This window comes from Cryptomeria japonica, chromosome 1 (genome assembly GCF_030272615.1).
Source record: "Cryptomeria japonica chromosome 1, Sugi_1.0, whole genome shotgun sequence".
Taxonomy (NCBI): Eukaryota; Viridiplantae; Streptophyta; class Pinopsida; order Cupressales; family Cupressaceae; genus Cryptomeria; species Cryptomeria japonica.
Window position 1 is genome coordinate 306,397,227 of NC_081405.1, and position 144,179 is coordinate 306,541,405.

The 144,179-nt window shown below is 35.8% G+C and overlaps 1 protein-coding gene across 2 annotated transcripts; it reads left to right on the forward strand.

Annotated features, from left to right (window-relative positions):
* The first annotated feature begins 5,115 nt into the window (after positions 1–5,115).
* Positions 5,116–101,136, forward strand: LOC131026903 (uncharacterized). Of its 2 annotated transcripts, XM_057956915.2 has the most exons (19): positions 5,116–6,364; positions 28,441–28,520; positions 29,184–29,234; positions 29,737–30,282; positions 30,570–30,812; positions 44,948–45,013; positions 47,837–48,028; positions 61,448–61,499; positions 64,821–65,111; positions 67,226–67,336; positions 88,657–88,848; positions 95,901–96,179; positions 96,507–97,166; positions 97,950–98,464; positions 98,610–98,670; positions 98,791–98,859; positions 99,205–99,496; positions 99,615–99,744; positions 100,454–101,136. In XM_057956915.2, exons 1-17 carry the CDS (start codon positions 6,047–6,049, stop codon positions 99,295–99,297), a joined length of 3,819 nt encoding a protein of 1,272 aa, XP_057812898.2. In that variant the 5' UTR covers positions 5,116–6,046; the 3' UTR covers positions 99,298–99,496; positions 99,615–99,744; positions 100,454–101,136. The 2 variants fall into 2 exon arrangements, with proteins under 2 accessions (XP_057812898.2, XP_057812899.2); XM_057956916.2 differs by lacking the exons at positions 5,116–6,364; positions 28,441–28,520 and having other exon boundaries at positions 29,737–29,908; positions 30,108–30,282.
* The last annotated feature ends 43,043 nt before the right edge of the window (positions 101,137–144,179 follow it).

Consider the following 144,179-nt stretch of genomic DNA (forward strand, 5'->3'; position numbering starts at 1 on the left):
AAGATTGGTCATGAGGAACATCGTTGCCATACTAAGAAGATTGATGAGCTCACACATATCATCAAAAAGCATAACATTGATTTGCCTAAAGTCTACAAGAAGGATGATTCATCAACTTCCACTTCCTCACATTCAAAAGGAAAAGGGCAAGCATTCATGGCTTCTACAAGTGGAAAGACTCACTCTTTTGGAACAAGAAAAGGAAAAGCTCTATGTGCTACAACAAATCATACTTCAGAGAGATGGCTTCTAGATTCAGGGGCTTCTCATCATATGGCATCTTCACAATCTATGTTCTCTACATTTGAACCTTGCACCATGCCTCAGATTTTGATGGGCAATCATACATACATGGATGTGATTGGGAAAGGATCTATTGACATTGGGGATAACTCCTTCAATGATGTGTTGTGTGTACCCCACTTGACAAACAATCTCCTTTCTATCTATCAAATCACACATGGCGCAACTAAGAGAGTTGTGGAGTTCACACCTGACTCAGTTTTCATTAGAGACATGGAGACTAGAGCTATCATTGCAACTGGGGTGGTTGATCATGCATCTCGGTTATACTCCTTTTCAGATTTTGTTGATGATGATGATTTCACATTTGATGATTCTACACATTATGATCACACTTATTGTGATGATTCAGATTTTGAGGAGAACTTTGGACACTTGAACATGGGGATTCTCACATGTAACCCCATTCTTGAGTGTTGTACTTCATCTCCTCATATTGATATCACATCACCTATTGCACCTGATGATGCAGATAGTGCGACAGTTTTGCCTTCATGTGATTCAGTGCAGCAGGATATACATTGTCTTCCAGCTTCAGATTCATGGGATGATTACATGACAGATATTGCAGGTTTGTTTGTGGAATCCTACATTGCAGATTTGGGAGACATCATTGATGACATTCATCTTCTCTTTGATGAAGATGATCCTTCTTCGATTGTTGCGAGGGCACACTCTGACCCTCTTGTTCATTCTCTACATGATCATTCTTTCGAGGTTGACATGATTGTGGATACTTATGTACAGCAGTTGGAGGAGGTCTCTTTATGCTTTGAGGAGACACATGAGTCTTTGGATATTGTTCTACATTCATCTTCACTAGATGTTGGAGTTCCTTTTTCAGTAGTGTGGAGCAGTTCACCACCTTTGGAAGGGGTATCTTTCAGCATCGACATGGGGACACTTGAGCAGTTTTCAAAGATTCCATTCATCATGAGTTTTCTTCATACATCTTCCCTTCATGATTGGGGAGACTTCATGGATACACCTTTGGTTTTGTTTCTTCCTAAGGGGAGGAATGTTGTTCGACGTTCGTGGAGCAGTTTCTTCATACATCGAGCTTCTATCATTGGTGCAGATTCTTCATTGAGGGAGGATCACAGTTTGACTTCTCTTCTTCTCTCATATGGGGGGGACTTTTTCCTCACATGGGGTTTTGTTCCTCACATACTTCTTTGAGAGTTCTCTTGTATAGCTTTCATCTCTCTTTTTGGGGGAGGGTTTTTTCCCATTGGTTTTTTCTCTCTTTCCCCACTTTGTGAGAGATTTCATTGCATTGGTTTACATGCATTTGCATTTGTGCATGGGTACCTAACATGGCCTCGTAGCCGGGACCCATCTTGCATTGCTTAGTTGCATTGTAGACTTAAGTGCATTCCCCTAAGTTGCACTTAAGGGGGGGTGTTGGTGTAAATAATTATTCATCATGGATATTATTACACTTACTTAAGTTTACTTAGGATAATGCATTTCATAGTAGTTTGGATATGAGACACTTGGGTGTTTGTGCCACATTGGGATAGTGTGTGTAGGAGAAATTCCACCTCTTATGGTGTTGATCTTGTTATTACACTATCATATCCACTTAATCCAGTTGATTGTTGATCTTTTTCTATTGATGAGAATATAGTTTATTCTTGTCCCATATTATGTCTCTATCTTGTACATTTCAATGACTTCTTGATCTTGGCAAAATCCAACAATAGGTAACCAACCACTACATCCGCCTAGTACATAAGAACAAATATTGAATACATAACTCACTCCAATGAACCAAGGAAGCATTAGAACCAACAACCAACAAGAGTACCCCCCCCATAATGCTGACAAGGGAGAGGTGACAGGTATATTGAAACTGAATGCCAAGGAAAACTGCATGACGAAGAACCAGGAACATCGAGAGTGCAACAGAAAGTACAAACACATATAAAGGCAAGTGTCGTGGAAGGAACACTCACTTGACACACATCATGAGGTTAATGTCGTGGAAGGAACACTCACGTGACAAAGGTAGATGGTAAACAAAGGAAAACATCAAACCCCCCATGACACTTTATAATGGAGTGCGAGTACAATAAGACACAAGATGTGCAAGATCCCAAGCATGCAAAGCATAGTGGCACTTTATCTCAGTGCATTTGCAAAAAGGAAAATGCTTACAAAATGATGTATACAATGCTCAAAGAAGACAAAAGGCTGGAAATACAAAAACAATAGCCAAAGATGAGTCATCCCACACAAACTAGAAGTTTCCACGAGCTCATATGTCCAAGTAATTCACCAGAGCGTGAAAACACAAAAAACTGAATAAAATGTACCTGGAGTAAAATCTAGAATAAGTGCATGGATGGCTGTGAAGAGCTCTGAAACATTGTCCCAACGCCACTGAAATTCGTGAAAAACAAAGAAACTGGTGAAAAGATACGAGCTCAGGACTGTAAACAACACCTCTGACTTCAAATGGCTGTAGAATGTACTAGCAACAAAACTAGGTGATGAAACCTAAAAATTTGGAAATTAGACGAAACTAGCTTTCCAACGATATCTCGTTTGCCAAAAAATGATATCGTATGCCCAAGTTATGACCAAAAGTAAATAACCCATATTTTAGGACACAAAGAGGGTCACAAGGGCTATGCAAGCTGTCTGTACTGCTAACGTCAACATGACGTCATGCTGATGTTAGCGAAATATTTTGAGAATATTCCCCTGTGCCTGACAAAAAAATCTGTTGCCCGGAAAAATCTCCCTGACTGGAAAAATCTATCGGAAATTTTTTTTGTGCCGAGAAAAAAATCTCGTCACCGAAAAATAGTCCGATTGATGGTCAAAAAAGGCAGATTGCCGGCAAAATCCATCGGGAATTGTTGGCGGGGGCCGAAAAAATCACCATGGCGATGACGGTGGTAGAGTGGGCCTATCGACACTGGAAATGGGCGGGGGGTGGTCGATGAAGGTTTGCCGTCGGTGGTAACATCTGCCGAAAAGGGCAAACTGCCAAGGGGGGGTTAAAATGGTTCGCGGGCCTTGCAACAGTCCGTATGGACCTGCAAGGGTGGGACTTCCCCCCTTTTCAATAAGATAAAAAAGTTTTTTTTCATTGTTTTTTGATAATTTTCTTTGAATTTTTTTTTGAAAAAGAAACCAGAAATAAAACTTTAAAAAATACCCTTTTTTTTTGTAATGCGTGCAAGCGGTTGTACGACCAAGGAGGGAGAACAAGGCCCAGATGCCTTTGTCACCTAAAATAGTCGAATTATATATCAAAATTCATCCAATCAACCTCTTGAGTCCAGTAGTGAGGTTTGTTTGAGCCCAAAATGCCCATAACCAAAGAAGCACCCCATATTCAAATAAAAGACTAAAAAACTTGAAACCCTAGCCTCCAAAAATCTTCTAAAAAATCAAGAACAAGTAGCAGCAGATGGAGGCTCTGATACCATGAAGAAGTTGAGAAATACAACTTCAGAGATCCTAAGAATAATAATGGCTTTAAAGAAAAAAAATTATCATTTAGAGAGGGAATGAAAAAAAAAATACAATACAATCCTTATAAAAGGAGATTATGCAACCCTAAAGAAACCTTAAAGGGATAATGTGCATTAAATACCTACAATATTATTAAATGCCTAAGTTTAGCTTAAGTGTAGAAGATAATAGACTAATAATTAAACAAATAATTATTAGCTAATACATGACAACTCTAACATATACTAAAAAAATGAAGATACAAAATACACACTTTTCATCTTTATAATTATCTATTAGTTTTATAAATAATCAATACAACTTCAACATTTATTTATTAACTAAACAACTATAAACACACACAAACAAATGTTAAATAAATAATTAAACACATTTTGAACAATATTTAAAAGATTAAAATTTATCTAATTCTCATTTTAAAAGACATAATTGGATCATAAATATTTATGATACTCCATAATATTTTTACAGAGAGATAATATGATAAATAATGCTCTCCATGATTTCTTTTAGGAAAATATCTAACATAATAGATATCAATGATATTAAGTTTCCACAATCCATAGAATTATTACATATGCTTCTGGATTAGATTGTGTATAATTTTTTGCATCTGTAATAATAATAGATATTATTATTTAGATTGTGAATTCTCTAATAATTTTTTGTCAAGAAATTTTACAATAAGTCTTTATTGATTTTAGGTATTGAGAATATGAATGAAAGTTACTTAATAACCAAATATTTATTTTTAATTAAAAGTCAAGAATCACATAACATTCATTTCATTATAGATACTTGAAATATGATCTCAATATTATCTTTTAAAATATAATGAAACATGTCTTCCATAATACTCCATTCTTAATAAATTCTTTATAAATGATATTAAAATATTAATTATTACACCACTTTTTAATAATTTCAATTCAAATAAAACTATTAAAAACAAAAACAACAAAATACATCTTTGACCATTTATATAAACTTCTGAAATATCAATTTTGTGGTAGGTCTAGGTTTATGTCTTTTAAGGACTTTCACATGGCGTCTCCAAGTCAAATAGTATTAATTCATTCTATCGCGAACAAAAGATGTATGTCTCACTGAAATCTTCTTTTTTTGCGAGTTCAAACTCACCGTTTTTGAATATAGTTAAAAATTACATTTATAAAATTCAAGTTGAACAAGATGCATTTACTGCGGAACGCAGTTACAACTCATATAAAGTCTTAGCTTTTAGGGAATTTGGTTGGTGATATGCTTCGCTGTACAACACTAAGCACAGAGGGGCACTGCCATTTAAAAATTAAACGATAATTAAAAAAAGCACATAAGTCCGTGGGGATTCTGTTGTTCATTTCCTTCCTCCATTATGAGATAAAAATTCTTCGTCATCATCATCGACAATAGCGGTAAAAGAGAAAAAAGAAAGGGGTATTAAAAGTTAAAAGAGATGTATTTTTTTCTTCCTGCAGAGGCAAAGCGATATCATCATCGCAATAATCATAATCTCATCCGCATCTAAGCAAACAGAGGCAGTACTATGCGCATCCAAACCCTCAGATTCAGCAAAAACTTTTCTCATTTTCGAGGAACTGCAAATTTTTAAGCACGAAATAATTAGTTATTGCTGCTGGCGGCGCGCACGGTAGTGTTCTGCGGGGCGAGATCTTTCAGTTGAGGTAAATTTTGCTCGATTTGGCTCTGGATTGATGCATATTTTATAGGTTGAGAATGAGAGCGCCGATTTTTCTGCATTTGTTGGTCTTCGATGCTCTGCGGAGGTAGGCATTGCGTTGCCCTTGAGATTTATCGGATTTAGCGGTCTCAAAAGGTTTATTGTCGGCTTGTTCATCACATGGATCGGGTTCGCCATCAATTAACGTGATGCAACATTTAAATGAAGATAAATAGAGAAGCGAACGATGCAGAGTGATGCTCGAAGAGTGATATTTGAGTAGTTAATGCTTTTTCAGGGTTTATTATTGCTCTTTTTTTAATCAGTATGGATCGGATGTGCCATTATCTGTCGAGGTGCAATCGGAATGGAACATTTAATTGGAGTGGATTAAACAAGCGAGAGATGCAATGCGGAGTGACAGTAAAAACTGTTTGACGCTGTAATAAGTCCCCGAATATTATATCATAGTGACATTCAAGTGTTTAAAGATTGTACCTTGGAGATGCAGACTGTTTGACGTTTCAGAGAATGGGAAGAGAGCAAGTGTGAGGAGGAGAGTAGAGAAAAGATATGTCCTTTTCGGGGCCGGAGCTTGGTAGGGGAGTAGCAGCGAGAAGGTCTTCTACTTCTGCTGCTACTCAGGATGGTTTTCATGGAGCGATCATGGGGAGAGCAAGTCTTTTGAAAGAGAAAACCAGTGGGGAAAGAGAACATGTTGTTAAGCGGAGTCCTGGTCCATCCAGACTGCAGGCTGTTGCTTCTCAGAGGCAGAGGCCCTTGCAGAGGAAGCCTCCTGAACCGCTACGGCGAGCTGTGGCAGATTGTTTGTCCTCATCTCACCATGGAATGTCACCAGCGCTACATTCCGAAGCGGTGCGGGCGCTTCAGGTAAGCATTATAAAGCTACTGATACTTTAATAGATACTGAATCATGAACTTTCAGGATAGGCTTAATAAAGCTTTTCTGCATTTTTCTGCATCTGATCCACTTGCAACAAAGTTTAGGTTGAGTTTTGCTGGATTTAGTTTAAAGCTTGCATTAAATGTTCACATGAGCTTTATATTGAATTTGATTGGATTTGTATAGTGTGATTTTATTGGTTACTGATTCTAAGACACAAAATTGTGACTAACTATTTGATTCTCATGCTACTTGAATCCTGTGTTACCAGATATTGGAAATGGCATGAAAATAGGGAAGAGTCTACACCTTTATATATAAAATAGCAAATATTTGGTATATTAATTGCTAAGTAAAGGTGAAATCTATCTACTTAGTGTGAGAATCAACTGACAAAGACGAATATAGTATAGCTTAAAAATGATACTAAGCATGTAAATTTTATTGTGTAATCAATGATGCAATATACCACATGATGCAGAAGTTGCCAACTCATTTGATGTGATACTGTCCTAAGTCAGATGAAAAATTATATATAGAAATGAAGATTGAAATCATGAAATTCTGGCCTATGAGTCTATGACAAAAACAAAATAGGAGCAGACTGTCTAAATTGGCATATCCAGTGTTATAAAAATCCTTTGGCAGTTCATCCCTGTTTCATAGGAAGTGGAAAACGCAAAGGGTAACTTAAAAGTAAAAGGAGTTGGGACTTGAAAGTGATGTATTAAGATATTTGTCAGATTTAATTTTGGTTGGGAGATTTTGGGAAATGTAGCTTGGATTACCAGCATGCAATTATCTTACTTACAAGGGCAACACAGCTCTTACTTCTGAATTATTTCTGTGCTAGCAGAAATTTAATTACCAGGCTTGGTGTTTCCTAGACATTTATCTTTTCTGGGATAGTACCCAGAAAATTTAAATTACCAGGCTTACCAGGCTTGGTGCATGCAATTATCTTACTTACAAGGGCAACACAGCTCTTCCTCCTGAATTAATTCTGTGCTAGAAGAAATTTAATTACCAGGCTTGGTGTTTCCTAGACATTTATCTTTTCTGGGATAGTATCCAGGATGGTTAAACATTATGTGCATTATACAGTAACATTTTCAAGATCTGTTCATGATAATTTATGTATTTTGATCTGTTGTCTCAAGCTCTTCATTGAGGTGAAATTCTGTTCAGTCTTCACATGGGTGTTCCATTGATTTCGTGCTGTGCAATATTGCTTTTTTGTATCTTCTAATTCCTTCCTAGTTTTATGGCAGATGTGTTTGTAAGCCCTACATTAAAATATGAATATGAAATGTCCCCACTTTGAAATACAATTTAATGATAAATGATAATAATAAAATTAAAATAAAAATATAAAAGAAACAATTAAATATAATTAAATTTTAATTAAGTTAATGAATGGTCAAAGACATGAAATCAAAAGTTGTGACTCCCTCAAACATGAGATATAAAAGGGAGAAGAGAACCTCGTTGGAGGGGATAATTTGGGGGAATCAGAAGTACAGATCTGATATAAATAAGAAGTGGAGATCTGAATGTGAAAGGTTGTCTCCCTTTCAAAAGGCAGAAAGAATGAAGAGTTGCACTCTTTCAAAGGGTGCTAATGGTGGAAAGGGTGTGTCTCTTGCCAAAGGGGCATACATGATGAAGAGGTGTGACCTCTCCCTCACATTGGAGGATATAAAGTGGAGAAGCTTTCATTTGAGAAGGAAGGATCCATGAAATAAAAAAAATATCTGAAGAAGTAGATTTAGGAGCAGACCTAAATCAGAATTATTAGAAAATCTGGAAGAATGATATAAACATTTATCAAAGAGATCAGAACACAAATACAAATCTGCGAACAATAATAAAGCAGGCATTGAAGGAAAAGAAGAGGAAATGTTAAATCAATAACCTGAGAATCAGACCTGATGGAATAGAAAGGATTCACACACACACACACATATATATCTGAACATAGGCAGTAGATCAGACTGATATAAACAGCAGACCTGTGCATTTAAATAGGGAAACAACATCGAGTTAAACCTGTCAAAATTACCACAGCAGACTGAAAATAGATAACCTGCAATAATTCTACAAGTATATTGGGCAAGATTTAGTGTCCTCCCAAAAGGGGACATTACAATGTATGTTTATATTTAGAGAAAATTTGAAGAATTTGTAATTTGTCTATTTTTTGATAATAATTAAAATGTGTAAATTCTTGCATTTCTACAAGAAGCCCTTCAACGGTTTTAACCCTTTAACATTAGAACTCCGGTCTCTCGGTTCAAGCCTGTTTCTATGTCATTTTTTGCTTCTATTTCCAATAACACAGTTTGAAGTGGGTTCTTGTATTACAGGTTTGTGTTGCTTACCTCAAATAAATGAACTTCTTTTACCTTGTCTATCATTCAACTTAACTGTAATGTGATGTCATATGTTGTTTCTTAGAGTAACAATACAATTTTTTAAATAGGAGAGCATGGAGAACACAAGTTCGATTGGTAACATGAAACAGTTTTTCAAGGATAACACTTATTTTTCACCTACGTAAAAATTATGTTTTCTGGATGTTGTGCCTTTTTTTTGGTAAGTAAACTTTTACTTCAAAAGTACAAGATCAGGAATAAGTATGCAGAATGGCCATGGGAGAACTCGATCAAAACTATAATTCAAATATTAAAAGAATTCCTCATAACGAGATCAGAGAGACCTAATACAGATAGGTGTAATATGCCAAACATAGAACTTTAGAAAAGTTGTTGAGGACATTCAATCTACAACAGTACCATAAGGAAAGACAAAAAATGGATAGCATAGCCATAAATAAATCCTCACAGGATTACATTCTTTGTCCTTGAGCAGCAGCGTCGTTTATACCTTTGATGGGAGGATCATGAATGCCCCCTGGTGATGGTAATAGTTGAGTGCGTTCTTGATCTTGTTGATCAGCTCTATCACCACTAGATATCTTTTCGAGGGTTAACAAACTGATATTGTTTACTTTCTTGGTTCACTTTGCAGCCTTTGATTTGCATTGAAAATAAGTGAAGGAAAGATTATTTTGAGTTAAATGCACAGTAATTGATGCCTTTAGATCTTGAATTTAATGTTGAGATATATACAAACAACTTCTTGATGTAAAACACTATTTTTTTTTGAGTCTCATGCATTGAGAACATGTTGCTTTGTTTCTCAATCAATTTTATTTTCAGGGCAATTAGGGGTACAGATAACGTTTTTTCTACTGCCATTTTAGACAAATGATATCATCTTTTACACAAATTTTCCCCCTCTTGTCTTCCTCATTGCACTTTTGAGTTTCACTATCTTCTATCATAATCTTTTGTGTGATCTTTCTGTCATGCAAATTGACCATCTTTCTTCATGACTGTGGAGCCATCTCCAACCATACATGCTCCTCTGTGGAAGCATGAATTTGGAAAGTGGAAAGGATACAATACTATAAAGCAAGATTTCTTGAGATTGAGAGTGCTAGAGTCTTGTACCAACTTGAGACTTGGGTAGACATTCATTGGGAAAAAAGTCTATAAACTGGAAGATAACAGAATCAAATGAGAGAGAAAACAAGTCAAGACATTCATTGGGAAAAAAGTCTATAAACTGGAAGATAACAGAATGAAATGAGAGAGAAAACAAGTCATTTTTGGGTTATTCCTCTGATAGCCAGTGATAGTGTGGAGGTTTGCCCAACTCATTAGGGGACCACTACACTGATGGTTATTCTGGTCTTCTTTGCTCTCATGCCCTGCAATTTTTCTACTGCACTGTTCGTTTGTATTAGGTAGAAGGATGGATAGATAGATAGATATTACCTATTTAAAATTTTGAATTTTTTTGAATGCATGCACGCCTGACCACATGCCCTCTTAATTGCTAATTTGCATGCGCATGTTTGTGATATGGAACCCTCACTAGTAGCCTGTTTTAGGAAACTCATATTTCATTTAGCATTAGGACCAATGATTAAACTCAAGAAACCCTTAACTTAGCATGGGTAGGATTTCTTGTTTAAACTAAATTTTCTAAAAGATTTAATGTGTCTGATAGATTATTGTTATCATGGTGAATGTTTACCATGATCCCATACCCATGTTACTGAATGAGACAAAACCTAGGTGTGCCTGGGCACGATTTGTATCATAATTGGAATTGGGTTCTATTCCCCATGGGTCCAGGGTATGGTTTTCTGCAGACAGATCCATTTGGAATTGTTCACGAATGTGGGTGATTCCAATGGTGGTTAATAATTGCTGTGTGTTTTGGTTGACTTTTAACCAGAAAAATTATGTCCTAAACCTAAACTGGTGGTCATTTTCACTTGTGCTTTGTTTTACAAGTAATAGGGGAAAAACATACATTATATTTTGTTTGATGAGTAAGCAGCACCAGAATAAGATTCATTGCCGCCAGAGTAAGCAGCACCACAAATCTATTTTGATTTTGCAGCCATTTTCAGTTTTTGAGGAGTCAGATAGCCAACATACTTCTACTGCAAGTGATGGTGGGTCTGCTTGTGATTTTTCTAATCTGCTTACATCATCTAATGTCAATGATGACAATGATGTTTGTTTTGATTAAGACCCACTTGACACTGTTACTGATTGTATTGTATTAATGTTGAGCAACTAGTGTCTAGTAGATGTTTGAGTTTGACGAATTGATATTTCATTATTATACTTTATCTCAAATTTGTAATATGCACGGTAGTTTTGTTTAATTCCTGTTTTTAGGTTGTAAACATGTAATATATGTATAGTTTTTAAATTTTTTGTATGGATGTACGCAAACCATCTGTATCACCCCAATTTTTTTGCTGAACTGTCATACAGTACCCAAGTGACTTCCCTTCTACCTGATTTCAATTTGGCAACTTAGGCCTATATTAGTTTGTGTGACGACTATAGCTCTGTGCATATCAAGTACATACCTTATGCAAATGCTTGCTTGCATGTTTTCGTGCTTTATCATAACCATTGACTGAGATCTGTTTGTAGAGGCGTCACACTTCTGATCTTTCTTAGTATTTATCTCTAGAAAATATGTTTCGTATAAAAATTGAGTAGTCCAAAGATTCCTTCAACATGGCATATGTGATTCTTGATCATAAATGATCCAAGGAATCCTACAACTTGGCATATGTAGTTCTTGATCTCAAGCAATATAAACGTACACATTTCCAATAATACAACATTTGATGAAACTGTATGTGAGAGTAATATGGAAATTAGATTAGCATGTCAAGTCCTTGCCATCAATCATGTTATGTCCCCCCCCCCGTCATTGCCCGGAAAATAACAGTCCTATCTAAGTATAAGCAAAAACTAATTTTAACATCACCGAAATTATATATGGCAGTAACACTAATTATCATTTGGATAAGCTACTATAATAACATTTACATTTACAGGTAATAATATTAGATAATGACTTTCATAATATCATATAAATGAATACCTGACTTATGCTCTAAATAGAGTGTAATGAGTTTAGGAATACCTGGAGATCTGAAGTGGAAACCTGCAAACAGGTTAGGAGAGATGAAATCTATGTACAGTGTTGCATACATGATTATAAGAGATTCTAATAACTGTGCTAATTAGATATAAGTTCGTTCTAAAGATTTATTCATGTAATGAACATAGGCTAGATTGAACAAGTGTGGTGCCCAAGAAACTCCCCTATCTAAGCTCAAGGGCAGACAAAACCCCCTTGACCCCATGTGGCCCATGCCATCAACGAGTTGGCCTACCTAGTGGGTATCTTATCACCGTTTTCCTCCACTTGTCACACCTATCCTATGTTCCACTGTAATGTCCCCACTTAAAAATAGAATTTAATAATAAATAATAACAATAAAATGTAAATATTAATTAAGTTAAAATATAAAAGAATATAATTAAATATAATTAATTAAAATTTAATTAAGTTAATGAATGGTCAGAAGACATGGAAGGAAAAGTTGTGACTCCCTCAACAATGAGATATAAAAGAGAGAAGAGAACCTCATTTGAGAATGTGATAATTTGGAAATCAGAAGTGCACATCTGATTTTTATAAGAATTGCAGATCTGATTATGAAAGGTTATGTCTCTTTCAAAGGGCAAAAATAATGAAGAGTTGCACTCTTTCAAAATGTGCTAATGGTGAAAGGGTGTGTCTCTTGCCAAAGGGCATGCTTGATGAAGAGGTGTGACCTCTCCCTCACATTGAGAGATATAAAGGAAAGGAATCAAAGCATCCAGCAGCACCACCATGGATTGGATCAGATCAGATCAGAACTGTTATTAAGTTACAGGCAGTAGTGTCTTTGTTCTTGGTGGTATGCATGGGGATGTGTTGAATATGTATGCTTAATATATGAAGCCTGAAAATGTTGTTATGCAGAATTTAGTAGTAATATTAATATAGTCTGCAATATGTATGACAGTCATACTTAATTTCATATATATTCATAATACACGAGAAGTTAGTATGCTTACAGTAATAATCATGTTATTACTGTCAGTATTTAAGAAGATGGGATTGAGTTGTTTCCAAGAGGGGCAGTCTAAATCCAGCCAATAGGATGATTCCCAAGATAGGGTAGGGATCAGCATCCCGTAAACCTTGAGGGCATAGTCCCAAGATAGGGTAAGGGCTTGGATCTGTGAACTTTGGGGGAGCCTATTGAGTTTGGTACCTAAGCACTTGGCAACATAGTCATCTCCTCCCTTAAAACTGGAGTAGTAACAAGGATTGAACTTTGCATTAAGAATTATGGATGATACAATTAATTATCTAATAATAGAATTAATTGCCTAGTATGGTGGATTGACAATTTACTCATGAATAATTGATAAATTATTTAAAACTATGGAATATCACAGATTTGATTTTATCATTTTTGTTAAGGAAAGAGCTAAAAATAGAGTTGTCTCCTAATCAATTTAGTTTAAGTCATAAGTATATTGAAATAAATTAATTACTGTTATAATAGGCCTAAACTTAGTAGGGGACATTACATCCACATCTACATCTTCATTCAGTATGACAGAGAGAGTAGGGTTGCCACAGTAAGGTGCCCAAGAAGTTTATACTTCACAGGCCCAAGGGCAGCACCCTTGTACTCCCTTGGCCTCATGTGACTCCCCGGTCTTAAACCATGAGGTGGTGTGCGTATGAGATAACCCCAACACCCTTATCCCAACTGTAACTTCTCTCCCTTCCATCATACCAGTAACACTCAGAATATGTGATTCAAGTCCATTAGATTGATAAGGACAGAGCGAATTTTCAGAATATTAATCAGTATAAATATGCAGAATGTCTACATGATAATCAGAAACATATATACGCTATATGCAGAAATTTTATCATAAATATTGCCTCAGGATTCTATTTGTATGTACTGGATTTATTTACTGGATTTTTGAAGAGCGTAGTATATTATCTGTTTATTCTGATCTGGAAGTATTATCTTTGCTTGTTACTGATGGGCGGAGGAAATTCTTCCATCCCCCGATCTATTGAAATGCTTGTGTGCTTCTTCACTTTCTGATGTCTTCTCCCTTACTCTATATTTTCCGCCAATTATCTTTCCATATATTTCTTCCAAGCCTGCAGCCTGATCCCATTTATCTTGGGTGTAAAGGCAGATTAGAGAAGATGTGTCTCTTGTAAGAGGGTGTGTTTACCAAGGGGTGTGACCTTTGTGTTAACCGTTTCTTAATGAATCGGTATTAGTAAATTTCAACCATATTGATATTAGCATTAAGAACAAAACATTACAATTGTGTTAGATTTATAATCAAACCAAAGCATCAACAACTCTATTAAGTGTTTAATCAGGTCTTAATCAATTCAATATTTACATTGTGTACTAATATTGAATTATTAACAGATAATTTCATGATACTAGGTGTGTCTTATGACAGTCCGTCCCTACTAAATTTGCTTGCCCTCAAGCAACTTTCTCGAAATTTCTTTCGAGCCATATTGATTGTGATATAGGTTAATTGGTCATTGCAAACTGCTAAACCAGTTATCATTAGCAAATTAACAATAAAGGCATTGCACAACCATTATGGAACTAGCCAATGCTAAATGACAAGGAAGAACTAAGGATGCATCTTCCGCATAATGTAGTTAACAATCATAAATAGATTATTTCACTTGGATGCTCAAATATTTCAAGACCTTCCCATGTTGCATCTCCAATAGGTGGGGCTTTCCATTTTATTGGATATTCTTCAATGGTTTTGTTTCTCAACCTTTTTTCACGTACATTGAGTATTATTTCTGGTACCAAAATTTTCCTTCATCGTCAACTGGAGGTAATTTTGGGCATGGAATGATATGTTGTCCCAAAACCTTCTTAAAACGAGACACATGAAACACATTGTGGATTCTATTGTTTGAAGGCAATTCTAGTTCATAAGCCACTTCCCCGATTCTTCTTAATATTTTATATGGTCCATAAAAGCGGGTATGAAGCCTTTTTGCACCACTAACTTTGAGCGATGATTGCTTATATGGTTGTAATCTTAAAAAGACAGTATCCCCTACCTCAAATGTTCTTTCAGTCCTCTTTTTGTCTGCATACATCTTTTGCTGATTCTGGGCTTGGAGAAGATTGTCCCTAAGCACATTCATAATGTCCATGCTTTCCTGAATGAAGTTTCTTGCTCTTGGAACTCAGCTTTTAGAGTGGATCAAATCCTTGAAGGATTTTGTTGTGTATCCATACAATGCTTTAAAAGGACTCATCCCTATGGACATGTGATGAGTGGTATTATAGTAATATTCTCCCAAGTGAAGCCACTTAACCAATGCATTTTGTTGCCCTGTGACGTAATTTTGTAGATATCCTTCCAACCATTTGTTGACGATTTCAGTTTGCCCATCTGCTTGTAGACGGTAACTTGTATTGGGAGTCAATTTTGTTCCGACTAGCCTGAAAAGTTCTTGCCAAAAGTGACTAAAGAAACGATTGTTTCGATCACTTAGAATGTGTCGGGGTAATCCATGTAATCTGAAAACCTCTTTGAAGAAAATCTTGGCCACTTGCGGTGCCCTAAATTTTGAGGATATGGCCATGAAGTGGGTATATTTTGTTAATCGATCAACTACGACATAAATGCAGTCTCTTTCTTGTACTTTGGGCAAACTTGTTATAAAGTCCATGGATATGCTTTCTCATTTTTGATCGGGTATGGATAATGGTTGAAGTAATCTTGCTGGGTATGTATGTTCATCCTTGTTCTTTTGACAAATCACACATTCCTTTACATGCTTCAATACATCCCCTTTAAGTCCCTTCCATGAAAATCTCTCTCTGATATGTTTGTAGGTTTTATAGTATCCATGGTGGCTTGCTGAGGGGTTGTCATGGTAATTTTTCAAGATCTCCTTTTTTACCTTTGATCTGGGTGTGATGAATATCCGATCTTTATAGAGGATGAGGTCATTCACAACTTGGTATCTTTCATCTTGTATCTTCCCCTCAATTAGATCGCTTGAGAAGGTGTCTTTGGCATACTCGGCGAGTAAAGATGTTTTCCAATCAATAGATATTGTTGTCATTGCATTAAGGGAGGGTCTTCGTGACAATGCATCGGCTTTCATATATTCAATATCAAAATCATAGGCTTGCAATTTACTTACCCACTTTTGCTGTCTGTCATTTAGGTCTTTTTGACTTAACAAAAATCTTAAGCTATTGTGGTCAGTCTTCACAATGAACCTTCCACAAATTAAATATTGCTTGAATTTTGCCAAGGCATGCATTATTGCCAACATCTCTTTATCATAAACGGAATATGCCCTCTCTAGGTCCTTGAGCTTCCTGCTTTCAAAAGCGATGGGGTGTTTGTTTTGCATCAGTATTGCTCCAATTCCTTCACCTGAAGCATCACAATATAGAACAAAAGGCATGGAGAAATCAGGTATGGCTTATACAGGACAAGTACTCATGACTTCCTTGAGTTTTTCAAAAGCTGCTTGGGCCCCTTCATTCCATGTGAAAGCCCCCTTCTTAGTAAGATCTATAAGTGGTGCTGTTAGCCTTGAAAACCCGTTTACAAACCTTCTGTAGTAGCTGCAAAGACCCAAAAATCCTTGTAGGTGTGTGAGGGTTCTAGGTTTTGGCCAATTCTAAATGGCCTCTATCTTTTCTTCATTTACTTTTACTCCTTGTGCACTAATCTTGTGACCCAAGTATAAGATATCCTCCATACCAAATTCACATTTGAATAATTTTGCATATAGGGAATTTTGTTCAAGTATTCCTAGAACTTCATCTATATGTTTTAGATGCTCTTCCCATGTTCTGCTGTAAATCAAGATATCATCAAAGAAAACTAACAAAAACTTCCTTAATTGACCTCTGAAAATGTGGTTCATACAAGATTGGAAATTAGCCAGAGCGTTGGTTAAGCCAAATGGTAGGACAAGAAATTTGAAATGCCCATAATGGCATCTAAAAGCTGTTTTTGGCATGTCTTCCTCCCTTAGCTTGATTTAGTGGTACCTTGATCTTAAGTCTATTTTGGAAAAGCAAAGTGCTTTGTGGAGTTCATCAATTCGAGGAATGGGGTACCTATTTTTTATTGTTTTCTTATTTAGTGCCCTATAGTCGATGCACATCCTCATCGTACCATCTTTTATGTTGGAGAGTACAATGGATGAAGCAAATGGGCTACAACTTGGTTGAATGTGTCCCATCTCTATAACTCCTTTATAGTTTTTTCAATTTCCTCCTTATACTTGTGTGGATGGCGGTAAGGTGTGGTGACTACCAGTTTTGTTCCTTCCTCTAACTCATTAGAATGTTCAAACACTCTTTTGAGGGGTAACCCTGAGGGATATTGTCGAAAACCTTTTTGTGTTTTTTAAGCAATGGCTGGATATCTATATGGACTTCTTTACCCTTGGAAGTGGTTTTGTGTAAGATTAAACATTGGGCTATCCATTCTACTTGATTGTGACTAAGGATCTTGCCCATCTTTTTCGCTGAAACCACCCTAGGAGATCCATTGGAGAGGCCTTGCAACATAACCTTCTCCCCATTATTTTTGAAACTCAATTCTAACTTTGAAAAGTTTAGATTGATATCTCCTAGCAAATCCAACCAAGGGATGCCCAAAATTAAAAAATGTGTCTCCTAACTTTACATTATAGAATTTATCCTTGATTTCATATTTCCCTATAGAGATATTAAGTTGAGGAATCTTTCGGGTACATGAAGTTGTAAATCCGTCAGCTAGTGCTACCTTAAATCCCTTGAAGTCTTGTGCCTCCAATCCCAATCTTTTGGCTAAATCCTCATCTATAAAGTTATGTGTAGCTCCACTGTCTATAAGAGCTGTCACCTTCTTCCCCTTAATTACTCCTCGGATCCTAAAAGGGTGGTGTTTTGTTGCTCTTGAGATGGATGCCAAAGTCCCATCCTCCTCATTGACCTTGTTGTATCTTACCCTTTTATTTGGGGCTTCCTCTTGTTTATTTGATGTAGTTTCCATGCGGTGAGAATGGCTCCTTTTTTCGCATACATGGTTGTGTTCCCAATCTTCTCTACACTTGTAACATAAGTTACTCCTTTTTTATTTCTTCTTGTGCATTGATGTCCAGGTTTCCATGTTTCTTGGCACCTAAAACATAGCTTCCCTCCTCGGCTTTCTTCTTGCCTACACTTGTGTCCTCGTTCCCATTTCTTTTTACAGTCAAAGCACAAGCCCTTTCTTCTTAGTTCCTCAGGGTCATCATAAGAGAGGAGTGCCCTTTTGTGTCCCTCTTTATCATGGAGGTGCTTATCCTTAGATGTTGCTTTCTTAGAGTGATCTGGGCAGCCTCAAGTTGGGTAGCTTTAAGGATGGCTTTTTGAAGATTAGGAGGATCAAAAGTGCTTACTAAACCTCGGGTTGCATTGGTAAGCCCTTCAATGAATAAGTAGATGAGCCTCTCTTCGGATATCCCAGGAACCATAACGGCTAACCTCTGGAATTCTGAAATATATTCCTCAAGGGTTCCCCTTTGTCTTATCCTTGCAAGCTCCTTGAAATGTTTTTGGGGATGGATGTGGTCAAACCTTTCAGTAAGTTTTTTCTTGAAGTCACCATAGGTCTTAACATTTTTGTGGTCTGTGTAACTAGGCCATGATGCCACCATTCATGTGCTGTTCCTTCTAGGTGCAGTATGGCAAATGTTATAGTATCCCTTCTGTCATAGGACAAAGGGTTAGGTAAGTTTCTAATTTTTGAATCCATGAGTGAGTTGTCATTTTCCCCACCTTGTTTTGTATCTCCATGTTAGGCTGTGTCCTCCTTTTCAAGTTTTCGTATACTCCTTGAATCTGCTTCCCAAAATTCAGAGAAGGGAATACTTCTTTTAATTTCAGGGTCAAACCTTGTGTATTCAGCAGCAAGCTCCCTTATGCCTAGGATATGAGTTTCTTCTCCACCTCTGGAATGTTCTTCCCTAATTAGGAAAGTTGGTATATGGGTTCTAGGGGTAGACTCCCAGGCGGTCCTATCATCACTTTCTGATTGACTGGGGGATCTTTCCCTTTCATTCCCTTGGTTTGACCATAAGATTGCCTATGGTTGCTGTTATGTTTTGTAGTGTCTGAGTAGTATGTTCCATAAAAGTTCTAAACTCATGTTCCATGGCTATTGGAGCTTTCTTTTTTCTCTTTCTAGGGCTTGTAAAGTTCGCTGACTTAATTGCATCAACTAATCCCCTCAGGCTGGCAGGAACATGCTCTGATACCTCTTGTCATTGCCCAGAAAATAACAGTCCTCTCTAAGTATAAGGAAAAATTAATTTAACATTGCTGAAATTATATAAGGTAGCAACACTAATTATCATTTAGATAAGCTAGTATAATAACATTTACATTTATAGGTAATAATATTAGATAACGACTTTCACAATATCATATAAATGAATACCTGTCTTATGCTCTAAATAGAGTGTAATGAGTTTAGGAATACCTGGAGATCCGAAGTGGAGTCCTGCAAACAGGTTAGCAGAGATAAAATTTATGTACAGTGTTGCATACATGATTATAATAGATTCTAGTAAGATATAAGTTCGTTCTAAAGATTTATTCATGTAATGAACATAGGCTAGGTTGAACAAGTGTGGTGCCCAAGAGACTCCCCCATCTAAGCTCAAGGGCAGACAAAATCCACTTGACCTCACATGGTCCATGCCATCGATGTGGTGGCCTACCTAGTGAGTATCGTATCACCGTTGTCCTCCACTTGTCACACCTATTCTATGTTCCACATCTACATCTTCATTCAGTATGACAGAGAGAGGAGGGTTGTCGCAGTAAGGTGCCCGGGAAGTCTATACTTCACAGGCCCAAGGGCAGCACCCTTGTACCCCCTTGGCCTCATGGGACTCCCTGGTCTTCGACCATGAGGTGGCGTGCCTATGAGATAACCCCAACGCTGTTATCCCAATTGTAACTCCTCTCCCTTCCATCATACCAGTAACACTCAGAATATGTGATTCAAGTCCATTATATTGATAACGACATAGTGAATTTTCAGAATATTAATCAGTATAAATATGTAGAATGTCTACATGATAATCAGAAACATATATATGCTTTATGCAGAAACTTTATCATAAATATTGCCTCAGGATTCTATGTGTATGTACACAGGGATGCATACTGATTGCTTTTATTTACTGGGTTTTGGAAGAGTAGTATTTTATCTATTTATTCTGATCTGGAAGTATTATGTTTGCTTATTACTGATGGGCGGAGTTCAAACCCTTGATTTATTGAAATGCCTGTGTGCTTCTTCACTTTCTGACATCTTTTTCCTTCCTCTATACTTTCCGCCAAAGTTATATCTTTCTATATATTTCTTCCAAGCCTGCAGCCCAATCCCATTTATCTTGGGTGTAAGGGCAGATTAGAGAAGATGCGTCTCTTGTAAGAGGGTGTGTTTACCAAGGGGTGTGACCTTTGTGTTAACCGTTTCTTAATGAATTGCTATTAGTAAATTTCAACCATATTGATATTAGCATTAAGAACAAAACATTACAATTTTGTTAGATATTTAATCAAACCAAAGCATCAAGAGCTGTGTTAAGTGTTTAATCAGTTCTTAATCAATTCAATATTTACATTGTGTACTAATATTGAATTATTAACAGATAATTTCATGATATTGGGTGCGGGTTATGACCAATAATGTCTGTCCTCGTATACCCCTTCCTTTGAAACTAATTCTATCCCATTTAGGGCACACAACCAAAATGGACCATTCATATTATAATAGCAATCAAATTTTATTGCTTTTAAAAGTGTGTGATTATTTAATATTTGCACAAGTTCATCCAACCAAAACGAAACTGTACTTTGCAGTCTCTTCAAGATTCCATCTTTCAATATCAAGGATTGGTCATTTACATACAAAACCGTGTGTCTTAAATTATTTGTGAACCACAATCATTTGAAAATTGAGCTGTTTATCTCAGCAGTCAGTTGCTTCAGGCTTGTATGGGCTCTTACTAGTGTTGATTTGGAATTTATGGCATAATTAGTGAAGTGTGAGAATTTGAAAATTGTTGTATTTATCATGGCAATCAGTTTCATTAAGTCTGTAGAGATTCTTCTTGATGCTGATTCACTTAATCACACCAATCCTTTGCACCAAGTGTATATTGTTTTTCCTTAATAGTGATTACCAGGATTTCAAGCAACTATCAATTCTTATAGATTGTTTCCTCTCCCTCCTTGTTTGTGATCTATTTTTATAACAAATTCCCCTCTTGTTTGCTCAAGATTTCTTGAAAATTTTCAAGTAATTTAACCTTGGGATTGATTTTTAATTCCACAATTCTGTGCAATGCCAACAGAAAACACCTATAGTTTCTATATGCGATGTAAAAAGGAATGCTAGTTTATCAGCAGTGCACATTTTCATTGAAAATTTGAGATGATAATTTGAACACTTATAGTTTCTGTATGCGATGTAAAAAGGAATACTAGTTTTTTAGTTCTATAACACACACATCATAAATAATCAGCGGTGCACATTTTCATTGAAAATTTGAAATTATAATTTGAAAGTCTGCTATCATGGATCAACAGTGAGTGGTGTTGATGTGTTTTTTATGCATCTCAAACACAGAATAAAATACCAAGGTATCTTATCCTCTCTTGATCAAAATCACCTTGAATGCTAAATGTATGATCAAACAAGACGACTCCAAGGTTCCTATTGTCAGGTCTTGACGTGTGGATAAGCTCAATAGTTTGATGTGATAATGCTAGAATCACAAGGGGACTTATGTTGCATACAAATGCTTGAATCACAAGGGGACTTATGTTGCATACAAATGCTTGAATCTTTGAACGTTACTAGAACGTGGAAATTAACTCAACTTGAAAAAAAGAGCAAAAGGAAAGGGTTTAGAGAGTCTAATCTAATCCTAGGAATGTAGGATGTAGTGAATGACTTGGTGAATCTCTACTAGACTTTGCTTTGACATCAATGAACAACTCCACAAAGTTAGTGCGATCTTCTACAGTAAATATATGATGTTCAAATTACCACCACCAACATAGACACCATCAAGGCAAGTTTACAATCAACAAACTACTAGTAGTATGGATATGCAAATTTCACCATTAATCATCCACAAAATCTTTCATTCAATTAACCAACATTAAAACAAATGAGAAGTAGAGACCATGCAACATGTTGAATCAACATACGAAATTCACTAGAACTTAAATGAAAAACAATATGTTTCTTGCAACAAGATCTTGGTAACAATCTTTACCTTCTCTCCTAATCTACTTCTACTCTAACTTCTAATTCCTAATTGCCTTATCAACTATTCTTCTATTCTTCTGACATTAGCCTTACAAATGAGAGAGCTGAGCCCTGTTATAGAAGTCCGGCTCAGATTGATTCAAAATTAATTTCCAAGATTGAAAGATAGAAACCCTAATTAGGGTTTGTTTCAACCACCATTACATTGGCCAATGAAAGATGAGGATAGGTAAGATAAATAATATTTGATGTAGAGCTACTTGTCACTTGTTCCATCCTTGAATGAATGCTAACTTGGAATCCTTTTGATTGGAGAAATGGTGATTGGGATGCCACCTTAGCTTGTCCTGTGGACCTGATTAATTTGCCTTATTGAAATCCTCCTTCAAGTCTAATGTGAAGTTCTTTCCTTGAATTCTTCATTACCATCCTTGAAATCTTCCATGTTATATCTTGAAGTGCTGATTTCTTGCCTTTGGTGTTGACTGCATTGATACCCTTTCGATGAAGTCCATTTGCTCTTGAATTTTGGCCCTGCACTCATGATGCTTCATATCTTGACGTCCTTCACCTCGATTCCTTTACAAAGTTGAGACCTTCCATATTGCCATTGCAATGTTGTCCTTGCATTGTTTTCTTTGATGAGTGACCCTATTCATTCTTTTGTAATCATTCCTTGGGCGTCCTGATATTTATGAATGTCATGATGAAGTTTGATTTTATGGTTCCTTGTCTTGGACTTGGATTCCTTGATGGAGTTCTCAAATGTGGAACTTGATGTGGAGACGCTTTTTGACCTTGCTAACCTTATGAAGCTCTTCCCTTATCACTCACCTTTGTCATCATTCCATGCATTAAAACCTGAAAAAGAGAAACAACAATTTAGATAAAGATAAATGAAACCATAAGAACATGCTTTGTCATTAAAATCGTTTTCAGGTCGTTAAGTCTGAAATGTATAAAGATCCTGATGAGAATGACTGATTTCCTGTGTTGGAATTCTTATCTCAAGACTTGGGACTAGAGGGAAATTGCAATCAGATCTATATGTAAAGAAATTTTCTTCTTTAATCTTTCAACATGTTTCATCCTTCAATCCATTCCTCAAAATCTGACTTTTCCCTTTTGCTACCCTCTCGTATGTAATTCAATGATCATCTTTGGTGGAGCTCGCTAATTCTGTTCTCCATTTCTTATCCATGTCCTTCAACAATTTCGGCGGCCCTGTCTAACCCTAGTCTTCTAAATTTTGTGGCAAATCTGCCAAATACAATTGCGTCCAATAGAAACTTCAAGGCTGTGCTGCATTTGAGATTATTGGCTGGAGGTGGTTTCGGGGTTCCACTAGTGCAATGGCTTCTGCCTGCTTCGACGATGTCTCTCGATCGTGCCCTGCTCTTCCTGTCCACTCCTCATTCTCAATTCTTGAGGTTTGCTTGGATGATTTGGCCATGGATCGGGAAGATCTTTTGTTGGATTGTTCCCTAATCTACAGATTTACAAAGATATGGCCAAAGTTATGTGGTTTGCAATTATGGATTTCTGAGAAGTGGAAAGAATAAATGGAGGGTGAAATTTGGATTTAACCCTGTGCCAAGCGGTTCTTTATCCTGGAATTTGACTCCCAGGAGGATAAGAAGTTGGTGTTGGAGAACGGTCCTCGGATCTTCCAAGGTGGTTTCCTATGTATGAAACCATGGTTCCTTGCCTTTGATCTGTGAACAAAAATCTTCAATACAAGTTATTTTTGGGTGCGGCTACTGTATCTTCCTTTTCAATTTGGGGAATTTGACTACCTTCGAGCCATTGGGAATGGCTTGGGGAATTATCATTGCACTTCCAAGGAAACTATTGATTTCAAGAACTCCACTTTTGCTTGAATATGTATTGAAATGGAGTTGTCTATTGGCCTCCCTATCATTGCACTTCCAAGGAAACTATTGATTTCAAGATCTAGAAGATGCTTCTCAATGGATCATCTCACATCCCATTGTCAAAAACAACATGTTGTGGGGTATTCGGCTTCTTTTGGCAAGCCTTCCTGGTGGGTTGGGGCTGGGCCTTAGCTTTTATGTCATTTCTCCCAATTCTCAAGATTCAAATCAAACTCAAGCTCCTTTTGAAGATACAAAGGCTTGTTTGCCTACCTCATTTGGTGATCGCCCTTCGTCTCGTTTCGCTACCCACCACGATAATTGGCCCATGGTGGAATCTCAAATCTCATAGCAGACATCCACATTGACGGATTCCACTTTCGTTGCTCTGTAGAGCCGTTGGAGAATTCTGTGGTGATGGGCAGCGAGGATGGTCCAAAAGTAGAGAGCTGCCACCCAAAAGATTCTGGATGGATAGAAGTAAAGAGAACACAACAAAATCCTCAAACATCAAATGACCTTTTAAGAAAGTGGAAAATTGGAAACTCAATAATTTTTTGTTCAGCCATATGGGCTGGAAGGCAGGGTGTTTTGCAAGCTCTTTGATTGCCTGTAGCATATCATATGTTTTGTTACTGTAGGTGGCAATAGTAACCTATAGTTTTGGCCTAGAATGGCCCTTTTTTGTGATTTTCCCCAGTCAGGGACCTAGTTGATGCACCCCTATTAGAGGGTTGATGCGTTTCTTGGTTTTTCTTATCATTTTATATGGGGGTGGACCCCATGTCCACAACTTCTTACCGATGATGTAAAATATGTTGAGAGATATCAATTTAAATAGAGAGACATAAATTAAAGAATACTAATACCAAATATAAATCCCATTAACAAATTTTCTACCACCAAAAAAATAAAAATAAAAAAAATTGGACGAAATCGAAATTCACCCAAATAATTGAAAATAAATCTGACTAATGCAAATTTGTATTTTTTTTTGATATCTAAATTTTTTTAATAAATTTAATTACAATTTTTCGAACAGTACAAATAAAAAAAATCTATCAAAATAATTAAATACAAACATATATTAATAATTGAAAATTTAAATCAGAGATTTTAAAATAGGGTTCGTAATAAATTAAATTTTGAAATCTAGGCTTAAATTTTTTTATTAGAAAAAGTGATAATTAAACTGAGTATTAATTGAAGAAAGTTCCCGCAATTGAGGGGGCAACTTTGAATTTGAGACAAGTGCAAATCTGATCCAGTGTTGTGCCATTTAGTGCACCTGCAATTAAAGTCAATGCCACAGATATGCTCCTCAATTCATCGATCCTGAATTGAATGTATATCGAGTACAGTATTCCTAGAACATAGAATTGTGCATCCACAGTTTGACATAACTCCAATTGTAAGCATTAAAATAAAAAAACAAGAAATATTAACAATTTGAAAACAAAAGATGGTAATCAAATTAAAATTTAAAATCCTAATTTGAGATGCAAACTTCAAAATTGATGCACTTGGATTTTATTGATGATTGATTTCAATAGACTAGATTTGTATAAATGTGATTGTATGAAAATGCTGAATAATGATCTTATTTATAGATTTTTCTAGGGAAAATCAAATGAAAAATGAGGATGAGATCAAGGATTTGAGTTGGAAAATGAAAAATTGTCATTTCAAAGTGATAAGGAGATAATGATGGATTTTTTAATTCAATTGGCGATAATTATGAGGATATTCTATCTTTTTTAAAGTTTCAAACACGAAAAAGAAAAAATTATTAAAAATTAATAATATAATATAATAATTTAATTTCCAACTATCCCACTTAAATAATATAATATTATAATTTAAAATATTAATATATATCATCTAATAATATTTATTATAAAAAATGCTCGTAAATGGGCTTCCTCGAGTTGATTCGAAGTGTCAGGACATGGCCAAAGAGGAGTGGAGGGAATTGGATTGAGGGTGGATCAAAATTAATTTTGGTGGTGCATCAAAAGGGAACCTGGGCCCATCAAGGGCTGGATACGTGGCTCGTAACAAGAAGGGTGATATTCTTGCCCTTGGTGCGAGATGGCTTTTGACATAGACAAATAATGAGGTTGAGGTCCAAGCTACACTTTGGGGAGTGAGGATGGCCAAATGGCTTGTAGTTTCTAAGTTGCACCTTGAAGGGGATTCGTTGATAATTGTTAACGCTTTGAAATCAAGGGGGAGGTGCCTTCGTGGAGATTAGATAAATTTATAAAAATATTTTTAAAAGAAATTAAAGAATTTGTAGACTTTCAAATTTCACATACCCTGCGGGAGGGTAATACTGTTGTGGACACTCTGTTCAAGGTAGGGATATTATTAAATCTCATGCAAGGAGAAGAGATCTGGGAGGATTTTCGAGGGATTGAGATGGCGTACGAAGATGAGAGTATGCCGGTGTTTGAGAAGGAATGATTAAAAGGACACCTTTTGTTGGTTCCCTTTTCAAAGCAAGGGGGAAAGACAACGAGTGGAGGCACGAAGGAGCTAGAGAATTGGTGTAGAGCGGAGAGGATGGAGGCAAATTTTTCATTTTTCAAGCACGAGGATCCTATTTTTATCCAAATTCTGAATATATTGCTGGGGAAGGATTTTATAAAATCAGAATTTAGGTTCTGCAACAATGTAGATATAGTGTCGGTGGCTATGTTGGGTTTGAAACTGGGCACTAAGGAGGAGGAGTGGGTGCTTTGAGCTTGCGTACCAGAGCTTTATCTCTTCGGGTTAAAGTCTTTGTTAGCGAGAGGAGTCTTTGGGAAAGGCTTGCGCAAGAATGTGAGTGAAGGCATTTGCATTGATGAAGAAAGTGCAAAATTCAGGCCTTTCATTCCGTGGAGGGATGGTGAGAACATTGAAGAGTGGTGGCAGGATGCCCTAATTGGTTGGGAGAGCTTGAAAGAGTTCGTGCAGGAGAAGGAGATTGAGAAGTGGATGGCTTAGGGGAGAAAAGAAATAGGGTCATCAAGTTCCGAAATTCAACCCTGAAGATTATTGGGATAATGGCCCAAGTAAGCCAAAGTTGTAGGGTTCTTGGTGAATGGCGCCAAATTGGGGATGGAGCTGGTTTTTTTGTTTGTCCTTGGTTGTATTTGCCCTAAATTTTATAATGTATGTAGGGTTTTTGAGAATAAACTATTTGTTTCTGGTTGGTGGTTCACGGGGTGATATTTTAAAATTTTTTTCGTGGTGTATGGAGACTGTTTTGCTGCAAGGTTTAGTGTTAAGGGCGGAATTGGCATATAGCTATGCTTTTGTGTACATTTTATTTGATAAAAATGTATATGGTTTGGGGTGTCTTGGAGGGTGGCGAGTTGTTTCAAACATGGTGGATTTTGGACAGATATGCTTTCGAATATTATATGTAATCCTTTTTATTTCTATAAATAATAAAAATCATATATTATCGATCAATTTTTTTTTTTATTATAAAAAATTATTAATTTAAAATTTTTCAAAGATAAAAAATAAATGTTTTTTCATTTTTGAAATATTTTTAAAAAATTGTCATAAATATTTTTAAATACGAATTCAGAAATTTACTTCAATTATGTTGATTTTTAGTAAGGATATCCGTATCCATTTAATGAGAATTTATGATTTAATATTTTATAGAAAATTTCATTTTTTTGGAGGACTATCTTTAGCCATATCATTCTTATGTTTTTTAATATCACATAATTTTTTAATATTGATAAAATATTTACATTTTAAAAATTAAATCAGAATAAATAGATGACTAAAATTATTTATATATAAAAGTGGGCAGGCATCAATTTAAATTGCATGTTGTTTTTATTAACAGAGGTTATTCAATTCATTTTGTGAGTGTAATATGGCTCTCAGCAATAAAGCAAAATTAAAAAAAAGTAAACAATTTAGATTAAATAAAATAAATAGTTCTAAAGTAAAATAAAACATCTCTTAAGTAAATAAAACAGCTTCTGAGGTGTATTTAACATATTTATATTAAAACACAACCCATATACATATGTAACAAAAATTGAAAACTATAAAATAACTCTTAAGTAGATAAAAATAGTTCTTCAAATTAAAATAAAGTAAACAATGTAAATAAAATAAATAATTCTTATATAATTCTAAAGTTGAATAAAATAACCCAAGGAAAATAACTGTAGACTATTATCTCTTTGTGTTGTTTAGATAGATGTATTTAAGACTTTTATTTTTGATTTGGTTTTTTAAGTTCAATGTGTGCATTTTGCACTTTTTAGTTTCTTTAATGTCTTTTGTAGAAGTTAATTCATCCTATGGCATTGTGGGAGGCTCACCTGAATTATTCACTTTTTTGCCTGTTTCTGCCTGTCTTAGGATTACTTGGCGGACACAAAAACCATTGACGTTGCTTATACAGTACTTATAGAGCATGCACTTGCAGAGAGGGATCGAAGGTATGTTTTGTTTATCTTATTCATATTTTAGTTCCACTTATGTTCATGTACCACTCACAACTGAGCAGCTCTCCTTCAAATGAACTGTACTAAAATGCATTTTAGCTATAATTTTTATCTGTTGTATGTAATCGATTCTTGTACAGTTTGCAACTGAAATTTATCGAGGATTTGTTTTATTTAAATAAAATACTGTTGGCATGTTTTTATAGATTTTATTGATAATTTAATAGTTCAAGCTTTATGTTTTGTCAGTTTGATCAGAGTTACAAATTTGTATTCCCTTGCTGCCTTTGATATTGCCATATGTGTTCATTGAGCTGTATATCTTGCTCTTTTGATGAAGAGGCAATGAGTTAGAAATATGTACAGAATACAGACACTATATGCACAACTGTCAACAAAGAGAACAATCAACACCATCCTAAGAATGTGTAGACGAATACTTGAGGAGGAGCTTAGCAGGATTTAATAAGTATTTGGGACATACAATGCATGTGATCCACTCACTCTGCCGTTTTTATACTGTTTGATGGGCCATTGACTGCCGAAATCTGTATCTCATATTGTATTTGTTATGTTCTTTGGCTTCTTTAATATATGACTTATCTCATTACTTTGTCTATGATGAAGTTAATACTGTTATGTACTTGGATTGGACAGCCCTCCAGTTGTTGCAAAGTGTGTAGCACTTCTCAAACGATATCTTTTTAGGTGAGTTTATTCTGCCGGTGATTATAAATTTTTATTTTGATATGAGTGGAATACAATCTTTTAAATTTCCCATGTTTGCATGCTCTTTAAGATAGTCTAAATATTTGGTTTTTTAATGCCAAATCAAGAGAGCTTCAGCTAGATACAGTAAATTCCGTTTTACACTGGTAATGAAGATAAAATAGATAGTACTATGTGAACTATGGTACGATCCACATAAATTTTGATGAAATAAATTGGACTTTGAGAGTCTATGCAAATGTTCTGTATTTATCATCTTCTTTTCAAGTGTGTAAAACTGTAGCTGTGCATCGTGTGTAGGTATGTTTCCATTCTAAAAATTCATTTTTAAAGTTATGAAAAGATTAGCCACAATTCAGAAATAATTCCTCATTGTTTCCTCTTTACATGTGAATGGTAGGTAAAAAGAATTGGTATAATATCATTAATTCAGCTCCTTCATGTCGTTCATTTGTTCCAAAAAATATGGTGGTTTATGCAGATATATACCTAGAATACAGACTCTACAACAGATTGATTTTTTTTGTGTGAATCTAATTGCCGAGTGCAATGCTGTCACCAACAAGAAGTCATCTTCATGGGTACAGTCTGCAAACAGCGAGCATGCAGCATCAAATATATCTGGAAATTCATCTTCTACCAGCTCAACATCGGTAGCTTTTGCCTCTGAAGCTCTTGTAAAGTCCTTGAATTATGTTCGTGCTCTGGTTTCAAAGCACATTCCAAAACATTCTTTTCAGTCACCACTATTTGCTGCAAACTCCCATACTTCTTCAAAACGATATTCTCCAACACTGTCATCTTTGAGAAGTAGATCGTTTGGTTCCCAACTAAGTCCAGGTGGCATTGCAGGCAGGGGTTCGCCTGAGATTGAAGAGGCTGCAAAGTCAGCTATAATGAACATTGTAGGTTTGGAAACAATTGATGAGGAGGATCTTAATTATATCGCACTTGATGTATTCAAATCACAGTGGATCAGGGGCAAGCATCAGCAAAGTTGGACCCCATCTCCTGTTATGACAGACAGGTATTTCTTGAATTATTTGGATTGGCTTACTTTCTCTTAAGGCGGGTTATATATATCTGCAGCATGATGTGATGGATGCTGTCTCTAACTGGTTTTATGGAGTCAACCTCTGTTGGGGTTTCAAAATGGATATTTATCATGGATTGCCTGTTTCGTTCTTTTCAATTTTAGTACCTTTGGATTATTTGTAACTGGTTTTAAAATGGTTTTCTAGTAACAAGTTAGATTTCCAAATCTTTTTTTAAGCAACATTTGAATAATTTACTAAACTGTTTTGTCGAAGGCAGTGGGGGTATAGCACGCCCACAAATAGACAGCAAATATGATATACTGGAACGTGGAGCTGCAGCATTGCTAATGAAGGGTCAACTAGGGAAAACAACAGACAGGAGAACAAGTCCTGGCTTCCTTACCGAGCAACTCTTGCAACCTTCTACATTGACAACTGTTACTGACACAGCATCTGCCCGGTCACATCTGAGATCTATAGCAGCTTCTAAACGCATCAAAACAGGCACACATCAAATCTGGTTAGTTTCCTTCTGTAGCAATCATCTGTCTTTTAATACACTTCCACAGATTGTATGCACATTCACACTAACATATGCACATGGATGTACTGATGTGTATGCATACACAACGATTCGGGCATTTATATTGCCTCACATTCTTGTGAGTGGAAGATTCACAATTGACCTGTATATATGACATTCTGCCTTCATTTCAATCTTATTTATCTTTCATTTTGGATCATCTAATTCTTTTCTTTTGTGGATCAACTGAAATTGTCTAGAAATGCAAATTAATTCATCTGGTTTTCAGCTATATATGGATTTATACCTAGATTATAAATATCTGAAACATTTTGTTGATTTTTGTAACTATTGTTTAGAAGATCTTTGCAAGCTTTTAAATGATTGAATTGTATAAATAATTATGCTTCTATTAAATCTAAATAAAGGGTTTCATGGCACACTTGAGACAATTCAGAGCTCACCATACTTGATCCATAAGCTAATGCACATTAGTCAATTCAAGCATTGAATATTCTATTTATAACAATAGGGCTGCTTTGTAACTTAAGTAGTTGGCGTCCAATGCTTCTATGGAAAACCAGTTCCAACATATTAGCGTTACTCTATATAAAGCCCATGCAGTTCTAAATAATTTCATTATCAAGAGAGATTATAATGAAAACTGAAAGTCACAATGTTCAAGTTGAAAGTTACTGCTCTTGGTCACTGATGTGAGAGGATGGTCACTTAGTAAAGACCACAAGGAGAAGCTCCAAACTTGCAGACTAGATTTCTAAAATCTAATTTCAGGTTTTGGAACTTCCAAGACTACTTGTTGTGATGGGTAATCATTTTCTGATGTTTACAAACTATTGCTTGTCTTCCAATTACATACGTTTTTGATAAGCTTTTAGAGAAGTTCCCGAGTTGCTGCCATTGGTAGGAAAATGTTCTCAACTGTGATGCTTGTTGTCTAGTTCAATAGATTTCTCTGGATTTGGAGACATATTAACTTGGATCAGTGTTCCACAAAAACACATTCCCCCCTCCCAGGCCCAAGTCCCCCCGTCCCCGAAACTTTTTCCCTTTGTTCCCCCGTCCCCGAAGCCCGTCCCCGCGTCCACCCGTCTCCCCGTCCCCAACGGCCATGGAACACTGACTTGGATGGATTCTCTTTCACTACATATCCCTGGTAATGGCACTAGAAGAATTTTTTATCGGATAGTAGTTTTAAATGATTTAAACAGTCCAAGTGTATTGGAAGATTCAGTTCAGTGATAGATTGTTAGAATTTGAATGTTGCCCGAGTTAGGTTCTCCTGTTATATATAAGTGGGGATGATCAGAGTATGGGAAGTGTATTGATTGAAAAATACTGGCTGGCTGCTGTAGACCATTGAAAGAGTTTAAATGTCAATCTTGTACACAACTATGCAAGGATTTTTTCAAGTCTATAATATGGGTTTCTGTTCATGAGATATCTTCTATGGGATTATAAATTTATAAGATACCTAGACCCTAATTTTCTCCGCTACAAATGCTGCCATCTTAACTTGTGCCCATTGAGTGATTTTCATGTTGAAATCAGAATCTAAAGCAAATAATTGTAAGCAGCATGAGTATCTCATCAACTTCATCTATGAATGGTTGGCATGGAGATTAGCCTCAAATCACCCTGTGGATCACTGTGTAAAATAGTAAAATAATCTAGACCTCAATCATTGAGCCCCTAAACAGGAGAAATAATGTTACTTTCTTTTGAGATCTAAAACTCACAAAAATCCCTGCTGCTATGAAAGGGGTTACAGGAGTTCTTGCAAACCTGGTAAACACACTGTAGGAGTCTCTTCTGGCTGCGCCTGCTGCTCACCAGCTAAGACTTGAGCCTTTGGCTTAGACTTTTCTTGAAAGCTTTATTGTGGGATGCATTTTGTTCGCCCATTGTCAGCAATTGATTCTTCCTTTTTGCCAACTGCTGATCTTGCCTTCTTCTCTGCAGCTGCTGCACCCTTTCTCAGTTGGCAAAAATATTTATTATCGAGCTGATAGGGATCTGAGGCGTTCAAAGTATCAGGCCTTCCACCTCCTACAATATCATCTGCTTCTGCAATTTCTTCACCTCCCACTTCATCGCTCTCAGATACCTTCACACTCAATAATCCCTGCTGTAGCTACTACTTTTATTAATTGATCATTAGTGTTTCTATTATTGTGAGGGTTGGTCTTATGTGCAAATAGCAATAGATTATTTGGAAAACTTAATAGAAGCAAAAAATGTTTCTATTATGATCTACGTTAAAAGTAACCTTAAATGGTTGCCCTTCCTATTTATTTTTGTTTTCTTTAGATGAGCTAAAAATAATGCTTTAAAAGAAAGAAAAATATGGGATTAAAATAAATAGTAAACAATCTTATTTTTACCTAAAAACTTTATTGAAGGTAGATTTAATCACCAGGAAACATCAGTTACTTTTTTGATTTTTTTTGGTTTTCTACATGGGTTAACCATTCAACTTAAATTTGATAGGTAAGCTGTAATGTTAGTTTTGGCTTTTGGGTGCCGCCATTTATAAATAGACTTTCATGCATGGAAATTGGTAAATGTAGATTATTTTAACTAGGAAAGGCTTGTCTATTTGAGTTTAGCCAATCAAACTTTGGAAAGTTCTGTTCAGCTTCTGAGGATTTTAGAAGCTTTTAGGTAGGGGAGAAGGGAGATTAGGTTGATTCTTTTCACAGGTTAAGGAAGAAAAGATAGAAAAAGGAAGAGTAAGAATAATTTATGACAAGCAAAGCAAAAAGGAACACAACAAGTATCTTCCAAATTGCCTACACATTTCTATTGAACAGGTTAGTGGATCATCTTTGAATTGTGTGTTAGCTTTAAGGGTGATATGCAATTTTTTGATGCCAAATAAGCAAATTGATGGGAATCATTGATTATTCTTGGAATCTGGGTAAATGTATGTTTATTTGCAACTTAATGAAGTTCAACCATCAAAATATAAGCCTACCTCGTGTTCTAGGTTTATATTTTAAAGAAAAGTTTCACGTGTTTGTCAAATAGACATTGATCACTTTTTTATCAGAACACCCATGGGTTGTTACATTGTCAGACTGCTACTTTTTGTGAAAAACCACTAATTGCAACTTTTTTTTTTGAAAATTTGCAGTTTGTGAAGACAACACACGCTTATACTGAGGGGGGGGGGCAGTGAATCAGTATAAGACTAACTAACTTTTTCAATTTATAATTTTAGCAATCTTAGAGCAATAAACAAAAAAGGAACACAAGTTGCACACATGATTTACGTGGAAACCCTAGTGGGAGAAAACCATGGGAAATTGTTGCTTTTGTAAAGAACTTCTTACAACTTTGTAGGTAGCAACCTGTAGGAGACACCAATCTCATTATCACTGGACACTGTTGGAATTTTTGTCATTGATGTCAAGGTTTATTTAAGGTTTAATTGAGCTGCTTGCCTTCTTGGTTGAGCTGTCTACATGTCTGCTTGGCTGAGCAGCTTGAGCTGCTTGTATGCCTGCTGGAGCTGCTTAGTTGCTTGGTTGAGCAGTGTGTGTGTCTGTGTCAGCAGTGCGAGTGCCCACTTGTCATTTTGTCAGCTGCTATTTCAAATCTTATGCCATCTCATGTTTGCTTTTCATCAAGTCGTCTTTTTAAGAAAGGGCTGATTGACTTTTGAAAGGATATTATATTCTTAAAGGCTGGACGTGTGTGTTTCTTGTGGTGTTAATTGTTTTCTACAGCACATTCGTATGGAATGAACTGGAATTGTAGAAACCGTTTTGTGGGAATGATGCCTTGGACTGGTGTGGCCATGTGGATTTTGAATTTGCCACTGGATACAAAAAGTAAATGAAATGGTGCTATTAATTGTGTATGCATTACAAAACAAGGACATGCAGAGCATATAGTAATAAAATCACAGAGCTATATTTGGGCAGCTGTTTAAGTCAGAAACCTTATTGAATTTTTGGATTATGGATGTTTATGAGAGAGAGTGTGTGAAATAATCTTTTTCAATAAAAATTAGGATCTGAAAAGAACATATAGCTTATGGCAGCAAGTTAAAGAGACATGGAAAACAAGTGCATTGAAGTTAAAAAATTCATTAGGTCTGGCAGCTGTTTTTAAATTGAAAATTTTCCTCTCGTGTGTGTGTGTGTTTTTTTTAAATTTGCTTGTGTGGGTTCATGCGAATCTTTTCTCCACTATTCTTATGGTTTTGTGAAGAGAGTCGGGCATGTTTGAATTGATGGCATGATGGAGTCGGGGCTTTTAATATATGGAAACTGGATGGAGTCATTGATTGAGATCGTTTTTTCTTACTTGTGTTTTTTTTCAGGTGCCACATGGGAGATGCAAGGTTCTTTTTTGAATTGATTAATTTTCTTTTGCTCTGCTGAGCAGGTTGTGCAAATATTTTGAAGAGCTGCCATTTGTTAAAATAATATTAATATCTTCTATAACGGTCATCTTCTATTTTTAGCAGTCATCTTAGTTGTCGACTTAATTAGCTATTTAGCTTTTTAGTCGACTTATTTAGCTTGTTAAGTTAGCTTTTTTATTATGTAATTAGCTTTTACGCTTAATTTAGCGTTTAGCTCTTTAATCTTTTACTTTAACGTTATGTTCTAATTATAGAACATCGTCTTGTAACCTCTATATATACTTGTGTATATTGTTCAATGTAATCATTCGATTATTGAATCATTCATTCAATTTATTTTTCATGGTATCAGAGTGGGTCGATGGGATTCTTTTAAGTTTGACGAATTTTTTAATAAAAATTCATGGCCTTCTTTTTGGAATATTTTCCAGATTACGATTTTGCTTTTTTGAAGGCTTTTTGAGGGTTTTGAGGGTTTTGGGTTAGTGGGCGAAGTTCTTTGTGGTGGGTAGCAGTTCATGTTTATTTTAGGGTTCTGGAGATTTTCGAGCTTGCAACCTGGAGGTTTTTTTTTGTAGATTGAAAATTTATCTAGGATTTCTGCAATTTTTCGACTAAGGTTTGACCCTTCAGTTCAAGTCAAAATTTTATTTTGGTTGTATATTCTTGGTGGGTTTTTCGAGACCTCAACTGGGTCGTCGTCAGATTTTTCTAGGTGCATTGTTTTCGGTGCCTTGATTTTTGAGTTGTCGGATCTGCATTTTGATTTCAGATTCTTGGTGGGTTTTTCGAGAGCTTCTATGGCTTGGTCTCAGATTTTTCTGGGTGCCTCGTTTTCCGTGCCTCAAATTTTGTGCCAGCGAATTTGCCTTGGAATTTAAAAACAGTTTGCAATTTTTGTTAATTTTGTGGACGTTGGGAATTTTGCTATCTTTTGGACACCATTTATGCTATTTTAAGTTTGCAAAAAATTTTAATTTCTGGGTTTCTTCCAAACCTTGGAATTTGTGCCAGAATTCTCTTATAGGGTTTCAGTTTTTCCAGCAGCTTCTTCTTTTCTGATTTTTTTAAAAGTCAGATTCTTTTGTCTCTTGCTTTCACTTAGTTGACCTTGATCAACCTCGATTTCCGTGATGGCATCATTAACCAACATCATGTTGGAACACAGTCAGAAGTTCAACGACCGCAACTACAACACCTGGAAACAGCGTATGCTTACCATCTTTCAGTATCATTGCTTTGATCAGCTTGTTTTGGGCAACGAATCTCGTCCTATAACAACAGGTGATGATCAAGACAAACATGATGTGAAGAATCGAGAGGCTGTCATGCTTATCAAACTCTCTGTCACAGATGATCAACTCCCACAGGTGCCTTCAGGTAAAACAACAAAAGAGATCTAGGATCTCTTGAAGGATCTTCATGAAACGTTCGACAAGAGCATTTCATGGATACTCTCAATATCTCATCTACTAGTGTTGATCTAAAGTTTCCTGATCTCTACAATAAGCTTCTACAACAGGATCGATGGAAGCAACAATTTGGAAGCAACGCTAGTTCGTCCATTGAACAAGCCTTCACAGCTGAAGTTTTGGATAAGAACAAGGGTAAAGGTCAGTCCTTCCAGCAGAAGGGGCAAGGTCAATATACGCAGTCTTCGAAGAAGAAAAGTGTACAGTGTAACTACTGTCACCAGTTTGGCCATATGAAGAAAGATTGCAGGAAATTGTTGGCATCCGTGCAATCTAGGCTGGGAGGGTCCCAGGAATAAGAGAAGGCTCATGTTGCAGAGCATTCTGGAGAGAAGGAGTCAACCTTTTATGCTTTGTGATAAGCAAATTTCTTGTTTGGTTGGTTTTCACATTTTTTTTTCGTCAAAAATTGTTCGCAGGGTTTCAAATTTTTTCCTTAAAAATTATTATTTGTCATCCGCAAAGCTTGCGTGGGATTTCTAGGTTTTCACGATTTTTTTTTTCAAAAATTGTTTGCTGGTTTTTACGATTTTTTCCTCAAAAATCATCTGTAATACGCGAAGTTCATGTGGGATTTGTGATTTGTGAAGTTCTCTGGTTTTGATCGATTTTTCTCCTCAAAAATCGAGCTTTGATGCAGTCAGTTTGGGTCGCACCTGCCAGGGCGAACATCTGTAACCGTGGTATCTTGCAGTCAGTTTTGGAGTTGGTACTCTTCTGCAAAAGGGTTTGCTGATTTTTTCCTCAAAATCATTGTTTCAGGCTTCAGTAATTCGTGTGTGCCAGATCTCTAATTCGCGTGTGAAGGCTACATTAGCTTGGATGGCTTTTGGTACTCTTGGTCATTTATATTCTGCAGATCCTGGGAGGGTCTCCGTAGCAGCAGATGGTCTTTGCATTTGTGATCATAACACCTGCAGTGTCTTCTGTAGGGTATTGAGTACGATGACCATTAGGGAGGGTGTTAAAATAATATTAATATCTTCTATAATGGTCATCTTCTATTTTTAGCAGTCATCTTAGTTGTCGACTTATTTAGCTATTTAGCTTGTTAAGTTAGCTTTTTATTATGTAATTAGCTTTTAAGCTTAATTTAGCTTTTACGCTTAATTTAGCGTTTAGCTCTTTAATCTTTTACTTTAACATTATGTTCTAATTATAGAACATCGTCTTGTAACCTCTATATATACGTGTTTATATCGTTCAATGTAATCATCCGATTATTGAATCATTCATTCAATTTATTTTTCACCATTAATGGTTCTTCTGCAAATACAGAGTTATTTTGAAAAATATTATCGGGGGTGCTTTAAAAACAAGAAGGGTGCATCGAATTTGTTCTGCTATTTTTTCGAACTTCTTGGAGGTGGCTGTTGACTTCTTATGAATAGACATGGTCAGGAAAAGTGTTGACTCTGTAAGTTATATATTTGAGTGGGAATGTTATTGTGTTTGGTTGTGGTGAAGTTTTTTTTAACAGCTGATTGAAGTTTGGATATCTTCTAGAGAGTGCTGAACGGACATGATGGGGACTACGATATAGTGTGTGAAGTGTTCTTTTTGAATTTTTTTCTAGAAAGTAATGGACAAGACAATGATCATCGAGATATATATGAAAATCTGAAGAAACATTTTTCTGTGAATACAGAGGATGCTATCGGATTTGTAGTTTGTTTTCAATTTTAGTGATCTTGTGAATCTGCAAGAGTGGAGTGTTTTGTCATTTCAAGAAGACTGGTTCAATTTGTTTCATATCCACCATTGAAGAAATTTATTTCAGGTTGCAGCAGAGTGAATAATAATATACTTTTGAGCAGTTTTAATCAGATAGAATTAAAAATGTTTTTGAAAGGTTGAAGTTGGTGCTTTGAAAGGGTTGGTGCCATTTGTGAGTTGAAGCTCACTTTTGTATTTTGGGTTGGTGCCCATTTGTTGGGATTAATAAGAGCTTGTTAATGCCACCGTGGTTTTATTACCCAAAAGGGTTTTCCAGGAGAAATTCTAGTGTCTGTCTCTCTCTGACTTATTTCTCATGTTTTATGTTTGTCTTTGTGGTTTTAAGTTTTAATTTCTTCAAATACTGATTCACCCCCCCCTCCTTGTATTTGCTGTGTGTTTCTCAATTCATAATTTTAGCAATCTTAGAGCAATCAACAAAGCATCAACAAAAAGGAGCACAAGTTGCACGCATGATTTATGTGGAAACCCTAGTGGGAGAAAACCACGGCAAATTATTGCTTTTGTAAAGAACTTCTTACAACTTTATAGGCACCAACCTCTAGGGGACACCGATCGCCTTATCACTGGACACCAATCCAGTAAGAGACTCCGATCTCTTTGAGTGACAGGAACCAACCTCTTGATATCACAAGTAGAAGGTACCGACCTTTGAAATGTAGTAAAATAGTAATTTTGATCCACATCCATACCCTAAGTGCATAGGAGATTGATCCATGTGCAAGTTGGCACTCATCCAAGATGATGGACTTCTCCAAGAAGTGTGGAGTGCTCCCAAAATGTCAGATCTGCATACTGATGGTACTGTTATACTCATCCGGGCTCTAGACACTCTCTACCATTGTCAAAATACTTTCCCCATAATGTTCTGACTCTAAGAAAGTTGGAGGTTTTCAAGGATGTTGAAATGGATTAAAAAGGGACATTATAGTCAATACCTCCCAACTGTTTGGGAACTTCAGGTTCACCCCGCTAAACTAAGAGATAGCCTCCATGTTCAAACACAACAGACAAGATTGGCCACATACAAAAACACTTCAACGATGGTTTTCTGATATGCATGATGAACCACGAGTAAACACAACAAGAAGGAAGTTGAAGGAATCTTAGGACAAGGAGTGGCTTTCCCACCTCCCGAATTTGCAAAGTAAGCTGGGATCAATTGTACCTATGATCTCAAACAGTGAGTGCTATAATGGGCACACTTTTCTAATGCAATACCCCCTATTTTAGACACTCTTTTGGTTGTTGGTTTGTTGACAACCTTTTCCAAGAATTATGTAATGCGTAACTTAATCTTGTGTTCATTATTGCTATACAAAGCAACCTATTTCTGGCATTATGTAATGCATAACTTAATCATGTATTTCTCATTATCATACAGCACAAACTATTCCAGGCATTAAGTATTGTATAGCCAAAACCATCCACTCCAAGCCATAGCTTTCTAATAATTTCTATGACACATAATAAGGCCACTAACTTATGCAAGTAGCCCTTAGAAGGAAGAAAAATATGTTCTAACACATGGCACACATTTGAAGACAACAACACATCAATTCTATTGCAAAACTCATGCTTCAACAAAATTATTTTAATTCAAAATTTCAGATTCCAAATCATAATTCAAGATTTTCTGAAATTTTCCAATTATCTAGGTTCTACCATTGAGGAATCCTTCAATTTTTCACAAAATTTAAACCTGGAAAAATCTAAAAATTTCATTTATAAATTCTTGTCCAAATTCACCCAACAATATACAAAGTCATATCTGCATCTGGGTGCAAAACTTTTCCAAAATTTTAAGATAAACTACAATTGAAATCTATATATTCTCATTGAAATTGGGTCATAATCTACCACCTGAACAAAAAAGAGCAGTCATATGCACCAAAGTTCCAAACAAACAACACTAATTCATGCATGAAGAATTTATAACACTTTGAATATCGATTTGTTTGTAAATAAACTAACATGAAAAATGCCTAACAAAGGAGTTGCAAGTAGGGTTTCTCATGTTTAGTTTCTGTTAAACTGCTGTTGTTTGGCTGCTTATTGTTTGTGCTCTATCCACAAGAAAAACTAATAATCTCTACCACCATTTGAGCTTTTTGCAATCAATCCTTCTGCCCTAATGGATGCCAGTGTCTTATAAATCATTTTCATTTCTTTTGCTCTCTAAGTTTCTTTTCCGAGAAAGATGCATAATGAAAAAAAAGCACTATTGCAATATAAGGTAACTTAAAAACAAAAACTCTCTTTTTCTCTCTCTTTTTAAAAATTGTTTCCAACCCAAGCTAGATACCACCAAATAGACATTTTTGACTTAAAGCAATATTTCCCAAAAAACTTATTAATCCCTTTTTGAATATATCAAGCAAATTGCACAAATGTAGCTGATTAAGAGAAAGCATATACAGGTCTATCACATAGGGGGATCGACAATTATGATTGATTTGGATATTGTTTTTATGGGTTTCAATATCACATTCAAGTCAAACATTACGTATACTTGCCTTATACATAACAATACCTGAAGCATAGTAAAATCTGTTAATTTTAACACTTTCAGATTGACATAACTTAGAATTTAGATTTAGTTTCTAATTAGTTTGTTTAACTGAAAGAAAATGACAACATAGAAATGAACAAATTGAGAGCAAGACACAGTTACCCTGGGAAAACCTCCTAGGAGGAAAAACCCAGCCAGAAAAGATCCTTAGATCTGATTATGGATTATAGTTATGTAATCATTACAACACTTATCTTATGTATTTGCAGGTTCAGATGTTGCTATCACAAGAGGTATGAGGTGACTGCCTTCAACAATCACTTGCTGTCATATGAAGGATAGATGCTGCTGCTCCCTTACCCTAGATTGTAGGCCTTCAAGGAATTCGCTGTGTATAACCTAGATGGCAGTCCTTCAAGCAGTTCGCTTCGTATACATAAATGGTAGTCCTTCCAGTAATTCGCTGTACATGTATGAATGGCAGACCTCCAATCAGTTCGCTGTGCATTCACTGAATTTTGCCAACACCTCAAGATGAATTTCGCACCTCCTAATGGTAGATGAAGGTTGCTGTAGTTGCAGATGACTGAAGTTCGCACTTAGGCAAGCATGAAGATTTTCGCATAAGATGAAGGAGCTAATTGACTTGAGTGAATAACAAATGAATCTTGATCTTTTATTTATATGGAGCGAACTCCTTAACTAGGTCAGCTTATCCAATAATTAAACTTTTAATTATTTCCTTTTAACTGCCTTGTTAATAGGGTTGGCCCTATTGGATAGCACGCTGAGAGTTTATTTGATATAGCGTGGGGGATAGGGCCACGTTGGAGGGAAGAGGGGCCAGCCCTTATTTGGGCGGATTCCAATGTTGCCCAAGGCAATATGAATCCGCCCTTCCCTAATTAATATCAACAAAATCAACCAGTCGAAATAAATATTCCACATTTTAATCATAACATTCAATTAAGACTTCATCATAATAATGCAATAAGACATGAGTTAATCATTTATTAAAGCAATAAAGAAAAATCACATAGTTAACCCAACTAGCATATCAGTTAAATGAAAACAGTGAGAGTAATAACCAAGCTAGTGGTCAAGATGTTTATGCTATAGGCAATGGTGGAGTGGCCCCACCAATGCTAATGAAATCTAATAGAGTTGTCCCACCGATGTTTTATGTGAATTGACAAAGATAGTGTAGTCCCACTGATGGCTTATGAATCAATATTTATTGTTGCAATGATTGTTTATTTATTGTTGAGGGATTTTACTGATTGTTGGGGTGACTGTTGGTTTGTTGTGACGTATTCTCACGATAATTCTTTTATTAACAAATTTGAGCAATGAGATGTTTTCAATATTTGTGACTTACACTTGTGATGTGTATTTGAAGTGACATGATTGTTGCAAACTTAAGATTAGAAATTTGGAATATCTTGAGGAGAGCTTGATTATACTTATGAGTATATGAACATGATGTGTGACGTGTGTAGAACGTCATATAGTGTAGTATTATTGTGATGTGATTGGTATAATGTGAGTTGTAAAGAGAAAGGTGAGCTTCAAAAGAAGTCTGGAATGTGCATATGTTAGCTATATTGATTGTTGTTAGGTTAAAAGAGGGTATGCATATCCTTTTTTGTTATGTTTATGTTCTATGCTTGTGATTTTATGTATGTATGCAAGGAAAAAAAAGTGTTGAAAATTTATGATTATTGTGAGGTTAGTTGGGGATTTATTGCGTTGGGTCATCACAATGCCTGTCTCACCTTCCAATGATCAGAGTAATTAATAGAGCTGTCAAAGCAGATATCATTAGTATGTTCATGTCATTTGGGTATGTTTCATACAGCTTTTCAGGCCTGAAATGGCTTTCTGCATTTTCATTTATTGAAATTTGCCAATGTCAACTTTGTTTGCCCTGATTATTACTTACTTAATTGGAACATGGCCTAACAAAACACCTTAGATGATTGAGAGCTTGAGGGTATGCTGTTACTGGTTACAAGTTGATATATACCAGCATATTTAGTGTTGCTCTATTTAGGAGGTGGAGACATAACAAATGTGTATCTTTTGTGCCCTATTTATGATGAAATGGAGATTTCATTGAAATTCACATCCACTGCATATTTAGTTACCATAATATAAGTTTGTTTCCCTTTATGAACTGCATGCAATTAATTTTAGACATCAGGATTTCAAGGGATATTTGACCTCAGGAAACCAGATTGATTACTTCCTTCTTTTCATCTATTTCAAATATTGTGGGTATTAAGTACTTTACGATTTGTAATAGATCTGCAAGAAAGAAAAGTCAATTCCTCCTCCTTGAGCAGCAACTAGGGCAGCTCAAACCTCCAATTCTCATCCTCAGTTTAGAGGATTAGCTACTCCTCAGCTTTCACAGCTCATGTTTCAGGGGGCAGATACATATTTCCAATATTTTCTCTACATTTAGAGTACTGTCTGCTGTGGATGTTAAGATAGTTAATGGGAGTACCTTTCTTCTTCTCATAGGATTGCTCTGCCAAAGCCTTCTTAGCCCTTGTTATTTTTATGAAGGAAGTATCACTCTCTTTGTCGGCCCTTTCTTGGCAATTCTCAAGAATGTTGGCCCTTATTGTGCACCTATTCTTGATGCAAAATAAGGTTAAGGTCTTGTTCTCCATTCACTCCCCTCAATTGGCTCAATTGGCTGTTCTCATTTTAGCACAGAACGTTGCTTTCATATCATTGTTTTGTAATACACGGATTTGCACAGAATGATGAATCTAGGTTATACATATTTGGGCCTCTTCTTTTCTTATTAGTCTCTTTCCATTTCTTAGATCTAGATTCAGATTGTCCCTTTTGCAAATGAGATTAGTTATTGTAATTTGCCAATACTTTTGAGTCCCTTTGACACACTTTGGTCATTTGTGAATGCCTATATATTTTTTTCTCTCTTCCTTACTATGTAGTTTATACATGACTAGAGTGGTTGGTTGTAGTATTTTCTGCATCACCTATTTTGTATTTCCTTTTGTTGCTCTCTGTTGGCTATTGATCTTATATGATTATTTTTATGAGTCCATTGTTTCCTTGTCACTGTTTGTCTTTACAATATTGCTAATCATGCAATACAAGTTCTGTTCGATCTTTGAGTTTTATGAGCAGCATGTTTTCAAGAAGAAATGAGATCAAATTAGAGGAAAAGAGATTATTTTCTCTTGCATTCTTACAGCAGATGGTCTATATGACTGCATATTAGTTTTGTACCAATCTCTTTAGAATCCTTGATCCTTTATATGATCATTTTCGTGAATGAATCCCATGATTAAGATGAATCAAATATTGATAATGACACAGTCTTAACTTTAAAGAAAAAGTTTCCAGACAAGTTGCAGTGTGATCAAAGACAAATCTTATGATACGTTGTCTTGACTTTGTTTAACCTGTAACAAATCCAACAATGAAATCATCAAAAAAGGAGGAAAAAACACCAAGACAACAACTAAGAAAGATAAAATAAAAACATTCCAAATTAAGATTCATCTTTCTTGAATTCTGTTATTAAATATTTGAATTACTTTCTAATGCTTACAGCTTTCTCATTTGTGATTATAGTAAAAAATTGATATTATTTTAGTATGCTTTGATGATTCCCCCTCACTCACCTCATTCACACTTTCACTGCTTCTACACTCATGGATCTGGTAACCTTTCATATTATCAATACACGTGCAAAAGATTCCCCCAGTTTTATATCTTTTCTTGTGCGAAAGTGTTTTTGGTACTAAAGTTTTTTAATCTTGAGCCAATAATGACTATTGAACTTGTCAGGTTGTCAGGGTTTGGACCTTTGTAATACTCTTATCCTTTGCACCTTTATATTTTAAAAAATCTAGACTAAAGTGAATGCGTGGCCAATTTTAGACAATGTCACATCACCATTTTGATTGTTTCTCCCAAATCTGAAGCAATTTCTCATTAATAGTTGGTACTAAATAGAGGCTATAATGCTTTGCAGGGAGGATGTGCCTGTGAACACTTGGCGTCGCCGGCCACGCCCACTTTTTCATTACAGACATTACAGGTACTATGTTATAGCAATCTATGCAACAAAGTGAGCTCAAGTTGAATATCTCGTTTCTAGTTAGGTTGGTTAAAATTGGATAACGCAACATGCATATCTATATAGTATATTGTTTGTTTTGTGGAAGTCTTTTTCCACCAATTCTACACATATTTGTTGATGCCCTCCTTTGTTAAACCAATCTTAAAGATCTATACATCTGTACACTGTCCTTGACCATCAATGAAATTGAAAAAATGAAAGATATGTCTAATGGAAAATGTGTTGATTTGCATAAAACCTTGATGAAAATGCTGTTACCAAATGATGGAAATGATGATACTAATTGATAGAGCATACTTCCGATGGGTTCTATATTAAGATATTGAACTCAGCATTTTTATAGTGGATTTCTTTTTTCCAGTAGCAAGTATCATTTACTGTAATACTTCATTCCATGAAGTGAACATATTTCCTCTTGTTGACTTGAAAGTGATAAACTAGACCTACAAGAGTGGATTTAGTTTAGCTGCAATGAAGCTTTAGGGCAGCCTGTGTTTTGATTTTTGTTATTTAGGTATTATGCAAGTGAATTCTGTGAAAGAATGGAGCATGTAAGGTAAAATTTAGAATTTGAGGAATTAAGTTAAATGTAGCATAATAAGTGGTGCCTTCTAATCAATTTATCTAGCATGTGATGACAAATATTCAGTCCTTTTTTGTTTACTAGATGTTGACCTTCTTATCTATTTACCCAGCAATCTTCTGGAGTCTGAAAATAATACATTTTGAGATTATTTGATTCACATGATTTTCTTGTTAACTAAAAGGAATGCATCTAGACTTCTTGCAATTTGGCAACAGCAATTGTATAGAATTCCTACCTTATGTAGTTATTTAGTGATTATCATTATTCTTTTATTAAATATGGCTATCATTTAATGATTGTAAATTTTGAGCCATTTCAGGACAATTTGGTGAAGGACGTTTTGGGCCTTTTCCAGGTTTATTTTGGACTGTCTTTCAGATATTGAATCATGACAGTAATATGCATGGTGCTTTCAAGACGCTTAGGGCTGTTCTTCAGATTTATGAATAATGAATGTTTGAAAAATATAAAAACAGAAATTGTTTAATATATTTTAGTGCTTTTACATGTAAATATAGTTAATTATTATTTTTTCTGCTGGAATTTCCCCTGATTTTTTCTTATTGTGTTTTTGTATGCATTTGGCTTTGTGACATTTCAAATGGATATTGCTGAAGGTTGGCATGTGAGAAGTAGGCTTTGTAGATTGTTGAATGAGGAGAAGATGTAAATCTCAAAAATCTGAGCAAGCCTTTTTTAGCAATTTGTTATTGCAAAGTCAAGTTCTGGCTAAACAGTACCCGTTTTTTCTGTTGTATTTTAGGACAGTGAGCCAATTCAATGGACATAAGTCAGACATGCCAAATTTGTTATACTAAAATTTCGTTACAGCTGGCCAAATTAGAAACTTTTATAGTTTTCATATGGATTTCTCATGGCTGTCTTGCAGCAAACCATTTGAGAGAAAATGACAAGTAGGATGTGTTAGGAATATTACATCATTAGGTTTATTAGTGTGTCTTTAGGATATGTATAATAATTATTGTTAGTCTGTTTTAGTTTATTAATACCCATTAGCGTGTTTGTTATGGCTTGCCATATGCGAATAATTATATTGTAATCGGTTGGGATTGTATTATGAGTTGTTAGAGGTAGAACAACTTGTCTATATAAAGGGAGTTCGTTATATGAGGTTTCCTATGATATAGGATATAAAAACCCTACAAATATGTAATGTCATTGAATTGAAATTTGAAATAACATGGAAGAGAAGCGTAATATATTTATGTGTAAAATCTTCACTTTAGCTTCTACGAACTCTGCCCATTTTTCTTATGGCACGTGATTCTCATTCAGCTGAGAGTGTACATGTTATATTTATGTGACATTAATTTTATTGCTCCAAAAAAAGAAATAAACATGATGAAGTACACATATAGAGCCATAGTCATCAAATAGAAGATTGGAAGTACATCCATAGAGCAAAATCATAGAAGATTTAAAGTACACACATACAACAAAATCGTAATTTCTCCCAAGTTAGACATTTCCAACACTGAGGATATCGAAATGTATAAATAATTTTCACATTTTCAACTTGAACATATGATACGGAATGCAAAGGTTATGTCACTTGTTTATTGTTTTCTAACTATGTGTTTGGTATTTGTAGTAGTTGAGGCATATATATTGTTTTCTAACTACGTGTCTGGTATTTGTAGTAGTTGAGGCATATTTGCAAATAGCAATAGTGGCGTGGGTAGTCTGAGAGATGGTTTGGCATGTGCTTATTCTTACCTTGATGTGTCATGACAATGCATTAATTGATGATTCTAAATTACACAATTAAAAATTTGGCTTGCAACATGTTCTTTATGATGTTTCACATTTAAATTTAAAAATTTAAAAATAATTATATTCAGAAATGTGAAAATTTGTCCTCAATTAAGCATACAATCGAGCTAATCATTGAATATCTGATTTAGGATGATTTATGAAGAGTTTTCATGTGGTAGGTTTCTTTTTACCTTGTTTGTGAAGCACAGTCCTTTTAATCATGTTTGAGTTTTCTGTAGCTGATGATGTGACTATTAGTGTAAAACTTTTGGTGTCAAATCGATTTGACAATGCACGGCCCTTTAGTAACTTTGCTATCTTCAATGTGTAGAACAAAGCATCTAGAAAGATTTACATATTGTAGTTTCTTTGGCATGTGATATTTTGAATGGATTATTGACCTACAATGGTTTGGGCAGTGAACAGCAACCTTTGAGATTGAGTGCTGTTGAAGTTGAGGAGGTTATAGCAGCTGTTTGTTTGGAGGGATCTATAACAAGTAACAATACAGTGAGCTCTATGCCTTCATTGCCAAGTAATCAAGCTGGAAGGGTGACTGTGGAGACAGCTGATGTTGCAGCTAGTGTCCTCATCAAACTTGTTATTGACATGTATGTTTTAATATTCGGCATAGATATTGTTGAGAGCTCTTTAACCAATATGCACTTACATTTTCTTTAACCAATATGCACTTACATTGAGAGCTCAGATATATGCTTGGATAATGTGCACCATTGTGCTGAATTATTTACATCAATTGAAGTGTGGAGTTATTTTTGTGTGAATCCCTTTTGTCTTTTCCCTTTATTTTCAAGTGAGGGAGGGAATGGCTTTAAATATATGTAGAATACAACAAATTCATCATTTATACATCAAAGTAGACCACATTCACATGAGAAAATAAAATTGTTAACCCCCATTGTTTAATGATAGTTTGTAATTGTTGATGGCTAAAGATAATTTTTTTATCTCATAGTTGCTAAATTCAATTTAGATAATATATATTTCTGATTTTTAAATTTAAATTGCATAACATCAATGGTGAACAATAATGCGTAATGGTATATCTAACTGACATAACTTGTTGAGGTCTTCTTCGTAATCCATTCTTCCTTAAGCTTCATAATTGATTTTGATGTTATTTCTATCTGACTCATAATCATTTGCTAAAGTACAACTGCTCATGCCCACCTAATTGATACAGATGTCGGTAAATCACTCATCAATTTTAGCCATGGTTGTATTAGTTGCATACCAAGTTGCTGTCGTATACTATAAATTTGGCATATATGTGTGTGTGTAACACACATATGCACACATACATATACATATATACTTGTACACTAAGTCACAGAAATCGGCGATTTTCAAAGATGAGGGCCGATTTTTATCGAATTTCAAACTAATATGAAAAATTCGTTCAAATTCGACCAAAAAATTGGATGGCCATGATTTCATTTTTTTTATTAAAGTTAAAATTTTAAAAATGTTTTTCTAGGGTTTCCGAAAAGCGTTTAGGTTTTTTTTAAAGATTTTTCAGCGGATTCTCTATAAAGCGCTAATGCGGGTATGCTTTGTATCTGCAACTGTGGATAATTTATTAGAAGTATACATATATTTAAAAAATAAACAAAATATGTATGCAACACGTACACGTACACATACACATGCACATATACACAAGCACATAACTATATACTACCACACACACACACACGCGCGCGTGCGCGCATGCGCGCGTGCACGCACACACACACGCAAGCACAAAGACATGAACTACAGAACCTGGCTTATAACATATACAACCTTATGATAGATTTTATGCTAGGTTTATATTTAAGGTTATATATTTTATTATAAGTTCGGCTGTGTAGGTGTTTTCCCTCTGTATTAATACCCATTGAACAGTATTAATATACGTGTACCATTATTGAAGATATTATCCTTATCTCTTAAAAATATGCCGATATCAAATCTTCAAGAATTTCACATAAAAGACATTTTAGCCTTTTATAAGTGGCATACCTATTGGACGGTATATATCATTAACCATAGGAAAAGAGACCATTTTTATTTCTTCAATATATATTATATTGAATCCTTATGTCTTTCTGATAAAGGACATTGTTGGTCTTTTACAAGTAGCATCAGAGCCATTACTTTTGATAACATTAATTTTTATCTTCCTACTGGCTTATTGTCGATACAATTTTACATTCCATTGCCTACGGATAAAGAATATTTTTAAGTGCTATAAAAGATGTAAGTTAAGATTGACTACAGAATGTTTTAGAAGCCAAGTTACTGTTTTGATTCCCTAATCTAATATTGATTTTAAGATGTGAACATGGACATGAAACAAGAATTACAAAATGTAAATTGCTAAATCTGAAACACCTAAGCAATCAAGTGGAGATGAGCCTCAAGTGAACAAGTAGTTTTATACCAAGAAGACTATAATATAGATTGTTCTACTTGAATATGGATAGGTTTTAAGAAAAAAAGATGGTTTAGTTTGTTATTAAAAATCTGGGACCTCTATTTTCCTTCTGGCCATTACAATGCTGACATTGAAGTCAACTCCTTACAGACATCCGTCTTATGGTGAGAATTTCTTGGAACTTGATACTTTCTAATATCCACATCCAGCTGTGGTGCATCATTGACCACAAAAGGCAACAAAAAAAATTAAAATATTTCATTCAGACCAATATATCAATATTAATATCACTTGTAAAAGTGAGCCAAGTTCTTTGGTCTTACCAGCAGCAAAGGGTATTTGGCTCATTATTCAGATTTTAATTGAAGACCAAAATTTTTTCTGATGTAGTGAAAAGTGGTGTTCTCATTACCCAGGTTGAATTGTATCTGTAGCCTTAATCTCCTTGAGAGTAATGTGTACCATAAGCAGAGCTTGCAAATCACAAGAATGCTGCTTGTACCTAGCACTGTATTTACCACTTCAAATGGGAGACATCATCATTTCTACTGCTGCCAAATTTAGGTGATTTTAGATATTTAGATGCACCGCTTTTGCCTTTACAATGGCCATTTAGAGTCCACATTGGAGTGGATATCAGGGTCATTTCAAACTGAAAATCCAAGGCAGGAAGAAACTAATTCAAAACCAATAAATAACATCATCTCCTGCAAATTTCCATTAATCCAAAAAATAAAATTGTGGGACTGCAATAGGAAGATAGAAAAACTAGCTTTCCTCTTTAGAGGTACTATTAAGCATTACATGGCTTTCTTGTTTTCCCATCCTCACCACCTCACATCATCCGTCATCAATGAAAGCGGCTTAATATTACCATTTTCTTCATGAAAACTAATATTAATTTTTTTGGATATCCAACTGACTTTTTTATGTTGCTGATGGAGTGCATATTTATTACGTTAAGTAGGCCACAGAACTTAGTGGTTAAAATCTATGTTCACTTCCAAATAAGGAAATCCTTCATGGAAATGGTAGGTGGAGCTCATGCTTAACAGGACAGGTTTCAATCCAAGAAGTGAGGGGCCAGCATATTCAACCTGGTGTATGATTTCTGCTGCAATTTTATCAGCTACAGTGGACTGGCCCATTTTCTCTGCAGTATGGGCATGAAGAAGGTAAGAAGCATACATTTTATTTACTTTTCATCCTTATCTCTTTTTGTCAGAGCCTGGCATCACTTATTTGAAGCAGCTTCTGTCATTTTGCTCGTAGCTTTCTTCAGCTAATTCATCAAGCATGGTTACATAATCTTCAAGAATGCCTTCTCCAGAAAATATCATATCTTCGTATCACTTTAGCAGCATCTCAATGCAAGCTAACATAAAGCCAGATCACCTGGCTTCTACCACTTGTCAGCAGGTCAAGTCCTTGAGCTTTAAATCCTGAGGAACATTTTCATGACCACCAAGAAAGTGTACTTAAGAAACCAGAATTTTCCTCTTGGTTTTAGTAGCTTCCAGCATCCTCATGATGCTTGTTTCTGCCATCTCACTACCAGCTCAAGAAGGCATAGAGAATTTTCCTACCTCCAGATCCCTAGCATCCTTGATGTGATAGGATTCCAAGACATCACTAAGGAGATGGATTCAAAGCAACAAGGAAAGTTCGGTGTTGGTACCACGACAACCCTCAATAAACCACAACACAATTCTGGAAACAGATCTTACTGATCCAAAAGAGAGAGTTCCAAATTAAAATAAAGCTAGACCACCTCTCTCACAAGCCTCTATCCAAAAACTACATAAGCTGGGCTATGAAAAGAACTGCAGCATCAAGCAGAGAGGAGGCAACAAAGGTTTTTTGAGGGACAAAATAAATAGGGAGGAAGAAGTTTACACATTTTGTCAATTTTAGCTGCAAAGTTATCTGGATACCTTTGTATGTGTCTCTTGCTTTTGCCAAGATATTTTTTTTTTGATTGGTAAGTATCACATTTTATTGATTATAGAAAAAACCAGTACATCATCTTCATCAAAAACAGTGTTTTTATCAATCAGATCGATGACCCCATTGGCAGTTCCATACAAAAATATAATGCATATAGTCCTAGACCAAAACAACGAAACAGATAACCATATTGATCACATACCTGTTGTGACGTATTCACACATCACCCCATTGCAAATGGGGACCCCTTCCTTTTTCGCTTTGTGGGGTTTTGCTTTCTAGGTTTTAGAGTTTTGTCTATTAGCCTTTGCTTTTCGAGTGTCGCCAGGGGGATCACTAGGATGGCAGGCTCTGCTTGAGCCGAGGTGAGTCTTTGGGGCCTCAGAATTAGGGTTTCTTCGAGAGTCTTCCTTAGGGCCTGGTTTTGCTCTTGTTGCTAATTGTGTCTTGCTTGGTGAGTGAGTATCATCCTTGAAGGTCTGAGTTAGGTCGAGTTGGTGAGTGATGAAGTTTGGAATGTCATCCTGATCTTCAAATGCCTTGAAATTAGGCTAAGTCTGGAATGTCCTGATCCTGAAATTTGGCTAAGTCTGGAAAACTGAAAAATCCTCCAAAAACTAGATTTTGCAATATAACTCCTGGAGGTCCGAAACCACTCTCAAACATCCTGACAATATATATGGAATATAACTTAAAGTATAAGAAAGAAGAAAGATAAATATTTGTAGCTCTCAGTTCCTTTCTAATTTTGACTAAGTGTTGGTCTCTAAGGCACGATGGAAGATAAATTAGTATGTTTTTGCCTTGAGATGGAGTTGGATGGTTTTGAAGACCAAGATTTTAGCCTAAAAGAGAATTTCGCTCCTGACCCTTCCAAAGGGTCCAGAGCGAAATTCATTATATACTTCATTTGGTCCTTTGTTTTAGCTTGAAACCTTGCTCCTTTGATGAAGAATGATCTATATTTGCCTTCAGGAGAAAATTGAAGTTTGAAAAATGAACAATCAAGCCCAAATTGTGATTTTCGCTCCTGACCCTTCCAAAGGGTCTAGAGCGAAAATCCTCCTAAGGCTCATTTCCTCCCTAGTTTGACCAAATTTTGATTTGCAAGGCATCTTGAAGGGAAGAGTGGACATGTTTGGACGTTGGAAATGTTTGAAAGCTTTGAAAAAATGAAGGATTCTAGCCAAGAAGGTGAATTTCGCTCCTGACCCTTTCAAAGGGTCCAGAGCGAAATTCCTTGCAAGCCTATTTTTTGACCTTGCTTAGACCACAAACCTTGTTTCTTGGGTGAAGAATGACGTTTTGTTACCTTCCAGAGAAGATTGGAGTTGAAAAGATGAAGGATCAAGTCAAGAATGAGATTTTCGCTCTAGACCCTTAATCCTCCTAGACCTCATTTCTTTCCTTATTTGGCCAAATTTTGATGTCCAAGGTATGTTGAAAGAGAGAATGGGCATATTGAAACCCTTAAGGACGTTTGAAAGAGTTGAGGAATGAGTGTTTTAGCCAAGGAAGGAAATTTCGTTCCTGACCCTTCCAAAGGGTCCAGAGCGAAATTCCTTACAAGCCTATATTTTTTACCTTGCTTGAGCTTAAAACCTTGTTCCTAGGGCAAAGAGAGATAAGATCTTACCTTGCAATGAAGATTGAGTTTGAAAGAATGATGATTTTGGTTTGAAAAGTGAATTTCACTGTTGACCCTTCCAAAGGGTCCAGAGCGAAATTCCTAAAAACTTTTATTTTCTTAGCAAAATCAAGTCAAACTTGGGTTTCTATAACTTGGATGTGAGAGGAGAAGTGTTTTCTTGCCTTTTAAGGTGGATTCAAGTTGAAATGATGGAGGAGTGAGCCTAAAACAAGATTTTCGCTCTTGACCCTTCCAAAGGGTCCAGAGCGAAAATCCTAAAACCCATCATTTTCTCCAAAATTTGTGCCAAGCCATGCCTAGACTAAGGTGAGGGAAGCCCTTGAGATTGCCCTTGAATTGATTGTTGTCTCCAAAAATGATGATTTTGGGCCAGAGGAAGAAATTCGCTCCTGACCCTTCCAAAGGGTCTAGAGCGAAATTCTTCAAATCCCTCATTTTCTCCTTGGATCAAATCAAACTTTTGGTTTTTATGGCGTGGATGGGAGTGAGAAGGTGTGTCCTTGCCTTTTGAAGTTGATTGAGGTTGAAAGAACGAAGAAATGAGCTCAAAACAAGAAATTCGCTCCTGACCCTTCCAAAGGGTCCAGAGCGAATTTTCTCAAAACCTCTCTTTGCTATTAGCTTTGTGCTAGATCAAGTGTAGGCTAAGGTAAAATCAAGAAGGAGATGTCCCTAAGAGTGACTTCAAGTTGCTAGAAATCATTGAAGTTGAAGAAATGAGCTCAAAATGAGAATTTCGCTCCTGACCCTTCCAAAGGGTCCAGAGCGAATTTTCTCAAAACCACCTTTTTTCCCAATTAGTGAGTTTTGATGGGAGAGGTCCTTAGAAATAACTTTGACTTCTCAATGATTATCAAATGTGAAGGAATTGAGCCTAAAAAGTGATTTTCGCTCCTGACCCTTCCAAAGGGTCCAGAGCGAAAATCTTAAAAACCATCTTTTCTTCCAAAATTTGAGCAAAGTCAACCTGGACAAGGGTGAGAGAAGTCATTTGGATTGCCTTAGAGTGGATTTTAGTCACCAAGAATGCAAATTTTGAAGCCAAAATGAGAATTTCGCTCCTGACCCTTCCAAAGGGTCCAGAGCGAAATTCCTAGGATCACCCTTTTTTCCTTGCAAATCAAGTCAAGTTTTTGGTTTTTATGGCCTAGATAGGAGCGAGGCGATGTGTCCTTGATCTTGGAGGTGGATTGAAGTTGAAAGGATGGAGGAACATGCTCAAAACTTGAAAATCGCTCCTGACCCTTCCAAAGGGTCCAGGGCGAAAAACACTAAAACCATCCCTTTCTCCAAATTTTGTGCTAAGTCAAGCCTAGACTAGGGTGAGAGAAGCTATTTGGAATGCCTTGGAAAGATGTTTGACCATCAAAAGTGTGAATTTTGAGCTAGAATGAGAATTTCGCTCCTGACCCTTCCAAAGGGTCCAGAGCGAAATTCTGGATAGGTCCTGTCCTTGGCTAGTTTTTTGAGCGAATTCTCCTTTTTGGACCTTGTGAAGATCAAACCAATGTTGCCAAGTTGAGAAGTGGATTCAATATGAGGGAGTCCAGATGGAGTGAAGTGAAGAAAGTGAAATTTAGTGTGAATAGGCAAGTAAAAGGTGAATTTCGCTCCTAACCCTTCCAAAGGGTCTAGAGCGAAATTCTTCATCTACCTATTTCCTCCTTGTGTCAAGTCAAGACTAGGAGTCCTAAGGCGTAGTTGAGGTTGAAATGATGTTAATTTGCTCTGCAAGATGAATTGAAGTGAAGAAAATGAAGAGTTGTGACCTAAAAGGTGAATTTCGCTCCTGACCCTTCCAGAGGGTCCAGAGCGAAATTCCCAATTTCACTCAAATTGCTCATGATAGAGGACAAGGCTTGGATCCCTGGGCTCTGGAGGAAGGAAAACTAGTGTGTGCTCGCCTTGGAAGGTATTTTGGAGAGGAAACATGATAGATTTTGTCCTAAAAAGTGAATTTCGCTCTTGACCCTTCCAAAGGGTCTAGAGCGAAATTCTTAAAAGCCTCTCTTTTGCCCCAAATTTGCATCAAGATTGGTGTTGGTTGAGAATGAGGGCGTCCTTGGGCATGTATCTAAGCAGGTACAGTTGCAAAGTGAGAACAATTTGAGCCAGGAATGCTAATTTCGCTCCTGACCCTTCCAGAGGGTCCAGGGTGAAATTCTTATAGGGCCTGTCCTGGAAAGAATCTTGAACAAACTTCATTTTGATGTCTTCTTGTTGATGATTTAAGGAAGAAAATGCTATGTTAGAATAAATATATTATGTGTCCTTAATCATCTTTTGGTTTGTCTTGCAGTTGAAAGAAGACCAGGCCAAGACAAGGACGACCTTCTCCAGTCCAACATCAACAAGGACGACCTTCTCCAGTCCAACATCATCAGGGACGACCTTCTCCAGTCTAGCATCATCAAGGACGACATCTTCCAGTCCAGCGTTCCAAGGAAAGGTACACCATCCATCCTGCACATTGAAGACAAAGGAGGTTATAGCAAGGGTTCGTTGAAGAGGCAGACAGTTTCCGAAGAGTTAATTAAAGTCAGCTTCTCAGCATCATCAAATTGAATATCTACCAAGTTGCAAGTGTCAGACAAGGTGGCATCCCAGTCATCACTCCTCCAGTCGGATTGGTCCACCTCAGCGTGTCCAGATTCAATGTACCTGACTCATCAAAGATGGCACAAACTTTGATGTACCTATCTCGGTTATCCTTTGGTCGAATATTCTAGAGAGGACATGTGTCCAAATAATGCAATTTTTTTCATTGGCCAGAATTGAGTTTGTTGTAACAAACCCTAATTAGGGTTTTCATTGTAAAATCTCGGCCATTGATCTCAAGTTGATCTGAGCCATCGAATTGTATTAAGGGCGCTATATAAGCCCTGGCTCCTCATTTGTAAAGGATAGAGAATAGTTAGTCAGTAGTGAGAAGGTGAATAGTTAGAAATAGTGAATAGTCAGTTGATAGAATAGCAATTAAAGTAGAATAGAAAGAGAAGGCAAAGATTGTTGCCAAGATGTTGTTGTAAAAGACTTGTAAAACTTCATTGAAGAAATGGTGAAATCTATGGATCGATTCAACAATCTGCATGGTCTCTATACTTCTCATATTTGATTTCATGTTATTAGATGAGTGGAAGAAATGTGTTGGATTGATGGTGAAATTTGTATATCCATACTACTAGCAGTTTGTTGATTGCAGACTTGCCTTGTGTAGTCAACTCGAATCATTCAATTTAAGCTTAACTTCAATTGTCGCTTCTTCATTGATATGCATCAGCCTGATGGTGTCTATGCCTGTAGCGATGATCTGAACATCATAAAGTTTTCCTCCGAAGATCACACTAACCTTGTGGAGATGGTCCTGGGATGTCAAAACAAGACTTAGCTAGAATTTCATCAAAGGTTATTCATTGCTCCTACATTCTTAGTGTCAGAATTAGATCCTTTCCTCGCCCTCATCCTTTTCCTTTTTTTTCAAAATCTAGACTAGTGAAATCCTGTGTTCCAGTAATATTCAAAGCGAATCAAACATTTAGTCATCAAGTGTAAGTCCCCTTGTGATTCCAGCAAAATCACATCATACCACAAAGAGCTTATCCACGAGTAGAGAACCTACATACAAGAACCTTGGAGTTGCCTCGATTGATCCTTCGGCGAGATCTTCAGCAGTTGGGAAACTTTGCTCAAGAGAGGATAAGGTACCTTTAGGTATTTTATTCTGTGTTTGGTCGTGTACAAAATACACATCAACAATACCCAAAACAAACAATCTACTATGACTCAAACCATAATTGCTTTTCCTTTACCATTCGACGGTGGCACCCATTTAGCTGCAGCTACCAAGAGACCAACTTCTTCACAATTAGTCGACGGTTCGCCAATATGCAGTGTGTTCACTCGCCTCCTTTTCTTCGGACCCCTTGGTCTGCCTCTCTTACGCTTCAGGGAGCGGGTAGACGATTTTGAAGCCTTTCGCTTCTCACAAGGCCCCCACTTCAATAATTCGTCCTAAATGGCCTGCACTTCTAGAGGTTTCAGAAAGGCCTTCACCCCATCCATCCCGATTCTAGCAGTGGCCCTCCTTACTTCTTTATTGCTGTTCGCACTCCATAAGAAGTATGGCCGAAGAGGAGGGATAAACTCACTCACTTGCAGCCATTCAGCCCCAGACATACAAAATCCTTGCCATCTCTTGACATTCCCAGGAAACTTTTCAAACCCCCTCACCATTCTTCGTACACACAGTTCGTGGAAATCCACATCGCCACCTCCTTTGATTCCAAGTCCAGGCACCATGCTAGGAAAAGGGAGGCGATCTCTGCGTTCATCTATACCGGAAGCTCTTGCTCATAAACTCATCTTCATATACGATTTTCACCATTGTTATGAAAGTCTTCTCAGAGATTTTGAAGACGTTTGTTAGGTGTTCATCAGACACAGGGCCCCAAAATGCCACCATCGGTCTCGCCACGCGCAATGAGAAATTTGCTTCCATTTCGCACCACAGACATACACCTTTTTATCTGTGTTATCTTCCTTCACACACTTCGCAGAAACCCAACGCACAACTACTAAAAGTGCCCAGAAGATGTGTTTTGGATCCCAAGATAAATCTCCAGTGAAAATCTGGCTTATCTCATGCGCCAAAGTTATCTTACTTCAATTTTCACAAAGTTGGATTCATTAATTATCTTAGCACTTCGATAGTTGGAGATCGAGCCTTTCTCACCTCAAGTACGTCCTATATTGGTATGGGCTTGAGAAACCCTTCGCAGCCTCGTCCATACAACACTTCTCAAAGGAAATGAATTCCACCTCCCTCTGCCTGGAAAGATATGAATCTTTCAGATGGTGTTCACCTACTTTCAGCATTAATTTTCTTGACAAGCATTCAATATACTCCCACATCATTGCATTGGTGATTCCACTGCACGCTGGCATGTGTGACAGCCAACTCAACCACTGCCACTAGGAACCCACGCTAACGGCTAGTTGGGGTTTGAATTTGAAAGACAGTTTGGCGGTTCATTTCACTACGTCCAATTCAATTTTGCCTTCATGAAGACTAAAGGCCTGATTCACACACCTATCTGCCTCTTGGTTGCCTTCTCTCCTCACAAGAGAAACTTTGAATTCTCGTATGGGGTTTAGCTCATTCGTAATACTTAGGATGTCTCTATCAAGCTTCAAATTGTCTGCCTTACCCCCAAGGATTGCGTTCACGATTATTTGGGAATCTCCCCCAAGGTGTAGTCTCTCTACCCTCAAACACTTTGCCAATTGCACTGCTAAGAGTGCCGCCTTCACCTCCGCTTCATTGTTAGAGCCTATTCCGAGCCAATGACATGTAGTAGCTATGATTTTTCCGTGACAATTTCTAGCAACGCAACCCGCGCCCAAGGGACTCGGATTCCCTCTTGCTGTACTGTCAAAATTAACCTTAATGGTCATGTCAAAGTCGAACTTAATTTCTTGGATTTAATGGTCATGTCAAAGATCCCAAATAACTATCACGGGCTCCCTTATACAAGAATGCTATAAGAAATTCTATTACACTAGACTTATAAGATATGTACACACACACATACCTAATGTAATGTCCTTTTCCTACCTAACAATTAAAAATAATTAAATATTTAAAATTAAGCTGTCAAAGCTAACTTTATGTTATTTAAAAGATGATTGTTTTAATTAGTCATAAAAGGTCATAATAAAGTGCTTATAAAATGACTTTAGTTGGGGGCCAAAAGGTAAATTAATATTATGTCACTTTAATGGAGCAAAAGAATTATTATTTAAAAGTGATTTTATAATATATTTTTCCAAAAAGTTTTATTTGGGGTTATAAAAAGAGGGGCTGAGGACAAGAAAGGAGGATATTCTGAATTTGGACAAATTCTCTTTCTTAAGATTTGTTGCTGTGGTCAGATTTCTACCGGTAGGACAAAAATCCCAATGGATGCTTGACAGATGAAACCCGAAAGGCTGAAGCTGAGAACGAAAAGCTGAGAACGAAATGCCTCTACCTTCAATGGAGTGGTTCCATGTAGGGATTGACTATGAGCTGAAGCTTTGGGTTTCTTACAGTTTATTTATTGTTGGATAGAGATCAATCAACTGCAGTTGCAAGAGAGAAGCCCTCTATCATGCTTATAGAGAATTAGATCAAAATTTGTGCTTTTGCAGCTCAAGAGGGAGGAACTATTTCGATGATCTTTGTTTCAATGGGAGCTTTGTGTAGGTGATCCAGGGATTGTTTGCACAAGAGAAGCGGGTAGGCACTATAAAGATGGGAAATACGGAGTTCATTGTCACAAACTTCGAGCTTTTGAATCTCAATAGGAAGGAACTATTGTTTGATAGAGATCAATCGGCTATAGTTGCAAGACAGAAGCCCTCTAGCATGCGTGTAAATCATTAGAGCAAAGTTTGGGCTCTTGAAGCTCAAGAAGGAGGAACTATTGTGATGATCATTGTTTGAGTGGGAACTTTGTGTAGGTGTTCCTAGGATTTTTCGCACAAGAGATATAGTAGGCACTATAAAGATGGGAAATACCAAGTTCATTGGCACAAACTTTGAGCTTTTGAAGCTCAAGCCGAAGGAACCATTGTTGGATAGAGATCAATTGGCTGCAGTTGCAAGCCAAAAGCCCTGAAGCATTCCTGTAGGTGATTAGCTCAAAGTTTGAGCTTTTGAAGCTCAAGATGGAGGAACCACTGTGATGATCTTTGTTTGAGTGGGAGCTTTGTGTAGGTGATCCAGGGATTGTTTACACAAGAGAAGGCACTCTAAAGGTGTGAAATACAAAGAATTAATTGGAGGAGTCTTGGAGCTTGGTTAAAGTGAATTTTTTTTAAAAAATAACTTGCTTCATGAAGGTTTGCATGGTTTATAAGGCACTACCTCTTGACCTTGTTGAGGGCATCATCCCTTCACCATGCTAGGGGCTACCACCCTAGATCCCCGTCCTCATTTTATATTATCTCTACATCTCTCCGCTATTAAAATGCCTTTAAATTAAAAAGTAGTAGGTTTTTCTCTAGTTTTTTAAACCTTTTTCTATGTTTTTTGATAATTTGATTTTCCCTATTTTTTGAAAAAAAAGCTCATACTTTTGGTTTGCTGATTTTTTCTCCAAAAGATTTGTGCTTTTTCATCATCTTTATGTATGGCATTGCAACTGATATACAATGTACATATAATATTATTTATGCTGAGATCCTTTTATTTTTATTGCAAGAAGACAGTCTTCCAGTCTTCATGTTTAAAAGATTAGTAAAAGAATATGTAACATCATTGCCCATGCTGTTAGTATTTTGTCCTTAAGCTATGGAAATGGACATTCTTTATATGCTTACGTTTTAAGCTTGGAAGTCATTCAATCTATTTGTAAATTAGTCTTTCTAGTTAGCATATCAAAAGGTTGGTCATCATATATTCTTTCCCTTTGGAAAACACTTAAAGTTGACTTGTGATGATTAGATCCTGTATGAAACATCCCTAGCGTAATCATTTTAACTTTCTGTTCTTCCTAGGAATAGGTGTAAATTGTCACTTGGATCGATTTCTGAAGGGCTTTGAAAGAATATATTTTATTCTAGCATTTAGATTGCTATGTTTTAGGTTTTTAGTTTCCTATGACCGGAGGGTGTTTGTGAGGTTTATCCTTGTACTTGTTCCTTTTGGTCGGTTATATGTTGATGATGGACTGGTTTCTAACTTTTGCACATGTTATATGACATAAGCAATGTCCAGTCATTGTTTTTCTTAGTTGTTACCATCACAAGAGTTTTTATGATTCAGACAAATTACCAGTAAACTTTAGTAAATAGTCATTCATGTTTGCTAATCCTACCTTTAGCCTTCAGTATATTTTTTTTCTCCACCCAAATGTACTTTTATCGCAAGATCACAAGTTTTACTTTTTCTCTCTTCATCTGAATGGCTATATTCTCCCAGAGTATATTTGAAATTGAATTGCATTGTAGGTACATGGCAGACTCTCGGACTGCTGCTCCACTTCTGCTTTCTATGCTAGAGGTACTTTCTACTTTTGTGCAGTCTGGCTTAGAATATTTTTATCGCCATTGTTATGGTTTTTTGTTGAATTTCAATTGCTAATGTTTTTCTTTATAGAAGAATGCAGTGCTTGTTTTTAATTGATTTCACTTGTTTTATCAGAATCCATACAAAGTTGGGCCCATACAAAGTTTTTCCTTTCCCACATCAAAGAATCAAAGTGTTCAAAATTGATAGTAATTTGCTGATATATAATTGATGCTGCCTGTGTGAACCAAGCTTTTATTTTTTCTACTAATCTGATGCATTTCATTGCATTTGAATGCTGAAATCAACCAAAATGGTTCACATTTAAGCGTCAGAACTAGGTGGTTTGACAGATTCATAGTCTGGTATATCAGTTTTGGAATTTTCTTGTATTTCAAAATTGGCATCTAATTTCCATATATTGTAATTACACTTTTCCAGCTTGTTAAGTCCACTCATTTTTCTTGGATGTTTTAGTCAACTGCCTTAAATGTAAGCTTGCAAAGTCAAGATATTGAGTACTGCTGTTTCTGAACCTTGTGGTGGCCTATAACAATGTTGATCATATAGAAAGAAAGAAAGAAAGAAAGAAGGAAATAAATTATATTAATGTCTACAGATGACCAAAAGTAGGTCAATAGGACTTGTGGTTACAGCAGATAACAATAGAAAGTTCTATGGAGAGGGGGCCTTAGAACCAAAACAATAAAAGTATGTAAGAGAAAACAAAGCACTTTGGCACTAACAAATAGTAATGAACAGTGAACAAGAGCCCCAGAAGCACGTGGTGGAGAAGACTGGAAGGACATCTTATTGAAGTTGTCTGAGCTATCATCTGAGCAGGCCATGCTTGGATACCCTATGAGAAATCAAAGCACCATCGGCTTACAGTTGATGCTGAAAAGAGTCCACACCCTAGCTCTACAATTTCTGCTATCTCAATTTGCTTTTAGTGCACAGAAGTATTTACAATTATTATCCCTTACTCAACTTATGCCATCTTTAAATTCAGTTGTCTTTAAATACAGTTATTATCCCTTACCCAACTTATGTACAATTTAAATCTTATAAGATGTCTCAAATCTAACACAATGTGCAATGTTTGCCGAATTTGTCTTTAGTTTCACAAGGGCTTTCCACGCTTAGTTCATTTCTGGAACTTTGTTTTGGAAAAAAATAATCTAGGAAATAGAGCACAGATGTTTACCAAAAAATTAAGATCCACTCAAATTGTTAACTGAGAGATGAAACGCATGCATGAAATCTTAACTCATAGCAACCAAATTGAATGAAAATATAATGAATCCAAAGGGCAAATTGATGGGGATTAAAAGTTAGATAATAGCCACAAACCTTAGACCGATAATAAACACAATACATGGAATATGAAACAAGCTACATCATATTGCCTACATGAAACACACCTAACCTTTCATGGTGTATATATAAGAAAGCCACCATTTGGATGGCACAAACGTTTTGATCTTTTAAAGGATTAGCTGTCATAATATTTATATCTATAGATGATATTGGAGTTGATTTGAACCAGGAATGCCTGGAAAGAATCAAACTCAGCACGAATGGAAATTCCTTCTCTTTTCTAAGATGTTCAATAGGCATATTATTCACATGCAAATTGCAGTGGATTTTTGAGTTTGGTCTATACAAGCAAATCTGTTCTGCTGTGATGAAAGAAGCTTTTCCTGGTCATTATGTACTTAATTAAGTATTTTATGGACTCCTGGATACTCATGGAAAGTGTCAATTTATCATCCAACTTCATTAAACAAGGCAATGTTGGAACATATTGGCAGCCCTTCTACAACTTACTTTGGCAGGAATATGCCTTCTCCTCTGCCTCTTTATTGCATCCATTGATCAGGACAAGACCTTCTGCTAGAGATTTATGCAGGAGAGGCTTTTATCCAATTATTGTGTAAGAAAGATAGGTATTGTTTCTAGTTGACTTGCGTTCTGTATGCTTAAGGTTTGATACATTTAGACAATACATTGTCTTTCCAATAAGTTCGTAGTAGCAACTGGTAGATTCCATGAAAATTTAGTTTCTGTGGTCTAAGTTTGGTCAGCTTGATCTCAGTATCACAAAAATAGAAATTACATACTGATGTGTACCATAGAAATTTTGAGCTCACTACTCTTGGCCTAAAAATTTAAAGCGCTCCTCTAGTTAGGTACCTAACTGCATTGAGCTGGAAGATCATCAAACAGTAGCACATTTGACTGTAGGCGGCATCTCATTAGTTTGACTGCTGAAGAATTCAACAAACCTTTATTTAGCTGTTTTTCAGAAAGTGTTGATGACTATGGTCTGAATTAAGACTTAAATTAATTACTATTTTGGCTTTGGTATTCTCTTCCTTTCAGTGACACTATCTTCTGTCTTCTGACTTCCTGTTTTAGATTGTAAAAAGTATATCTAAGGAATAATCAGGATTACAGATTGAATGAGCATATGCTTCTGGAAATAACTGTGTAAGATTTGTTTGCATCAACGTCTTCGATCGCACTCTGTAATTCATTATCAGACAGTGTGATCCATTGTTTCAAACAAATCTGACACAGTTATTTCCAGAAGCATACTTAGTCAATTTCATTGATTTCAAAAACGTCATATCTTCTTGGATTGCAGATAGTAAATACAATTTTGTTACTAAGGAGTGATCATGATTACATATATTTAACCGATCTATGTGATCCTCCTTCCTACGTTGATAAATTTGCAATAATTTTGAGGTTTTTAGTTGTCATTGGTGGCAATTAGTGTCCTTCCTGCAAGCAGTTTTCTGTTAATATTCGAAAGTGGAATGTTCTTGTATAATTTTGTTCGATTCATGGACAACATATGGGAGTCTAGAGACCTTAAGATATCAATCCTTAAGAGTTCATGAAGCTTGCAAACTTCATGAAACATCTTTAGATTTTTTCATCTTCTTGTTGTATTTAGTTTTTTAAACTTCAACAATAGCTCTATGATTACTGTTTATGGTGACAATGCTAAGTCATTTCTGCAGTTTCATTGTAAAGGAAAGTTTATCGAGCCATAATACCATATCTTCACCCAATGAAATCGTTTGAAATACGTTTTTCTTCCCTTTCTAACTCTAGGTGTCTAATTTGAAAATGCTGATAAATGTATTTATATTTATATTAATGATCAGAGAATAGGTCTTGCAATGCCTTCTGTATTTTGAAGTATCATATATCTTGATGATCAATCATTGGTGGAGAATGCGAATATTTGAAATACTTGATCTGGGACTATATTGTATGTTTAAATTGGAGAATGATTTTCAGGGTATGCTAAGTTCCCTCCAATCGACTGTCAGAACCCGAGCTTTCGATTTAGTTTTGAATCTTGGTATTCATGCACAATTATTGAAGCCTATGCGTGGGGAAGAACAACCTACCGTTGTGGAAGTACCATCTTCTCAGTCTACTCGTTTTTTTGATGGAAATCAATTTTTTGGGACAGCAAAGGAGAACTCAAAGAGCTACAATCTAGAAGGCGGAACTCCTCAGGCGGTCAGGGAGTTTGAAATCTGGCTCTTGAACATACTCTGTGAGATACTACTTTTCCTTGTACAGGTATATCATACATTTTTCCCCTTACCATTTAGTTGAGTTTTGTATTCTTTTTTTTGTTTTAAATGGTTAATCTGTTTTGAAATTTGATTTAGAATACTTCTGTTTTCCTTTTGGAAAACAATAAGGTGAGCTGAAAAATATTTAAATACAATTGTGCTTCCAGTTGGACTATCTTTTGTTCACGCTTTTCCTTAATTTCTTTGCACATTTGTGGGTACCTTGTGTAGGTAGGATATATTTGTAGGTAGAAGATTTTGCAGACCAATGGACAAAATTCATAGAAAATGGATAATGAAACATGGATTAAACTAATACTTGATGGATAAAAGATTACATTGTCTATATGACTTGTGCCAACACTTTGCAAATTATTCTTTGGTATTGTATGGTTGTTCGATTTATGCAATAGAGAGAGAAAAATTCTTTGATGAATCTAGGCAAAGTTATCTAATTTTGTTGAAAAGACATTTGTTGTTTAAGTTTTTTGGCTATTTGGTAGGGTCATATTTGACACAAAATGCTTCAAAAGATTAGGTACTCACCAAATTTGACATCCATCTCCCAACTTTAAACCCTTTCAGATATGACATTCAATGTTAAATTTGGATGGAACAAAAGGAAAAAATTTCTCAAACACCCTCAACTCAATGATAAGCTCATATTATTTCCAGGAATTCTCCAAAGCAATTTGCAATGCAAAGCCATAAAGAGGAACCTCTTACCCTCCTAAATCTAGTATTTCTATCAACTTTTTCGATTCTCCAGATCGTCATTTGATATGAGAAAAGAGCTTACTTAATTTTTTAGAGCAACCAAGATTTGCAATCTAGATCTTTCAAAAGACTAACAAGAAGCAATCCCACAAGCTCCAACACCATGCAATATTTGGCTACGGAGATAGCCTCCCAAGATCAAGGTGCTTAAATGAAAGCACAAAAAGAGTCCCAGAATGGGAGAACAATTCTATTATATGACATAATGCAAATACACATGAGAATGGATTGAGAGTACAATGAGAAACCCTTGTATTTATATGCAAGCGTGAGATATAGGACAACATAAAATTATGAGGTGTTTTAATCTTATGATTTGAGACAAAAAAATGCCTGGAGTAAGCTTAAGTAATAAGGTTTGAATAGGACCTAGATGGAGAACTAGTTAGTTATAATACCCCATTCGCACCAACAATTTTGAAGGGAACTAATAATGAAGTGGGAACGTTTGGTTTGTTAAAGGATATAATTTTGTTTGTTTGCAAGTTTTCACTTTCATCCAACTGGAATGGCTGTGGCAAGCAATCATGAATGCTATGATCAAAGAATCAAACCTATCTGGAAATCTGAGAGAATTCTTAAGGAATGTAGAGATGTCCTTCCTGGCTTCAAGTCGGTGAGATTCAAGCGTTGTTTTTGAGAAATCAATAAAATCAAAGATCTACTTTAAAAGTTGGTTTAAGCTAGTTCTACTTAGTCTTGAGTTCCTTAACAGAAGTTTAGATGGGCCTACAGCCACTCATGTTAAAGGATATGTTGAAAATGAGTTTCTATTTTATCTACGGAGGAAGCAATCATTATGAAAAGAGGAGAAACATTTTGAAACAAATGAGTGTCATAATTATGCAGTTTTCAAATAATAAATATTTTGGGAGTAAGTAGGGTTGGTGCAAGTAAATAATTGTGCCGCAAAACATTATTACAATATAAAATTCCAATATTGTCTTTTAGGATATGATAACACCAGTGGGCATTGAGAGATTCAAAAGTTTGTCCAAGGTAACCTAAAGGATGGCAAAAGAAATTTGCCCAACTCTGGTGAATTTGTAATCACATCAGCAAGCAAAGTTTTGGACTCAACTGCTTTATGTTCTGTTAACTCAATTATAACTATAATCTTTTAGCTGGATAAAATGTGGTATAATACCTGCAGGAGCGAAATTAGAATCATCTGATTACTTATGCACATCTTTGACATTTTTTGTTGCTAGATTGGGATAATATCTTTCTATTATGTGGGCCAGTAGAGTTTTTTATATCTATTGTTGCTGTGACTATCATTCTTTGAATAGTGTGTGCATCTTGTATCTAGTATATGATCACTGTATCCTTGTTTTGCAGATAGAAGAGAAAGAAGAAGGTGTCTGGGCATCTGCTTTGAGTTGCTTAATGTATATGATTTGTGATCGAGGAAGAATTCAAAGGCGCCGGCTGAATGGACTTGATGTGAGGGTAAGAATGACTACTATCCTTGGATAATGAATCTTATTTTTCAAACTAAGTCTATCCACTTTTTGAAATGTACTTAAGCTTGCATTTTAAAACCTTCTGTCATGGCTCTAAGGATGATAAAATTTAATTACTTTTCCAATATGGCAATTTTTTTTACAATGATAAACAAATGGACTATATCAAATACATGAGCAGTGCTCTAAATTTTGAAGGTGTATGAATATAATCAATTTTCATCAGAGGATGAAAGCTTTTAAGTGGTTCAGTTTGTCAGAACTTTCTTATGGAGCTTATGGGATGAGATTATTAGTTAGAAATCTAGCACCTCCATATGAGAACTTATATCTATCATAGCCTATACTGCTATACGTCAAAATAAAATTTGTACCACAGTTTCACAAGATTATGTGGTTATCAATAGCAAAAACTAAATTGGGTGAGTTTTTTGATGCTTAATCCAATCTAAATGCCTTTCCTGTTCAGCCGGAGAAGTTTGCACACCGTAAGACCTATTATTTTCATGATCTGAGTAGGGATATACTATGTCACAAGGCTTGTGTTCCTATTCAAATTTGACATGAATAAATTCAGATATAATTTGGCCAAAAAAACCCAAAAGAAATTGTGATTAAGTTTGACTAATACAAATTTATAGATTTTTTAATATAAAAAAAAAAAATCCAAAACAAATTAAATTAAATATTATAAAGACTAAATATTCAAATATAAGTAAGTTAAAAATTTAAATCAAATATTATAAATCTAAATATTTAAAATTTATATATTAAATTTAATATTGTGCAAAAATTTGCAATTGTCTTATTTGCTTATTCATGGACATTCCTTCTCCGTCTTGTACTCTCCAAAGTGGTATGTGAACCTTGTGTAGTATGAAATGCGAAGAAAGCATTAATGTTTCCTCCACTTGTGTTTGGGCCATGTGTTGTAGATATTGTTAACACACATTCCTTGAAAACACTTGTTCATCATCTTTGTTATCCAAGTGATTCCTTGTAGCATGTGTGGAATTATAACCTATGGCAACCCCAATTCGTGCCTTTTTTTTTGCCTTACTCTCACAAATCGCGTGAAGAGCTTGTTTTGCCTGACATGTGACATTTGTAGGGCATTTTATGCAAATGGTGGTGTTATTTCCAACTTTTTTTGGCAAATGCCATTTGAAGCAATAAATACCTTGACATCAATCGCATTTAACCTTAATGCTACCCAAGATTGATGTGCATGAAATGGTGATTAAATGTTGTAATTAATTAAGGAGAGGAATACTCCTTATATAGAAAATTACACGACGATCTTTGCATAATGGAAACGATCGAAAAGAAACTAAACACGAAAAGGGAAAGATCCTAAACTAACTAACTGAATGACCATTATAGAAACATTATAAACTAACTAAATGACCATTATAGAAACATTACATAATTACTTTAATACCCTCCTTTAATGGTCATTCGGCTAACTACCCTATAGAAGACTTGACATAATGTGCAGGTCATTTAGCCACAAATGCATAGAAGGCTGCCCCCTTCTTCAAATGCTTTGCGATATGAACCTGCTGCTGAGACTTTTCCTGGTTCTGCAGAATTTCTGGATATGACCAAGTTTAACACAATCCTTCTACTGCAATCCTTCCAATATGATGTTAGATAACAAAGCCATCCCTCCCTTTATCCAAAGACATCAAGACCAGCTTCTCAAAACTCTCACAAAAAAATCCGTCATGATTTTTTTGGTAAAAATATCAAAAAACCTAGAAAACAACATCCTTCATGATTTTGTGGAAAAAATTAGAAAACCCTCCAGCAGAGAAATAGCCCATGATTTTTGTGTAAAAAATTGTGCAAAAAACAAAGAGAGAAACCATGATTTTTTAAGAGAAAATCGTGCAAAACCCTCTATATGGTTTTTTGGGAAAAAAATCAGAAAATCCATCAACGATTTTTGAGGAGGAAATTGTACAAAACGCCTAGTATGTTCAAAAACTTTACTCACGACCAACATCAGTAGTAAACATAATTGAAACTCCTTGATTTTAGTGGAAAACATCAGTCAAAACCCTTTCATGTTATTTTGTGGAAAAAAATCAGTATACTCATGAAAAATTCACCAAAAAAGAACCTAAGCTTTAATACTATGAAATGATGATTAAATGTTGTAATTAATTAAGGAGAGGAATACTCCTTACATAGAAAATTACCAGACGATCATTCCATAACAGAAATGATCGAGAATGGAAACATGAAAAGAGACATTCTACAAAGAAACTAAACACGAAAAGGTAAAGATCCTAAACCAACTAATTGAATGACCATTATAGAAACATTACATAATTACTTTAATAGTGCAATGTTTCCATGCAAAGTCTTTCCGATGTGTCATTATGATCAAGATTCAAATGTGCAAAAGCATCTTAATTAAGTCTTTCATTGCTAGAGCTACCTCATTCAAATAATTTACAGTATAGTTTGACATCAAAGGCAACAAGAAAGTTTGAAGCCATGGGTACTTTTTTGGCCCAATATCTTGATGTTATGAACTTTCCAGTGTACAAAAGACCAAACATAGGCAAATATTCATTTAACTTTTTAAGAGGGAAGTCACTAAATAGCTACGTTACCCCAAGTTTCCAAGACGGGGGGACGAGTTTCCGGGACGGCAATTTTTTTTTGCCAAATTTGGGGAGGGGGGGGGACGGCAAAGGGGACGGCTATATAAATAATAGGGAAAATTTAAAATATATAGGAAAATTCTAAATGTTGATATGAAAACATGGATAAAGCATGCATCTATACATTATATTCATATGAAAACATGGATATAGCATGTGTATGATACTATGAAAATATTTTAGAATGCAAACATCGAATATACAACATTATCAATAGACTCAATACTCAATATGCACTCATAATTCAGAATTTCAATTCATTCACATTGTCAATATGCATATCATAATAGATATTAAAGAAATAACATACAAAATGCCCAAAGGCCACACTGCTGCCATATTGTTTCATTGTCAATTGCGATATGGAAATCAAAATAGTACTAAGTAAATACTAAAAAGCAAAGTATAATATTTATTATTTAATTTATTTTCTATTTATAAATTTTAAAATTTATAATATGAATTAATTTAAAATTATAAATATTTGATATGAATTAATAAATTTAATGTTGCCTTTTGCCCATGTTAGAAAAATAATAAAATATAGATAGTCGCATTTTGATTTCATAACTATTCAAATTCAATAATAAAAAAATTGATAGTCGTTTTTTAAATTTTTTCAATATAGAGGGCCCATGTTAGAAAAATTAAAAAAAAATTGAAAATACGACTTTTTTTTTTAATATTTTTCTCTAGCTCTAGATGTGGGGGACGTCTAGCTGTCCCCAATCCGTCCCCAGCCGTCCCCAGCCGTCACCCCGTCCCGGGGACGTCCCCTCAAAATTCTGACAATTTGGGGACGGGGGGGGACGTCCCCTGGCTGTCCCCAAGTCCCCGAAACGTCCCCGGGACTGGGACGGGGGTTTTCAGGTAGGGGACATGTCCCCGGGTTTCGTAGCTAAATAGTTGTCTAAATGTGAGATCAACTATTAGCTAAGTATGTGAAGTAATTAAGATCAGGATTTAGTTATGTGAAGTAACAACGTTTTGGTGTGACATTAATGAAATGGCAAATTTGAAGCAAAGTACTCTCTGTAAACCAAAAATTGTAGATAAACTTAACCAAACAATAAATCATAATTGTTTGTATTTCCAGCAGTTGGATAATACAACATGTTACGCTTATTTGAAGTAACTGCTTGTGAGCCAAACAATCACATAGAAAAAGTAGCTTATTTGGTTGTGTCATTTGAATTAGAAGCAGCAACAATAATCTATGCAACTGAAATTGATTGCCTGTAGACGATATTTTGTATGAGCGGTCTTGTATCTAGTCATCTTATTTGCTAGGTTTGAGAATGAATAGGAAAATGAGTTGTAATGATCCTTTACAGTTTACAAAATCTAAACTAAAATAGACAAACATCTTTATAATACATGCATTTTAAGAAGGCTATTAATTTGGCTTATTATCACTTTGGAAGGAATAAGTTTGTTCTCGACGTATTGGAATAGCCAAAGCTTTGAGTTGAGCCACTCTCAACTCGTGAAGATAATGAATGTCTAGACCAAACTGCTACAACATTGTGAATATTTGATTTTCCGACTGTTTGAAATGATTATTCTGAATCCTTTATAATGAAAGAGAGTTGAAGAAAGAAGAGTAGTCTCCTTGCAGTTATCTTCCCTAATTATTCAGTTGCCTTCAATTAAATGTGCATAACTGAAATTCTAATTACATAGATTATTGTGGGCTTATTAGCAACGCAAAGTGCAAGCAAGGCTTAAACTACAAATTTAAAATCACTCTTGTCAAGGATCAGATGCAGACAATCCATGGAAAGTGACATTTTTATTTTGAGAAGCCTATCTTTTCCCCATACGACGTCCGGACTTTGTTGTTGCTGCTGCTTTTGTGGTTTAATATTGAATGGTGGTTTTTCCTTTGTGTTGCGACTTCCCTTAGTTTCCACACATAACACAATTTTGAAGAAACATCGTGCACTATTTTAATAGATTTGCACTGGTGTGTTTGCGTTTTTTTGGGTTCTACAAGTGTCTTTTAAGGCTCCGGTTAATTCCCGTTTTTGGTCCAAATTTTTCTGCATTTTTTTTTTTCTATTTTAACATGATTTAATCGTGGAAAAACCATTGAAGAATCACAGTCTGATTTGCTACTAATCGTGAAAAAACTGTGCTCCATGGGGACACGTCCCATGTGCCGGTATCATTTGCGGGCAGAGTTCATGAAACATTTGTGGGACTCCTTTGGGAGTGACTGGGGATGTAGGGGATGGCTAGAAGTCCCTGGGATGGCCAGGGGACTTCATGCCATTTCCTAGCTGTCTTGGGGACTTCTGGCAGTCCCCTACATCCCATAATAGTTATGGATGGCCATATTAAAAAAACACATTTTTTAATTCGGAAAAAGGCACATTAAACAATACCAAAACCTAATTTAAGCATAAAACAACTAAAATAAGAAAAAGACATTCATTTTCACATTTGCAAAGGAGAAGAGCAGCATGAGAAGGAGCAGTGACTCAGACTCGAGATCTGATTTTGATTTAGACTCTTAGACCTACCATGTGTTGATTTTGGACAGCCATATATTTTCTTAGTTCTATCATTTCATTAATATAGGCAGTTGATTAAGGACTTCTATGTTTATTGTTTACAGTTTATGTCATTTCATAGTTGAAACTTGGAGCCTTTGGGCATTTTTGTTATATTTCTAATATAATATGTATGCACATTGGCAATGAAAGCATTTGAATTTTGTTAATTTGTTTGTCAATTCTCATGTGAAATCTCAATTCAAGTCTAATGCTATGTATTAATCTTCTACAATGTCTATGATGAATGCTTTATCAATGTTATGATATGTATATTTGAAATTTCTCTATAAATTTAAAAATTACCCTATTTTATTAACAACTGCCCCCCACTGCCCCCTAAAAAATGGTTTAAAAGTACCCTTGTACCGGAAACATGTCCCGCAGTCCCTGTCCCTGAAACTTGATGGAGCATAGGGAAAAAACCGTTGAAAATTTTCGAACAAGAATCATGGTTTTTTGGGGTAAAAGTCCCTTGCTTGTCCGATTCATGATTAATTGCGTATAATTGTGATTTTTTGTTGTTTTATGCTTCTTTGGTATTCTCTATTTTTGTCTCCTAGTCGTAGTTGTGTTTTGTAGATTAAGGGATGATGTCATGATTCAACACATAACATTGGGCTTTCAAGTTGGGTCAACAACTAATAAGCTTCTTTTCCCAAACCAAATGTAAGTTGAGAGATTTCTAGTTGTTCGATTGGGGTTAAGGCTTTAAGAGGCATTTGCGGTGTTTGGATTGAAGGTTGGATCATAGGTTGAGGGATCTCTCTTGCCTGATAGAAAGGATGGTTGATGGAACTAGGAAACACTTGCAGGACAAAGATGCTCACAAACTAACGATAAAGCTTTCCTTTTTTTTCCTCATGCAAAAATCTGAAAAATCTAATAAAAATGCATTCTTAGAATATATTTTAATTTAAAAATAAACTAAGCCCTTTCTGTACGAATATCAGGGTGAACTGAAATAATGTTTTTGTGTGCTTTTTATACTTCATTGAGTTCCAAACTTTTTGCTTGAAATTTGGTGGGCCCTGTGAGTAAGTGGATAGATAGAAATGACTATATGATGCTTGCAATTAATAGATAAAGAGGGAGACATATCCCTTACACGTCGTAATTGATAGGCAAGCATCAAGTTGAGAGTTGGTTCTACAATTTGAGCTCCCATATGGTGGAAGTTGCTATGATTTCCATTGGACTGCTTTGTATAAAATTTGAAACTTGGACACAATATTATAAAATATTGTGGATCTTTGCTCTTATTAGGGTTAACACTTATTAGGCAAGATCACAAAAGCAAGAAAGAACATCTTTTATTGTCTTCACAATCCCTTGGAATATTGATGTTAGAAACAACAATCCCCAAACTAAGTGTTCTTTCAGGAGCCCTCAATTTCTTATCTATATATCCTAAATAAATTCATCAAGATAGGGTTTTCAGTTACACTTTATGAAAGTTAAAGAGTTTGTGCATAATCTAAAAGCAATCCATTTCTATCTTGTAGAGCCTCATGAATGCCATAGATTGTAGTAACGAGTCTTGACATACAAATAGGGCCTAATACAAAGAATCATAGCCCTCTATACATGCCTCTGAAAGATCACCTAAATACCTGCTCAGTTATAACATAGAGTAGGATGTAATCAATAATACGGAAATTTCTATTTAAGCTTGGTTTCCCTCTTGCTATAAACCAAATTGGCTCCAATTGCTCGGGAATGTCATGTCCAAAACCAAGGCATAAAATTTGGTAAGTGCCTAGTTATGCATTGTTCGATGAAGATGTGCCAACCCTCTCACAAAATCCCCGTGTTTCGGGGATGGGGACGTCTTTGGGATGTGGATGTCCCATCACCTTCCCACCATTGCCGCTCAAGACTCGAGAATATTTTTGGGATGCCGCCTTGTTTAGGGATGGCTTAAAGACTTCGAGATGTCCTCAAGACATTGAGGGGAGTCCAAGGAGTCTCCCATCTTTCTTAGGGACTTCCAAGTGTTCCCCATTGTAGTAAAAAAAATAAATCAAAAGTGCTTTTGAAATGCATGTTGTGAACCCTAATCCTAATGGTCAATGGGCTCCACCCAAACCCCAAGCACTCACAAAAAAAATTATCAATAGACATCTAACTTCTAAGCCTCATTCCAAATTACTCTCGAGTTTCAGAATAATTAGGACTTGGTGTTGCAAAAAATATTCAATAGAATTATGAAAATGACATTCACAATGAAGGTTTGTGTGGTTTTGCTCACCCTTGACCCCATTAGGGGCACTGTACCTAGATCCCCGTGAATGGAACAGCCCTTTGACTCTGCTAGGAGTTTTGCTTCCAAACTTCTACCTACCATTGTTAATGCTCATTGTAATTATTCTTCAAATATTCAAATTGATCTCCCTTGGATGTCCTTGTCAAATGAGACTTTCTCCTTTTTATATCCTCCAATGTGAGGGAGAGGTCACACCTCTTCATTATGTATGCCCCTTTGGCAGAGACACACCCTTTCCACCATTAGCACCCTTTGAAAGAGTTTGACTCTTCATTATTTCTGCCTTCTGAAATGAACACAACCTTTCACATTCAGATCTGCATTTCTGATTCCCCAAATTACCCCCTCAAATGAGGTTCTCTTCTCCCTTTTATATCTTATGTTTGAGGGAGCCGCAACTTTTCATTTCATGTCTTTGACCATTCATTAACTTAATTAAAATTTAACTATATTTAATTGTATTCTTTTATATTTTAATTTTAATTTTATTATTATCATTTATCATTAAATTGTATTTCAAAGTGGGGGCATTATAGAAAGTTAATGCAAAGGTTAAGAAAAAGAGACAATCTTATTAGCTTGTCTTGATGAAGACTTAAGTTTAGGTAAATCTGCAATAGGCTAGGTGCATATGTTTCAAACAAAACTATAACACATCAATAAGTACTTTTCTAGCATAAATCGATGCATAGCAAAGAAGCATAAGTTTGGAAAAAATCGTGAACAAACGCAATTAATTGGTAATCGTCACCGGCTTCAATTTTATCCCCAAAGTATCGTCAAAATTGGGTCAACGATTTTAACTATATTTTAATTGCGAAAAAGTTGTGCGTCTAATCGGAAATAAATCCCGAATATATCAGGCATCCCTAAACAACTTGCGAAAACCCTAAAATGCCTGCTAAAGTGCACAAATAAGCCGTGAATCTGCTATTTGTCGTGTTGCGTGATTGGAGATAGACCGTTTGGGTTGTTGCAGAGGAGAAAGAAGGCAAAATCGAAGTGAAAGAAGAAAAAGTCGAAGTATTTCTGGTCACGCAGCAAAGACTATTTTATTACTATGTTCCTAAGTTTCATACAGTCTCTAGCTGTATTTGATGAAATCCATTGTCGACGTGGGGTTTCCAGGCAGATTTTGACAAGGTTTGAGTATGGTTTCCCCTTTTTCTTTTCATTTTTCTAGGTCCGATCATTCATCGAGCATTTACCACTTTCAATGTTGCCCCTTGTAAATTCTATTATATAATGTCTTCGGGCAATAGTTTTATTTTTTTATTTATTTGACTGATTTTAGCATTCAATTTAATTGTTTCAAATAGATTTATTTTTAAGAGTTTTAGGTTTTAAAATTTTTATTTGTTAATTAGAATACATAATTAAATTTATTAATATAATTATTATAATTTATATAATTAATAAATGTTTAAAATATTAAATATACGTTTCAATAGATTAATAGTTTAATATTCTAAATTTAATAATTTAATTTATAATAAATATAAACGTTTAATAATATATGATTATTATATATGTTCATAATAGATTATATTTATAGTATAATTACTAATTATTAATTTTATATTGTTAGTTCAAATTAACATATATTATATAATCTTTTAATTTATATTTATTGTTTCTTATTACAATATTTGTAAGAATTTGCCAATTATAACCAAGATCTAGAACCCAATGGATAACACAACACAAGAGACAAAGATTTATAAGAACAAATTGTATTCTCATCAAGATGCAAAAATGGATCAACTGGATAAACTATACAATGAAGATGAGTTTGCTTATAAAGGCAAGGCCATATGGATATGTGAGCACATGATCATGACATGTGGCGCAATGAGAAACAATAGTAGGTGAGGGTAGGTAGGAGAAATAATAAAATATTCCACAAGAGGTGGATCACCCACCGAAGGTGGAATGTAACAAGACCACAAAAGGTGGAATTTCTCCTACAAACAATTTCCCTAGATGTACACTTCCCTAAGTGTCATATGCAAACTACCATGAGATGCATTATCCTAAGTCAACTTAATTAAAGTGTAATTATGAGACACCTTGAACATACACCTTCTGAAAAACTGATTTGAGGTAGACATGTGACCATGTCTTTTGAGCTCAGTTGTTGAAGATAGCGGTAGTTGAGGTGACCAAATTGCTCATGCTATAGCTTACTTTCTGAATTTGAATAAGTGAGCAAGGCCATAGAAGGAGATCGAGGCACAAAGTGGGAGAATGAATAAAGTCGTGAATTGTGATTGACTTGTCCCACTACTACCAAGGCATCATTCTCAAGTTCTTTTACCACAACTGAATCAGGCGTAAACTCAAATTTCTTTCCATTTCCATAGTGGGTGATTTTGTAGATAGAGAGAAGGTTGGTGGTCAAGTTAGGAACATAGAGAATATTCTCAAATGTTCCATCATCCATGGCAAGTGAACCCTTACCTTCAACTTCCACTTGTGTATCATCACCAATGAAAATGTGAGGTACCTTAGATGGCTCCAATGATGAAAATTGCTCTTTTGTAGAACCCATATGATGAGAGGCACCTGACACAAGTATCCACTGTTGTGAAGAACTTGTTTTAGCCACAGATGCTTGCCCTTTTCTGTTTGACTGCGAGGAAGTGGGAGGAGATGTTTCCTCCTTGTAGGCAGATGACAAATTGATGTTGTTCTTCTTAATGATGTTTGTCAACTCATCAATCTGCTTTGAGTGGCAATGATGCTCATCATGACCAAATTTCTTGCAATATGAACAAGTAGGTCTCTTGTTAGGTGTATTACCCTACTTGGAAGAGGATGAAGAATTGCGTTGTTGTGGAGAGGATGATTGTGCTCTATCTTGTTGTGGCTTTGACTTAGACTGCTTCTGGTTCTTGCCTTTCGCTTGATTAGTCACCAAAGCCTTAGACTTTGAAGACTTGAGAATCCCCATCTTGATCAACTTTGATTGCTCAAGTATAATCTTTGTGAATGCATCAAATGATGTTGGAGTGAATGAGGCACCTGAAGTCAACCGATCTGTGTGAAAGCTAGAAACAAAGGCTCCATACTTTGATGGAAGCTTGTCCAACAAATTGTAAACCAATTGAGCATCCATCTTGTTAATGCCACAATTCTTAAGCTTTGCTCTTAACTCAGTTGCTTTGGTGACACAGTCTTGGATTGTATCAAAATCCTTGGGATCCAATGTTGCGAGTTCACTATCAAGCTTGTAGCCCTTAATCTCATCAACTTTGACCATACAATTTTTCAAACACATCCCAAGCCTCTTTAACTGTAGTACATTTATCAATGTGAAAAACGAGGTTATTTGATACATACTTTCTCAAAGTTCCAAGAGCCATAGAATTTTTAGTGAGCCATTCCAATTGAGCATTAGGATCAGCTTTAGGATTTACTGGTGCTGTTATTGTTCCACTTATGTAATGAATGAGTCCTTTTTCCATGTTTTGATATTCCATGATGTATAATTATGTGGAGTTAAAAGTGGAAATTTAGGTGAACCCATAGCAACAAAATGAAAGAACACAAGATAGAGAGAGGTACAATCACACAAGATACACCCCCCCCCAAAAAAAAAAATTAAATAAAAAAATAAAAAATGATGATTTGACACTGTATTCTTAGTGCATGCACAATGGGCCACTTGCAAACAAGGGCAAAGTGGGCTTCTGATTTCAAGATTACAATTGCTTGAAATAGGCTATACAAGACTCAAACCAATAATGCAAGAGATCCAAGCAAATTACAAGTACCAAATAAGCTAAAAAAGACCAAATTCTGAAAGTACAATTTCTACTCAAAATGGTGAAAAATTGTGTTGGAATCGTTTGCTATTGCACCAAAAGCTCGAACTGTCAACGCCCAATACAAACACCACATTTAACCCGATCCACGGGAGGCAATTAAGCCATGTCACGAGTCTCCAAGGAGGTGTTGACCACCATGTCAACAAACTGATAGCACCACATGAAAGTTGACGAAAAATTATGCACTTTCAAAGAAAACATGTGAAAAGGAGGTCGTATGACCCTGAACGAAGCTCGAGAAGTTGTAGAATCGAGGATTAGATAGGTATAGTTGTGAAAAACTGAAAATTCTGAAAAAGCTAACCACACCATTGCTAAAAAAAATTGCATTGAAAAAAGCTTCAAAATACTAAGATATGAGCTTTCAAAGTTGGACTGCAAAATCAAAAAGCTCAATGGTGAGGGGTCAATTTTTTTTAGAAAGTGCTGACGTTAGCAAAACACTAGGTTAAATTTGACAATCGTATGGCCGTCATGACAAAATATATCACTGCTTGCGTGGCTGTATGAAATGCTCACGTCAGTTATACAGATGATGATGTCAACAATTGACTGGGCTGACACGTGTCGTAGGCATGCTGACAATTCAATGTACGACTACGAATCATTGATTGGACCCTACATAAATCTGACGTGTTAGGGTGATTGTCTGCTAACGTGGTCGTATAGATGAATGACGTGTCAGGTATGACTGGTGACATGGCTGATGAAGTGGCAAATCCATATGATGATTGGGTGGTCGCGTGGCAGTACAAAAATCCGTTGTGGCCTATTGACCGTGCAGGCTGACTCGACAGTACAAACCAATGAGAGAGTTCCACGTGTCTCTTGAGGTGGCGCCTACTGTGTAGGATCTGCCTGCATGGGCTAATGATGAAATGCCAAGCAGTGGTTTACATGTGTAATGCGTAGCAGTGTATAGCCGCGAGCCGGTGGCCTCCTGCCACATGGCAGACGCGGACTACCGGTCGAATGGAAGGTTTCCATGTGGCAGTTTGTGCTAGTCTGTTGTTGTTGGCGGAAAGGAGTGTTGGCGATCGGAGGTGGACCATGGGCCAAAGGAGGTGGCAATGGAGGTTGGTGGGGTTGGTGAGGAAGGGGCGTTGGCGGAACAGACCAAAGGCCCACGCGAAGAGGAGAAGCTAAGGACAGGCGGTGCTAGATGGGTGTAGGTGGAGCTGGCAGGCCAGACGGGTAGAATTGATAGAGTATGGGTAGCAACCCTGCAGAATACGGAGCCTCCAAATTGGCTCTTACAGTACGAGGGGGCATAAAACTTTTAGAATAACAAAAAAAATTACGAATTTAAAAATAATGGAAGTTTTAAATAAAAATTCACAGAAATAAATTTTTAATTTTTTTTTTTGAAAATCCGTAGCTTATTGCCTAGTAGGCGGAATTTTTTTCTTGATTCCCCCAAACTAACTTTTGCCCAATGTACTCAAATTTATAGTCAAAATTTATGGAAACGGCCTCCCAGACACGATGGTAATGTCGGATTTGGTGTAGGACGCTCCCAAATTACATAGTTGCTCAAATTTGAAAATTAAACGCACCAAGATCTTTCCAAAAAGACTACCCAACGGAGCCCCAATGGCCTTGATACCATGTAATAATTTGCCAATAATAACCAAGATTTAGAACCCAATGGGTAACACAACACAAAAGAGACAAAGATTGATAAGAACAAACTATTTTCTCATCAAGATGCAAAAATGGATCAATTGGATAAACTATACAATGAAGATGAGCCTGCTTATAAAGGCAAGGCCATGGATATGTGAGCACATGATCATGACATGTGGTTCAATGAGAAACACGGGTAGGTAAGAGAAATAATAAAATATTCCACAAGAGGTGGATCACCCATTGAAGGTGGAATGTAACAAGATAAGACCACAAAAGGTGGAATTTCTCCTACAAGCAACTTCCCTAGATGCACACTTCCCTAAATGTGTCATATGCAAACTACTATGAGATGCATTATCCTAAGTCAACTTAAGTAAAGTGTAATTATGAGACATAATTTACACCAACAATATCAAGTTATTAAATTGTATATAAAATAATTTTATTATAATTGCATTTTTTTAATTCTTGTTTTTAGGTTGTAAAAATGTATATATTTATTATATTTATATGTGTTTTGTATGGATGTACCCAAACGTACCCAACCTCCAAAAATATTACTATACCCGAACTGGCAACTTAGTTTTATTTGCTTATAATATCTCTATACTATGGAAATGCCCTTAAATACAAAACAAATAGTTTTTGACTGTTTTTCTTCAAATTTTCTCTTTTTTTTGTAATTTTGATTTTTTCAAAAAATCTTATACTTTTGGTTTGCCAATTAATTCCCCAAACGATTATGCTGCTATGATGCATAGTATTGTGTAATGTCCCACCCCAAAGCTGGAACACTGTAAACTGCAAACTATAGTGTTTTTTTGTTTGTTTTCTGAATTCTAAAAGAACTTGCAACGCATATACTTAAGATAGCTTCAAAACTCAATTTATCAAATACCCAGAAAGTCTTATCAACTAGAAATGTCATTAATAAGTGAAATCATGAAATAGCCTCATACAGCATTAAATTCCAAATTTTATTACAGAGCTGTAACCCAGTTTAGCAAAATGCTTTACATATCTGATTAGGCATACCCAGAAAAAGCTCTTTGCACTTTGATGAAAATAGCTCTAAAACAGTTGATTGCAGGTCTGAAACACAAGGTGGCAGCCACATAGGTCAATCAGAAAACTTATTGCAGCAACAATAAATCAGTTTTTTCCATTCCTAAAAGGCTTCCAACAACAAGGTAAGATTTAGACGCCTGAAGACGCACAAGTTGGGCTTCAAACCCTAGGCAACCAGCTCCCGAGATGTTAAATCAGTAGTAGAGTATATGTTAGATCCTTAACAGTTTAAATTTTTGATGAACTTTATAAACTCGGGAACTGAAACTCAAACTCAAAACTGAGATAAGTGCAAACAAACAATAATATAAACACACAATAAGATATGTGGAAAACCTAGAATGGGAAAAACCACGGTCAGAAATGCTGCTAGGATCTACTGTTCTTATCCAGCCTCTCAAATAAATTTGATTATAATGTTTAAGAGCACCAATCCTAAGGAGTCACCAAATCCCTAATTGAAGAGCACCTACTCTTCCTGATCTGAGCACCCACTACATATTCAAAAATCACTAATTTTAAGAATATACAAATCTGCAAGCAACCCTTTATCAACTGAGTACTGTCGGCAATCTTCAGATACTTTGCTTCACTACAGGTTTCATAGCACTTCCATTGGGCCTGCATAAAATATCTCTTTTCAGCAATCCCAATTCACCACTCCATCAGGCTTGCACTTTGCATCAGTCTTAATACAACTCAACAATAATTTTCATACACTCAGCTCCCTCAATTGTAGAGATATATGTCTGCATGAAGACAACTCTCAACAGACTCTCTACAAATGATACATCACTGTTATATCAATCTACTTCTCTTTTAAAAACAATGCATTGCCTCACACTATTCTTCATATATAAACTTCTATCTTCTATCGGGTGGATGGTTAGAAGAGAGCCAAGTGTCAGAACAGTTACAATTGAAGATCCAACCAAATAATTTGGTTATGACAAGCACTGATAACAGTATTTCCAAATGCATTAAGCATCGATGTGAAAGATCTACAAATACACTGGTTATATACTTCCAATTGAAGATAAATCGTTAAACTCTTCAGTTACATGCCTTTACATGATAAAATTTATTCAATATGCAGAACGTGGAATTTTCAGAGGAATATGTCGGTTTTCAGGAACTAGATATGAACACACCATGTGTACCCACCAGAGTCTATGTGTCTCTATGTTTGATATATACAAATCCTCCAATCAGAACAGATCAAAGTTATGATAGGCATCATCGTTTCTTTTAATCACTATACAATGTCTGTTATGGTTCCAATTTCAGACATACGCATTATTTTGAATTGCACAATATGAGTTATAACTCTTTCTCGTGAATTTGGAGACGACAAATCAAGAAGGTTTTTTCAGGATTATTAGAATAATTAATTCTTTTAGTCAGTTACCTTTTTAGTGGTTCTATTAATGGTCATTAGCTTTTTAGTTCGTCATCTTAGTTGTTGACTTATTTAGCTTTTTAATTCGTCATCTTAGTTGTCGACTTATTTAGCTTTTTAGTTCGTTTAGTCAACTATTGCTTCTTTTATAAGAACACATAGTTTGCTTTTTAGTTTTAAATTTTTTAGCTTTATTTAGTGTTTTAGGCTTTTTAAAGCTTTAGTTTAACGGTTTGTTCTTTTTAGAACACCGTTTTTAATTCCTTTATATACGTTGTATATTCGTAATCCAATTATTCAAGTTCATTCAATTATTTTTCAGGGAGATGCTTGTATATTGCCGCTAACAGTCTAATGATAGATATATGCCTGACTGCTAACAATCTAATGATATATGCTCGAAAGTCTGATATAACAGAGAACAAGTCTGATGATGCAATTTGCATAGGTATGTATTACTGAACTTGACATCAATGACAAAAACATTCTAACAACAAATACTACAGATGCATTCAAGTTTTCAAAAATGTGTGTAGTCATTGCCGTGGACCTAAAATAAAATATATGGTGGGTTAAGTTGTGAAATGATGAATCTAGGACAAAATGACTCTTAAAGCAAGGGGAAATGTGCAGAGGACGAGATCTAGGAGAGTCTAATAAAGCTGATGTCTCTTTAGTTAGCTAAGTATCATAAATACCTGTTTTGGCTATTGACTGACCCTGTGCCAATCTTGCCAATAATTATCAGAAGTAAAAATGTCTTTAAGAAGAAAAGTGTTTTGCAAGAGGGAACTGGTGAGAGGTGAAAATACCTGCTGTGAGGGGTTGACAGCTTGTTGGTGAGAACAAGATCAACCCACTAGCAATTCAATTGAGGAAGAAACCTAAGTTACGGGTTCGGGTTCGGATTCGGGTTCGGGTTCGGGTTCGGATTCGCGGGTTCGGCAATTTTTTTTTCTTTCTTGGGTACGGGTACGGGTTCATCCGTACATATATACATATATTAATTATAAATTTATATATATACATATATATTATATATATCCATACAAAAATAAAATATACAATTTGACTTTCCATACATAAATCATAAATCCATAATTGCCAATGCCAATGCCAATAAATATCCATATATTGCAAATGTTATCAGTAAACTAATAACTAAAGTCTAATATCATATTCATAATTTGCAAAAAAGATAATATTCAAGTTTCAAGTTTCAACTGATTCAAGTTTCAAGATGTGAATATGTCATGACACAATAAAATTCAAATTACAAGCCATCTATGGGATTTAAATTCCATATTCATCTTCATCTGAACCATCCAACCCAAGCCCAAGGTCATCAAGTGGTTCAAATCCAGCATCAATTGAACCCCTATCGAATGGAATGTCACACCCACTAGCCAAGTTTCTCTCAAGTTCCATAGCTCCCTCATCTATAGAGACTTGGGCAAGTTGTGCAACTGTAGCATCTAAATCAGCACACTCAAGGGCTAGATCCCAATTCCTTGTTGCACCCACATTATATTCAAGGTCCTTATGTGACAACAAACGAAGGTTGGAGTGTACGTAGACCAAATCCTCAACTCTCTTTGCACCCAAACGATTACGTTTGACTGAGTGAATGAAGGAGTATGTACTCCAATTCCGCTCAGCTGAAGAAGAACTTGCAACTTGTTAAAAGTTAAAACTTTATTAGAAATTTATAAATTATAAAATAAAAATATGATAGCATCAAATGGAATTGGAAAACTATAAAAAATAAAAAAGATAAATACTTGGGAGAGAAGTTTAATTGAAAGAGGCTACAAGTAAACGAAGCCTTGACCATGTACATACCACCACTCATCAACATCCATCCCATATCTAGCATTGAGAGCTACAACGTCATGATTTTTTGTGGATACAAATTGGCCAAACTCCTTCATGACAACATTTCTTGTCTCCTCATCTTGATATATCTTTTTAAAGGCAGCTCTATAGCCAAAAGCAACCTCTGCATCTCTGTATGGTGGTACCCTCCTTGGTGTTGCAAGCATCTCTGGACTATAAAATTTTGGTGTCAAAGCAAATGCTAAGAGATGTAAGGGATTGGTCATCTTGTTCCAACGGTCAACAATAATATTCTGCACAACCTTGAAAAATGTTTCTGTTGGGTCATTTACTTTTTTTTTTATTACTTCTCTTATTTTCTCCACCATGCAATCCATGCCATCATAAATCTCACCCAAACATGGGCGATCAGTATCAGCATACCTAATCATGCTCATGATGGGCTCAGTGAAATTCAAAACATATTCCACAGTATCCCACCATTTCTCATCGAGGATCAATGCTCTTACTTTTAGAGCTCTTTCTGTCTGGGCCTGCTTCCATACACTCCACAATCTGTTGATGACCATAGAACTCAAGGCCTCTCGCACCTTCACAAGTCATCTTAAGACAAGCGTGTGAGATACAAATCGTGTTTCAGCTACCTAACATGACATAAAAAAATACACAACATATATCAATTATAAAAAATTAAAAAATAAAATTAAAAATTTAAATTAGTAATTACCTTCAACAACTCCAACTTGGAGAAGGTCCTAAAAATGGCTTGTGACGTATGATGATTAGTCACAAACATTTGAATCTCCTTGCCATCCTCGTACAGTTTTTTCACCCAATCAATTTGTGTGCCAATCTTTTGCATGATTAAATTGAGTGAGTGGACTGCACATGGTGTCCAAAAGATGTGACCGTATGTAGCCTCCACTATAGTCCCCGCTGCCCTACAATTTTTAGCATTGTCTGTTATGACTTGGACAACATTTTGAGGCCCCACCATGCCAATGCATTCTATGAGGATATTGGCAATGAAAGTTGCATCTTTCACTTGCCCCTCACAATCCACCGCTTTCAAAAACATTGCCCCTTTAGGGCACATTGCTAAAACATTGATCAATGGCCTATTTTTACAATCTTTCCATCCATCAGAAACGATGGTCAAACCTGTTTCTGGCCATGTATCTTTGATGACTTTCAACTGTGAGCCAATAAGGTGGTTCTCACCTTTTCATACCCTGGACAAACATAATCAGAAGGTGTGTTGCAAAGGGTATGTACCATGTTCCGAAAGTAAGGTGATCTAACAAGGTTGAAAGGAAGCGCATTGCCATAAATGCAACGCCCATTGTTCTGATCTGCAATTTCTCTCATTTCATTTTTGAAGGCAGTATCCAATGGGCCTCTTTTCCGTGAAGCCACAACATTTTGATTCTCTAGTGGAGCAACTGGTGGTTTTGGCATGAAAGGATGTGATCCGGCTAGTCTTGTGGAGCCAATACTACTAGAAGGCCTCGTAGTCTTCGAGCTTGACTGGACAAGAGGATGACTAGTCTTTGCTTTGCCACTTCTCCTATCAGCTTCCTCTTGTTCTCTAATATATTCCAAAACTGGAGCTTTTGGCAGCCCCTTGCCATCTGATCCCTTACAAAATTTTATTACACGCCCGGGGATGAAACAAAGGTGGCCTTTCACTCGATAGTATGAGCTGGTATACTCAGTGCCACAATGGTTACACTTCCAAACAAAACCCCCACCACCAGACACTTGCTTGATCATTGTTGGATAATGCCAAAGTGGTGAATCTTGATCAATTTTAAAGGTGTTATTTTCAGTTCGGGCATGGGCAATTGAACTATACCTTGCACTTGCACTTCCAATTTCAGCCATTATGTATGATTATATGAATAATGCACCTAAAATAAAAAGAGAAAACACAACATTATTGAAAAAAATTGATAAAATTTCGGCATTATAACCCCATACTATGCATACAAAGTATAAAAAATATACAAAACTTATTTAAAATTTTTTAGAAAAACTTAAAAAAAAAATTAAAAAAATTGAAAAAAACTTAAAAAAATTCTTGAAAACTTGTAAAAAATTTAGATTCACTCACCTTTGATGGCTAAATCTTCCTTCTCCAGTGATTCCTATGCCCTTTATGCGTGTCTCACATCTTCATAGTCTCTACCTTCGAAGAAAAATGCAAAAACTAAGAAACCCGGCTTTAGAGAAAAAATCTTCAAAAATGCAAATAGAATGAGTTGAATGAATGTTTTGATGCATGAAATGCATCATAAAGGGGCGAATTAGGGTTTAATTATTAATTAACTATTTTTTAAAGTACTTTTTTATTGGTTTTTATTGTTTTTTGACCCGTGGGCCTCGTTTTTGGGAACCCACGGGCTTGGGTTCACCCGGGTCCTCCTGGGTTCGACCTGGGTTCCACCCGGGTCCTTCCCAGGTGGCCAGGTCACAGGGAACCCGGTCCTTCGCAGGACCCACAGGGAACCCGGCCACCTGGGAAGGACTCGGGTGGAACCCAGGTCGAACTCGGGCCAAACCAGGACCGGGCACGAACCAGGACCCGGACCCAAGCCAAAACCCAAAGAACCGGTAACTTAGGAAGAAAACAAATACGATGGAGCCCAAGAAGCAGGTTAGTACATTAAGAATAAGACATCAATGGGGGTGAGTGAATAATTGAATGACCATTATTATTGGAGTTATCGATACATTACTACCACATATATTTGTTTGTAAGTTCAGCAATTGGTCTACCATCTACCAAATTGACTTTACTAACAAGTAACTGTAATATAATTTGGCTCAAAAAATGGTCAATGAACACCAATATGACCTTTTTTTCAGTATGATTCACACTTAACACAAACCTTAATGTTGTAGTGTTAACAGCGTAAGAAATTGATCTTTCTGATTTGTGTTTGAACTGCAGTCTTTTCCTTCTTTCGTCATCTTTCTCGGTTATTTGTAATGTGTGGATTCTTTAGATTTTCTTTTTGGTTGCTCTGAAAACGTGACATTGGATGATGTGATATACTTGGTTGTTCCTTACACCATATATTTCCTTCGAATTAATTTCTCTAGCTCTCCTTGTGCAAAATTCCATTTCTCTTTACACTGAAAAAACTTACATGCCAGAAATTCTATTTTTTTTGTAGTCATGTGTCACTGCAGTGTACTATTTCCTATTTCTAATATTTGATCAAATAAATAAATTTTCCTCTGATTATTAGACAAGGATTATGTTGTTGGTTTTATCCACAATCGCTAATTGGTCATCAAAGATGCTGATGTATTGGGGTTAGTCTGATGCTTTAGGGTTATAAACTTATAATATTAGCTATCAACACATCTTCTATATATTAGTACACTAATCTATTTCAATTTCCAAGCCCGAAACCAATGGAACCAAAAATAATTTATCAAGAATATCAGCTATTCTGCAATTTACATGCAAGCATACTGTTGTACAAGTAGTATGCACAGGAATGATACTAAAATCTGAAATTTTGTTTTGTTATCCTTGTCTTCAAAAAAGACATGTAAAGGTAGTCCTTCCAGGTAACAAAGATGCATAATTTCTGAAGATGTTAATGTATATATCTAAATGAAAGAAACTCAGTAGGACAGTGTACAGTATATATTTGAGGTAGACTTCAAGACGACTGGTTAAACTGCATAGGCTAATGTTTAAACTGCATAGGCTAATGTTCTCAATCATAGGAAATTATATAACAACCCCTATATCAGCTAATACATCACTATGTATAATTGATAAAAGGTGGCTACCGCTATAGTATTCTATTATTAATGATATTTGTGGTGCCTGCCACAATAAGAATAGACAGACTGACATGATATGAAAGTTCCATTTACCATGCATGAACATGCACCGAGTGCATGAACATGCTGAGTATTTGTGCTCACAGAATTTGCTTCTGGTTGATAAACAGAGTGCTTTGAATTTTGGTACATTCTTGAAGGCACTTAACAAATATTTTCTAATTCATTGTATGCCATGATATAGGTGTTAAAGGCTCTCTTGGAGATTAGTAGGGAGAATTCCTGGGCAGAAGAGCTTCACTGCGGACTTATCCGTTTGTTATCAAATTTGCTCTACAATATTTGTGATGGAGAAGAGAAGCCTAGTCCAGGTGCTATTGGTTTGGACATTCAACAGATAGAACTTATTGGGGGAATTGAATTTATTTGTGAAGAGGTTTGTATGTGAATCAGCCTTCCGTTGCATTAAATTTAATATTTTTATTCATTTTATATTCTCCCTTGTTTCCTCTATTTTCCTGTATTATTCAACTTGTTCAAGTTTTAGATTGCTAGAAAGGAGAATGCTTTAGAATTAGAGCAAAATTATTTGAAAGAAAAAGATGTTTAAGTTGTGCCCCAAAATAACTGGAAGAGTAGCATTGTATCTTGTTAGATTGTTCCGATGTTTTTATTGTTTTGATCTTAGTTTTGTGTTATTAACTTATTTGCCATTTTGAGAATTCCAAATACAGATTCATAAACTACTTGGCTAAGCCAAGCATTGATATTCAACTCAATTTCTGGACAAACTTAGTAGTTTTGTGAAGGCATGATCTAGTAGAACTAACCCTCAAAGGAAAAAGCAATAATTTTTTTCCATTTGTTATTGATGAACTAGCACCATTGGAATTGGTTTCCATAGGTTTTCTTCTCTTACTATACTTAAAGAGACAAGTCTAATGGTGGCCGTGTGCTTGTCCACTTTTAACATAGTTATGTAGAGAGGTAAGGTGTAATGTCTCCTATTGGGATATACCTGAGTTTTGCCCAAAATATAACAATTCCAACAATACAACTTATTTGCAAAGAGTATTCTATAAATAAATTTCATAATGGCAAGTAAACTTAGAGAATATTATAATTAACTAACATCAAGCATTATGATCAGAAATAATCCCTTTTGAAAACAAATTATCCTAAATGCATTGGATCCCTTTCATAGCATATTCCCAACAGCTAATCATATTAGGAATTGGATGGGAAAGCACAGTAGGACACCTGGAGACTGCCCCCCACAACTATGTCCAAGAGTGTGGAACAACCATCCAACTCAATTCGATCCCTTGGCCCACAAGCAAAACAACTTGGGGTGGGCTACTTCATTGAGGGAGCTGGTACTGCTGCATCTCCCTACCCCGTTTCCTCACTAATCCTAGATATGATTGCTTGTAGGAAAATCAAATGAATAATTTCTAATCCTAAGATTCTTGATGGATTGGCAAGTTAATTAATTTTGTTCCTTACCAGATTCACAAATTAATAAATATTAGATTCAAACACGTGACATTCACTTAAGAAATATAATAGTCTGCTATATCTTACTACCTTATAATTAAAACTCTTACTGCCTTATAATTCAAATTCTTACTGCCTTATAATTCAAATTCTTACTGCCTTATTATTCAAGTCAGATCCGTTTTTCATTGATTATGCCTATATATTTCAGCAAAATATCAATATTGCATTCATATACTCATATCACATTTGCACACATAAACTTACTAATTTCAGGCTGATAGTATTAGATAAGATTCTGCTCTTATTTGCCTTATTTTCTGATTATAGATCAAATGCTTATTTTATTTCATTCTATTGATCTTCATGGATGATTGTCTAATTGATTTTGTCCTTCCTTTAATATTTTGAAGTGAGGAGAAGTCATACCTTTTCATTAAGTCCATAGCCCTTGTTAGGGATGCAACCCCTCATAAATAAACGCTACCCTGCTGTGCTATTTAATTTAAATTATCTTTGCTTATTTAATGGAATTGCTGCCTAGCATACATCCCATTAATAATCTTAATTAAGCTAAGCTGGCCTCCCTTTTGATTAAACCTCAGTTGGCTCATTCAAGCAAAGGGTTGCTATGCAAATATTTCTTACGTAACCACTGACATCTTATTTTGGTTGGTCCTATTCTTTAAATGCATAGGAATTTTTAATTTATAAGTACTGCTTGTGCTCTGCTCTTAGTTTGGCGGGGGGCATGCCCCCCCTTCCCAAGATTGCTTTTCCTCAAGCAATAGCAATTTTAATTTCGTTAACCAAATCTTTGCAATGTGAGGGTCCTAAAACCAACCCTTGGAGATTTGTATTTCTTAGATCCTCCTTGAAATATAATTAACTTATGTTACACAGCTCTGATATTATCTTAAGTTGCAAATTTGAACTAAAAAACGCAGAAACATAATCTAGAGTTGGAAATTGGCACGGTTTGTAATTTTCTCACATCCTCTTTTCTCATCACTTGTAAATGTAGAGGGCCGACCTGGTTTTGCCAATATTATGGATATCTCTTTACATTAAAGCAAGGGCTTATATATTAAGATAAGGATTAGAAGCATGCCACACATCTATGACCTTAAATGTGATGTTTTATGATGCCTCAGTGGACAATCTTCCTATATGCTTGACTTTTCAGGGTAGACATAATCCAAGAAGTGGCCAACACTTCCCTGTTTTCTACTTGAGGCAAAGTTGCCTGTAATCCAAGATGAAGAACTTACCAAATTATTCTACATCTGGAATCTAGTCAAGGATAAGAAGATTGAACCTTTGGAGGAGGGGGCTACCCTTTGAGGTTGGAATTTAGGTCATTGTAGCAACAAGTGCAGTGCCTTACGCTCAGACCACAACCCTCTGGATTAGTCTGTAAAAGTTTTTGTTTTACAGAGGTGTTATTGAGTTTCAGAATTTCTCACTTCCTGATAATGTTCGCAAAGCAGTTTGAAATTTTAAGTACTTATAAATTGGCTATGAGGCTGCAATTATTTTCAATCTATGTTCTGTTATGTACTCTTTTGGCTATATCATTGACAAGCACAAGGAATGAGAAAGTGTAGAATTGATATGAGCAATGAGAACACTAGACTACAGTTTTCAGTAGTGTGTACATTGAATTCCAGTTTGAAATAATTGCAGAGTTATGGATACGATACTATAGTTGCCAAACCAGAGATAAAATGGAACTCCGTGACGAGCACTGCTTGTAGAGGCCAACTTTCCAAATGCTACCAGCTGCCAAAAGAAGATGAAACACCAGAAAGCAGGTGTCCAATAGGAACATTATCATCCTTGTCATTGGAGGCATTCTTTTCTTCTTCATACAAGTCTTGGACAGCTCTTCCATGGCTACCAGATGCTGAATCAGCATTTCTTCCATTCAAACCACAAACTTCAGAAGCTTCCCATCTGCTTTTCTGCTCGACCTCATTTTTCCTGTTTCTAGACTAAGTTATAATCCACAATATATTTTCTTTACATTTATTCATAGAGATTTTTAACTTTAATAAATGAAAAAGTCAAAGCTTATGGCAAACCATTGATTTGAAATTCAATACTTTGTTTTAAAGTTTACCTTGAATTGAAAGCATGTATATTGGAAAAAAAAATCCCTCTTGTAGAACATTGGTAACTTTGCTATGGCTAATCAGTCCTTTATTGCATGAGGTATGCAATATATTTGAATAGGTCCTTTGTCTTGTCTCCGCTGCCTTGGAATCTTTTGTTGTAAAAGAATGATAGATTTAAATAGTATCTAATGGTACGGAAGTAATAATTCATTTGTCCAATCCACCTTGCATTTATTCTATATTACACAGGGACGCGTCCCCACCCCTCAAACCCCCGTCCCTGTCCCTTGAGGAGTTTCAGGGACGGGGGATGTTAGGGATGTCCCCTAGCCATCCCTCCTGTGATGCCCCTGCAGATGAATACAACAGATCATAGTTTCTTCCAGCACATAAAGTCAAAGCATCTTTCAATATTAAACCTAGGCGCTAGAAACTACTGACAGGCCACCAAATTCAAGGAAATAACAAGTGTTTTACTCTCAGAAAGCTGACTGATTGGAAGGAATTATAATATATAAGGACCGAACTTATAATTAAGCCTGGGAAATGGGATTAAGGACATTTCAAAGGAGCTGACTAGGATTGGAAAGAAATAATAATAATAATTATTGTTGGAAAGAGGGCCAACTAAAGCTAAGTGGCCGACTGAGGTTTATTGTTATCCTTTACACGATTAATAATACCATGGCCAGTGATCTATAAAAGTATTTAAATAAAATTAAATTAAGAAGGATTGGCAGTGATTACTTAAGGAATAAAGGATCAAGGCCAGCAATTAACTATGAATGGTTGCAACTATTTCAAAGGGGCAGAAATTATGAAAGGTTTTGACCTCCTAAATAATAAGATATAAAGAGGTCAAATTCTTGGGAATTAGGGGATGGGAAAAATGAAGAGAAATAGAAAAACAATCAAATATAAAAGACAGATCTAATTGCAGAGATATCGAAAGTGGTCAGCAGACTTTGTTAATCAAAGTGCTGGGTGTGATGGTACATAATCTTGTCATGATTCACTAATCATATAATAATGCTCAGTATATATATATATATATCTGCGTGCATGCGTTTAAAGCTTTCATCTGCAAGTAGCATAAGGGTCCATTCGAGTAGAGTAACCCCGAGTGAGGCTAGGAGGCCGAATGGTGAGTGTCATTCCATGCTCCTGGGCTTGATGGATATGATCTCCCATGGTGCTTCATAATGTGATGGGTTGTTGGGAAAAGCCTTAAGGGAATCCACATGCACATTATGTAATTTACAATCAAGATTAAGATAATGTTCCCAACCCTAGTAGGAAAGATCAATTTAATAACTAACATGACTGAGAGGTCTCGACTAGAATTTAATTGGTAAATGATATCTCTATTTCATTTCTTACTTGGAATAGTGATTTAAGGGCAAAAACTAGGGCATTTGAAAAAGGGACATTACACCACCCCAATATAAGAAAATCAAGAAATGTCTTGGAAAGTGTCCCAAAATTGGAGACGATAGGAAACATGCAGGGGATGCCTAGCCATCCCCAAGGCAATTGGGGACATCCCCTAACTGCCCCGAGGACGGTTGGGTGTCCCCTGCAAAGCAATTTTTCACTAAGTTGCCGATTCAGGTATGGGTACGGATATAGATTCGTGGGTACGACATTTTTTTTCCTTGGGTTTTGGTATGTCCATACATATATAATGTAAAATATATATTATAATATTATTATATAATTGTATAATAATATATATAATAATTATATAAATATATATTATATTATATAATATATTATAATAGATTATTTACGGATATAATAATATTATATATATGAATTATTAAAAAATTAAAATTAATTAATAAATAAAAAACATATTTTACTTAACATTATGAAATTTGCCCATATACTAAACATGATTACATTTGAGCATTAATGTATTCTATGAATTGTTAAGAAATATATATACTAAACATTGAACTTTACCCTTTGATTCATTGTTGCTTGCCATTTCCCCAACTCGAAACATTTCTGGCGATTTCATTGTAGGAAACTCACAAAGATCAGAAGCCATTTCCGACGATTTCCCGAACCCGTAGCAGATGATAATGAGCGCTGAGTCAGCAAATTGTTTGACGTGGAGGCACCCAAAGGGAACTTGGGTGCTTGGGACGAACCCAGGTGCGAACCCGAACCGCATTGGGACCTTTACTGCACACAGCTCTGATTCTGGGTGTCAAGACAAGAACCAGGTAACAGAGATTTTTTATTGTTTAAAAAAAAATAGTTCATAACAATTAAGAGAAGACCGTTAAATATATCATGGCAGCATTATAACAGCAGTATAACATGACAGCACTTATAACAGCAGCAATAAGTATATCATGACAGCATTTGAATTTTGAACAGCAATAAAATTAATATCGACAGCACTGACATAATTGACAATAGTATAACAGCATAAATATATCATGATTCAAATTCGTAGTTGATGATAGAAGTTATGTAACACTAACAGCAATGATTTGGATTTCTGATTTCATTGTTCAAAAAAGTTACAAACTTCAAAATTCTTGATATGGTATTAAGGTGTATTTGCTATAGTTTAGTATAGTGTGGTATTGTATGAGAAGTACAAATAAACATTTTTTTTTGGGAATGTGGTTGGCATGAAGGCTTCTGTAGACATCATTCATTGACTAATAGAAAATGAGTCTCTTATACTCTTATCTATCTATTGATCTACGTACCTACCTATCTATCTATCTATCCATATATGCTGCCCCCCCTTCATCCCCCCCAAAAACCCTTGGACTGCCATCCCCGAAACGCCATGGAACATAGTTTATTATTAATTTATCTCTCATATTTGGCATGTACTTTCCCATATCATTCTATAGTTTCAATATTATGTCCTCCTTGGCCCTATCTATGGCCTTGTAAAGATAATCGATGAGGTATATGCTTCCACTAACCATTTTCATTGACCAATGACTGAAATTCATACAATCTCATCATCATGTATAGCCAATCCAAAAGGCTCACAAAAAACAAGGTCTGAATTGATTATACCATCCATGCACTGAAGTTAAAAACTATAATTCAGGAGATGGTGATACTGGGACATGCGAAAAATTAAAAAATTATGTAAATTATATATAAATTCAGGAAAAAAAAATGTGGTTGTGGCATAGGTTTAGTAGATTAGGGTTGAGCAGTAGTGATGGGGGCCACTTTGGTTTGCTGTTGTTTTATTTTTAAATATTCTTTTTTTTTAATAGGGTACTACCATTCAAGTCACTAGACTGCATGGGAGATAAAGTCTAAAGTGTCTTGGTATTGGGAGACATCTCTGTACTCAACTCTGGTATTTGAGTCATGCGTCAAGTCCCCACAGATGTGTCTCTCTATTTCAATGGCGTTTCCTTCATAAGAAAACCAATCATAAGTAGCCTGTAGGACAGTCAATAGTATTCATTTATGTGGATGGTTATCATGATACTATCTATTATTTGTTAGTTATATTCACTATCTAATAATTGGCTTGCCCTAGTGAATGGTCATCTATTGCAGTTGTTTGTTTGTTTTAAGCATACTTGTGTGATCTTATTTCTTACAATGTCCTTATACCCACATATTTCTCTGATAACTGTTTATACTTTTGAGTCCACTTGCCCTACTTTGGTAGTAGGGAGACATTAATATAATTTCTTTCTTTCTAAAATGAATGTGAAACTTAAAGATTCAACTGCTTCCTTATGAATTTTCATTTTTCTTTCCTATTAATATCAGGTCAGACATCAGAGGCTTTTTTCCATACTAATTTTTTAGTTTTCATGTTAACTTTATTTTTCATATAGGTCAACAACTATAAAATGTCTTGTTTTCCATGCAGTATGCAAGAGCAAATGCTGTGGAAGCAAAAAACAACCTATTTGGTGTCCTTTTTGGCTATGTTTTGCATCAGCCCAAGAGCAAGTGGTTAACTACTGGAAAGTCTATGCCTGTTGATGATGAGATTCAAGCTATTGCAACAGTCCTTGCGCTTGCAGATGCACCAGAGGCCTTTGCTGTGGCACTTAAACTGGGATTGCACGGTGTTGGGGAGGAGTTGAAAAAGTCAATTGTTAAATCTATGTCACGTGATGTCACTAGTGGCCATCTTAATACCGAGGTGTGTTTTTTTCTTGTAATCATTCAAAGGCAAAAGTATTTAAGAGAAATTCTTTATTGAAGTTGAATTAGTAGGATAATGTTTATCATGGGAAAAAAAATGTATAGCCTTAAAAATTCAAACCATTACTAAGTTCCAAGCCAATCAGTTTCCATGAAGTTCAGATGGTTGGATTTGAAAGAAAACTCATTGAATTACCATGTACAAAACTCGAGATAAACATTAGTAATCCTGTTTTGTAATTCATAAACAAACAGCTTTACCTTTTGTCTGCTTTAATTGGTTTATTGTTGTCTCCCCTTGAATAACAAACTTAAATTTTTGCAGTTGTTGGAGGATATAGTGGAATCACTGGATTCCGTTGTATCATATTATGCCCATTTAGATGATGAGTTTTCTGAGATGCTCCAGATTACAATGGTGAATGAGTCTCTTATCCACATTCAGGAGGGTCCTAAAGAACAGAATACAATAGAGGATTCAGTTAGTGTTTCTCGGGCTTGGACCACACTGGATTATCTTTTGCATTCTTCAAGAGCTATTTATCGTCAAAATGGTTACTTTTGGCTTGTTGAACTTCTATTTGCAGAAATAGTTAGAGAGAGCAATAGGATGAAAGTTCAAAATTTGCAACAGCAATTTGGACTTTTTGGAGTCTCTGAGAGATCTGATTCAGATCATTTTGAGGAGCAAAGCTTATCTCATGTCTCTTCATCTCTTCGATTACTATCTGGACTTTTGAAGTCAAAGTATAACTACATAAGATGGGGATTTATTTTAATTTTAGAAAGGCTTCTTCTTCGATGTCAGTTGTCAGTGTTGGATGAAAACAGAGCTCATGGTGAAGCAGATGGGAGGGAATATAGGCAGGTTGGTACTAATGGTTTATATGCAGAAGACAAAGCAAATGCAGTTATTGGTTTGATGAATGCAGCATTGTCACAAATATTTCTTGCAAATGAGACTGACAGAATCATGATTTTGAAGGTATACAAATATCTTTATGCTTTTATAATTAAATGTTTTAGGCTTTTAGCTAAAAAGATTTACAAACTGAGTAGTGGATTAAAATTTATTGAGATCCAGCAGGGAAAAATGTACATCAACAGTTGATAATGTTCTCTAGTCTTATAAATGATTCTGTTTTAAGTAGGTCTTAGTCGTGCCACTGAAGTTTAACATCCACATTCAATATCTCAACTCTCAAATTGTCATATGCTTTGCCTTGGTTCTTTCTTGTTCTATCATGTTCTTGTTCTATCATGTTGAGTGTGATGATAGCTATATAAGCTGCTTCTTGTGATAAAGTGTGGTGTTTCTAAACTGTCTCTAAACTTGTATTCTTTCAAAAATTGTAGTATGTTCTATTTTGATTTCTCCAATTTGCTTCTTTTCATCGGTTGCTTCAGAGTGCTTTTCTGGTTATGTCATATGTCCTCGTTAGCAAGCTGTTCATGCCATATTATTAATTTGCATTGCTGTGTAGTGTGATTATCTGGTCCCCATTGGATCATGTCAACAGTCAGATTGAGCTTCTACACTTAACTTTCATCAGCTCTTTATGCTCTTTAAAATTTCACAAAGTACTAGTCCAGAAGTTATGTTTTTTCCAATGGAATATTTGGTAATATTTTGAATGAAATAAGGAATTTCATGCATAGTTACCTAAGGAGAGAAGCTTTTGCCACTGATGCTGCTGTGATATTTTAATCCATTCATATGAAGGTCTGAGCAAAATTAATCTCAGTTTAATTTTGGTTTTTTTGACAGATGTGTGATCTGCTTTTTTCACAACTCTGTTTGAGAATATATCCATCAATGGTGCCGTCTATTCAGAATAATGCATATATTAGAGATAACACCACATTTGGTAGTCTCACCAATAGCAGTGACGTGTATGATAAGTCTGATAACCTCTTGTTCAGGACAGACCAAGGGGAAAGGAATTTTGGAGATGGTAGACATTTAAACAGATCTGGATCTGGTTTTTTGCAGTATGGTTACAAATCAACATCAATGGCAGCACTGTTGTTGAGAGGCTATGCTGCAGCTCCCAGGCAACTGGTAGCTTGCATTCCTACAGCTCTTTTGTATTGGCCACTTATTCAATTGGCTGGGGCTGCCACAGATGATATTGCTCTAGGCATTGCTGTTGGTAGCAAGGGAAGAGGAAATATTCCTGGTGGTGCTTCTGACATAAGGGGAGCACTTTTATTGCTACTAATTGGTAAATGTACTACAGATCAAACTGCATTTCAAGAAGTGGGAGGTGAAGAGTTTTTCAGGTAATACTTGCTACTTTATAGGCCACTAAAAGTGTGCCTTCAGTGTTTAAAAAGCTTGTTTGAGGATAGATTTGTTGAACCATCTAATTGCACGTTTCTACTTTTTATGAAATTCTCTGCTCAATTTGCCTTATCCATTTTACAGGTCTTTATTAGATGATACGGATGCAAGGGTTGCATATTACACTTCTGCATTTCTCTTGAAGGTAAGATCTCTGTCACTTATTGTATCATATTGCATTGAGATTTAAGTCCAATTTATTGCACAAACTGTGCTTCCACTTGGAGTTTTATACCGGCTATTTGATCTGCAATATTTTCTGCAGAGAATGATGACTGAAGAGCCTGAAAAGTATCAGTCTAAGCTTCATGATATTGTCTTTAAAGCTCAACAGGTTCGTTTTGGAATTTGACTTGAAATCTTTGAAAAAAATATTGCAGACTACTGTAATAATTTTATGTTCTGAAGAATCCATTCAAATTTACATCCTTATAAACTGATGGAGCCATTGGAATCTCTCTCTCTCTCTCTCTCTCTCTCTCTCTCTCTCTAATATATAGTATTCTGAGAACTTATTTTTTTAGTCATTTTTGGTATGTAAATTGCTGGTTGAAATGTTAATTTGTGGATGATCGTCCTACAAGATCTGTTTTCATTCTTTGTTAAAGTGTTTTATGTTCATTTAGATACCTTGTTTTGCAATAAAGTAATTCTTATTTGTTTCTTCTTGCACCATCAGAGCAACAATGAGAAATTATTAGAGAATCCATATCTTCAGATGCGCGGTATACTTCAATTATCAAGTGATTTAGGCAGCCAACTGTCATTTTAGGAAAGTTAAACTGTTTCCAATCAGGCATCCTGGCCCTTTTTAGTCACGAGGGAAACTAAATTAGTTTGAGCTGGTATCTTTTATGATTATACAATAGAATCTACCAGTTGACTATAGAGCTTGCCAAATTGGTGAAGAGCATTCCAGCAGAAAATAACCATTTACAGGGCCAAATAACAATAAAGTTGCACATATCAAGGTACTCTAAGCAATTTTTTTTCTGAGGATATTGTCTATGCGGTTCATTCATTTTTTAGCAGTTTGTTCAGCAATGTTGGTTCAGACATCAAAGCTCCTAATCGGTTGTTATCTTTCAGGCACAGAATTATTGTGTTTGAAGATTAACACTTAAAGGAAAAGCAATTGGATCGGTTTGAGTTAATTTATTGATCTATCTTTGAAACATCATTGAAGCTATACAAGAAGTTGCACAGTTTCATTCTGCAGGTATTTTCTACCTTTGAGTTACTTTGTCTAATATTTACTCGATTACATGTAAATTCTTACTGCATTGGATTGGGATGATTAGAGTTCTAGAAAACTATAACCACTTTTGGCCGTTTGCAGCCGTTCAATTTTTTTATTTCCATTTTGTGTATTAGATATTTATACCCACACAATATATGGATAGTAAATGTACTATGGCTTTTTTGCTGTGTAAGAAAGTTGACAATGGAGGGATGTAATGGGTTATGTTGCAAGGTTTTATTTTATTTTTTGAACAATGCTTTGAGTTTGAACCTAAGACCTCCCATGTAGGAGGCTTGCAGCTAACCGCTGCAGTGTGGGATCATCCCCACGTTGCAAGGTTTTTGGTCCTGGCCTATGTTTATCTTTCGTAGTAATAAATGATAAATGCAAGAACATATGCAGGCAGACATGTTTTTTTGTCAATTGGATTTTGTTTGCGCAAATGTGAACAAAAAAAATTGTTCATTTTCTCCCCACATACGATTCTGAAATTGACTTCCAAGGAAATTCACTTTCATTAAGTTATATTAAGAGTATTTCCTGCTTGCTTGAGAACACATCATGAACCAGTTTTCATAAGCAGAGACTGGTCTTAGCATTGTCATCACCTATACTTTGGTTTTGAGAGCATATACCATTTTTTCAATTTTTAAAATGTTTAATTAAGTTTTGCTCTTTGTAATAGGTGTGTTCTCAGTGGCTTGGCACCACAGTATGTTGGAATAACATGTTTGTGATTTGTACACAATTCCAGTAGAGGCAGAATGGACGAGAATCTAGTGAACAGATTATTGAGGGAAATCGACCTTTGATTGTAACTGGCAGAATAAAGTTCCACATAATAAAGGAAGTGATTGTCATGGTTTGATACCATCTCTTTGTGGTAGATAGCTCTGCAATGCAATTTTCCAGCTTAAATAAGTTCAAATGGCTGGTTGGTTCAATGACATAAGTAGGTTGTGATAATAGTTAATTGTGTTTATACAAATTTTCTAATGCAGTATGAGTCAAAGTGTACCAGTTCAGTGTTCCCGATGCCATCATTTATCATACTGGAGAGTTGTACAAATATCTATTTGCGGTGGGTCTCATTTTTGCAATATTGTACAGTTGATTTATTTCACCATTTTTTAAAGAAAAACAATAATCCTGCTCGAGTTGCTCCTGCAATATCTTATGCCTATGTAATAAGGCTCAGGAGCACAGGCATATGATTTTGGCATCTTATCTCTGTAATTTTATTTCTTGCCTATTTTTTTAGTGTGGACATTCTCTTATATTGATTTCATTCTGTATGTATGATGCACAGATGACAAGCAAAGGTTTTTGAATTCATTTTATGAAGGTTTGTTACATTATTTTATGTTACTATATTTTACCATAGTGCATTACTGATAAATTTTCCTTTTAGCATTGATGTTAGACACTACTGTAGATTATTTGCAAAATTTAATGACGTTTGATCCATACATGCATTTTTACATAAAAATAAATTAAAATTAATCAGTGTTCCATGGGAATGTGTTCCCCCCAAAAAATTCCGTGTCTCCTGTATGGGATGTTTCTGAGACTTGGGGACTTGGGGCAAACATCCCCCCACTGCACCACCACCTCAGCCACCTCCGCCGGGGGTGCCACTAGGTCGCTTGCTGTATGGCACATGCCATTATATACTGATTGCAATCTTTAACTTTGTGAAAATTAGTTTGCCTTTCATGGGGCACTTTCAGAGATGTTATATTGCAGATTTTGCCTTGAAGCAGAGTAGCTGGAAACTTCTTTGTCCCACCTTGGGCATGCGTATCCACGTATCCCTGTATCCGTTCTAGTATCTGAAACGGATAAGTATCCGATACAGCCCGGATACACGTCAAATACTGTACCCTCACGTGTGTCCAAAAAACCATGATAGATACTATGTGATTTGATTTTTTTAAAAAATTGACATAAATCTTCCTAAATTTAATTTTAAAAAACTTCATTTATGCATTTTTAAACAAAACCTAAACCAAATGAGAAAGACAAATGAAATGTTTTTGTATTTCAGTGACTCATTTTTTGGGTTATCTTCCAATGCAACTCTACTATTTTTGCATATTGTAAAATGTTAAATTAACTTATATTTATTTATGTAGCAGTTGTGTCTATATTGCTTTTGAAGTAATGAAAGTTTCCTCGAATAACTTAGAAAATTGTGTTAAATATGTGTGTGTTTTTTATGAATGAAGTATCCAGCTGTATCCATATTGGGGTTCTTAAAAAATGGCTGTATCCGTATGATACTATATCCGTATTTGTATCTGTATCTGTTTCCATGCAACTTTGCCTTGAAGATTTCAATCGACCTCAATTTGTATATCAGTGCCACTCCCCCATTGCCGCTTCAACATCCTCTTGCTGTCCCCAAATTTAGGCCCTTGGTCCCCCATCTCTGATATCCCTCCCCACGACCTTGCGTCCCCCGTCAGAAAACTCTGTGGAACTATGTAAATAATTGAAAGCATCAATATTGACACTCTCACCCTTGGTTATGATATAATAAATGAGATTCATGTAACTGGAGATCATCAATGACCGCCAACTCGAATGTGAAAAATAACATACGAAAGACAACCCAAAATTGCAGTTACATCTTTTATTTCTTGTAAAATAAATTAAACTGAGAAGGCAGGCACTATGAACCCCTACAGAATAATTTGTTGGAAAAGCATTATAAAACACCTTTGAAATTTTTGCAATATAGACCAGCTATTCAAATAATTAATGAGACGTTGCAAACATATCACTTTGACGCTGTGTCCAAGGTTGTTTCAAATGATAGTGTGACATTCATGCACCAAGGTCGGATTACTCGAAAACAGATTTAGAAAACAGATCGGGCACAGCTTTCCAGAAAATGAAATAATAATAATGAGAGGTAGTTGACCATTATTTTAACAATTTATTTATCTAAGGGTAATTGGAAAGCAGTCGACACAAATGCTTGCTTTATACAACCGAAAATATCAACATACATGGGAAAAGGATCAAAGGCTAAACGACAGAAAGAAAATGCCCGGTCTCCAATAATACACATGGTACAATGGAAGGTATGCAAGGAGGGTATTTGGACAATGGAAAAGATGAAGATGCAAAGACAAATATTATGAAAATAGTAGACCGTATGTTAAGATTTGTGAAGAGGGAATTTTGAATAAGTGCTTAATGTATAATTTGCTGTATGCCCTCCATCCAAATGTACATAATAATTTCCAATTCTAATTACCAGTTACGATTCACTCGCAATCTCCTTTATAATTTATTGCCACAAATATGAAAATTTATAAAAAAGTTATTTTAGTCACTATAAGCTTGACAAATTTTGTTTACTTAATGCTTTACTCAATATTGTAACACCATTCATAAATGTAGTTTGTTTTGTTCGGTGTTGAAAAAATCTTTTTTACCAAGGAAGTGTTCAACTTTGTAAAAGACTTGTGATGGTGCATGTGGTTAAAGATAAAGAGAAATCTTTTCTCCCCTTACCAATTTTATGAGTATCGATTAGCTTCAGGCATGATCATTGTTTGAAGATATCTTGAATTTTTTGGATTCACTTGATATATTATTGTTTGAAGATATCAATTATCCACAATCCATTATACTTCTTGAATTTTTTGTATTCAATTGATATATTTTTGCACACTCTGTGATCCATCATTAGGATGTTAGAAGTAGAGGATGACTCGTGTTATGTGTGTGTGTATGTGTGTGTGTATATATGTGTATATGTATGTCTGTGTGTATGTATGTACTTACTTTTCTTCCATTTCAGACATATTTGTAGGAAAGAAATAACATGCTCCTACTATTGAAGTCCAAGGAAGAGTTGAGGGAGAGTATAGGGTATAGACTTTTTGTAATTATAGTTTTAGTTTTACCGAGATTTACCACCAGTCTTGATTTGAGTGTTTTTACTATCTGCAACAATTTTTAAACTCTACAAGATGGATGTTATTTTGAACATGCTTTACAATATAATATAATGATAGTGAAGACAATACACTAACATCTAACATTTTTTTGATTTTTTAAAATTCATTTGTACATATTTCAAAGAGTGTCAGGGTTAAGATGATACTCACAATCCATTTATGTATGATTGTATTTCAATGAGAATAATAAAATATTTATTTTATATTCATATATTATACATATTAGTTTGGATGAAAATTATTAACCTTCTACAATATAAGATTTTTTTTTTCTTCAGTGAAATGTTAGGTGGTTATGATTATAAATAGTTATAATGTTTATTATGTATTCAACAATTTAATATATGTATATTTTAAAGGTCTATTTATGAGGTAAAATTGTTTAAATTAGAGTTGAATTATGGTTGAAATTGAAAATAACATTCTAATTGTGATTTAAATTGTACCTTGTAACTTCAGCGAAAGCACTGCAAGGTCTAGGCTCAAGGAACTTAGGTTGGTTCAAATTGATGAAGTGAGATATAATTAAGGTACTAGCAATTTGGACCAATTGAAAAGAGTAAACCATCAATGTTTTGGTTATATAAAGTCAACTAAGGTCTTCCTCTTAGATACTTGAATAGGACAACTAAAGAGAATGAAAATCAAGATCATCATATTGCTTAGCTATAGCTTGTAATGCAACTAAAGATGTAAATTAAGATTAATATGAAACTATTTCTTTTCTACCCAAGTGTTTCTAAAAAGGATACATAAAATGATTAAATAAGTGAATGAGGACAAGACCTTAATATTTGGCAAATATGATTATCAAAAAGCCTATTCAAATTGGTAAAGGTATAATTTAAAATAACAACAAATGTGTTCATTTTAAAGCACAACCAATTTATAAAAGGACCAATATTTTATATATTGGTGACATAGTCAAGAACCAAAGAGATGGACAACTATACTTTTAACTAGAAGGCTAATAATTAAAAGTGAACCATAGGAAAATAGAGAATTGGAATCACACAAAAAATCTTAATAGTCAACTATTTTACTCAAGTACAATACACGTAGTCAAAATACTTCACATGAGAGCATTATTTAATAATCAATCAATGAACAACCACTCTCATATATTATTGATCAACATGTTTAACATGTGCTACAACAAAGACTAATAAAGAGTAATAACCAATTGACAAATATGGTCTTAGAAATGAATTAATACTCTTCTAAAATTTCTTGCCAATTATGTAGATATTCATATAGTAGAGAGGATATCTACATTATAAACAACTTATTTAGACAAAATTTAAATAACAGAAGACTTTAGACTTGAACTACAATCTTTGAGAATAAAGAAAATATTGATTAGAGGACACATACAATTTGGCAAAAATACCATTTCTCTTAAAAAAAACAAAATGTATATATCAATGATTTCTATTTATATTTCTCCTTTGCCATGCACCTATTCAAATATGCATCACTGGACATGCTCCAAAACAAGATTGTGTGATGATCCTAATATTATATATTCCTAAGTATAATAAGAATAAGCACTTGTGGCATGCTTTAACCCTAACATAAATATTAGTTAATACACTAATCCATTTGATTTCGGAAGAAGGGGTATTGTCCCTACATAGTTGAGCCTATAAATAAGAATTAGAAATCCCATAGCATCATATAATCAAATATTGAACTCATATATTATAATCTAATTATTGGGAATCACCTTCTTGAAGTGGTCTACTATATTTCAAGAAATATCATAACAAGTGATATTAGAGCTACGATTTGAGCCACCATTTGTGTTTCCACCATAAGCTCCAAACGAGTATGAATTTGGATTTAATTTGTTCTTGGTTTTAAAGTATATATTAGATAAGCTCTCAAAATAAATTTCAAACTTTGAAGATATTTTTTTTGAAGGTTATTGATATATTTTGTTTTTATTTAATTTTTTCTATAAGCAACAATTTTTGGAAGCTTATCAAACAATAGATAGGCTTAGTTCTTCGTATTTTTTCTTAATTTAGTGGTCAAATTTTGGTCCAAACAAAAACATCAAATTCTCTCACACAAAATACTTTCTTGCCTTAATAAATCTTAAAATAAAAATATAATTAAAGCCATGTCATATTTAGGATTAGAGCACCTTTCTCCAAATACAAAATATAATGACTCATTTTATTTTCCACCACCTAAAATCGAGGAAAGAATTCCACAAGGACATGAAACAATGGTACATTTCATTAAAGACTAATAGTTTGACCCATTTATAAAATCTTTGAATCCTCTATCTATCTATCCATAATTTTATATATCTAGATATGATCCCATCATGAGGAGATGGAACTTACTTATATCCATAATTAGGAGGAGATGTCACTGACTTCTATCCATCATGAGGAGGAGGAGGAGATGTCACTTCCTTCTATCCATAATGAGGAGGAGGAGGAGATGTCACTTCCTTCTATCCATAATGAGGAGGAGTCATTTGAGAGAAGGTTACAGAGGAATTATTATTAGAATTAAAGTCCCAAAGAAAACACCAAGGCGGGTACAATACTAATAAACCAAATTAGGGGTTAAGAGAACCTTTTTAAGATCAAGAATCATACCTACCAAGAATAAACATTCAGAAATTTGATGGTAGAAATATAATTTCATGGATATGATTCATAGAACAAAATTTTTTAAACTTCACAATATACTGAATAATTCCATGGTCGACATAGCTTTACTATATTTAGAATCGGGACTTTACCAATGCTATAAATGGAAGATGAACGATAGACAAGGACAAATTTTCAATTAGCAAGAATTTATTAAAGAATTAGCAACCTTCTATGAACAAACATCCATTGGAAGCTATTTTACCTAGCTTAAGAATTTAAAACAAATAAGATCTATAGATGAATGTAATGTTGAGCATTTGAGATTTGGACTTCGAGCTCCCAAGGTGACACCTTCCCAAAGGCTACGATTGTACATCAATGGACTTAATGACCAAATTCAACATGATATTTGTCTGTTGGAACCTTGTATCTTTAGGAAATTTTTACAACTTGCATTACATGTTGAGAAACAAAACACCACCAAAAGTAAAACAGTGAGAGTAATTGATAAAAATGTGACCGATCCTATGCAAAAATATGGACAAATTATTTAGCCTAAGAGAAACTAGTAAGTTCTCTCCTTAAGAATAGATAGAGAAAGAGACAAAATCATATGTTTGAATTGTGATAACAAAGGGTCAAGGAGTCATAAGTGTTCTAGTAGTGAGAAAACAAATGAGGTTGAAGAAGTACTTGTAATAGAACTAAATATAAAACTTAAGAATGAGGATTCTAAGGAAAAAGAAAGGACTGCTATCTCCCTATATGCATTGAATGGAATAAATACACCACAAGAACTTAAAAATAGCCGGTAATATTGAAAATAAAAATGTTAAAGTGTTGGTTGATAGTGGTAGCACACACAACTTATTTATAAAGGGCCAGTTTGTGATCTCAATTGTTTTATGTATCCAATCTCTAATTTTGAAGTCATAATAGCCTATGGAAAACAACTCTCTTGTGATGGTAAATTCTATTTTATTGAACTATGAATAGAAAATTATCAATTAGATTAAGATATGGTTGCTACCCTATTAGGTGTGTAATGTAGTTTTTGGTGTGCAATGGCTTAAACAATAAGGAGCAATATATTTCACTATTCAAGACTTATCCAGGAATTTAGTACACATGAAAAAAGTTTAAACGTTTGGGGATACAAGAACCACCAAGTGTAATAATTAGCTCCCATAGGATGAAGAAATTGTTGAAGGAAGGTTCTTATAATATAGGATCTCGGTTACATTTTATAGAAGCAAGAGATATGACAACTCAAGACTAGACAAAAATTCAAATCATTGAATACCCTATACAAGTATTTGACAATTCAAGGTTGCACTTCTAATTAGATACTGTATGCCAAAAATGTGGTCTTCAACTTGCAAGAAGAAAAACACTTCAAACACATTAATGAAGCATTGCATTAGAGTTAGAAATCATACACAAGTTAGTGGATTTAAAACTCCTAAAATCGCCTCATTGTCCTCTATCTCTAAAGATCTTCAAGATTCAAGGTGGCCCTCACTTGGAAGAGCACTTGATCTCTTAGATGACAACCTAGAGAACGAGATTTTAGTGATGTGTTAAGGTCAAAATCGATGCAAGATAGGATCTTAGCTAAGATAGGATTTTAGTGATGTGCTAAAATCTTAGCTAAGATGAGATGATGGACGAAGATAGGATGCAAGATGCAAGATTGGATGATTAAGATGTTATGTATTCCAAATTGAAGACTAGATGATGCTATATGAGTTAATTAAACTAGACGAGTATAAAATACTATGAGATGATATGCAATTGACTTGATGATATGCCACACGCTTTGTGGGTTACCCAGTTCGAAAACTTGAGCAACATCGGAAAAGAAGGTGATAACTTGTAGAGAAACAGAGCAAACAACCCATATCCGAAGATGGGAGGAGACCTAAGGTGGGAAGAACCAGACAATATGTCGACTTGGAAAGCGATGCCTAAAGTCTGGGCGAAATTGGAGAAGGGCTCTCTTACCAGCTTCATGGAGAAACTTGAGGACTATGACAAAGGTAGGGTTAACTTAGCTGTTTCCAAGATTTCCGAAAACTGGTCTAATGACTCTTTTAAACTTTACGGAGTTAAGTTTAAGTTGGACGCTGGGCTCATTTCTACTATGACTGGAATGCCCCACTCTGGGCTTAATTTCTTTCAAGACCTTAAGGTCTCCAACAACGCGGTTAACCTATTCTCGCGAAAAGAGAAAGAGAGCTAAAATTGGCAAGGCTACTGGGAGCTACTATGAAGCTGCAAACATCAAGAAGTTGTGGGGCTAGGTTCTGAATGCAATTATGGAGTACATCACGGTTGAAGGCCGTTTTTCTAGGGCCCACACCTACCACTTCATGCTCTTAAACCATTTCAGACACGACAAAAAGGTGTCCTTGCCATACTACCTCTTTTGGTCCCTCAACAAACACAGGACTAACCCTTCCAGCCCGATTCTCCACTCCGGGCTTCTGCTGCTCATCTATGAGCATTGCAAAACCCTCACCCTGCTGGAGAATAAGAGGATTTCCGCCTCTCCGGGCAAGAGAAAGATGGAAGAGGGAGAAACTAGCAAGGAGAAGGCGTCCTCTAGCAAAAAAAGGAAAAGCGTCCCTGGGTTGGAAACAAAGGACATTGTCAAGGAAAGCAGTGGAATGGAGACGGACGACTCCAACGGTGAAGATAGCTAGAAAGACGAGGAGCTGGGTAACGAGGAAGAAAGTGACAATAATGAGCCTGGTCAAGAAAGCCCTACCCTCAGCGATCACCCTGGTAAGGACAACAACCATCTGATGGAAGAAGTGGAACCCAAGGATAACGAGGAAACTAGAGGGAATTCTGAGAAGGAAATGAACAAAGACTCTGAGAAGGACCTGACTGAGGATAGGGATAGTGGGGACAAGGAAAGTGCTAGTAAAGGGCTTATCCTGGATAACCTCAAGAAGCTCTCTGAGGCCAGAATGGATTTCGATGGATTGACCTACGAGACCCTGAAAAACCTGGATAAGAAAGGGATTAAAATAGATGAAAAGAGGGAGGATGAAAACAAAGATCAGATTAATTGGAAGCAGGAAATGGAGAATAAGGTAAAATCACTGGAAGAGGGAAATGAAGCGATGAAAAATCTGATGGGAGTTATCCCAAGTATCCTCTCTACTGTCATTAAAAACCTGGAGAACATCGCCAAGGTCATTGATCATACTTGCACTCCTAAACCGGTCGTGGATCTTGACCTGGAAGAAGAAACCATCTAGACTGGAAGTGGTGATGCTAATCCAGTGGGCGGTACTGCGAAGAGAACTAGGGCCAGTATCAAGAAAGCTATGGCTACATCAGCAAAGGATCCCCCCAACCTCAAAGACAACATCAAAGAGCTGTATGATATCAGCAACACCCTGGCTAAAGCCCTGGAAAAAATCTAATTGCTAGAAGGCCTGCTGGCTTTTTGGGGCTTTTTTGGGTTTTCTTCGGTTTTCGCTAGTTTTTTGTGGTTTCTGTTCTTTTCTGTTTCTCGTAGCTTTGCTGTTTAAGTTCTGTTTGTAAAGGGTTTCGGGCCCCCTTCAAAACTTGCTTTTTCCTTAATAAAAAACTAGATGATATGCTAAAATGAAGCTAAAACGCTAATGGTAATGCTAAATGGCTTGGATGCTTGGAGATGGCTTGAATGCTTGAACATGACAAGATGAGCTCCTTAACCTACAAAATGACTATAATTTAGATGCACAAGATTGAGATATGAATTGAAGGAGAAATGGGCTCTATTTATAAAAGATTTGGAGAATTGGATGGCCAAGATTGAATTGGCTTAAGGAGGGTCAAGATTGAAAGTTATCGATCCATGTGAGATTTTCAACCCAATCCCATGTTGACAAGTGTCACAATGAGATTGTTTGAGAGGAGAGGGAGGAGGCATTAAATGCTTTAGAAGACTTAATGGTTAATCCCATGTGGGCAAATTCATGGAATAAAGCTTTTATCCAATGAATAAAGATATTGTCCAATGGACAAAATCCTGTGCAAAGCTCAATGTGTTGAAAATGTGAAGTTTTGTAAGAGCATTAAAAGCTCTTTGGAGACCTTGGAGGTTATCTTGTTGGAAGTTAGATAACCTTCAAGACTTTTGTGAGAGTCCTACAAATTTGGGGAACTCAATAAAGTTAGCTTGTTGAAAAGATAAAACTTTAAATGCAATTAGAATTCTTTCTTCCAAAATTAGAAGTGACTTCCCCAAAATTTAGGGATGTGACCATGATAGAAGAATTAGACTAATTAAGTGGGTTTTGAGAGGTTATAGAAGAATGCTTAGGAAGTTAATGGAAAATGTAGGAGAATGCAAGTGGGAGAAATAAGAATTCTTAATTAAAATAAAAAGATTTATTTCAACTAAAAATGCAACTTGCATTTGGATAGATATTTAAATAAATATTAATTTATTTAATTCTGAATGTGAATTTTGGATTTTATTTAAATAAATCTTAATTTATTTAAATGAGAAAAAGGGGGATAAAGCATTAAATGCTTGAATACTTTGAGGGAAACCATTAAAGGCTTAAGAAGACTTTAAGGGAAACCATTAAAAGTTTGAGAAGACTAAAGAAGTTGGCCATTAAAGGCCTGAAGACTTTAAGAGAAGCCATTAAAGGTTTCAAGTGGGTGGGGATAAATAGGATTTCAAATAAATAATTAATTTATTTAAAATTGTGGTGCAACTTACATTTGTAGGAAAATGCAAGTGGGTGGAGGAAAATAAGATTTTTTAGATAAAATAAAAGATTTATTTTAGCCAAAAGGAGATGCAACTTGCATATGTTGTAAAATGCAAGTGGGGTGAGGGAAATAGGGATTTTTAATTAAATGTTGAATTTAATTAAAATGAAAAAGGGGATTTTAATTAAATGTTGAATTTGATTAAAATGGCTAGAAAGGGATATTTAATTAAATGTTGAATTTAATTAAAATGGCTAAAAGGGGATATTTAATTAAATGTTGAATTTAATTAAAATGGATTAGATAGAAGAAAGGGGGAATTAATTAAATCTTTAATTTGATTAATGGTTGATTAGAAGAAAAGGGATATTGGTTAAACCTTAGTTTAGGTGGATTAGGGTAGTTAAACAAATATAAATTCATTTAATCAGTCGTGCAAGTTTTAGGTGTCTACATATACCATAATCATGATATTGAGTTAATACCAGGAAGCATTTTTTTATTCCAAACAATGTACCTATATATTCCTTATGATCATTCTTAACAAAAAGGATGATCCATTCCACCTGTTAAAGGAATCTCCCTCCCTAACAGAGATGGAATTGTTAATATTCAATTTGTAGATGACACTGCAATTTTGCTTAACCTAGAAGAGGATAACCTTGATGCACTTTTGAAAAATATTGAACTCTTCTGCCTAGCATCTGGTAGTAGAATTGCTTTGCATAAATCTAGTCTTCTTGGCTGGGAGGACGACCCCCCATGTTGGTTCTCCAAATTCTCCCTCAAGTGGTTGGGCCCAAGACAAATTGTCAGATATCTTGGCATCCCATTTTCTATTCTACCAAATCTGAAGGAGATGTGGGATTGGGCAAGAAACAAAATTGATAAGAAGCTCTCCAAATGGAACACAAATTTTCTTTCCCTTGCCTGAAGATTCCAGGTGTGTCAAAAAATCCTTGCATCCTACAATATATACTTCTCCTCTGCTTGGCTTTTTAGCAACTATCAATTCAACCATATCCAAAAGAAGACCAGAGACTTCCTATGGTTTGATGGTAAGGGAACTAAGAAACAACATGCAGTCAAGTGGGAGTGGTGTACTATGCACAAGTTATTTGGTGGTATGGGGTTGAAAGATTTGAAGTTGCAAGGAATAGCTCTCGCTTCTAAATGGATACTTAGGGCCATGGAGGGTAGTGAACCCTGGAAAGTTCTTATAAGGCACAATATTCAGAGCTCTGTTCCTAAGAAGGAAAAGAAATGGAAAGATCTTCCCATATTGGACCTTCTTATTGGAAACTTTGATGTGGCTCCTACAGGGTCTGATATCTTTAAATCATTATGGAAGGCTTGGGGCTATGTGAAACATTTGGTTAAGATCAGTATAAATGGCAATACACAGGGACCTCTTGCTACTAACAGATCAATATGGTGGAATGTCTATCATAATGAGAAGCCTTTGGCCATTCTTCAAGGATGCTCTGCCATGAGGTGGCACAATTAGGGCATCAGATGTTTTGAGCATATTTTTGATAATGGTCATCTGATTTCTTGGGAGGATCTATCTCTCAGGTTTGGTATTCCCCTCTCCCATGGCATAACTTATAAGATTCTTAAGGCAACTCTCTCCCCTGTTCTCTCCCTTCCTTTTGCCCCCCTTTTGCACTCCCCCACCTTTACCTTATGTTGGACTGATGGTACCCCTCTCCCTTCCCTTAAAGCTAAAATCATTTACTCCTTCCTCACCGAGTCTGACTCTATATTCTTGCACTTAAACAAATGTTGGGTCCTAAAATGGGAACCTAAGGTTTGGAAGGACATCCTCAATAGATTCTGGATGGGACCTAATGAACCTAAAAAGAAGTTCTTTGGTTGGTGTCTGTTACTGAATAAGCTTCCTCTAAAGGATAATGATGGTCTTTTTTTCTACTGTAACATCTGTAGAGTTCCTGAAACTGTGAAGCATGTTTTTTTTGAATGCCATTTTGCGAAAGAGATATGGAGATTATTTGGTTTCAATTTGGAATTTGCTTCTTTTGCTTTCATTGATGTTGTTCTAGGCTATATCAAGGGCTGTAGGAAATTAGCAAACATCTTTTGGTCTTGTTTTTCCTTGGAAATTCTTTGGCTTATATGGAAGTTTTGTAATGATGACATTTTTAAGGGCAATTCCAGGCACCTCACCGAGTCTCTTAGGAGACTCATTTTTCACTCTGTATCTGTGTAGGTTACAATTGTTCTAAAGATTGATGTGGGCAAATTTGACAAATGGATTGAGGATGGATCTACTACTGTCTTTATTCGTGAGCTCTCACATGGATTTACCTGGGAGAGAGATGACCTTGGCAAGGCTGCCTTTGAGCAAGCTTTGATGTCCTTTATGCGACATCTGGAGCACAGGAAGATCTGGCTGGATGCTATTCAGGAGGAAGATGAGCTGATCCGAGACCACACTACACATTTAGATGGACGAGTGGAGGTGTGGATGGAAGGGAAGTTGGGTTGGATTGCATGGATCCCTCCATTGGGAGACAACACCTCACCAGATACTGACCTGCTGTTCCTATAGCTTTTGTTTCATATTTTTTTGCCTATTGTCCCAGGATGTAGCTCTTTTTTGCATATATATTTGTAAACCTGATGTAACTGTTTGGCTCTGCTGTGACTTTGCACCTTGGAGGTGCCCTTAAACTGTATTTTTTTTGTATATGCACCTTTTGGTGCCTTTGCTATTGCTAGGCACAATCTGATCAGATACTTTGTATTGGTGTTCTATGATATTTAATCCAAAAAAAAAAGGATGATCCATGGAGAATGAGCTCACATTACAAGGGGCTAAACAAGATCATTTGTAAAGAAATGTTTGACATTTCTCTTACTAGTAAAGTAGGAGACACTGAAATCTATGCAAAACAATCCAAAGGTGTCTTTAGAGTGAAAGAAGTAGAGGGAAATGTGTGATAGGTCAATGATGAACCACTAGTACCAAACTGGTACGTAGAGGGGGGGGTGAATCAGTACAAACACAAATACAGTCAAAAATCGGTTTGACAACAAATGCTCCAAATGACTGACAAATAGGGATACCGGTAAAGCAGAGTGCAACTGGTAACATCCAGTATAGCTCAATCAGTCATGAACCGGTCACTCAATAAGCTTCCCTCTTAGCTCAATACTACAGTATCATTATATTCTCATGCATAAACCAGTAAACTTGACCATCAGATCTTCACAACAATGAGTTCAATATGTTTTATAGAAAGGCATAAAACAGAGAACCTTCATGTGCTTAATAGGTAAAACAAAGCATCACAAGACAGAAGCATTTCACATGACACACATATTTTTCACGTGGAAACCCAACTGGGAAAAACCACGATGGGGATGAATACCCATAAGTTGCATTTTGAACTCTTTAGAAGTCCGCTCTATTAGGAGCCTTGTCTGGTTAAGGACATTACAATAGGTTCTGGTAGGAACAGATCCTATTAAGGATCACCCGGTTAAGGATTAAACCCAGTAGGGTCACCTTGTTAGAGGATTTCAAGAACTCAATAGCTGAAAGGATCTCCTAAGCTTCTCTAGCTTCTTAGAACTCATTAGCCTCGAGTTACCCAGTTAAGGGATTTGAAACAAGTCGGTTAAGACCACCCAATTTAAGGGATTTTGAATCAAGCTAGTTAAGGCTACCCTGTTAGGGGATTTTACAACTGTTGAAGTGGTTAGAGATCAACAGGTATTACAATGATCTGTTAACAACACTTAATGCTAATGCAAATCCGTTTAGGCTCCTCTTTTCCTTCTGCACATTCACTTTGCAGGTATCTCTTCTCTCCTTTGGTCTGGCAAGAATCATGTATCACTTTCCTTGGATACACACTCACAATTTTTGCCAACAACCTTAGAAAGAAACCCAACATTGACCTTATAGGAAACATACAGGTCGGTAGCAAAAACCCTAAACCCTAAACCTGTTAGGTTAAGCAATTCAAACGGTTCGATCCTGGCCGTTGAATCATGCTGCATTAAATGCAACAATCTTGAATCGATCTCAAGACATTCTCCATCGACCATTATCCACCGTTTTCATGGCGGCTAATAACCCATCACGCGTTATCACCGTTTGACAAATTTCGCTCATTCCCGAGGTAGATAGGAATAGTCATCTTCATGCAAGATCCTTCACGCACACAAAGCTTACGTGTCAACATGATCTATCCTTCATCATACTGCTAACTCATCACACAAAGATCACTAATTGAGTCACACAGACTTGAGGTACTCCAACTGGAAACCCCGAAGTGGAAGCTACCTACCAACCGGTAGTCATACAATGCTTCCATGTGCCGGTTCCCATAACTACATGCTGGTTCACCTTGAACAAATATGCCGCTTCACTTTCCTTGAACAAATATGCCGCTTCACTTATCACATGTGCCGGTTCACACTATGTCCCATATTGACATCAATGACAACATACAATATCATTATGTCTTCATGCCGATTTACATAATGCCAACAATGTGATGTCACCTAAAGGTGTTAAGATGGATCTTAAGGAGATAGCTTTTTGAAGACTAACAAGATACAATAGAAGATTTGTTCATAAGAACTATTTCTTTTGGGAAGGTATTAATGTGAATGTCCAAAAATTTGCAGATAAATATTTGATATGCCAACAAAATAAAGGGGAAACAATAGAGAGTCTAGGCATCTTACGAATATTAGATATTCCAATATAAAATGGGGAAGAAATATCAATAGACTTCATTGTGGGGTTGCCAAAGTCAAATAATCTTGATTGTTATGGATAGACTCATTAAGTATACACATTTATGTGGAGTATCTCATCCATTTCATTCAAGTACTATGGAAAAATTATTCATGCAAAATATACTAAGAATTAAAGGAATTTTCAATATTAGATTGTGAAATAGAGCCCTCACAATTCTTAGTCTAGTGAAACAATTCACTAATTGAAGATGCAACATGGAATGATGAATTATTCATATGAAATAGTTTAGAGTTTCTAAGCATTGAGGACAATGTTTTGTGAAGGGTAAGGAAATTTTAGGATCCTAAGATCATATATTCATAAGAATAATAAGGATAAGCACTTGTGGTATGCTTAGTGTTAACATTTATATTATTTAATACACCAATCCATCTTAATTAGGCTGGAGGGGGTATGTTCTTACTGTTAGGAATTAGGAGTTGTACACCTTGTATAATGTTTATCTTATTATTATGTGTGTGATGCATTTAGGGGGACTGAGAGGTACATGCATCACTAGGAGTTAAAATTCTTGGGGCCACCTAATGTGTTGTATGTAACATTGAGAAATATATTTAATGTGGGGTTTGACATTGGGGAAATGTATTTAATTTAATATTGTGGAAATATTACTAAAGTAGAAACTTAGTACCCAATATTAAATGAGGGGTCAATAGTATTGTGTTCACATGGTTTTATCTTACCACTTGGTTGTATTTTTGTGAGATTATGTTTATATAAGAAAACACATGTTTTGTGGTAAGGTTGACTAGGTGAGTGGGTTGTCATATTATTGAGCCATTCTAAGGAGTGTATATGTGAAGCATGGCATGGGATGCGTGGATTCATGGTTGGACACATGGAGGATGCAACATGAGTGAGGTTTGTTGTTTCAAAAGTATTCATTGTAACTTTGTAAGTACATGCATTATTTATTTGTTGGATTATAAGATGAAGTATCGATGCTTTTGGAAGTTGAGTTTTTTCCTTTTGAGGGTTTTTGTAGGGTATATCTTGTGTTATCTAGTGGCTTGTCTTCTATGTTTGGATAATGGTTATTTTGTAAGCTTGTATACATGTTTTTCTCTCATGGGTATGCAAGAAATGGATTAAAGAACTAGGCATTGATACATTATTTCTTACTAGGTGGTATTGGAGCTATTATGGTTAGATTTTGAGATTTAACCCTAACTTGAGTAGATTAGATGCAAATTTGAAGCCATGACTATGCAAGAAAGAGTTGAGACATTACAAGGTATGAAACAAGCTTGTATGTTATTATTTGTAGTTTTGGGATTATGGAGTTTGCAGATTTCTTGGGTTCATTGCAAATTTGGTGTTTGAGAAAAATAGGTCAAAAGGGTCCTAGAATGAGCTTTCATATGAGGGTTTTGTAGGGAAAATTTTTATAGATGGTCTCTCAAGACAAAACAAACCTCTCCATTGGATCCAAGTTGGTTGAGAAATGAAGATTGATAGAAAATTTGCCCTATTTTGGCTAGGTTGAAAATTATTTTTCTTTAACCTTTATAGCTCGGTCCTACAATCATACAACTCTCTGCAGATGCATGGTTGATAAATAAATAAAAATAATAGTACTCCATCAATAGTTTTGGAATATTTTCGTAAAAAAATTAAATAAAAAAACAATCATTTGAAAAAGTTGTGTAGTGTTGTAAATTGCACTCCTTTAATTAATGTTCAATTTCACACTCTCCTATCACTTATTTTAGTGTTTCCTACTCCTTTATGCATTATAGGACCTATTCTTGCCTTGAATTAGTCCTCAATTCAATAATTCAAGAAATATCCTCAAAATTGGGATATGACCATTGTAAGTTAGCCAAAAAGTGAAATTACCTTGTGAATCCTATATAAGACATTACCCTTAATTCATTTCATTATCTCTTCATAAAATTATCTAACAGTTTTATTTCAAGAGAAATTATTATTCTACAAGAGCATATCTGAGTTTAAGGAGCATTAAGCTATAAAAATTTGTCTTCAATTATATTTTCATGATAGATTTTGTGGTGATTTATCATGTTATTGCATCAACACATGGATGATTTATCCTAAGAGCATTGCATCATCAATATCATTAGTCATGAGGTAATAATGTTTCAATTTAGTATATCAATTAAAATTTCTATCTTTTTCCTAATTATCATTTCTATAGGGTTAATTGCAACCTAGGTTTTGATAGAGGCGAGCCCCTATACAACTCAACACCTTTTTTCTCTCCTTTTTTGCAGTTATAGGCTTAGAGATAGGGTTTAGGTTCAAATTTAGGATACATGAGCATAATACAAACAAAGAAAGAGGCAACGAGATCAAGTTTAGTATAAAAGTGGAGGACTAACTATAGTCTAGGTGTTTTGACCTAGAAGTTGACCAGAAGACAGTTTGGGAGCATCCAAGTTTAGTTAGATTCCTATTCTACACTCGAAGAGCTATCTAGACTAGAGTGTCTAGCCATAATGTATACCCATTTTGAGATCAAATTTCTATGATAGGTTCCTTTCTACATCCCCTTTTTAGTTTTGTACTGCAATGGTGAAAAATGGGATTGGGTAGTTTAGGACCTAACCCCACTCACACCCCACTTTCCTCCACACATTGGAATACAAAAGAGCCTAAGTAAGTGATTTAATTTGACTAACTCTTGTAAAAGAGAGTCAAGGAATACTCTTAGGGTTCCTATTCCTTTGGTGCCATGAAAGGGACATGAGTTGAATGTGTAATAATGACAAACTAAGCTAGAAAGATGAAGGAAATGACTAGGTAAACTGCAATAACAGAGAAATACAAAACTGAAACTGAGAGACAAAGTATAGAGATAAAGGGGAAATTTTGGTATGCACCTAATATCAAAATCTGGGCCGGATTGAGCTAGACCAGGGCGCTAGGCACTCTGGTCCCCCTTACTGTATTGAGCTGAACTTTTGGAATCTGCTTGCTAAAGCCTTGAGAAGCAAAATTGCTAAAGAATGCTAAAAAATGTAGAGGACTAGGATGCTAGGAACTCTTGTCCCAAGGATCTGGGGCCTCCTTCTAGACCTGGACCTATACCTGCAAATTCTAGCTTTCCCGGAGATCGTAGCTCCATCAGATTTCTGTACTTGCACCTGTAACTTGAAAAATGGTGTTTGGGTGGCTATATAGGGTTTTGCCTTAGTCAAACCCCTTGTTTTGGTGATTTCGACCTCCACAAATAGCCAATAAAATGTTGAAATGTGTGTGTCCTAGAATCTCATGTTTTTACCAGATTCTAATGAGCTAGAATGCAAAATTTAGAGTTCTACCCTATGTTGAGTACAAAATCTAAATATAAATGAGAATGCTTCAAATCACAAATGTAATAATGGATCTAAAGCAAGAATGTAAATCTGAAAACAAGTCTTGTGAAACTCATATTGAGATATGAAAATAACATGAAACCATACCAAACCCTAAGGGAGAGGTACAAGCCAATCAACAATCAGTGTTCTCTTATTATTCTTCAATATCTCCAAAGCTTTAATTGATGATGAAAATGGTTGATGAAGACTTGATTTTTTGATTGAAGGCTTCACATAACCTGCACTTTCACTTCACATGAGGCTCCTTCAATTGCTAGAGTTGTTGGATCCTTCAAATGAGATAAGGAAAGGCTATATGTATGAAACCCTAACTTTGTTTTTGATCATAGGCTGACCTAGAATTGATATTATTTTGCATGAAGATGGATTTAAATATTATAATAATTCCATAACATGATCCCAAAATTCGGGGAGGAAAAGTTGGGACCAGAATGTTGCGCTCTGGTCCAACTGACTCTTTTTTCCAAATTTTTAGGGATGCAAAGTATCATGATTATAAGGTGATCCCCAACTCGGTGTGACAATTCAAGGTTTTTAGATATGTGAAATCGGGCCTTGAAGGTCGAAATAGGACCTAATTAGGGCTTTGATGAATTAATTGATTAAAAGGATAAAATAAAAAGAGGCACACATAGGCTTAAGGGCCCAATTTTATGATGTGTAGAATGATGGGAGAGGACTTTAGATTTAATTAAATTAATTAATTAAATACTTAAAGGGAATTTACAATGCAAAATGAACACAACAAGGGAGGTGATAACCTAGGCATGAAATTATACCACTCATCGAGGGTGTACAATTTACAATGCTACATGAACATGTCAGTTGACTTCAAGATATTCAATTGTTTATTTATATTGTTTATTGTCAATAATGCATCATTTAGCCTAGCTCTTTGCATCACTCCTTATCCAATCAATCAAACACAAAAGATAATAATCAATCAGTCATAGTGCCCAACTCTTCCAAGGGTTTGAAGTTGGGCCTAATTTGTTGTTCTTAATTGTAATTGTTGGGATTGGGTTTGATTCCTAGTTTGCATGATTAGACAAGTGAACCCCATTTTCCCTATGTTACATTTTAGAGAACCCAAGATGACTTACACTTGCATATTTTTTAGCTTTCATTTTTAGATTTAGTTTGTATAAATTTAGTGGATTCATATTTGCAATTATTTATGAAATATCTCACTTATGCACTTAAGTCATATCTTAAAAATGTTTCAAGAATGCTTCTGTTTCTTATGTTTCACATTCAATTTATTAAAAACTTTGAAAGATGTCTTGTGTTTCACACTTTCTATCTCAAAAGATGTCTTATGTTTCACATTCAATTTCTTAAAAGCTTTGAGAGAGGTCTTATGTTTCACATTTACTTTCTTAAGAGCCTTGATGTGTATCTTATGTTTAAATTTCATTTTCTTAAAATATTTGGTTAATGTTTTAAAATTGGTAATATATGGCCTAGTGATTGCTTTGCAAATTGTGACATATGCTTTGGTAGATGTTTCATGTTACACCTTTAATGTCAATGATAGTCTTTCTCCCTAGTGAGTTAATTTTGGAGCAAGAAGAGATTATTAACACTTTGTATCATCAATCTCTCTCTTAGGGATGAATATTGGAAGAATGATGCTAATCTTTCTCCTAAATCTTCCTCTCTCATAAGGATAATTTGGGGCAAAAGGATGATATCATTGATACTTTTCCTACTAATGCCTTACCTTCTATTCACTTCAATCACCTCCCTTCTAGAGATGAAGCATTGGTGAGTTATGTTTTTCTTTCAACCAAAAGTTATCCTATTCATGAGGATATTGTGGTGCAAGAGGATGATATCACTACCAATGTTTCCAATGCTCTCTCCTAAAGATGAACCTTTAGATAACAAAGAGCCTAATTCAAGTCATGTCAATACAATTCATGTTTCTAATCACACAAATTTACATGAGAAGCCTAAGCCCAAAAGACCTTCTAGTTCCATTTTAAAATTTTGCAAACAAATGACTCAAAGAAACACGATCAAACAACAAATGTTACAAAAACCTAGTTATCATATGGTGACTTACATGTGTAACTATTTAAGTAATGTTCTTTCTAATTCCACCACCATCTTCCACAACATGTTGGTAGGGAGTCTAATCTTGTTGAACAACTCCATACTGCTTTAGCTAAGATATCCCTTTGGGACTTGATTCAAACTTCACCTACATGCCATGGGTTGATCCAAGAAGCCTTACAAAAGGTCGTTTCCCCTCCTTGTGCTAAAATAATGATGTTATGTTCTCACAAGATGAGTTTCCTTCTTTAGAGGTTGCAAAGAAAAATGATCCCCTCACGATCACACCTTGCATTGATGAACACAAGACAAAACATACCTTAATTGGCAATGGTTCAAGGTTTACTATTTGTAGCATTGGCTTATTAGATGAGACCAATAGAAATTATTTTTTCATTCAACCTAATTATCTCTATGTCTGTGGCTTTGATAATGTTGGTGGAAAGTCACTTGGTATAGTCATATTACCTATCACAATAGGACCCATGACATTACCCACTTCTATCCATGTCATGCCCGAAACTCTCAATTATAACCTTCTTCTAGGTAGACCTTGAATTCATGCTATGAAGCAATCTCTTCTACCCTCTAGAACACAATAAAACTTATATATGAAAATGAAATCTACATAATAAAGGTTGATCCCAATCCTTATAATGGTGTTCAAGATGCATCAGGATGCATATCTTCCTTTCACACTATGATTCCTTTGACAATATAGTCTCTCGTTCCCGCTTATCCTCTTCCTCTGCTATGGAGGATGCTGTGGAAGAAAGAAAACCCTCGGGTTTTCTTCTCGGTGAATTAGCTGCAAGGAATATCTTCCAATCACCATCACCGTAAAGCTCAAGCTCAGAATAAATATACTCACTCTTAACATAAGAAAGAGCTTTTGCTGCGGCCCAATACGCTTTTTTCCTCCAAACATTGTTACGATTTTGTTTTTTTGATTTAGAGGCTATTGATGATACTTTGTTAGAGAAAAATTGAGGTTCCAAGCATGAAGCCTCATAGGAGCCTTGTATTTTAGTTATCCAAGCTTCTTCTAAATCCATTCTAACCTCTTCTTCCAACATAAGTTTTGATGTTGATTGGAGATCTTTAGGTTTCAACCCAATTGAAACTACAAATGAACCATCTCTTCTTAAAATTTCAACACCTATATTTGATTCTAAACATGGATGCAATAAAAATTGTTTAGGATGTGTGCAAAAAAGTTTTGAGATTCATGAGAATCTACATCACACTTTTCCAAAGAGGGTTTAGGTTTCCAACCTCTTCCTTTTTCAACATCCCCTCCCCGATTATCTAATTCACCTATTTATTCTTCTCCCAAATTTTCATCACAATGGGAGAATATTTTGTATGAGCTTCTTAAAGCCAACTTTATTACTCTCCCTTTGAGAAATCAAAGAAAAAAAAATCAAAAAAATCAAGACAATCCTTATTTTTGTAAGTATCATCAACCCATGGCCATTCCACCAATGAATATCATGATTTGGAGTGTAAAGTTAAACAACTTATTGTAATTGGTATCATTCAAATAATAGGTGATGATGAGTTGCACCCTTTTCTTATCCCTTCTACATAACATTTATGACCTATAATGTTTCTCCTTGCTATGTGACATTGGTAGCTTATGTATTGAGAGATTAGTGTCATTCATGGTGGTGCAATTTTATGTGCAATCATACTTGGGTAGCACCATAATAACTTATTTATTTTTGTCTCTACGTTGGGGGAAAGAATGGTTTTAAATCATTCCTCTGTTCTAGGGATCTGCTTTCCCCTTGTTGAGTTGCATCTTTTATAACTTGATATCAGAACACCCACTTTGTTCCTATAACATTCTTATATGTTGGTCTAGGGACTAGTTTCCATGTCTAATTGTTCTCAATCTAGTCAATATTTTCTTGCATTGGTTTCAAATATCCTTCATCCCTTCTAGCATCTAAAAAATTCTTGGGTTCTACCTTTGATAAAAGACAAAGATTCACTTGGTTACTTTCCATGGAAAGTCTTCTTCTAGTCTAAAAACCTTTATTCTTATCACCAATGTGTTGGCCATTTGGAGGAAATGATTGTGTGTTGCATTGATGTCAACACTAGCTGTTTTGGCTTTTTACTGGTATCCTTCTGGTCCTAGTAGGTTGTTTGGTTTCTGGTTGGTTAGATCATGATGATACGGTATGCTTTGGTATGTTTTGGCATATGGAATTGGCTTAGATCTGCTATTCATGCTACTCAAATTCATGTTTAGTCAGTTGGTTTTGATTTGGTGATCAGATGCTATCCTGTATGCTGGTAAGATTGGTTTGTTGATTCGGTGAGGGTTTCACGGGCAAAGCTTTGTTGAAGATCTTTGATGTTATGCATAAGTGGTGTTGGTGTGACTTCTAGTAGAGATTCAGGATGCTGATTGTGATCGTGTTCAAGACTTAGCTGATTGGGATTATTGCTTTAACGTGTATGGACCTAAGTTGGGTTTGGTACTATCTAGGTTATGGACCGGCTTAATGTAACATGTTGTTTGGACTTCTCGATGTGTTTCCAGGATGTATTATGGGTTGGATATTATTTGTTTGGTTTTAGCTTGACATGTTTTGTAATTATGTAATTGCTTTATTGTGTGGTGGCTGACCTTATTGTTTCCGGTTGAGAGTTTGTATATATATGATGTAAGATCTCATTGTAGATCATATGGGTATGTAAGGAGCAAATAACATAATAATCATCCATGCAGAGGATTTGGTCGATCATTAGTGATCAAGTTGGATTTATGTAAGAGGATTTAGTCCTTTGGTATTGAGCTTAACCAAAACTGTATTCAGGCATAGGAGATGCTATAATTGTAGTTCATTCTTCCTTCCAGATTGTAGTCTGGATTTCTATGTAGTCAGTGAGACTCCTTTTGTAATGAGAAGTGTGCTCTAGGTTGTTGGCCTTCCTGCAAGTGCATGCCCCTCAATTTGTATTCACATACTTACTGCATAATTATTATCTGACCATGGGTAGGTTTCCCACCATGGTTTTTCCCTTTACCGGGTTTTCCACATACAAATCTTGGTGTCATGTGGATGGTATTTATTATCTAATTGTTGCTTGTCCTTGATTGGTATATTTGCTATTTCGGTAATTGGTTAATGCATTCCAGTATTGGTCTTATGTGTTCTGGTATTGAAGTTTTAATTGCTTAAGGTTCCAGTAATCTGGTGACAACTGATTCACCACCCCTCTCAGTTGTCTTCCGGTTATTTGAACTGTCTAACAGAATGATCCGATCTTCTAAATGATTCTTTTGTACATACTTTGCTAGGGTCTTAGAGACCATCTTTGGTTCCTTCTCTTTTGTTTCCTTTTCTTCTTTCTTGTCACATTGATAAAACCTTTTATTATTAGTTTTATGAGTAATGTTAGGAATAATAAATGGAATAAGGTTGAAAATTTAAATTAAAAAAAAAATTAAATGTTGACACACACATGAGATTATAAATTTCTAGTTACTTCCATCATATGTAAAATTGGAGAAATTACTTAATTACTCAACAAATTAGTTGAGCACATGGTGTAGGAAAATGAGAGAAAGCCAAGCCACATGGCACAACAAGGGAAAATAAAATTTCAAATAACGCAATTCAAATTTGAGCAAACAATGGACAAGTGTTAACCCCACTATGTCATGTCATAAGGGAATATTGCATAGAATATGACAATAATAGTTTTGTATAAAATTATTTTGGGCAAAAAATCTCTACAATATTAATTACTTTTGAAAAGGAAATGGCTCACAAATTTCTATATAATGGATACTAGTTTTTCAAAAATGGGGGTTGTTGTTATGTGGCAAGTTTAGTTTTTTGAATTAATAAAGAAAATCTTGTGTTGAATTATGTTAGTTGTATTGAAGAAATTTTTGTGAATATATTTCATTGTATGAAGTAGAGTTTTAGAAGCTCTTTGGAGAAGACCCTTGTTAGATTTTAGGAAGAAGTTGAAGGAGGACAACTAGAAATTGGTGCTTGATTCAACAACAGGGTTTTGATCTTCTTGCAGGTCCAGGTTCCCATCTTTCCTTTTTCCTTAATAGTTTCCTTTGTGTATTTCTTTCAAAAATGGAAAAAGAAAGATGTTTGTTTACATGCATGTTGAAATTTCTTGGGGAAAATTTAGTGGTTGATTGTAGTTTAAAAAGATATAGATATTTGATAGGATTGTTTAAATCCGATAGATGATTTAAAAAAAATTGGGTTAAATAATGTAGAAGTTTTATTTCTCCTCTATCTCACAAAATTTCCCTCTCTATTCTCAGATTATGTTAGAAAATATACTTTGTTTACCTTTATCAAACTTTAAATTTTTAGATCAACAAGAGAGTATTTTTGGATGACATCTTGATATACTCTAGAAATGAGGAAGAACATTTAGTTCAAGTACAATTAGTCTTGCAAAGGTTAAGGGAACATAAGTTATATGGAAAATTATCAAAATATGTCTTCTTTGAAGAAAAGATTCAATATCTTGGGCATATGTTATCAAAGGAAGGAATAATGGTTGATCCAAAAAAGATAAAGGCAATAGTGGAATGGTTGATCTCTAAAAATGTTTCAGAGTTAAGAAGCTTAATGGGACTAGCGGGTTACTATAGGAGGTTTGTGGAAGGATTCTCTAAGATAGAAAACTCTATCACATAATTGCAAAGGGAAGGTAAAAAGTTTGTGTGGACAAAGCAAAGTGATAAATCATTCAAAATTTGAAGGAAAACTTAACTACAACACCTATCATAAGGGTTCTAGATTCTAATGGACACTTCATAGTTGTAACAAATGCTTCTATTGAAGGATTAGGAGGAGTACTTATTCAAGATGAAGGAATAATGGCTTACAAATCTAGAAAGTTGAAAACTCATGAAGTCATTTAATCACCCCATGATTTGGTGCTAGCAGCTATTGTGCATGCCCTACAAAAAATGGAGACACTTCTTACTTGGGAAGCCCTTTGAGTTAAAATCACACAATCAAGGACTTAAGTATATTTTTACTCAATTCCACTTAAATGTTAGACAAAGAAGGTGGTTAGAATTTCTAAGTGAATATGAATTTGAAATAGAATATATTAGGGGAATGGAAAATAGGGTGGCAGATGCTTTGAGTAGGAGGAGACACTTGTTAACCATAACAACATTCAAAACTACTTTTAAGAAGTGACTAATTGATGAGCAAGAACACGATCCATGGTATGAGCAATTCAAAATAACATTAGAATATGACCGAATAGATCCTAAGGTGGAAGGGTACACATTGGATGAAGATGGATTTCTAAGATACAATAACATAATCTATATTACAAACTTAGGGAACTTAAGAAAGGTAGCCTTATTTGAGGCCCATAATACCCCTTATTCAGGACATTTGGAGGTTAATAAACTTTATTCAGATTTAAAGAAGCTATACTTTTTGCAAGGGATGAAAAATGACATAGTTCAATATGTGGCTAAATGTTTGGAATTCCAAAGGGTAAAACCAAAATATAGACATCCAGCGGAACTATTACACTCACATGATGTACCTCATCACAAATGGCAAGTCATTAGTATGGACTTTGTGCAAGGGTTACCCATGTCACCTTATAGGCATGATACGATAGTGGTGGTAATTGATAAACTCACTAAGGTGACACACTTTATACTAGGGAACCTAACTGATGATGCACCCACTTTGGCAAGGCACTTTGTTAAGGAAATATTTAGGTTACATGGGATGCAAAAGACAATTATATCAAATAGAGATGCTAGATTCACATCAAGGTTTTGGACAACTCAATCGACTCTTAAACTTTAGTACCGCTTACCACCCTAAAACTGATGGCCAAATAGAAAAGACATATCAGATTGTAGAAGACCTACTTCACATGTATTGCATGGACCAACAAAAGGAATGGGAAGAGTACCTACAACTAGTAGAGTTTTCTTACAATAAAATATTTCTTGTTATTATATTAAATAAGTGCATCATGATGATGCACAATTTAGGGGGAGGGAGAGGATGCCATAACCCTCTTTTTAGACATTGATAAAACCTATTATTGGTATTATTATTAATTTTATAAGTAACATTAGTTAGGAATAATAAATGGAATAAGGTTCAAAATTTAAATTAAAAGAAATATTAAATGTTGACACACACGTGAGATTATAAATTTCTAGTTACTTCCATCATATGTAAAATTGGGGAAATTACTTAATTACTCCACAAGTTAATTGAGCACATGATGTAGGAAAATGAGAGAAAGCCAAGCCACATTGCACAACGGAAAAGAAAAATTCACATATATAAGTTGTCCTAATTTTCCTTTCAACAACCCCATTTAGTTGAGGGGTCCTAAGAGTAGATAGATGTCTCCTAATACCATGATCTTCACAAAAAAATTCAAACTCATTTGATGTAAACTCACTTCCTCTATCAAACCTTAAGAATTTGATCTTAGCATCTATTTCATTCTCAACCATAGATTTGAAATATCTAAGCTTTCTAGGGCTTCTAATTTTTCTATTACAAAAAAACCCATGTCATTCTACAATAATTATCAACAAGCAACATAAAGTACCTTTCATCATTTAGTCCTCTTGTCCTAGTAGGTCTGCATAGATCAATATGTATAATCTCCAAAGGTTTTGTAGTAGAATACTCCTTGTTCTTGAATATTTTCTTTGTCTTCTTTCCCATTTGACATTCCTTGCACAATGTGTTTGTAGGCTTGTTCATTTTTTACATGTCTTTTACTGCATGTGTAGAGTTGATCTTCACCATGTTGTCAAAGTTGATGTGTCCCATCCTTTTGTGCTAAAGACAAAATTTACTATTGTAAGCCACTAGATAGCCACTTCCTTTAGCTTCATTTAGATGATAAAACATTTCCATGAGTCCTTGTTCCTTCTGCAATCGATCTTCTTGAGCTACGTTTTTTGATTTCACAACCTTTTTCATGAAATGTAAGTTTGTATCCTTTGTTGTACATTTGACTGACACTGAGAATATTATGTTTCAATCCCTTAACATAGAGAAGATCCTTGGTCTTGTTCTTTTCGTTAATGGTTATGGTTCCTCTAACACAAATCTAAGTAGACTCTTCACCATCAAACTTAACCGATTCACCATTGCACTTTTTAATATTGATGAACTATCTTCTACCGCTAGTCATGTGATTTGAACACCCACCATCAATCACCCAAGAATTTGGTTCTTCTTTTGCATGAAGAGAAATCCACATTAGCAATGATCTTTCATTGTTTTTATCAATATGCAAAGTGCGTCGACTTGAATTTCATCCTCAGAATGTTACCTGCAATAAGTTAGTTTCGAAAAATACAAATGGAAATACTACAGGAAATCCAAACTCAACCAATGAAACTACATGAAGTACATATAAAATAAAATACTAATATTACCTTCATGGCTTATGTCTCATTGTGTCCTAACTCCACTATTCCTGGTTGCAGATGGTGTGCTCTCAGACAATGCACTGATGGTTTCCAAGATGACATATGAAGAATGGACTGATAACTTGTAGTTAACTGATACTATGATATGCAATACTACATGATTATGCTAAAATGATTATACTAAAATGCTAATTGCTATATGATTATGCTATTACTATTTGCTTCAAAATTAAAACTCACGGATGCATATGATTAGCTTGCAAATGCACTTGAAGTCTCTTGAAGTATAACTCTCTCTCAACTGAATCTCTTGATTTTATAGACTTTGAAAGGATTAGATGATGTGGCTTAGATCAACGGTCCTGATTAGATCTGTAGATTTGGATGGTTGTGAGCAAAAGTGAAGGTTGAGAGAAAGGGGGAAGGAGAAGACAAGTGTCACTCATCTCACCTTGACTGGGTTGCTGACTGAGAGAATCTAGGGATGGTTGGAGGAAATTTAGGCATGATAGGACAAGTGGACTGAAGTCCTTCCTAAGATGTAGGGGTGTTGGAGAGAATATAGTAAATGGTTATGAAATATGTGTATGTACACAATTTTCATTAAATTTGGAGGTTGAAGATAAATGATGAATTAATATTCAAGAAATATTAATTTCCTTAGCCACATGTTTGATGAGTTGGCAAAGGGAAGATGAAGTGGAGATGGAGGGTGAGTTGGATAAGAAAGATTAAATAATTTAAGAAATTATTTAATATTTGAGACTATGGGATAGGAGAATAACTATTAAATATTAGATATTTAATTGTTTGGAGAAGATAATTAAATATTAGATATTTAATTGACTTGGTTAAAAGGATAATTAAATATTAGATATTTAATTAATTAGAAGAATAGAATAGATGAATTAATTAATAAATTATTAATTAACAGAAAGACACGAAAATGAATTAAATAAATTAATCTTTTCAAATTAGCTATTTAATAGAAGAAAAATCATTAAATAAATATAAAATATTTATTTAATTACTCAACCATTTTTATGTGTATACATTTTGCCCCTCTTTGAAATGATGTCGAGACAACATTGTTTCAAAGATTAAATCAAGTTTCGATAATGCACTTGATAGAGATTGAAAATCCTGATTGTGTGCTCCCTCAAGAGATTGATCGTGAAATTGTTGAAAACTTTGGTTTGAACAATTAAACTCATGATATTTCATAAAATTTTAGTCAATTAAATTAATTTGTAAAAAACAAATTAAATTGACCCATTGAATAGCATTAATTACACTTCCAAATAGTAAATATAAAATTAACCAAGGTTAATTTTAATTTCATTGTTATCCTTGTCAGCTTGTGAAGAAAATATTCTTGCTGAGGTGGCGAAATGGTGATTCCTATGGAGAACCATCGATTTGAGCGTGTTCGACGATATTAGCGACCTGCCAAGTATGGGTATCCGGTATGTATCTTGTCTCGAGCTTTGTTTTCAACTTTTCGTTTGACTTTTCATGTTTTTAGGCACGTTTTTTTATTTTTTTTTATTTTTTCGGCATTGATTTAGCGCATTTGCAGTTTGATTTAGTACATATGCAATTAGGTTTAGCACATTTGCATAGATTAGCGCAAATGATCTTTTTGTTAGCGCATATGTTAAGTATGTTAGCGCATATGCATGGGATGGCACAAATGTTTCGTTTGTTAGTGCTTTTGCAGCCAAAGTTAGTGCTTTTACTTTGTTTTGCGCATATGTTCATAGTTTTAGCGCGTTTACATTTAGAGTTAGCGCATATGCTTGAGTTTAGCGCATTTGCATTTAGAGTTAGCACATATGCTCAATAGGATAGCGCAAATGCTCAAAATTGATGTTTTTGATAAGTGCAAAGGTTAAAAATCACTTTGATGAATGTGTAATACGCATTGATGATGAAATAGGGACTTGATTGAGTGATTGCGTGATTGATTGTGTTGATTGATTGATTGATTGATTGTGTTGATTCGAAGAAACCAATTTAGTTTCTGATGCAATAGCTTATCAAAGTTTTGATTGAGCTAAGTGATTGATAGAAAACCATGATTGATAGGTTCTAAAATGATTTGATAGCGTAAATTACTTCAATTTGATTTGATAGATAGATAGCGTAGATTGCTTCAATATGATTTGATAGATAGCGTAGATTGCTTCAGTTTGATTTGATAGGTAGATAGCGTAGATTTCTTCAGTTTGATTTGATAGATAGATGATGATTTGATGATTGATTGATTTCTCTTGATAAATAGGAGAAACTTGATGTTCTCCAGTGTCGAGAGAAATTACTGGCAGTACGACATTTAGTGCCAGAGCTGACATAGGCTGAGATTAGACATATAAATGCTTATGGTTTACACCATCTTTTGTATATGCCTGATATTACACATAATAGAGGATTGTTGACGGCATTAGCTGAGAGATGGCACAATGAGCATAACACTTTCCACTTGCCCACTGGTGAGGTTAGTGTGACGCTCGAAGATGTCTATAGTATTCTGCACATCCCAGTGACTAGCGAGTTAGTGCAGTATGATTTTCAGGATCGTGTTGGGACAAAGGCTTGCAGAGCCGTGTTTGCTGATGATAGCATCTCTAGAGGAGAGATCTGCTAGGAGGATATGGTGATGTATTACGAGACTCTTCCTATGATTCTTGCTGGTTTGATTGGAGGATTTATTTGTCCTGATAGGCTATCACGAGGTTTTTCTTTTGGATGGGGTGAGATTCTCCTGAGTATGATGCAACATCGTACTCAATATGCTTGGGGTGTTTGTATGTTGGCTCATTTATATCATGATCTTCATCAGGTAGTGTATGATGAGAGTGCGAGTTTGTCTACAGGATGCACTTTATTGCAGATCTGGTGCTGGGAGCACATTGCTATTACTCGGCCTATCCATCACAGAGTTCATGGAGAGACACAACCATATGTATATTTTTATGTAGGTGTCCTTACTCAGCATAAGCTGGGTAAGATGGAGTATTGGTGTTGGGTGCTTGATTCATTGGATAACATTACTTGGAGACCATATGTTGATTGTGAGCCATGGATGGATGATGCACGAATATTACCATTTATCATGCAGAGTAGATATCTCATTGGTTGGATGTCTTACATTGTTGAGCGACAATTGATTAGTAGCATTCAGAGACAGTTTGGTATTATTCAGCCTATGCCTACTAGTGTGATGATATATGCTCGGTGTTACAGAGATAGACGAGATTGGGGACTTTTGTTATCATTTGAGATTGCTCATGCATAGTTTCTTGCTACTCTGAGAGTGGCTTATGATATGAGATTGCACATTCTTGATCCTGGGGTTACTGCATAGTATGCTCAGTATATATTAGCTCATCTATTTCTTCGTATTACTGTGTAAAGCGGAAAAATCGAACCCTAGTGGTTCTCCCCTCCCCAACTCCAAGGAGAGAGAAGGGAGATTCACTAGGGTTGATGGTTTTCACTTAGGAGGGACTTTACATTCAAAAGAGGGGTTGAAACCCACAAGATCCAATCCCACGCAATGCAAGATTGGATTCTATATGAGTTTCAAGGGTTGTGATAGCAAGGATACCCTCTTTTGTAAAGAATGTAGATGGAAAGATTGAACTAGGAATGCATAGAAAGTGATAAAGATTCGCTTATAAACTAAGATAGGGATATGATATGAAGCTGCGGACTTGGAATTAGCAGTAAAATGTCGAGACGGCGCTGTCCTGCAAATTTGAGCAAAAGTTGACGGGACGATGGCGCCCGGCGTGCACATGGTCCTCCGAAAAATCCGCGAAACGAAGGGGGATCTGTTCGTCTCTGCACAAGGATTCCAGATCTTCAATTTCAGCCGCGTACCTACAACCTACACACAGAAAAGCGAAGACGATTGGGGGGTTACGGATTAGGGGTTTTCCCTTAGGTCAAACCCCGGTTTTGGAATTAACCAAGAAATGAGAAATGCTATAAATGTAATGTAAAACAAGTACTAGTACCTTGTTGTAAGGATGTTTGTATCCTTATGTGCGAAGGTATAGATGTTGTTGTTTGTTGTATGTTGTATGGTGTAGCATGTAATGTGTTGTAAGTGATCTCCTCTTCAATGATTGAATCCTTGTCTTGAATGCAACACTTAGCCTTGAATGGAGACTTAGAATGATCAATTGCTTGAAGGAATGCTTGAATGCTTGAATGCTTGAATGCTTGAGTATAGTTTCCACGCTTTTTCCATCATGTCGAATGAAAGAGGAAAATGTAGTTTATATACTTGTCAATTAGGGTTGATAGACTGATTTTCCCGACCTTAGGCCGACCAGGGAATGTTATTTTCCAATTTGCAAACAAAAAGGCCCGAAGTCCCATAGGAGACCGGGCCCAAAATAGAGCCAGGGACCAGGGCGCTGGGCGCTTTGGTCCCACCTCCTGGGACAGCAGGGTGCAAAGGAGGTTCAGGCCAGGGTGCAAGAAAATGCAGTTTTTGGTGTCATGAGCAAGTTTCGGGGTCTCCATTCAGGTTTAGTGTTGCGTCGCCATCATGAAGACCCAAATGCGGTCGAAATTGCAAGTGTCGCAATTTTAGGACGCTACATTTAGCCCCCACTTTAGCGGGAGTATAAGCGTACGCTCATACTTCCGGTAAAGTACAAGGAAACAACATTGAAAAACTTTCACCACGTCAAGGAGGCAAGATACACCAAGCCCCCAGTGGACTAAGGATCTTACGACTTCGATTGACAAAGTAAAAGGGAAGATCACAAGGGAGAACCATGACTATCAGTAGTAAGGTTCCCTCACTATGAGTCATGCAAGAAAGATATCAAAAATTTTCAAGACAAAGCTAAATTTGTCAAGAAATTTTCAAGTATCTTGAAAAGATATGAACGGGATGTATGCCCCCCTATGTTAAAGCGATCGCACACGCCTCACCGGGGGTGATTGCTTTAAGGTAGTGATACATATAAGAAAATGAAAAAGGGAAAGGAGCACATTATCACAAGGATTTAGCCCCCAAGTGTGAGATAAGCCCAAGGATAATAGACACAAAACACAAAGCACGAGGTGACTTCGCTTTCCTCGGGGTCAGTATGCTGTATGATAATTCATGTATATCATATGTATGTATGCATAATTGTTCTTCATTCCCCAATCAAGGAAGGTCACCTAGAAGAAGGGAACACATGTGTCTTTTGAGTCAACATGAGAGAGATCGAGAGATCTCAATGCTTTGCATCGTCCTCAAGTAGACAACACTAAGGAAAACAAATAGAAGAATGAGAATAACACATAGAAGAAGTAATGAAAGAGAGGAGGAGAGAATCTGCTATGCTAATGAACTAGTCTAGCATGTCATCTACTCCCCGATCTTGCTGATCAATGTTTCGGGAAGGCAGGGAACATGCTAGAGGAGGAACATCCAACACAGCAGATGGAGCTATCACAAGATCCAAACAAGGGCTATGTTCATATCCCAAGCCGCGGTGTTCTTGTCTAGGAGCTAGGATAAGTGCTTTAGAAAATTCATTAGATAAATGGTTATCAATATCAACAAGTTCATATTCACTATCAGAATGAACAGGAGAAGTAGCATTTTCATCATGAATAACATTTTCATCTATATCATCATCAAGATTTATAAAAATAGGATCTTTAACTCGCACAGGATCAAGACCATCATGCATCTTATGTTTAGGAGATTTCGGCTCAATTTCTGGCTGAGGAGAAAATGGAATAATGCTTGTTGAAGGTGTTTTTGGGGATTGCAAAGTTTGAGCTCTAAGACGACGCTTTCGCCGGCGTTCACGTGCAGAACGATTTCGTCTAGTCTTAGTAGGAAGTTGAGAAGATTGAGGAGGAGGAATGTTCTCATCCTTATCACTTGGGTGTTTAGGTTGTGGTCTCTTAGGCTGAACAATAGGAGAAGAGGAAGGTCTCTTCTCTCCATAAGAGGAAGGAGGAGGAACTGTTCCATATAAGGGAGGAATATTTGGTTTTGGAAGGAGACCAAGTCCATCATGACGAGGAGGGATAGGTCTACTTTTGGGAAGTTTATTAGATATAGGCATAGTCACATCCATAGGAATGGGTGAGGAATCTTCTTGAGGAAAGACATTAGTTTTATCTTTCAAAGGAAGAACTTCCTTCTCAAGAATGATAGGAATGTCAAGTTTGGGTGTTCTAGGTTCACTTAGAGATAGGATCATATCTGTTTTCCACTTTTGATAAGATTTGAAAAGATGATCACTTCGCGGAGGAAGAGATTGGAATTGTTTAGGCCAAATGTAATCAAGAGGAACGCTAGAAGTTCTTTCAGCTGGTTTAAAGAGACTATGATTGATAGTAACAACTTCACCATTATGGGGAAATTTCAAACACTTGTGAATAGGAGAAGCAATAGCTTTCATGGAAGATAGCCAAGGATAGCCAAGCTTCACACGAAATTGTTCGGAAGATGGAATAATAGCAAAGTTCACATCAAGGGATTTGTTATGAACTTCAATAGGTAATGTAATAGAACCAATTGCAGGAGAAGAAAATGCATCAAATAGTTTCACAACCACATCTGTTTTGTCATAGATAACTTGATTCAATTGCAAAGTAAAAAGAAATTCTTCAGTAATGACATTAACCATACAAGAAGGATCAATAAGCACTCCACGGCAAGGTGTGTTCTTGACTTTTGCAACTATATATAAAGAACCATCAGGTGCCCTGATAGTTTCACTGGAATCAAATGTGATGGAAGGTTCTTTAGGGATTTTCTGCTGCTCTACAAAGTTAATCACATTCGGAGTCATGCACACAAGATCATCAGGTGAGACAGAGGAATCAGTAGTATCAATCGCATTAGAGGTATGAGAAGGTAATGGATCAATGAAAATCTGAAGATTTTGGTTAGGAGGAGCTACAGATGTATTGCCTTTATCATTCACTCTAGAAACAGAGATAGTATTATTATCAATCAAATCTTGAATTTTCCCCTTTAAAGCAAAACATTTTTCAGTATCATGCCCAGGTTGACGATGAAATTGACAAAAAGATTTGTTATCAAAATAAGGTGAAGTAATCTTTGCAGGATCAATTTGCCTTATAGGAGGAAGAGTAAGCACATTTTGTTCCAATAACTTATTCATAATACTATGCAATGATTCATTCAAAGGAGTAAACTTTCTTTCTTTCTTGAAAAACTTAGAAATAGGAGACACACCTGATGCTGCATTCACATTGTTGTTGATGATGTTTTCATTGAATTTAATGGACTCTCTGTTCGGTTTAAACTTCCCAAATGGTTGTTGACTACTATCACCCTTATCACTCGGAGTCATAGGATGTGATTGTTCCATTTGACTCACAGTCAGTTGATAATTGTGAAGAGTTGCGCACAACTGTTGGAAAGAAGTAAACTCAGAAAATAGGAGTTTTTCTCTAATGTCTTTTTGTAAATTAGAAATAAAGATTCTTTGAATATCATTGTCAGGCACTGGAAAAGAAATTTGAGCATACAAATGCTTATATCTACCAATGAAATCAGTCACTTTTTCTTTAACACCTTGTTTACAATGCATTAAATCAATCAAAGTAACTTTAGGACTTATATTGTTTTGAAATTGTTGAATGAAAGCATTTGCAAGTTGTTCGAAAGAAGTAATAGAATAGGAAGGCAACGAGCAATACCATTGTAGGGCTTTGTCTCTTAATGTTCTAGTAAACAATTTTGCAAGCAACCTTTGGTCATAAGCAAAATCAGTACATATTGTTTGAAAGGTCTTAACATGTGTTAGAGGATCACCCTTACCATTATAAAGCTCCAAATGCAGAATTTCAACATGTTTAGGGGGGATAGCTCGAACAATGTCAAGAGAAAGTGGACTCGCAACATCAAATGTGGGCACACTAAACTTAGATTGATTCATAGAGGCAATTTGTTGCTGTAAAGAAGAGACAGTTTGTGCAAGATTGTTAATGGTCGCTTCAGTCGAAGAGTTCATATTAGACGTGTTAGATTGTGATGGAGGTGTTATGTTATTGAAAGAAGGTAGAGAGTAAGGTGGTGGGACACTATGATAGTTAGTCATAGGAGATGATTGGACAGGAGGAACACTACAAGGAGGAATGGAAAACGAATTGCCCCCTTGTGTCATGTTCATTTGTGGTGATATAATAGGAACACTCATTGAAGGAATGAATGAAGAAGTTGGATTGAATGAAGGAAGAGGGTTAATTGAAGAAGAGGGATTGCCCCCATGACTAGTGATCATAGGAGGAATGTCTTGTATTGAAGTAGTCATTATGTTTGATGTAAAAGTAGGTATACTAGCAATAGAAGTCGTCAAAGGAATAGAATGATTGTCTTGAGTAGGAGGTTGTGTATAACCTAAGGTTTCGGCACAACTTTTCATAGGCATCACATTTGAATCCACAATGTGTGCAATACCACGCAAAATATCAATTCCATTCTTATCACTTTGAAGCATACGTTTTAGACCCTCAATTAAAGGAAGAGCTTGACTATCAGGGTATTCTTGAGACATCCATTGTCGAAAATCGTCAAATTGGTTATCCAATTTTGAAAGTTGTTCTACAGAAACCTCATGGAGAGCTTCTTCATCATTAAGAGGATTAGAGGAATTACCCATGTCCTCATTAAAAAGGCCATTCAAATTAGGTTCCATCTCCTCAGTAATTAAACCTTGGAAAGACTTAATTCTCAGGCTTCGTCTAACGGGAATAGTGTAAGTAGGGCTTATTGTTGTAAAACTCATGCACTAAAGAGAGAGAGAAGATTTTGAATTTTTAGAGGTAGCAAATTTCAGTAAAACCAACCAATCTTCCAGATTTAAGCTGTTAAATACAATCAGGACAATCTCCCGAAATTTCGGAAAAAATGTCCGGGACCGTGGCGCTCGGGGTGCACACGGTCCTCGCAACTTTTTTCGAAATTTGCAGGAATGAAAGTTATGATGATTTTACAGCTAACCTGAAAAAATTGAGTGACTTTACGATCTGTAGATAGGCCAAATTAAAGTTGCAATCTCAAAATTGAACCCTACCAAGATTGTCGAAAAATGCAAAATTTTGAATTTTGAAAAAGAGAGGGAAACTGAAATTTTGAATTTTATGATTTTAGAGGGAATACAAAAAGCAATGTAAGTTTTGAAATTTGAAAGTTGACTCAATTTCACGCAAAATTCAATTTTAAAAGCGGAAATCAAAGTTGTTGTAATTAAGCACTTAATTTCAAAAGTCACAAATTGCAAAAATTTGAATAAATCATTGAAATTTCGAATGAATGCTAACACACTTTTCAGATTTAGGACTGTAAAAAACACAATTTTGACACAAATTTCAATTTCAACAATTTTTGAATGATTAGAAGCCTCAATCCAAGCAATCGCTAGACCAACTTCGACTGTAATTTTGAAGGTGTTAAAATTGATAAAATCAGCCAAAATTCTGGATTTTAGCAGGAAAATATAGTAAGATCTCACTCCCGAAATTTCGGAAAAAATGTCGGGGACGATGGCGCTCGGAGTGCACACGGTCCTCGCAACTTTTTTCCAAATTTTCAGGGATGAAAGATATTGTGATTTTATTGCGGAATCCAAAGTTACAGCTGATTTGGAGATGTTTTGATCAGTGAAATTATCAGTCAAAGGTTGAATCAAGAGGGTTTCAAAAATTAGGGTTTTGACACTTAACCACTTAATTTTCAAAATCAAAGCACAAATATGAATTGATAATTTGTAATAGAAGGGCAGATCTGAAACAAGCATTAACAATTAAATATTTCACAAGTTTAATTACTTAAAAAGAAAATTTAGGGTTTTTATGCAATTAACCTCTAAAATTTTGCCAAAGATCAAACATGGAAATGTAATCAAGGAATCCAATTTTCAGATCTAACCATGAATAATCAGAAGGATGTTCACGTCGGGTTCACCAAAATGTAAAGCGGAAAAATCGAACCCTAGTGGTTCTCCCCTCCCCAACTCCAAGGAGAGAGAAGGGAGATTCACTAGGGTTGATGGTTTTCACTTAGGAGGGACTTTACATTCAAAAGAGGGGTTGAAACCCACAAGATCCAATCCCACGCAATGCAAGATTGGATTCTATATGAGTTTCAAGGGTTGTGATAGCAAGGATACCCTCTTTTGTAAAGAATGTAGATGGAAAGATTGAACTAGGAATGCATAGAAAGTGATAAAGATTCGCTTATAAACTGAGATAGGGATATGATATGAAGCTGTGGACCTGGAATTAGCAGTAAAATGTCGAGACGACACTGTCCTACAAATTTGAGCAAAAGTTGACGGGACGATGGCGCCCAGCGTGCACATGGTCCTCCGAAAAATCCGCGAAACGAAGGGGGATCTGTTCGTCTCTGCACAAGGATTCCAGATCTTCAATTTCAGCCGCGTACCTGCAACCTACACACAGAAAAGTGAAGACGATTAGGGGGTTAGGGATTAGGGGTTTTCCCTTAGGTCAAACCCCGGTTTTGGAATTAACCAAGAAATGAGAAATGCTGTAAATGTAATGTAAAACAAGTACTAGTACCTTATTGTAAGGATGTTTGTATCCTTATGTGCGAAGGTATAGATGTTGTTGTTTGTTGTATGTTGTATGTTGTAGCATGTAATGTGTTGTAAGTGATCTCCTCTTCAATGGTTGAATCCTTGTCTTGAATGCAACACTTAGCCTTGAATGGAGACTTAGAATGATCAATTGCTTGAAGGAATGCTTGAATGCTTGAATGCTTGAATGCTTGAGTATAGTTTCCACGCTTTTTCCATCATGTCGAATGAAAGAGGAAAATGTAGTTTATATACTTGTCAATTAGGGCTGATAGACTGATTTTCCCGACCTTAGGCCGACCAGGGAATGTTATTTTCCAATTTGCAAACAAAAAGGCCCGAAGTCCCATAGGAGACCGGGCACAAAATAGGGCCAGGGACCAGGGCACTGGGCGCCATGGTCCTGGGGGACCAGGGTGCTGGGCGCCCTGGTCCTGAAGGACCAGGGCGCTGGGCGCTCTGGTCCCACCTCCCGGGACAGCAGGGTGCAAAGGAGGTTCAGGCCAGGGTGCAAGAAAATGCAGTTTTTGGTGTCATGAGCAAGTTTCGGGGTCTCCATTCAGGTTTAGTGTTGCATCGCCACCATGAAGACCCAAATGCGGTCGAAATTGCAAGTGTCACAATTTTAGGACGCTACATACTGATCTTGCAGATCCTCCTCCCAACTCAGGAGATGAGGATGATGATTCAGATGATACAGTTTTTAGGAGACAGAGATAGAGATGAGAGCTCAGAGGTGCTCGAGAGGCCGGGGGAGGTGGAGATGAGGGTGGTGATGGTAGGAGACTTGGATGGATGGGAGCTCGATTGAGAGTCCGTGGAGGACCGTTTGGACTGATTAGCAGGATTGGGAGGCCACGTCCTATGGGTGGGAGGGATGTTGGACGAATTGGGAGGGAGCATGGTAGGGTGGGTATGAGATCACCGAGAGGGTTGCCATTGACAGGAGGAGGCAGCGTGAGTGGACTGGATGGGGGTTGCGGGAGAGGCATTGATTTTGGACAGATTAAGCCAGACCCTAGGGTTATTGCAGCTCATGGTGGAGATGATGATGATCATGAGGATCATGTTCCCCTTATTAGACGATGGGTTTGGAGAGTTACTCAGATGAAGATTCCAGCAGTTGGACAGGTTGGTGGTGAGGAGGGGATTGGGGTTCATGCACCACAACAAGATTTGCCAGAGCAGGATGCACCAGTGCATGATATGCCAGAGTAGGATGCACCAGAGTATGATGTGCCAGAGCAGGAGACCATTGACAGTCTTAGAGCACAAATTGATCAGCTTCAAGCATAGGTGTAGACTCTTATAGCTGAGAGAGATAGAGCTGTTAGGAGACAATAGGATACTCAAGGTCTTCTTGATCATATTCAGCAGGTTGGATCAGGTACTCTCTTTGCTGACATTGTTAGAGCACTAGTTCGGGCTAGGAAGGAGACTTCCCATTGGTGACGACGATATGAGGAGGTAGTTGCAGAGAGCCAGAGAGCAGGTAGTTATCATACCACCGTGTTGATGGATACTAGCAGTGGTGTGGTCATGGGACCTGCTCAGAGGAGTGGTGAGCATGGGAGACAGACATCTGGAGGATCTTCTTGCCCACAACCACAAAGACAGACAAAGTCAGGTGGTAGTGGTACAGGACAATCGTGACTTGATTTGGAGGCACTTGTATTGTTTATTTGATATCATTGTATACTTAGACTTTTATTGTTTTTATGATGATTCTATATGTAGACATGGACTCTATATGATGATGGTCTTTATTATGCATGTTCTATTTGATGATGATCTATATGCTTTGTTTATATAGATGCAATGAATAGATGGACAATGTTCTATATGCATGTTACTCTATATGATGATGATGATGCTTTATAAGATGATGCAATGATAAATGTTTTTCTATTTTTGATTTTGATGACCTTGGATGCAAATGAAAATGATTACTTAACTTAAATGATATGTAAATGATGCAAATGCAATGATCTATATGGAAATGCAAATGAATGATTGATTTGGTTTTGTTTTATGATGATATAAATGCAAATGATCTACATGAAATGTTTTTGATTTTATATGTAATGCTTATAATGATTATGAATCTAAGTGCAAAGATGCAACTAAATGATCGTTAATGAACTTTTAATGATAATGCAAAATACGAGTGATGACACACTATATGATGAACGAAATGTACTTAATATGAATGCAAACTAATGCAATGGAAAAATACAACTAAATGAAATGGATAATGATTAAAATGATTCTAAAATGAATGCACCTATAATGATTAAATGCAAATTGTTTTTGTTTGTCCAAGTATACTCAATCTTTATTTATGACTGTTGATCTATTAATGAAATGATATGCTTATAATGCAACTGACAAATGAATGCTAATAATGCAGACAAATAATGAGCTAATGAAATGATCTAACTAAAAATTGTACTGCCATTCTTCATATGCTATCTTTGTAACAATGATTTGATTTCATCATCGAGCTTTAAAATGTTGTAAGAAAATACAAGCAACTTGACATAATGATTCAAGATGACTTGAGTATTCCTTACATGGATTTTGATATAGCAAGTTAATACAAGCAACTTGATATAATGGATCAAGTTGACCTGAGTATTGCTTGCAAAATAGACAAGGATTATCCCTTTTCATGCATGCCTTGGAACGTCCTCTTTGATCTTTTGCCGATCATATCCTGAGACAAGTACATGTCGTAGTAAGAGATAAATTACAGACAACAATCAAAGAAAATAATCATGCCTCATCATAGCTTCTCTAGTCATGGACATCCTTGAGTGGCATAGAGTACATGATTAGCAATAAAATCAAGATAGAAACACTAAATCTTGCATGTCATTCACATGTTCTAATGGTCATTAACTGATATAATCATCTTAATGAATGATATGTGATAATCCCATATTACTTGCTGATTGATTCTTCATTTCCTAAGTTTTCACGATTCAGTTGTTACGAAATGCCTTGATTTTTGTTGCTTTGTTGCTCGTTATCTTTTTCAAAACCCTAGGTGTTTTTGTTTTTTCTATGTTTTCCGAATGTTTTGGGATTTTCAAAGATTCAAAAGATCACGTTAGCAAAAGGAATTAGGATTTTTCCCCCAGTGGAAACAAAAATTTATTATGAATATATGAATTGATCAAGATCCAAACCATGGTGGAATAGACATGCAGATATGATTGATTTTGATCAAATCTAAGACAGTGAATATGACAAGTATGTCAAAGATTGATAACTATTGGTAAGCTGCATATTTCTTGCTAAATGGTTCAGAGCAAATGGATGTGAAAAATGGAATGTATAAGCTAAGATAGATGGAAGCGATATATGCGGTAGGATGGAGTAGATAGGTGCACAAAGTGATCTCATAGATGGAGGAACTTACTTTTTAGATAGTGCCTGTTCACTAGGTTTTCACTATCTAAATTTATTGCATTTCTTTCATATTTTGATTTTTGTCTATTTTTTTAGGACTTTATATACTTTTTGTTGATTTTTTCAGGACTTTATATGCTTTTCGTTGATTTTTTCAGGACTTTTTATCTCAAGCATAGAATTTCTTGAGATGGATAGAATTGATAGGTTCATCAAACTAATCATTGTCAGGGGTAGATAACTTGTATGCTCCTGATCCATATGTTGCTACTATGACAAAAGGTCCTAGCCAGTTTGGTTCAAATTTTCCCTTCTTTTCTCGATCTTGCTGATTTCTTGGATTCTCCCTTATAACTATATCTCCAATCTGGAAAATACGTGGCTTGACTCTGTGGTTATAGTTTCTTGCCATTCTTTGTTGGTATACTTTCAAATGATCTGTTGCATTTTGGCGACGTTCCTGAATCAGTTCTAATTCCTGGAGTCGAGAGACTCATTCTTCTTCTTTTGGTATAAGACATTGCAAGGATACTCGTAGAGAAGGTATCTCTACTTCTATAGGTAATATGACTTCTGATCCATAGACCAAACAATATGGAGTTGCTCCTGTTGGAGTGCGGATGCTAGTTTGGTATGCCCAAAGAGCAAGATTTAGCTGAATGTGCCAATCTTTTCCAGCTTCATTGACTGTTTTCTTCAATATTTTCAAGATAGTTTTGTTTGATACCTCAGCTTGACCATTACCTTGTGGATAATATGGAGTAGAGAACCTATGTTGGATATGAAATTGTTCACATAGCTCTTTCACATCTTTATTTTTGAATGGTCTTCCATTATCAGTGATAATGGCCATAGGAACTCCATAGTGACAGATTATATAATTCAAAATGAATGATGATATTTGTTTTCCTATCACCGTTGTTAAAGGAACTACTTCAATCCACTTAGTAAAATATTCAGTAGCAATCAAAATAAACTTATGTCCATTAGAAGATGAGGGATTGTTCTTTCCTACCAAGTCAAGGCCCCATTGTGAAAATGGCCATGATCCTGTCATAGGATATAACTCTTGTGCTGGTGCATGAATGAGATTTCCATGGATTTGACATTGTTTACATTTTCTAGCATATGTGAATGAATCTCTTTCCATAGTAGGCCAAAAGTAACCCATACGAAGAAGTTTCTTAGCCAATGTTAAACCACTTGAGTGTCTCCCACAAATACCTGCATGAATGTCATTAAGAACTCTCTTAGATTCATCTTTTTCAAGACATCTCAACAAAGTACCATCTAGACCACACCTATATAAGATATCAACAATAATAGTATAGCGAGAGGATTGAAAGATAAAATTCCTTTTTTGATTACGAGATAAGTCAAGAGGAAGGATATGTTATTTTAAATACTGATAAGTTTGACCATATAAGGATTGATCGGTTCCTGATATATGGCAAAT

What these genes read in the sequence shown, in the direction of transcription:
- LOC131026903 (XM_057956915.2), top strand. Translation starts at nt 6,047, where the DNA reads ATGTCCTTTTCGGGGCCGGAGCTTGGTAGGGGAGTAGCAGCGAGAAGG. An exon ending in AAGCGGTGCGGGCGCTTCAG is followed by an intron (nt 6,365 to 28,440) that starts GTAAGCATTATA and finishes TGCCTGTCTTAG; the next exon opens with GATTACTTGGCGGACACAAA. An exon ending in ACAGGCACACATCAAATCTG is followed by an intron (nt 30,813 to 44,947) that starts GTTAGTTTCCTT and finishes AATGCTTTGCAG; the next exon opens with GGAGGATGTGCCTGTGAACA.